The 144,179-nt window shown below is 42.9% G+C and overlaps 2 protein-coding genes across 2 annotated transcripts in view; both read right to left on the bottom strand.

The window, feature by feature from the left end:
• Positions 1–4,592, bottom strand: part of TNFSF8 (TNF superfamily member 8) — a 15,262-nt gene extending 10,670 nt beyond the window's left edge. The window contains exon 1 of the mRNA XM_065737162.1: positions 4,042–4,592. Coding sequence (XP_065593234.1) covers positions 4,042–4,203 — 162 coding nt within the window. The 5' untranslated portion in view covers positions 4,204–4,592. The remainder of the gene's footprint in view (positions 1–4,041) is intronic.
• A 22,884-nt stretch (positions 4,593–27,476) lies between these two features.
• TNC (tenascin C) lies at positions 27,477–111,008 on the bottom strand. Its single transcript, XM_065737626.1, has 27 exons — positions 110,936–111,008; positions 69,266–69,859; positions 67,030–68,343; positions 64,989–65,252; positions 64,025–64,140; positions 63,766–63,922; positions 62,900–63,169; positions 61,630–61,815; positions 61,060–61,149; positions 60,329–60,592; positions 50,635–50,907; positions 48,367–48,639; positions 47,002–47,274; positions 44,538–44,813; positions 42,289–42,561; positions 40,536–40,808; positions 36,411–36,533; positions 35,429–35,572; positions 34,205–34,324; positions 33,649–33,792; positions 33,205–33,335; positions 32,636–32,768; positions 31,402–31,553; positions 30,915–31,011; positions 30,151–30,312; positions 29,433–29,596; positions 27,477–28,775 (listed from the first exon to the last, which is right to left on the bottom strand). The coding sequence occupies exons 2-27, from the start codon at positions 69,726–69,728 to the stop codon at positions 28,665–28,667; spliced, it is 6,246 nt and encodes a 2,081-aa protein (XP_065593698.1). The 5' UTR covers positions 69,729–69,859; positions 110,936–111,008; the 3' UTR covers positions 27,477–28,664.
• Positions 111,009–144,179: the final 33,171 nt, after the last annotated feature.

Raw genomic sequence — 144,179 nt, 5'->3', positions numbered from 1 at the left:
TCATCAGATGTTGGGCTGAGAGCACTTCTGGCTGGCAGTATTGCAGAGGAGAACCTTCCAGATCCTCTCTGCTCATGTCTCAGACCCTCGTATGGGGCTGCCTCTGTCACACACACTCAAGGTGTGGGGAAATGTTGCTTTCCAATGCAATGTACGAGCATTTCTGTACTCTGCAAGGAATTAAAGGCCTTTATACAGGGGACAAAGAGATGCTGTGTCCCCAGCTACATTATGCTCAGTGATATCAGGCAGCAAATCCACTGCTGCCTGCCAAGTGCTCCGTACAGCGACGGAGATGTTGTTGTCAGGAGGCATTCACCCAGCAGCCCTCCCTCAGAGATGTGCAGGATGGGGCTGTTGGTTCACAGCTTGATTTGTAGCCAGGGCAACAGGAGAAAAATGAAAACGAATTGACGTGTCATGTCAATTCACCTGGGAAGTTCCCCCATGTCTGAAAACAGCAGATAGTAATGCAGTTTATTTTAGTGTCCATTGACGAGGCATTCAAATAAAGCTTTAGAGTTTTCTCTGAAATGCCACTTAGCATTGCTGTTTTATAACAGCAAGCATATTTCTGTAATGGTGTAATCTGGAATGTAAAGACATGCACTGGGAGCTCAGGGAGGTTACATTCTACAGCCCCAGCTCATGAACAGTTCAGTACAGTGAATTCACCCTGTCTGCAGCTATCTGGGTGTTGACGATGAAGGACTTCAGTCTTCACTTGGCAACAGAAGAATTTGTGTTTACTTCAATAGAGAAAATAATAATCAAGTGCAAAAGAAACTCGTTTCTTTCCTTCTTCCTTTAAATATTTGCAAGTAATTTTTCCAAGCTGGGATGCACTGGTGTTATAGAATCACAATATACCCTGAGCTCAAAGGGACTCGCAGGGATCACTGTGCCCAACCTCAGCTCTGCATAGCAGCACCCAAACCCCAGCCCTGTGACTGAGAGCAGCGTCCCAGCACTCCCTAAGCTCCAGCAGTTCTGGGCTCTGCCCACCACCCTCTGGGGCACAGCCTTTCCCCAGCGCCCACCGGACCCTCCCCTGACAGCTCCATGCTGTTCCCTTTGGTTGTTTTCACACTCGGGCTCAGGACCTAGTGTTCATTCAACCAGAGGTCTCTGCATTGCCTATTTGCCTCTTGAAACCCAAAGATAGCACACCTCCAAAACACAGTCCCCCAGAATTGAGTTCAGGAGCCAGACTCCCCCAGACATGCATCCCACAAGTCCTGGCAGCAGATACTGGGGACATTAATTAATCCCCATCAGCCGTGGATGGCCGAGCAGGAGGAAAAGCGATGGTACTTCAATGTTCAACAAGTGGGAAAGCCGCTGCCAGGAGACAGCTCAAGTTCTGTTCAAGAAGCATTTTGATGAGGTGCTAAGGGATTTGATTTAGTAGTTCAGTGGGTAGGGATGGTGATAGGAGGATGGTTGGGCTAGATGATCTTGTAGGTCCTTTCCAACCTAATGAACCTAAGAACCTATGAACCTATAGTGCCGCAGTTCTCTCCTTTCTGTTAGGGCTGTCCACCAGGGGGGGCCAGCAGGCTCCGATGGGACAGCTCGTGGCAGCCTGTGCGGCTGGGAGATTGAAAACAGGACCGCGACAAAGAGCAGAGACGAGCTGTCCCAGATCTCACCCAAAATCCTTTCACATAGCTGTGCCCCGCGGCCTGGGCTTCCAATGCAGTACAGTGTATGATCTCATTAAGATTGTGTGCCCTACGATTACATTTATCCTTACTCTTTCACTGATTTTCACACTCCGTGATGGAGAGATTATGTTATATCTATATTCTTTCTGCATATATATAAGATCTTCATAGATGTGCGTATGTGTATATATATGCATATATACACAAGGAGCAATGGACTGCAGCAGGCAGGAGCATGCAGGCTTTGGGGCCCTTCTAAGAGTGTTAGGAAGGAAAATGCAAGCTAAGGTCTTCTCTGCAGCAACTGTTCTTATCTGAGAGAAAAACAAAAGTCACTTCTGAGAGATGTAGATTAGTGAATGGCCCAATGCCAGCGCTTCTGCGGATGAAAGCTGAGAGCTGAACTGACTTCAGCTCTGAAGGTAGCTCCAAAAAATGACACTTCCCGGGTCTGACACTGTGCACTAATGCCTTTCTTGAAAACAAAATGTAGAAGAGAAAATTTCTCGGGGTGCTGGAAAATGCAGTGAAATGAATAATGAATATTGTAACTGATGTAACTAGATTCAGAGAAACAGCTTTGAAATAACAATTGTTTTTTTTTGCTGTTGTGGTTTTGATCTTTCACAATATATTTCTGTTACTCAGAGCGCCTAGATTTTGGGTGAGGGAAGTGCCTTGCTTCTACACAGTTTGATTTTCCCTTTCTCAATGCAGTCTCCTTCACCTGCCATCGTCCACTTAACGTAGCCAAGACATGGGTCACCAGGCCAGTACTGTGCCTAGGGTTCACTCATAGATCCTGACTCACATCTGGAGAGAAAACCAGATCACCATGAAGGGTTGGTCATGTAAAATGTTGATCCTCTCTAGAGAAGGTACAAAGGAAATAACAAAGCCAACTGGTGATGGTGGAGTCCCTACAGCAATGGGACTCATTGCCCACAGGACTCCCAGAGCTGCACAGCCCCGAGCCCTGGAGCTGCTGGAGTCAGTGCTATGGGATGCTCAGCCCAGCCATGACTGCATTTCCCACAGGAGGTTCTGCCCAGCCTACACTGCCATTGTGACCAGTGGCCACAATGGTTTTGGAGCAAGCCTGGTGATGCTCGAGGAGCCTCTCACACAGGATCAGAATCTCACACTTATTCCCCAGTTTATCAGTTCAAGACAGCCATGGATGAAGAATGACCAGATGGTCTTAAAGGTCTTTCCCAGCCTTAATAATTCTATGATCCTATGACTGCTGCTTCTGGACTGAGGGTCTCTTGGTTTCCTGTGAGAACAAGAAGCGAGTGATGTTTCTTCTGCCAAATTCCCCTCTCACTGTAAAACTGCTGCTCTGTTTCTCGCATTTCTCTCACCCCTCAGCTTCCTGCCTCCTTGTTCAGCCAAGCTGTGTTTCCAAAGCAGTTGCAGTAATGTCATTACTCTTTTAAATGAAAATCTCAACTCTTTCAGTAATGCTGTTCCTCTGGCAACTGGTCTAACTGCATTTATCCTGATGGAGAGGTAATTCAGTGCTTACTTTCATAATAAGCACAAATGAAAGCATAATTATATAGGAAAGCTCTGGCAATTCTGTAATTATCCAAGCTGTTATTTTAAAGATCTCCCTTAATATCCCAATATTTATCACCTGAACCCCCCCATGTCTCATTGTAACTGTGCACAAGCTGCTTCCCATTTTGGAAGAGCATTGATTTCAGGTACTCCTCACTGGTACAACTTAAAGAAGCATCAGTCAAGCTTTAATGGCTTAATTTCTTGGTAATGTGCATACACAGACACACAGATTGCACAAGACCAATTTAGGAAGAGAAAATATTGTGCTGAGAGATCATATTTTGTTTTCCATGGACAGCTCCCTTCAGCAGCCCCATGCTGGTGTGTTCACTCTTTGAATCATTGTGCAGATGCTCCAGCACTCAGATTTTTGTGTAAAGGCTATACCGTTTCTAATGTGGCATTTAACTCCAGTAAAGTTCTTCCCTGTCTCCAAGGAAGACACATAAACAAAGGTGACACAGGTGTCACACACACAGGCACTGCTGTGCCCCCACTCCACTTCTCCTATGAACCAGCTGGACAGAAGGTGGATTGACTCTTGCATTACAAGCTTTTCACTCCCATTCTCAGATGAGAAACCACATGCTAGAAATTAACCCACGGAGAAAGGATTTCTTTTTCTGAAAATTCTTTCATCTCCCTCTTTGTTCTGTCTTTCCTCTGATTCGTTTGTGCATTTATAACAGGGGACAGAGACTGATCTTCCAGCCATGGGATAATTTTCGGATTAGAGTAGAAGATTATATTAAAAATAAATAAATAAGAAGAAAAGAAAAAGACAGTGAGTGAAGTGAGAATTGCTTACCGTTCTCCGGATAACTAAAACCATGATGGTGGCTAACGCAAAGACGAGTAACGCAACAAGGGTAGCGATGATGAAATACAAAAAAGTTTTGCTAGTGGCTCCAAGCCTCCTTGAAACGCTGTCTTCATTCACATGCATGGCTGACTCATGGGAGTCTTTCATCTGAAAAAGTGTTTGCTGTTGTGCCAGGCACCTTCTTATATAGCTGTCAGGGTACAGGTCTGTATCTCCCCTTGATCAGGTTCAGGTCGCAGCCCATCTCTGTTCCTGGCAGGATTTTCCCCTTCATCCTGGCTCATGTGATCTGGAAAAAAAACTTCATCACTTGTGGTACAAAGAACGAGGGAGCTGGGGGCGTGAAGCAGGCCACAGCTGTGAGGAGGGGAAGGAGCTTCATGTTTGTGATCAGGGATTTCGCGACAGCAGTCTTGTGTGTTGCATCGGAGGTTTCTGATGTCAGAAGGTGAATAGTTACTAAGATCAGTGCCCCCTCTCTGCTACTGGCTTTCCGTGAAAAAGAGAGCTATGCAAATTTTGTTTCATTTTATACTCAGTGCAGCTAGCGTTTGGTGCAGTACACTGCCTGGAGCACTGCCTTCCTGTTGCACAGAGCAACCTCTTCTTCTCCTCCGTAGCATCCCAGTACTGTGATCTCCGGTGCTCTGCATTCAAAGATGTAGAATCATAAAGGATGGGAAAGACCTCTAAGGTCATCGAGTCATACTGCCAACACATCCCCCTCTAAAACATCTCAGTGCCACACCTCTGCATTTCTTGGATACATGCAGGGATGGTGACTCCACTGCCTCCCTGGGCAGCCTGTGCCCAGTGCCCCACCATTCTTTCTGACAACTTTTCTCCAATATCCAACCTGAACATCCCCTGGTGCAACTAAAATCATTCCCTTTCACCCTATTGCTGTTACCTGGCAGATGAAGCCAACCCCACCTCGCCACAATCTCCTTTCAGGAAGTTGTAGTGAGCAATGAGGTCTCCCCTGAGATCTGCTCTTTTCTGGACTGATCCATCCCAGTTCCCATAGCCACTCCCCATAAGACTTGTGCTCCAGACCCTTCACAACTCTGTTGTCCATTTTTGGACACTCCACGCAGGGTCTTGATGTCTTTCTTGTAGTGAGAGACCCAATACTGAACACAGCACTCACGATGCAGTCTCACCAGTGCTGCAGTGAGATGAATCCTTCCTTTCTAACTACTCCAACTCCAAAGATGCTTGGTGGTTTTGATAATTTTTGCAGTTAAATGTGTGTCCTGTTTTGATTCATCTTTATGGAAGCCAGGTAACTTGTAACAGATCCAGATGATGAGGGGTATTTTGTGTTTTAGCTATTCTCAGTTTGCAGTTCAGTGGCATAGTTTCATCAGAATGGCCAAACAGGATCTTGCCAGTGTTCCACCTAGCCTAGCAACTTGCCTTCGGTAGAGCACAACTAGAGATACCTTGGGTAATATGTCAGAAGAGAAAAAGCAGGAAAAGTCATTTATTGAGTGCAATTACTCAGGTTCCTCTGACTTTGGCACCTGAGACTCCCAAACCAGAAGTGATATTTTTTTCTATTTTAATCCAGTTCTCCTTAACTGCAGTGGCTGGTAGCATCTACTATGCTTGAAAAGACCTTAAGCATCTCTTGGTCATAGCTGAGCAGGTTTTTAACTCAGCAAGGGAAATGGCTTACAAGAGAGTAATGGTGTTGTAGCTTTAAGAATGTCACATCATCTTCGGTGCCATGAGGAGAGCACTGTGAGCTTGCAGGTTTTTGTGGTTGCACAGAGATGTGCTACTTCAACAAGGGCAGAATCCTCGTGCTAAATGTACATATAAGCAGAAAAGCAGATGTTGCAGTGCTGATAACCACAAAAGAAAAATAGATTGATGGAAGCCGGGGGAGAAACCAGGGAAAAAATTAGCTCCTGTGCTAAGAGGTGCAATCCAGATTAGATCTGGCTTGTTAGTTTCTAAAATAAATTCAGTCAGCCCAATAGCATGGCACTTTAAAGTGACAGGTTTTTTGTTTGTTTTTTTTTTTTGTGATCACGCAATGCTGAGATCTGCCAAGATCACAAAAAAAAACCATTTAGGAGACACAGAGCATCTAATCATGCAACAACGTTGTACAATAGAGGTGACTAGGGCAGCAAACACCTAAGATTGCCCCAGGCAACAGCAGGATGAACAGATTAGCCCCATCTTTCACTGAGGAGGGTGAAATACCTTGAAATGCAGAAGGGAAACGCTGCTCAACTGAGAAAGGTGTGCTGCTATGGCAGATGGCGATTTTCAAGCAGGATAACACTGGAGGATGAATGGGTGCTTCTACTCTAGCAGTTTTGTCTTAGGCAGTAAATAGCCACCTCACCTCCTTATCAAACTGGTGGTGATGCACTTTCAAACATAACTTCAGTGCAATGCTCTGTTATCCTTTACATCTGACAGCACTTCTCGATGGGATTACCACACTACCTGCCTGATTGTGCTGCTTTTCCAGAGCTGATGTCACTGTTTTCATGCCTTCTCACCAGCGCTGCATCCAAGCCCTAGCTGAGAGATCAAATAACATTGGCTCTTAGTATGATGCACCTGCTGCATCTTCTGCAGCAAAGAGCTTTGCTTAAACGGACACAGAGGGAGAAAACAAGTGAACCACAAAACCAGCAGTTCTAATGATTTCTTGGTAGAGTTTTCAAGTGAGTCTTTAGCAGAAAAGTACAAAATATCCCAGCCCCTTATTAATATTTAGTTATCTCCTCTTCGCTGAAAGGAACCAAACTGCTGAGAACTGAAAGCACATCCATGTGGTCAACGGAAATTCACCTTTGTTTGAAGTCTGTGAGAACTGAAAACCCTTCTGACAGACATTAAAGGCCAGTTCTTCAGAGACATGTGGCCCAGCAACACTGAAATCCAGAGGTGTGAAGAGAGAGATGCCTTTGGGAGTTTCTATCCTCAGTATGAACGGAATCTGTTTCCTTTCAAACCATCTGTCATGTTTACATCCATATAGTTTGGTACCAGCCCTGAGCTTTTCAAGACCTAAGAGAGCTCAGAGAATATTCACTATAATGGATCGTTAATTACTGTGAATGCTTCCTAGCTGCACCCCAGTTGAGGGTCTTAGATAGCAAATGTCAGGTGATCGAGCTCCTGCCTTCAAAGAGGTTGAACTGCACCCAAGTGCACATGTGGATGCTTTGTCAATCACTTGAAATGGAAATGCAACCTCAGTAAACTGAGGTTAGTGCAAAACATCATTGGCATTCAAGGTATGAATCATAGGTTTTTGAGTTTCCTCCGATGAATCACTGTCCTGTGTTGTGCTTCGCTGTTGTGTTTGTCCCCAATGCCTCAACCTGAGCTGAGGGAGATGGAGTAGGGTCCTTCTGCTGAGCAGGAGCCAAAACCACTGTGGCACTGGATCCCATAGGAAGGGTACATGAGCTCGCAGCCATGGATCGAAGAGGTCTCATCCACCTTGCTTTGCCTTTACTGAGGCATGGTAGGGAACATTCTCTGATGGGTGGGATGGTTATTATGGAATTCCCATTGAAAGTCAGCAATTTGGCCGTGATGAAGATTTCTTTTATATAACATTTATTAGAAGCTGAGCCTATTCATTTCCTCCTGATCCAGGGTAGGTCACAGCACGAAGTAAATGACACTCCAGCATTACATTCCCAACACTGCTGTGATGATATTGGTGGCAGTTGATGTAAAACAGTCTTCCGAGGAAGGCTCTGTGTGTCTCCCACCCAGGCCTTCTCGTGCTCTTGCAACACTTTGGAAGGTTTCCAAGAATAGCAATGTTCTTTTCTCATTTTGCTTCTCCAATAAAATTACTGAATAAAAATAGACAGCAGACAGGAGGAAAATAAGGAAGAATAAGATAGGTTAGAGCTGCTATTGCACACTATTACCTCCTTGGGAAGCTACGCAGTGTTTATTCATGCTGTGCAACTGTTTTCCTTGTTCAAAAGAATTATATCACTCAGCCTTGTAAGGCAATAGAAAAAGAGGTAAATTACATTAGCTGAAAATTGGCTTCGGGGGAAAGACTTCTTAGACTAGGGGTGATATGTGACATTCATCTCTCTGGAAGTGCAGGTAGAAAACGGAGGCATTAAGATTGATAGTAAAATGCAATAATAAAGCAGTACAAATGGAACAGTTGTAAAAGTGCAATAACTTCAACAGATTTTTCAGAGAGTGCATTTGCTCAACCGGAGTCTCAGAAATCCCAGTTCTTCCCATGGTGCTCCCAGCCCAAAGCAGGAGCTGCCCAACATTTCTGGAAAATCTGTATCTTTCAGCAACATTTATTTGCTGTTATGAGTCAATCAAAACAGAAATACTCTTTCCTGGATACTAATTCTCTCTGATTTCTGATTAACGATTTGGGAATGAGGTGAAGAAAGCAATACATGAGTCACAGAGCTATAAGAAATAGGATAACCAGAAACACTGTTAAATAAAAATGCAACTTTATTTAGAATATGGTTTTTCAGACAAGTCTTTAGATTCTGGGTACCTGAAATTCAGTGAAATAACGCGAAAAGAATCTTCATGTCCATCGGGGTGCCCATCACACCCTGGAAAACAGGCCATTTCTGTGTGATTCAAGCAGCATATCCAAAAATTGGGCCACCCAAAACTACCTGCAAAGATGTATTTCAGAACATGAAATTTTAGTAATTGTCTATGGAAAGAAATGGGGTCCCGAAGTACAGAATTGTTGGTCTCAGTTATGTCAAAACCTGTTATTTGTGTTCCTTGCACATGGGGAGTGTATTGAAAGCATTTGATTGAGGAGAGAGAGGAGTGATTTGGAGGTCAGATGGAAAATAATAAAACCTTAATGGGGACTGAATCCTCTCTGGTTGAACTCCACTAGAAGGGCAGAACTACATCACACCTGAATTTAGCTGGCAGTGGAAAGCATGCAAATTAGAAATAAAGAACACCCAAATGCTGGTCTTTGTTGGCTAATAAATCTCCCTTTGTCTTATAACAAGGGAAATACACATAACCTATTCAGTGTGGCATTTGTATATTAAGCCCTATTGGGAAATAATATGTGAACAAGGGAAAAGTCAAAGTCACATTTAGCTTGAAGAATGGTCCATACATCACAGCAAGAGCACAAACACAGTGTGAAAATATATTTATAATTTTGGCAAGCTGAAAGATTTCATGAGTTCATCCTCCTCAAAATAATGAAACACCATCACTCTTCCTCTCAAAGAAGAGCCAGGGATGTTGTTTATTTTTCCCATCCCCATAATGGGATTGCAAAAGGCACTACTCCACTCTAATGTTTGTGACGGAGCTATCTCAGTTCACCTCCAGGTCTGAGGTGGGATTGTCTTTACAGCTCATGCTTAAGGCACTTGGAAAGCAGACTCCCCCAAGTCCACACTCATTCAGACTTAAAACGTCTGACAACTGGAGCTTGCATTGACATGAAGTGGCTCAGGAATTTGAGTACACACAGTAAAGCTGCAGCCCAGGGCACCTTAGATGTAGCTTAAGTGATGTTCAAAGCTGCTCAAAAAATTGATGGTAAAAAGGAAATAAAGCCTATGTGTGAGTCACAGGAGGATGAAAAAGCAAAAACTAATAGACTATAGCCTTGGCTACTGTCCTTTTCTGCACCTAAAAAGGTAAATATCAGGCAAGACACTGCATCTGACAGTATTCTCACAAGAACAGTTACCCTAAAAATGCCCAAAGCTTTTATCAAAGCTATTTCTTACTCACAAGAAGGACATCACCAGTGTAGATCCTGTTCTTTCTGCCCTCCCTGGAATAAGATGTGGTATTTCTGGCTTTGATTCCAATCACTGCATACAAAAGCTGTGCATTTCCATTGATATTCAGATCATTTCTACTTCAGCTTCCTTTGAATTTATATCACCCAGGAACCTTAGCAATGTCAGTCTCAATTTATGCAGGCTTAGGCTGAACATTTTAATCTTTTCTGTCTTCTCTTTATATTATTTTTTTTCATGAAATTTGGTTGCTTTATTTTTCTTTGATGTCTTTATGCAAATGTCACACAGTACTGCCTCTGGTCTGCAACACTTGGAAGGGAAAACAAGTTTTTCACGCTCTGAGAAGAGCAGGACACAGACACATCCTAAGGACAATGAGGAAAACCTATCTACATGAAGCACTGTACCAAACACTTATGGTTTTTATGGGAATACCACTTCTCCATACTTTTCCCCCAGATTTTTCCACAGTAGAGGCCTGACAACCAACACGAGGGTATCCAGCTGATAAAAAAAAACAACAGGCAGGATCCTGCAAGAAGAGCCTCAGCCATGTATGCAGAAGTGCTGCCTTGAACAGTAGCACACAGGTAGGTGCTTTTCCACAGCATCTTGACAATTCCCAAGTAGCCAAAGAGTCACAGAGTCCACCCAGCACCAGCCGTAGTTCAATGAGTCAGCAGCAAAAACGATGCAACGTGAAGTGGTGCAAACCTGACCTGCGGTTTCATGCAAACCCTTTTTCCCTACATGGGTTCATGCCCCCTGAATTGTACTCTCAGTTTCAGGTATGAATGAATTCAAAATCTTTAGGTAAGACGCAATGAGAAGAAACTACCTAGTTTTGACGAGTTTCAGTACAAACCCAAGCAAAACCACAGAATTGCTCATGGTTTCCAGTCTAAAACCGTATACTTCATCTCATTTATTTTATTTTATTTTTGATTTTTTTGGAGTTTCATTATGAAGTTTTCATGGAGTCAGGAAAAAAAAAAAGAAAGAAAAAAGCATGAATCTTAACGTCCCAAAGCACCTTGAACTGTTATCAATGCCATTTGTCCTCTGAGAACAAGATATTTGAAAATGCATGTCTTTCCTAACAGGCAACATCAAGAAATCTGGATGCAAAGAGATGGTTCTTTCCACCGTGTCAACACCAGTCTGACTTAAGTGCAAATAAATTGTCTGACTGGTCGTCCTTGGCTCCTGAACTTTGGACTTTGGTCCTTGTGTTGGTCTTGTTAGTATAGCTTTGAATACGCACGTGGCAGAGAAAAACAAAGGATTTTTATGGTGGGAATTACATCAATGCTGGGACATTGCATAGACATATCTGCATCTTTTATACTTTCTACAGTAAAGAATACTTCAGGGTTTAAAGAGAACAGAAAATACAAAGACTCCGTTGCCATCCTCTCTCACTGATTAACAGTGACTTCTTCCAGTAGAAAACAGAACTGAAATCGCATCTAAGTGAGGCCAAGAAATTAATCAAGCATTTGTAGCTCCAATTACTATGCACATTAATGATAGCTTCTGCCTTAAACTCATGCTAGTGAAATAGCAGATAAATGAAAATAGTGGCAAGGTGGAAGATGGACAACGAGAGACATATATTTTACTGTGGGAAAGTTTTCATGAAATAGAATGCATTTTATGTGATATATAAGCAAATGTGCGGTGGTGGTTTTTTTTTCATTAGATATAAGGACTGTGTCTCACCTACTGAACCAATTCTGTCATCCAGAATACATCAGCACTAATTCTCTTTCTGAATTCCATAGAAATAATCTTTGAGCACAACTGAACCAAGAAACTTGACTAGGCTTGAAGATTTCATTATAAAAGACAGCTAACCTTCATTTCAGTCAGTCATGATGGACTTGCCATTTCCTTCCAGGAGTCACGCCAATGTTTAATTAACCTCAGCCTAATGGATTTGTTTCTCACTTCTATGGAACAAAGTCAGACAGACAGGAAGATAGAAAAGAGGAAAGCCTTGGGGCTTGTTCACCTCATCTATTAACTTTTACTTCTACTGGTAAAAATCTTCAGTTTTCTCAACTAAAATTCTCATGGACCCCAATGATCTTCATTCCTCAGTCTGATTAAAAAAAGTAGAACAAATTGCCCAGATTCCTCCACATCAGGGCTTTTTCTAGATGCTGAATCGTTTTCTCACATGCCAGTGTAACTATTTAGCAGGAAAGATCTGTAACGGAGGATTTTTCTCAGAACATGAAGGATGGGAAACGGCAACCTCAAACAGTGCTTCAAGTGAAAAAAAAAACCAGCACAGCAAACAATTGAAAGTTAGAGACACCCACAAAAATGTAAAAATATCCTGTACTTCTGCGGCCACTATGAGTGTAGTTAGGTAGTTTCAGGATGTGTCTTGACAAGTTGATTTGTTTTGTTTTGGTTTAGCCATTTTCTGGGGGGGGTTGGCCTATGAGTGAAACTTAGATTGAATGGAAAGCTGGTTCCACATCTGGGCTGTGCCATGGCCTTGATGTGTGTCCAGGACCACATCCCTCCCCACGTCCCACTTTTCCCAGCAGCACAGAGAAGAAAGCAGCACACTGCCCCAGGACAACAAACATCCTTGCCATCTGACAGCATTCTTTGAAAGAGAAGAACCATAGAATCATAGAACATAGCATCATTGCGGCGGAGTTGGACGTGATGGCCTTCAGAGCTCCCTTTCAATTCTAAGGATTCTGTGATTCTAGGATTAAGATTGGAAGGACCACTAAGATCATCTAGTCCAGCCATCACCCCATGCCTGCGAGCACTTTATACCATGTCACTCAGTGCCACATCTACCCTTTTCTTGAATATTTCAGGCGAGATGATGATGATTTTGCCTTAAGTTTCACAGGCCCAAATCATAAGAGAAGAGGTTAGTAAGAGAGGCAATGACTGCTCTTGAGAGAAGTCAGTGGTGTTAGCTTGCTTGCTCTGACCTTGTCTGCTCTGTGCTGCAAAGTGACATGTTTGAACCTAGCACTGAGCAGGGCATGCCAATGCCTTTGTCCAGTTGCAGTATGACTATCTTCAGCATTTTCCTCCCCACAGCTTACTTCTTTTTACAAGGAAGATCTACCTAGCTTCTGCTGTTTTACAGATGTGAGAGCTGAGGCTGGAGGGACTGGAGGAGTGACTAACGACATGTTGTACTGAAGCCTTCGCCAGGTGCTGTGGATTTTCTACCATGATCTCAACCAGTCTGGAGATACTGCATCACAGACCAGGGCTGTGGGCAGTCCCCAGCAGCAGGAGGCTTGGGTGTCTGATCAGCCAGGAAAGCCAGGGAATGAGGGAAGGAGTCAGGTGAGGACAGTGAGAACGAGGAGGTGGAGGTGTAGGCTGTGAGGGCAGATAAAACAGCTTTGACACAAGCAAAGGAAACTTCAAGTTTGGAATTTCAAAAACTCGACTCAACATTTCTGTCGCAGCAGATAAACATCTATTTGCTTTATTACTGGGAGTCATTTTTTTCTTCTGATTATAAATAGAAGCAGAATGTTACCTCATGTTATTTCCTCTGGGTTTTTTCGGGGACAGATACAAGTGGGTGGTAAACAGCTCACAAAGATGTTGTTGTTATTATTAGTCAATATGAAGAATAATATGAAGACCTATCAGTTATAGGGTAGCCACAAACCAAATATAGGTCATTCACTCAGACACATCTCCAAGGAAGGGGAGACAGCACAGCACAACCACTAATCTGTAGCTGTGACTGTAGCTGCTTTGTGATGCAACTATACTGCTACATGCATTTTTCTTGCCAAAAGACACAGACACAAAAGACCGCATAGTCTTAAAAATAGCAATGAGACATAAAAGCTTTGGTAAGCAGCTGAAAGGAGATATTGGTGCGCACGTATAAAAAAAATAATTTAACCTCAGCAAAGCCATGTTTATCCTGGGGTAAAAGCCAGCAGTGGAAAAACGCAGTATGGGTTGCTGTACAAGCATATTACAAGACAGTTTTGTGAATGTGCAGACTAAACAAGCAACAGAAAGTCTGATAGGAAGCAAAAGCACCAAGCTTGGTTTATATCATGTCATTAAGACTCCATTTTTCAGCCTGAAGTGCATGAATTGTCGTTGCTTGCCTGAAGCACACCCAATAATGGGCAGCAAAACCCATCAGTGCCACTGCATGAAGAACAGCTCCATGAGGAAAGGACAGCGATGGATGGCGTGAGCAAGGACTCTGAAGGTGGTGCTCCTGAAGCACCCAGAGCCATTTCTGTATGTCCAGATACTCTCCAAATGTTGCACAGAGTTCCAGCAAGCAATAGCCAGTAGCTAAGTGCCACAGGGTTTACCAAACCCAAGGTGAAACTTCATCCCATGGAAGGGTCATGATGCCATGGCATATCTGGGGCTTGCTGTGGATGCAACCAGTCAGTACAGGGTTTGGAGTGCTTTTTCAGTGCTGCCTTCATGGTAACTCTGAGAATCGGTGTTACTCTTGCCTGAAGGATGCGACCTGCGATGGTCATACTGTGCACTGGGAATGCCCTCCTGAGTCTCAGCCCAAAGCAGATGCAGTTAGTTGGAAATGGTGGGTTCCACACCATTAAAGAATGCTGTTTCATTGAAAACAAAACTCTCTCACAGAAAGGTGGCTGTTCTGATAACATTTTTCAGAACATTAAAAAAAAAACCAAAACCTTTTAATAAGCTTGAAAGATATCATTTCAGCATTTTGGGAATAGAGTTACTTCTAGAAAAATAATATGCTGTTTTGGAAATCTTATCTTGATACTATTTGATTTACTCTGCGTATTTATTCAGTTTGAAACCATGGGAAAAATTAAGCCCTTTGATCTCCATTTGCTACGTTTTGGTGGTGTAGAAAGGGACTTTTGCTTCAAGACACGTTTCTACATCTCAGTGTAATAAGGATCAGATGACAGTACACAAAGAGAGGGGGAGAGCACTGTGGGACCACCACCCGGCAAAGCAGGTGGGGTACAGGCAGAGCTGCGAAGACCTGGAGGACAAGTAAGGAGCTGAAGCTGTGATGGAGGGGTTGGGTACCTGAAAGATTCAGTCCCTGAGTGTCTGGGAATGAGGCTTCCCAATTCTGCTACTGCCAAATCTCATATGGTAACGCTGTCAAATGCACTGGGACTCACTGGAAATGAAGTGTAGGGCCACCAGAAGGCCGTGACTCTTCATTGTACAGCCACACACTGCACTGTTGGTGGCTGTGTTGAAGCATCATGGGATGAGGCTGTCTTGTTAGCAAGACACTTCAGTCTTCTTTCCTACGTGAAGCAACAAATGGGAGTGTCAGAGTTGCAGGGAAGAGCTGGGTCTATGAGGTGCAGACATGAGCCTCGAGGCGGGCAAACCAAAGATGAAGAAACTGTGTGGATGTGGTCTGGAGCAGAGCACAATATTCACATGTACGATGGGAGACTGAGGAGGAGCAGAGAGTGGGGATGAAGGCAGCGTGATGGGGCCACCAAGGCTGTATGCCCTCAGCTGGCTGAAACAGCACCTCTGTGCACAGGAGAAATTTCTGTAGGCTGCAGAGGAGAACTGTTTACTCCTTTTCTATGTAATGTCAAAATCTGAATATTTAGCCCAAACTACAGCTGACTGTGCAGTGTAAAGGAAAGGAAACCAGACAGGCAGAAAACAAAATGACAGCTCATGTGATGGACTGGCAAATCAAAGCATATCCTAATCATAAAGAGACTGTGAGGGCTGCTGGTTCTATCCCTGGCACCCAGCAGTGGCTGGATGGCAATAAATATGCTAGATTAATTGAAAGGAGGTAGTGGAGGAGGTGCTGTGAGTATTTGGGTTACCACAAGAAGATAGTCCTAGAGCCTGCTCAGCCCACTCCTATGCTTTCAGCACTCCTACGGTGGAATCGGTTGTGGTAGTCATCGCTCTGAGCAAAGAGCTTCCATTAAATGCTGTGGCTCTAAAGCTGGGAGAAGATGGGTTAATGAATCATCAGTTCATTGGAAAAGGCACTTCCGGGCTGGCAGAGTCAGTTCATGAATTTGAGTAGAATTTTACTGAATGGTTGTGGTGAAACCACAAAGTGCTGAAAACCTCTGGAAGTGTTGGAAGTAAGCAGGATTAATTAGTATTAGGCAGAGCTGAGGTGAATTGATTTGACACCACTGAAAGATTTGGATCTTGCCAAAGCTTGAGGTGGGGGATAGAAACATTTTTCCTCATTCATTATCTTGGTGATGAAGATACTGATGAACACTGTAAACATCTGTAGATATGATCTCCCTCTCTGACTAATTCAGAGCACAGACTTGAGCAACACTCTCTCATCCTCATTAAATTATTATTAAATAGTATGCACAAATCTTAATATCATAAGCAGAATGAAAGAGTAGGAAAATATCTGATAATAATTTCCGGCAATTAACTGCAAGTTAAAATCCCCTCTGTGGGATTCATTTCAGCAGGAGAGCACCTATTAAATAAGTGTGAATTCAGCCACAGACGATCTAGACGTTGCCAGAGGCCAACAATCCTTTCAATATAGATAGATAAGAAGGGAGCTGCAATTTTAATTTTTACCCCAGAAACAGCAGTAACAATAGGAACTAGAAAAGTTTGACCTGTGCATCCATCAAAACATTTTGGAGCAAGTAGACACAGATTGAGTACAGTGCTCTGACTCATTACAGTGGCTAAATATAGTGGCTGGTGACCTCTGATAATGCTTTTTTAAGTGGCTGTTGACAGTCAGACCAAATATTCGTCTAGCTCAATACACCATCTGCAGTCACAGTCATCAGATACTTTGGGAGAGAGTATAATCAACAGACTAAATATAGCAGTCATTCATCTGAATTATCTGATTCCCATCTGAGGCCAATGAGATCCATAATCTAATAGGGTAATGTCATTTACTTTTTGTTTTGAAGGACTTGTTTTCCTGGAGTGATCCTTAGACTTGAGTGGAGAGGGTCCAAGTGAGGGCCATGAAGGTCTTTTCTCTCCAGAAAGGAGAAGGCTGAGGGTGGGTACCTCATCACAGCATTCCAGTATTTAAATCTGGTCTACAAAGAGGATGGAAGCTCTTTCTGCACAGTGACCCACATGGAGACGACAAGAGGCAGTGAGCAGACGTTGTATCAAGAGAGGGTTTGTCTTGATATACTCATTTAGATAGATCATCTAGAGGCTAGGTAAGCTCATCTAGTCTCCTTTTTCCCACGGAAAGTTGGACTTTATGATTTATCAATTGGCCCTTCTACCTGATTGCAGATTCTATGACTCCACAATTCTATGATTCTATTTAAAGAACTGGATCCACCCCTGCTTTACTTTGTCCATTCGATGTTTCACAGTGCTCTTTCATTATTCCCCTTCTTAAGATGACAGCAAAGCCCAGAACCCATGGCATCTCTTAATTCTCTCTGTACTGTTCCCTCTGCAAGGTCCCCTTTCAGACCATTCCACCCCATCTGAGTCTGACAGCCCTTACAGCATCAGCAGACATCTGCTGCAGGTTTTTCCTTCACATCACACTCTTTACCTTGTAACAGAGAGTGAAAAATAGGCACTGTTCAGAAGGGGTTATGTACCTGTTCGAGGGAGAGGCGATGAACACTCTGGAAGCCCCAGTGATTCAGCTTTTACTAAGGGGGCCCTGGAATGCCTGGGCAGAGCCCAGATGTATGGAAGAGCAGCATGAAGGCTCAGCCCATGGAGAAGAACAAGGACAACCCAAAAGCTCTCTTCAGTGTGATACCTGTGGGGCAGTGAGACCTGGAGGGCAACTGCTGGTGCCAGTTCACAGATGATGGGTGAAGGAGCTGTGTGCCCGTATGGGCTGGGAGGAAGGGGCAGGGCACTGTGCTTCAGTCACGCTGTCAGGCTGCTGGTGTGGTTTTGTAGGGCTTCCTGCGAACCAGGGGACACTTGCTGTTTTGCAATTTTACAGAAACTCGCAAGTGCTGTGAAGACCTAATAAACAGAAAGGTGGTGAGAAAGGTTAGAGATGGGCAAAAAATGGTCGCGTGGCCATGACCGGAGCATCCGCCATCCTCCCATCGGTCTGAGTGGAGCCACGCGGAGGCATTGCCACGCAACGGTGGAAAAGAGGGTTGCAGAGCTGCAAGAAAAAGAGTCTGGCTTTTATCAGTGCCTGTGGCAAGTTCCTTGCAGAGGCCTCCCACAAGGCAGTGTATGCTTGTACATGACAGCAAAGACGGTGCGGGAGGAGGGAGGTGGTGGTGTCATATGTTCCCCCAGGGCTCATTGTTTTATTTTTGAAAATAATGCTTTAGATATCTTTTTTTTTTTCCTTCTATTTTCACAGGGGACATTCAGTGGAAATTATTACAGCAGCACCATAGGAAAGAGCCAGGCAGGCTCTGCCTGTTTGCTGAGCTCATCCTGATCTGTGTGCCCAGAGGAAGAGAGAGCTGAGGTCAAAAGGAGATGCTTGGGTGGTTCGGACAAAGGGATGGCAGACAAGGCAGGAAGGTGATGCTTTTGGCTTTATTGGTTGCATGCATTGGACTGGACATCTAATGCTTCAGTGCTTGGGTTTTGACACATAAAATGGAAATTGTCAGGAGCAAGGAGGTCAGCTGTGGGGCTGCCGTCCCTTGTGTTTGATGGGTTCCATCAGAAAGAGCTTTCCATCAGATTTCTCTTTGAGATGAAAAATTTAATGTAAGATGAAAGGGTACGAAAACTTCTACAGCACAGACTGGCAGTGAGTAGCCCTTCTTTTGCACTCTTCCCCATGCCCCCGTGCCCCTGGAGAACACCCATTAGTGGCTGTGCTATTTTGCAATTATACAAGCAAAAATATAAGGACAGCCTTCTCTCATAAGTGTTCTTCTTAGAAGAAAGCAAGAAAGTTATAAAATCAATTGTAATAGGTGATCTATGAACCAAATCATCTTTCTTCCCCCAACCACAGCGCTGTGCAATGTGTTTTCACTTTCTCCCAATGGCCTTGAAAACATCCTCAGCCTGAGGAGCAGATTGTTTCAAGGTAATGTTTCTGTACCTCAGCCCAGGCTGCAGCCCTCTCAGGGGAAGGTACATCTCTATAATTGCTGTTATACCTCTTTCTTGATTGACGGGTAAGAGACATTAAAACACTATCATGTCTTTTACTCTAAACCATACAAACCAGCTCTTGAAAGGACAATGACATAAGAAACAAACTCATGTCTCTTACAAGGATCAACTATATATCCTTCAACTTAAAACAGCACCAGTGCCGTGCGTTGCTGTACAGTCAACTAGAACTGATATAAACAGCAGAATAAGAGCTGTCAGATGTGAAAACTGTCCAAAAAGGATCAGAGTTGGACAATAGCTCTAGACTTCTTGCTTTCTGAGTCCAACTCTAAACTTCGAACTAATTTGCTGAGTACCTTCAGCCCCATTGGAAGACAAAGGGAATGTTCCACAAAAGAAAGAAGCCCCCAGACCTCCAATGCTGGCTACGTGAAAATGGAGTGGCCCCAGATTCAGGTGGCCAGGTTGGCTAAAGCAAGAGGTCTTCATCTGGCTTAGAGACTATGAGAGACTGTAGACTTCAGGTTGTCAGCAGCATCCAACCGTAAAGCAAGGAAAGAGTCTGCCAAGGAGGTGCCCAGAGAGCTTGTGGATGCCCCATCCCTGGAGGAGTTCAAGGCCAGGTAAGATGCTTGGGGGAATTTTCCTTTCTGATGAAGTCGATCCGGCAACACACAAGTGGACAAACACAGTACAGTCCTTGAGGCCATGGTGCCAACTCACAACACTGTGAAGACATGAAGCTTTTGTGAGATGGGGGGTGGGGGGAATTTTCTTTGAAGAGGGTTCACTTTCTGTGCTTTATTTTTTTTCCAGGAAGAGATAGATGAATCTCAGAACTGATGCGCTCCCAAGTCTTAAATGTGGGCACTGCTTATTAGCTGTTCACGCAGTGGAGAATATTCTTCCTTATATAGGCCTTTTAGAAACTAGGTCAGAGGATTAACGTGAATGCTGGTTGCTAAAAATCCTCTGTGACAGTCTGCCTCCCTTTATTATTTCTTGCCTTGCCCAAACAAAGCCCAGGAAATACTGCACTGCAAGCAGCATCAATACTAACAGAAGCCTTCTGCAAAGTGTTTGTGCTCAAACACAAAGCTCCATGCAATACTCCTCCTCTTAGAAGCTGTTGTTAACACCAAAGAATCACTCACAATACTTTGTGCTGATGGGTTATTTCTTGCCATGCTGCTTACAGAGATGACATCTTGCTGGGAGATACATATATACATATATATAATGCACCAACCCACACATATTCACACATGCAGATCAATAGAACGTTTTAAAACTATAATTATACACCTATTTGACTAAAATATAAGTGATTTCCTAGCAGGAATGACACCTGCTATTATAATAGATTCATGTTATATATATTCTTAATCTGACTGCTAATCTGTAGGCACGTGCATACTTAACACTCTGCTGACATGAAGTAAGACTCAACGCAGGGTTTTAAATCTCTAGACAGTCACTTAGGAAAGTGCTCTGAGTTCCAAAAATGTCAAAGGATCAACAGATCCCAACAAAATCTGCTATACCTTCAACGTTTTGGAAATGTGATCCCCAGTGAGGGAGCAAAACCCTAGCAATGGGTTCTGAAGATTATCACGTGGCCTTCCACTGCAAACCAATGTCCTGTCTTCAGCTGGGATGGAGCAGGTGAGATTTCTTTGACCAGTAATGTATGTGATGCTCAGTTCTCTTTGCTACAGAAGCCCTAGACTTCATCACATGTTCAGTTTGATTTCCAGTTGGAATCAAAGCCACTTTTTAACCATGCTTTATCACAGAATCATAGAATTTTTTGAGATGGAAGGGACCTTGCAAGACCACCTAGCCCACCTCCCCTGCAAGGAACTAGAATATCAATTACCCTTTCTGCTATTTCTTCCCCAGATCCATGGTCAAATCAGGATTACACACAATGTACCCACTCGCAGTTCAAGCACTAACTGTTCTGACAGCTGAGCACACCCATGCTTTACTCTGTGCTAGCTCCAGACTGCCTATTAGTTGCAGCTGCATTTGGTTTTCTTGCCTTCATAATAGAGCCGGTGGGACATCTTCATTTTTACTGCCTCCCATTGAAGTGAAAAGTTGGTCTCTTGTCTCAGAGATACCATGTGTCTCCATCTTTGCTGCTCTGTAAGGTTCCCTGGGCAGCCACAGAGGTAACATGATCAGGTGGTGTTTATTCAGAGCTCAGCCATGATGAAGAACACAGACTCCTCCAGAACAGAGCGTGTTGCAAAGCTTCCAAACCCTTGCATTATCGAGATGGAAAGTTTGATGAGAATTGCCAAACTGTAGCAGGGAGAGAAGCTCTAAAAATATGGATTGTTAAATACTTCCCCAGGAGAAGCAAAATTTAAGGAGCATTCAACAAAGACGGATTTACAAATTGCTGTTCCTTTGGTTTGTCCTTTCTTTTTCTGTAATGCACATAAGTGAATGAAGTGATTGCTACAGAAATCAGAATTCCTACTCATAAACACGTTATAACGACGATAAAAACCATAACAGTAAAAACAAATGCGCTTTTATCACACACTAACAGTTGAGTGGAAGGATGTATCCATCAAAACGTCACTATTTCAGAGCACTGGTGATTTCTGCTTGCTGTAACGTGGGGCTGCTGAGCTCCTGCATTGCACACAGGCAGGAACAAAAGCACACTGGTGTTTGCTGCCTTTATAGGGAGGGAACACGAAGAAATACTGAAATTTCTGCTGAGTTGATGGCATTATCCCTTATGGGGTTTGTGCCTGGTGTGCAAAGCCAATGAGCACGCAAGGTCAGGATCCACACTAGGTTCTTTATTTTAGTTCTGCAGTGTTAGGTGCTTGGTGACCCCTCACAAAGCAAGCAGCCTGGTTATTTAGACAGAGCTGTTCAGAAAACTCTGCCCTTTACAGTTTCTGCTTGGTTACTCCAATTTGTCTTTATTGGACATGTGTGTTATGGGGCTTGGAGATTCTAGATTTGAGAGGGGACACCTGCTGTCCCATTAATAATCTTATTTCCATGCTGATGGGTGTGGGTTTCAGTACGCAGTTAGTCCTTAAAGAGCCTAAATGTCACTTACAGGACACTTCCCCTTCTTTTCTTGATGATACCAGCACGCTGTCACATATGGCATACCTGTGGCTAAATCGTTTCTTTTTCACTTCATTTGCATATTTCTGGCCAATTATTTCTACTTTCCTCCTTGGTGGACCATGGTAGCACTTTGTGGTCTTTATACTCATGGCACTCAGCTGAACACATCTCAGCCTTGCAAAGGTTGTACGGATAGCCCTAGAATCACAGAACCATAGAATCGTTGGGTTGGAAGGACCTTAAGGATCATCAAGCTCCAACCTCTGCCATGAGCTGCCTGCCCCACAGCAGAGAAAGCCCCATCCATGGCCCCGGACACCTCCAGGGATCGGGCAACCACACTTCTCTGTACCAGAGCCTCACCACCTCTGAGTAAAGGATTTCCCCCTAACATCTGACACAAATCTCCCCTCTTGTAGTATAAAGCCATTCCCCATTGTCCCATCGCTGTAAATAAGTTCATAAGTTCATAAGGTTGGAAAGGACCTATAAGATCATCTAGTCCAACCATCCTCCTATCACTATCTCTACCCAACTACTAAATTAAGTCCTTTAGCACCTCATCTAAACGCTTCTTGAACAGCGCTAGGGATGGTGCCTCAACCACCTCCCTAGGCAGGCCATCCCAGTGCCTGACCACTCTTTCAGAAAAGAAATGCTTCCTCAGGTCTAATCTAAATCTTCCCCGGCGCAACTTGTGGCCATTCCCTCTCGTCCTGTCATTACTTATCAGGGAGAAGAGACCTACCCCCTCCTCACCACAACCCCCCTTCAGGAAGTGGTAGAGTGCAATAAGGTCTCCTCTGAGCCTCCTCTTCTCTAGACTGAACAATCCCAGCTCCCTCAGCCGCTCCTCATAAGACTTGTGCTCCAGAAATTCCAAATCTATAGATTGAGAAACTCCAAATCTATATGTGTGTGTGTGTGCACATGTTGTAGTGTACACACACACTGCAATGAACTGTGAATATACACAAATGGGAATGCACATGTGGGCAAATCCATGTACAGACAGATAATTCCTATAGTTTATATAGTTACATGTGGACACACATACATGTATTACACATGTACATATGTTTTGGCTGGTGAAACAGAGCTGCCTCAAGGCTGAAGCGAGGGATGGTGCCCAGCTGTAGGGTGCTGACCCAGTCCAAGGGCCCTGACAAGCCCCAGCAGGCCATGCAAGGTGAACAGGAAAGCAAGCAAGTGAAAGAGATGGCACCCTGCAGCACTGCAGTGTGGGGTGATGCAGAAGTGACCAGCGATGTGTCATCTCAAGTGACCTTCCACATCCTTTGGCACCTGGGGTTTTATCAGGGTGTTTCCTGTCTGAATTCTTGCACTGATGGCACAGCGAAGGAACAGACGCAGACACAGACACATACTGTGATTGCTTGGAAGGCCTCTTGGAAGCACAGACCCCAGTCACACATGTGAAATATTCTCTTCCAGGAATCCCAGTACCTCTGGGCCAACGGGTGGGTGCCACCACAGTTGAGGATACACACAGCTCATACTTAAAAAATCAAAATTCACATCTTAGGGTTGAAATGCATTTCTTCAGAATCATAGAATCACATCATTAAGGTTGGAAAAGACCTCTAATGTTATCCATTCCAACCATCACGCCATCCCCCACCATGCCCACCACCCATGCCATCACACATTCACTACAGAAAAGTCATCTGGGTCAGGGTACACACATACCCAGAATAGGATTGGAATTTTTTTCAGTTTATCTCAGCCAGTTGCACTTTGTGGATCTGTCATAATGGTCTAGAAACTTCTCTGTAGGGGCTTCAAAATTTCCCTTCAAAACCTTTTTCTAGGGAAGATAACGTTTTTGGCTAAATGCCCTCTTCACAATCAGCATCCTGTTTGCATTGAAACCTGCAATGTCTTATTGAATAAAAAAGTCCCAGCTCTTCCCAAAGCTCAGCACTGTACAATGGGCTTGATGAAGAAGTGGAAAAAAAATGAAGTGCAGGAATACATCTGGATAATTCTGCTCTCTAGTGACACAGGCAGGAATCGTTCCTTGCCTTCAAACCAAACACATTACTTTTCCCCTCTCTTTGCCAGATACAGAAATAGAAGGGCAAGGCAGCAAATAAAGTAAAAGTAAAGAGGCAGGGGAAGGGCGGGGAGGAAGCGAGCACTTTCAGTCTTAAAGTAGTTTCGTTTTAAGCCATGGACAAAATTTCAAGTTAGCTGCTGTCTGTAACCCCTTGTGCACAACCTCAAGTGCCAACAAAAGGGATGGACTGCACTGGAGCCACCCGTGTGTTGTGCCTTATTTTCCTGTCTTGCTCTCTCTTTCCTCTTTGCAGCATGCAATTTACAGTAAAGACACAGGAAGCTGAATGATTTCCTCTGAGGAAAGTACCTGATAAAGAGGTGAATGAGTGGGCCCTCAGCCTTCATCCTTACCCATATGTTCCCAGTGGTTTCAGCCCCTGGAGGCACAACAGGGGTGAATCTTTCCCTGCTGCAATGCAAGTGCAGGTGCCTCGAATTTGGGAATGACAGCAGCAATTAGCTACACTGCATGTTGTACCCAGCTCAACCTTTAACACGCTGCGTTATCCTCAATATCACCCAAAACCAGCACACGTGAGGAACTTCTCAGATGCCATCTCAGTGAGACCACAAGCTCCCCATACTTTAAAGGTGGTGGCAGTGAAGTGGGTTTTTGAGTGTGCTTGCATCTCAGTGTAGGAGTAGAAGGGATGAGAGACAGGGATTGTGCACTTGGATAGAACATCAGCTTGTTTGCTTTCTGCAACAGACCAACTTCCTCTCTCTATTCCAGCACCTACCTGCTCCCAAAAACCTTCCTTGAAACTCCAGAGGTGTTGCAAGGCTGGCAGGTGGTTTCATTTCCCTGCTCCATCCACCTCGTGCGATGTCATTCCTACTTCAGAACGAAATAGGCCTGATTCATCCTGCAGGAGGAACGCGGTCCATAGGAGCCCAGACAGGGACTCACCATCAACGTATGGAAATCCCTCACCCAGAGAAGCAATACCCACCCTGATGTGCAACCATCAGCTTTGCACTGCTGCTCCTAAAGGTGCGTGCTGCAGCCAGGGAGAGTTTGTGAGCATCTGCAGGTGACCCAGAAAGCCAGAGCTCTTCTTATGTTGTCTTTTATTTATTTATTTTTTTCTGAGAAGTGTCTCTCACCTAAAGTGACTTCTTCACCACAGAGAGGTCATGTTATTCTCTAGATGGGAGGTCGGATAAAGACGTGTGTTTTGCAGCGAGGCAGCTCAGCCTTCCAAGAACAAACACTGTGCGTACAGCTCCTGCTGATATTTGCTTGCAGTCTCTCAGTGACAACCACACCTTGTTTATCAGAGCAAACATATGTTGTGCCCACAGAAAGCTGCGATGGCACTGTGCACTGAGATTTCTTTACCTAGTGAGGCTGCTGGGGAAATACCCGAGAAGAAGGTGCATGAACAAAGAGAGTCGGGAAGGTTTCTGAGCAGGCTATTTCAAAGAAAATGGTAAGGAAATCCTGAAGAGAGGATACACCTGACTGCTAGTTTTACATGCTCCCCGAGCCCTGCTTACACCCAAGTTCTCTTGAAGCAAAGTTGTAATTTCAAATGGAGCAATCCTCCTGTATGGGAAAGATAAAAAACACAAGCTGCCTTCTGCTTGAGATCACTGCAAGGGTTTGAGATACCTGCTCACTAATACAAATTCAAAGAAGATGCTTTTGTAGTTGCATTTAGCCCAGCAACAGATGAGATGCATTCCCTTGATTGAATCAGAGCAGAGTCAGGAGGAGAGCTAAGGGAGCTGTACCTGGAGATGGTGCACCTGAAGAGGATTTCCCCTCGAAATCGGATGTCTTGCTAGCACCACAGTCGGAGGAACGGTTTCTGCAGAGCTTGGCATGCACACTGAGTGAAGGAGCATGGTTAAATCCAACGGGGGCTGGAAAAGTTGGTTTGCCACGTGCACATCTCAAAACTACCCATTATGGGTACTGTCCTAACCCCATGAATCCTGTTCACTTCCCAGACTTCAATACCTCAGATCTCTCTGCCTGAACTTCTGCAGCCTGTTGCTCTCCCTCCCCTTAGGGATGCTGCATGGAAGCGATGGGGAAGCATTCACCCCAGCACTAAGGTGCTTTCCCAGACAGGCATTTGGAGCACCCTCACCAGATCTGTAAATTAATTTCAAACCTGAGTGCATTTTTAAGCCATTCTTACAGGTGACAATCAGGAATGGAGGGGAGAGAAAAAGCAGAAAGCAAACAACCCATACGACAACCCCTGGTGGAGCCCCCTGGTAGCAAACCAAGCTCGTGTCAGCTCAGATGGGTGTTTTGGCTGCCAGTTTCTCTCTCTTGGTAGTAATCATGAAAAATACCAAGCAGGGCATCTGTCAGTGATTAATTACAGGAAATACCATCATTCTTCTGTGCAGCATGCACACGTCATTTCTGGAGTGAGGTGCAAATCCAATCCCGTTTCCAGCAGTCCTGTTAAGATCTGCCAAGCACCAGGACATCACAGCCAGACACGCAGCTTTGTGATATTGCTGGAAGGAAGGAAATTGCTTTGTAAATGTCAACTCTTCCTCTGAACGTCTGCAAACAGACTGCAAAAGCTTTCAAGACCCTGTTATATAAATTTACCATAATTTCCTAATAACGCAAAGAACATCTTGAGAGGGGAGCATGTTTCTTCATTACTGGACTTGCTCTCTTTGATGGTGCTAACCATTTGCTCTGACAAACAGCAAAGAAGAGCTGTTAATTCCTGAGGATGAATTGAATACAGTGCAGCAGATTACACCTTTGGCAGTGCTCGGAAAGGTCAAAGGAGATTCGTGTTTCGTGTGCAGAACAAACAATGTTCACTAGACGACAGTCAAGGATGGCAATGTCTGGACCTGGGCAGCTGAAGAATTCGCCAGCACTGCTAAACAGAGCAGCACAGAGCAGGACAGACTCTGTGTGCCATCTGCCGGCGGCCAACCACAGCTGTGTGCTTACGGTGGGGGAGGATTGTGCCAAGAGATTCTGTCTTAGGAATCGTGATAAGAGGGCACCCAGTGCTTCACTAACCCTGTGAGGGTCTGCTCCTGCTTCCCCAGCCAGGCATCATCCTTTCTCAGATAGAATCCCATCCCAACATAGAGTGCACACCCTCTGCCGTGATGCCTTGTGGATAAGACAGCCCAGGAGCACAGCCATTCCCAAGGCTGACACTCAGCTGACGCTGTGAAACAGAAGGTTTGCAGTAATACATGCATTTAGGAAGAAGAAAAATTAGGAAGAGAGAACCCAGTGTTGGAGTGATTCTTTCCCTGCTGAGAATTCCTTCCCTCTTGTCAGTGCTATTCTCATGCACACACTTTTTATACCACGTAAAAACAACAATATCTGAGCTTACCTTGCAGCTGGCAAGGAAGGAGCCGAAATATTTGCTCTGTTTGAGAAGCTTAACCTTGAAGCAAGGCAGGGAGACTGGATTAAAACAAAAGATCTTTTATTGTCTTCAACTGAAGAGCATGATACAGAGGAACTACACATAGGTTTCATTCGTACAAAAAGAGAGCCCTTTATTTACACAAGTGTTTGAAGTCAGCAATGGTACCTAACAACAGCTCTGTGCTTTCCTTGTTCTCTTTTGTTAGTTATTCCCACCTAGATGGAGCAAGCGTTGGTCAGTAACACTGAGAAAAATGTGTAAAAGCTTTTGGGCAGGAAAGAAAGAAGATATATGTTCTAAAAGAAATCAAATCCGTGAGGACTTTTCACTGCAAGAAACCCAGCCCACCTCCAGCCAACCACTAACAAAAGGAACAGTTTTCAGTAGGGGCTCAGCAGCCTGATCATTTTCAGCCTTTTACTTCCCCATGTAAGTACGTATACCCTGGACATGCACAAACTCAACAAGTATGAAAAAAAAAAAGTAGAAATTTATTTAAAAGTAATTGTGCTTTATTTAAAAAAAAAAGAAAAGAAATTTACAATCAGACACTGTCCTGCTGTGTTCCCAAAAGCATTGTTCTCTTAAAAATGACAAAAACTTAGCTTATTATTATCATTATTATTATTATTACTTTGTCATTATATTAATAATATTAATATTTTTTTTTGCTTAAGTTTAAAAATGTACTGCTTTCCCTTTCCCACCCCCACCCTTTCTTCTCTGTGGTACTTGATATATATATAAAAAAAAGGATTTCCAACAACCAAAGGATTTCAATTATATCTAATAATAATAATAATGATAATTAATCATACACATTTCTGTGTGTAAAAAATATGGCTGGTTCTAAAACAAACTACCAATATACAAAGCTGTTCTCCCTCCCCCTACCCTGGGCCACCCAAGAGATAGTCAGACCGTGGAAGAACTTCATCCCAGAGGCTGAGAAAAGAAAAAAAAAATGAAGAAAACAGCATACAACCCTTGAGATCGTTGTCTTTGGCGTGAAGGACATTAGCAGTGGGCAGCCAGAGCTGCTCTGCTGGAATTGCTGGGACACGTAAGGCTCGTTGGTTGGGTTGTTGTGCCAAGGGTTGTGGTGCTTTGGTACGACAACCAGCTCCTCACCCCCATCACCCCAGTGATGCCAGAGATCCCCCATGCCCCCTGCTCTCTGTCCCTCCCCGCGTCGCCCTGCCCGTAGCCCTTTCACCACCCCAAGGTTTTATGCTCGCTTTCGTCTTCCTTCCAGATTTCGAAAGCTGGAGGGTCTCAGCTTCATCTCTGCAAACTGGATGGAGTATTCGTGGCCCTTCCAGTGGAACCAGTTAACTCCCTGCAAAGGCAAAGATGAAGCGCGAGAAGTCACACGTCTGCTTCACTACTTTCCTTGTTGTCAGCCTTTACTATTTGTTTCAGCTTTTAGAATGAAAGAATTATGGAGGTTGGAAAGGACCCCTAAGATCACCAACTCCAACCTCAACCCACCCCCACCACACCCATGACCACATCTCTCAGTGACACATCTCTATGGTTACAGAACAACTCCATGGATGGTGACTGCCCCACCTCCCTGGGCAGCTTGTGCCAATGCTTTACCACTCTAACTTGGGAACAGAGACACAGCAAATCAAGGGGACTTTGGGAAGCTCTGGCCACTAGCATGCACAGCCTGCACAAACAACATCACAAGCTGTCTCCCAGAGCTGTCGCTTATTGCCTGGCCTTAGTGACACGAAGAACATTTAGTTTCACACTTGTGAACTACAATTGTTCCCTGCAGATGTTAGAGATGTCCATAGAAAGTCATACAAAATCATCAGTACTTGTCCAGCTGACATGGCATTCCTGTTTTGTGAGCAATTGTCCCCATCTCTCCCTATTATCCTTTCCTCTGGAGAGCTAACTTGGCTGGTGGGTTTCTGGCTAGCTGAACCACAAGACAGGTAACTGCAATTCCTCTCCTGCTAACACATTCAGACAATAAACTCACCTGACTGTGGTTGTTGTCACCATATCTGCCCATCAGATTGACTCGGTGACAATTCTTGTACCAGAACGCACCCTTGTACGACAAAGCACAGTTGGTGATGGCAGAATCATTATCCTTGTCAAAAGTGGAGAAGGACCTTCCATTATGGTAGGTCATGGAGTCACCTGGATGGAGAGGACAAGAGAAAAAAGCAAAGTCAGTGGTTTGTGTGGTTTAGAATTAAGTGGGAGCGATTATTCTGCACAAAACATTTGGGCTGTGCCACGCATCTGGCTGCATAGCTAAGCTTTTTCAACACTGACTTGTTTTACTTCAGAAGGAAGCAGGCAATTTTTGTTTCTGAAGGCCAGCACTTTGTTCAGCAAAACTGTAAATCGTGTCATAGCAGAACTCTGAGGCATATTACACCGAAGAGATGAGACCATGCCATGTCATTATTAGCTGCGTAAACGACAGTCAAGTATTGACCAAATGAGATATGTGGCTGTTTAATATACTTCTTTATATTCTGTCACAAACATGCCATAAAAAGAGGCACCTAAATGACTGGAGGATTTAGAACAGAAACATAAAAGCTATTGATACGTTCATATTTTCAAATGGCTGACATTCAGAGAGAGGGACCCACTGTGATGCTCATCTGCAACGTGCATGCGCTGGAAGCTTGACTCAGCCAAGAGGAAATTGCAGAACAGAAGAAACACAGATTTCAGCTCACCTGCTGTGCCACTGTAGCCATCCACCCTCAGCCTGTACCGGGTCTTGGCATCTCCGACGCTGAACCGGTCGTACACGGCGTAAGCCGTCTCGCCTCTGTCTCGCAGATCCACGCGCAGCTCATACTGACCCTGAGAGCTGATTTTGTGGAGGTTCTCCAGACCTGGAGGAATATAAGAATGATCCATTTGTCCTATAAAGGGCATCGAAGTGGCCTGGACAGGTACCCCAGGATGTTAACACCGGTTAGGAAGATAAGCTATTTAAGCTGTAAGGTAATGTCAGCACAAAATGAAACCATCACAGCAGCATGGAGCCCCTAGGGAAAAGTAATCAAAACCAGTGCTGCATGATCATTACTGTCTTCCATTTATCAGCAAGTAAAATGTAGTCCAGACTTCCAATATTTGCTTTTCACCCTATTTTACTTCATTAATTGTTGTGGTTTTTGTTATTAGGGATATCCTAGGAGTACAGTAAAAAGAGCATTTGCAGTTGCTTCTCGGGTTCTGACTTCTTACAGAGCACCAGTGAGTTTGGTGTATTCAGTGGCCCAAGTGGTGTGCCATTTATGAAGGGGACTGGGTTGGGCCTGGCAACCTCAGCCTCCCCTGCAGCATGCTGTGCCTTGCCTCCTTTCCCTGCACTGTGTTCCCCTTTAAATATTCTTGCAAGGTGAGCAGAGCCTTCAGAATGTCTCCTTGTCTTTGGGGCTTTGTTTGTTTGTTTCAGCTTTCTACAGTAAGACAAATTCTTGCCACTTACCTATCCAGAATTCATCCTTAGGATCTCCAAATCCAGCCACGTAATTCTTCCAGTTCTTGTAGAAATCTTCCTTTCCATTTTGGCGCCTCAGGAACACCTACAGCCACAGCATGCAAGAGGTGTTACAGTCAAATTGCCTTTGACAGAAGGAGTGCTAGCAATGCAGCTTTTACCAGAGCAGAGCTTGGCACTGCTGCTCCCTGGCCCCTATCACTCAGGCAGCAGACTCACTGCAGTTACTGAACACTCCTTATGTTTTTAACTAAGTCTTTTTAAGTCAGTCTCCCCTTGTTTCACCTCATTATCTGCTTTTACGTTATTTAAGACAGTCATCTCAGCTCCTCCTCCATCCAGCAGAGACCACTGACGCTTAGATAAAAGAGCTCTATGAGCAGTGCTGAAGGAGAGCAGGGATGGGACCTACTACCCTCGTTCTTGGCACAGGCAGATACATGTCAGGGTGGCATGGGTCTCCCCCCTTACTCACAATCCATCCGCCCCCATCTTCAGCCATGTCACAGAAGACTTGCAGAGGCTGTGTCCTGTCTCCATTCAGATAAATGGTGTAGAGCCCAGAGGTGACCTCTCCATTCAGAAGTGCTTGGGAGCAGTCTTTAGGATAGGGATAAAGAAGGCCAGCTGCATAAAAAAAAAAAAGAAAATAGAAAACAATCCTTAAGAGATCAGCAATTATAATTAACTCGCTGAACTCAAATGACTCATGCTGATCAATGGCACAGTCACGTACAAAGCCCAGAAACTGGTTCATAATTGCTATCCTACATACAGAATATTACAGTGAACATAAGATGTACATTTTTCTTTTGGGTAAGGTTTTCCACATCTGTCTAAACTTTTGGAAACACCATCCAACTACTCCCTGTTATGAGGGGGGGACAGCTGCCAGCTCAACATTTTAACAGTGCAACACATATCAGTTTGTCAAATGTCTCTTAAACACATGCAGATGAATTCTCCTGTTTCTGGTGCCACCCTGCTGTACACAGGAGCTGGCTGGGAGCAAGCTGAGGGCTGCATGCCTTCCATGAGCACTGCTGTGAGTCCTTGGGGTGAAGTTGGTACAAGGGCAGATGGAGCAATGGAAATGGCTGAAAGTGCTGCTGGGGCTGTGAAAAGGGGGACAAATGACAGGCAAGATTTCACCATTTATACTAAAGCAATATTCTATTTTTCTTCAAAATTCATCAAAAGATGTGTCAGTAAGACCAGTGACTGCCAAATATGTCAACTGTGAAGTGCCCTTCAAAGAACCCAATCTAGTCTGGAATTCAGCTTGCCACAGGGCTGTCCCATTACATCTGGAAAGGACATACCAGCGAGACAGTGCAAAAACTGACCTCGGAAACAGGAGGAAAAAACCTGCCCAGAAATTCAGCTCTAAAGACTGCTGAACAGATCTGTGTGTGTGCTTGGGTCTGGTTTGCTTCATTTCAATTTAAAAAGCTGATTTAATAGCTTGCTATGCATCATACAAAGATAACTCAGGGGGTCAGTGTGGATTTTAAGATGTAATATCCCATTCAGGATTTTACATGGGAAAGGAAGGATGTTCCATCAGAAAGAAGACTACAGAGATAACGTGGCTGAATATGAAGGAACAAAAAGTCATCCTGCCAGTATGGAGGAAGCAGATGATACTACAGCTTCAAGAGAATGGGACTTTTGCACTTTCATCTGCTTACACACTCTAAGGTCCTTACTTGTGGTGAAAACAGTCTGGATCGTTTTGCTCCTCAAAGATCTGCTCAGTGCCTGGAGTTTCACCACGTATTGAGTAGATGGGCTCAGGTCTGTCAGAGTGTAGGAGGTTGTCTCAGGTTCTAGGATGAGTTCCTATGGGGAGGATAAACAACACAAGGAAATCTCGGTGAGAAAATCATACTAAATGGAACTGTAACAGTTTTAGTTTCTTTTTGTGGCGATTATCATTGCATTTTTAACCATTTCTGTTATTTCATAACAAAACTTAGACTCCTCAAAGGTTTTTGTCATGCTTTCTTCAGAAAAGTTGTCTGGAGGTGAACTTTTCATGCCACAGTCTGTAAGCTGTGTGGTTTAAAGCAGGTCAGCACAAAAGTTTACATCACTTGAATATACACACTGACTTCAAAAGTGTGTTTAACTGTGTGTGTTTAACTTTAAAGCACTGATTTTCAGCGCGCTATGGCAATCTGCCTCCCTAAAAATCAAAACCCTTTTTCAAGGGCTGTAGCTCAAAACTGCCCAGTTTTGAGCTACAGCCCTTGGGGTTTGGATACAAGTGCTCTACCTTGACTTTGCCATCAATGGACTCATAGATCAGGAGGTAATCAGTGACAGGAGCACGTGGAGGCCTCCAAGTTATCACAGCTGTTTCTGACTGAACCTCGGTAGCACTTAAATCTTTTGGAGCATCAAGTCCTGAAGGAGAGAGCAGAGAAATTACAATCACACACTGATACAGAGTTTAGCACATGTCATGGGAAGGATATGAATACAGGCTAGGAAAGCATGCTTTTCCTCTGCAGAAATTGAAAATTAAAGAAAAAATAATGTCATCCTAAATTTTATGATTAAAACCATGGTGTAAGTGCTTTCAAAATTCGAGTTTCTAGCAAAAAAAAAAAAAAAAAAAAGCACATGCTGGCTGACTTCATGGTAGTAGAGAGCTATCCTTGTGGGACCAGAGGAGATGGCAGCCCACCTCCTCTCCCAGTGAGGTGGGAGACAGCACCTGTAGTGAACTGGGTGGAGAGGGTCTCGCTCTTCTGCGCATCCTTCACCGCATGGACCCTCAGGGTGTACTCCGTCGCCGGCCGAAGGCCGTTCAGGTCATACTCCACTGTGTTTCCTGATACCATCTGTGTCACTTCTGGCTCTAAGAAGAAAAGACAGAATAGAGGCAGTCATTCCGAAGTGCTGCAGGGTGCTCAGCTCCGTGCTCTGCTCGGTCGTCGTTTTTTCACCTGCTGGAAGTAAAGGTGAAGTAGTGAAGCTCAGAGCCCATCTCACTGCTTCCACCCGCGCTGAATCCGGAGCAACACCAGGGCCCTCTCTAAGAGTGTTAGCACTCTCTAGTGTTCATATGAGTTATAGCACCCCTTCAATAACAGGAGTTCAATAGTTCAACAGTATCTTTGCTCATGCCTGAATTAGGAAAGCATTAACTAAACTGGTGGTTTTCAACATGCTTCCAGCAAGGGGTCTCCATCAAGTGACAGCCACCCACTCCCTCCTGGGCCTGTCCTCCTGGAGTCACAGCTCCCCAACCCAACACTAGCTTTTCTTACCATCCTCAGAAGAGTAGGAGACAACGTAATTATCCACAGCTGCAATTGCAGGCTGCCAGGTTGCCAGAGCCTCCGAGTCTGTAATGTTCATCACTATCAGTCCTGATGGGCTGTCCAGAGCTGGAAGAAGTGATAACAGGATGAAGGAATTTGACAAATGCTATCAGCTCTGTGCAACTCTCTGTTGTAACTACAACATAAAATGTGCAAACATTACTGCTCGGTGCAGCAGCTTTTAAGGTCCCCTTTGGAATAGTGAAGCACTGCAGAAAAAACGTCAGTGCCCATAAAGAGACATCAAATGCGTCCACTGGAGACAGGAGGTCAGCCCATGGAAAGATTAAACACTGGGAACAGACATAACTACATTCTCAGATCAGTCCTGATAACATCAATCTTAACAGCTCTGTCAAAGCTGACATATTTCTCTCAACACCCTCAAGTCTGGACTGCTTTTTGGAGCAAACTCAGGAGACAGAGCTTGGGAAAAATAACGAATGTGACGGCAGTTGATGGCCACTGTGACCTTCCAGCAGCTCGCCCTACACTTATAAAAATAAACCAATTCAACATCCAGCTAACCATCCAAACATCATGCCTTACTTCCTTGTGGGACTCTGTTTTGCACCTCCTTTTTATGCTCTCCCTTCACGGGGAGAGATGCCTGTCCCCAGTATTGCTGGAACAGGCTATAAATTACACTTTATTATCCAATATATATCATCTTGTCCTTGCCACAGTTCTCTGAACACTTGTCAAGCTCCAAAAATAATGAATAAATTTGACTTGATGGTGGCAAAAACATTTCCCATAGAGATATTTAAAAGGTATATTGTAGAAAAAAAAAAAAAAGAATAAGAGAGAGGATGTTTTTGTGCTTAGGACACAGTCTGGTACTTGGAAGATGTGGAGAACACAACAGAAAGTGGGATGAACTGCCCAGTGAGCTGGTTCTTTGCTCCCACATCTGTAGAATGGTATTAATTAAACTTCCTTTCATTTCTGTATATTAGGACTGTAAATACATGAAGAGTCTCTGCCCCACTGCAGGTCAGCTCTGCTCTTGGCAGAGTGGGAGCCTGATCAAAATTGCAAGCTCTGCTCTCACCTTAAGTACAAAGACACGAAGAAAGAGAGGTCAAGATCAAAGTCCTTCATTCCTGGGTCTGTTCTGTGATGCAGATAACATACATGAAAATCTGCTATTTCTTCTTTATGTATTACCTGTTTTCAGAATTCCAGAGATGGGTTCGCTTTCTTCGAAGCCTTTCACAGAGATGATGTTAACGTTGTAGTCTACCCCCGGGACTAATTTCACCAGCTTTGTCCTTGTCTTGCTTCCATCGACTGTAACAACGTTGGGAGTGCCTAGAACAAATACAAATGCCAATGGATTAATGACAGTTTCCCAGTAAATGCTTAAAAGAAATGTGTTTCAGGTTAAACACATAGTGATCGGTGTGAATGCACAAGTACAGGAGCCTTGAGAAAACAAGCTGTGGCCACAGCACCTGACTCTAAGACATTGGTTTCTGTTTTTTTCCAACTGGTAGGCCAACAGTAAGGAAAAAATCAGTACTACTGATGTCATAACTTTATAAAAGAGATAAAAACAGCACTACCTGAATACAAATTCTTACACCTGCAAGGATAGGACTTGCTAGGTTAGATCTGCTTGGTTTCTTGCAGAGGGTGGACAAAGATAAACCAAGTCTGATGTGTTACTCCTTCACCCATCTCTTTTCAAATAAAGATATACTGTATATTATTGTAAGTTGTGAAGATTTAAGACAGATACATATTTCAAATGCTGGGTTTATTCCAGAAGAACAAATGCTCGATCTTGATTGTAGGTCATTTCTTTTGTAGGATTACTATACACTTACATTTACGTTGCCTAGAGACGTTTATCTTTACCTGTCCTATTTAAGCTCTTTTTTTATAGTCCTGACACCTGCAGTGTTTGCTCAACAGTTGTTCCCTTCCAGAGATGTCCCTATGTTATGCTAAAAACGTGCTGAAGTATAAGAAATTGTTTAAGCAGAACACTAAACCAGAGATATAATAAATGGACTGAAACAACAGTGGGGATTACTAAGAAATATCACTACCTTTGAAGTCTTAGGACTATTCCTCCTTAGGACCACCCCTCAGATGCACTTTTCACTCTCCCCTGTGCCATCTCCCCCCATGTCTCCTCACTCACCGCCTGTGACGGGGACGTAGGAGACCCTGTAGCTCTCCACGCGGCTGCGGGGCGGTGTCCAGCTGACTGTAGCAGAGTTTTCTGTGATGTCTGAGAAAGAGATTCCCTTGGGAGAGCCCACCACTGTCAGTAGAGAAGAGAGGACAAATGCATCACACAGAGAGAAAAGGTCAGTGATTTGTTTAGTGCTGCAACTGTGACTTCTATTAGTCCTGTATGCCAGGAGCTGATGTTATCAATACTCTACAAAACATGGATGCAGGCAGTACCAGTTTTATCTCATACTGAGAGCAATGATCTATTTGGTCTTAATGTTCCATTTTCAGTAGCATTACAGTAGTTTCTAACTTAAAAACATCACGAACACGTCCACAAAATAACAGAGATTTCAGTGTATGGAGCAACACTTACAGGAGTACTATTTTATGACTGTTGCACTTCTCATTTTTTCTAACGTGGTTTCACTTGGACGATTTTTAGTCTTTCTGTTGAGCCTTGGAGCCCTATTTGTGACACACAGCAACTCTTAGCAATGCAGATGGCTTTCCCTGAGCATAAAGCTTCTTCCATAGGATGCCTAAAAGAGATCTGGGCTCGTTCGTCCTTACAGGAGCCGTCCTCTCAAGCACAGCCTGCCTCCTGTTGGCTTAGCCCTACAATATTAAGCTTCTCTTCTTGGAAATACTATTTGAGAACACACAATTTTTCTCAGGTACATAAGAAAGGCACTTGTGGAGTCACTGAGAGCCTTACCCTGTACAAACTTGAGCATGACATGTGCTTGTATTAACCAAGATCAGTAAGCTGGGACAGACTCATTGGTATGACCTTGTTGTTTAGCCTTGCAAACGAAGTCTAATGATTGCTGCCCTAATGACCCAATCTGAAGATGCAAACCAATGTGTACTGCAATCTGAAACATTCTACTTTAAAACTTAATTAAGCTACTGCGAGACGTGATTTGAAAGGGCTTCCAGAGGGACATGGTGGAGGGATCTGCCATTTCTAAGTTTACACTGAGCATCTCCCTTCCAATTTGCTTTTTTGACTGTAACCAAAACAACGCTGAAATCTGAAAAGAAACAAATAGCCCACACATACTGAGGCATTAGCACAAAGGTGACAAATACCAAACAAAAACCACAATAAGAGTGGTGGAAACAAGCTGTGGGCAAGGGGAGGGTGGCAAAAGAAGGAAGAAGAGTAACTGTGCTTAGAACAGCTTGGAAAGAACGTGTCTGTGGGAAAGAAGTCAAAGAGGGCTGTTTGTTCCATGTGTCCCCAAAGCTCCAGCAGCAATGCACTAAATCAACTGAAAGTCAAGGAAAGAAAAACAACCAAGTCCTCAAGAGAAATGTAAATCATTTCTCACAAGACATTTTGGGCTTGGAGGGTTTGATCAAATGGAAGAGCTGTAGAAAGAGTAAGAGAAGGAAGAAAGCAACGGAGGGCTAGCAGAGCTACATGGCACCTAAACTGGTTACTCATTTTAAATAGTGATGGATGACTCCATGGGGCACAGCCCTCTTTGGTCCTGCTTTCAGGGGTTTTCACACAAATGGTTCTTCAGCCTTGTCCAGAAATTAAGGACCTAACCATGCCATTTGAATTCTGCTGTGCACAATCCCATGGGTGCACGCTTCGTGCATGTTTGCTGTACCCGGTAAATTGCTGCACAGCAAATAACCGTAAGAAAAGCCTTGACTACATGAGTCCCACATCCCCACTACCCCGACTGCATCTTCTTTCCTAGGAGCAAACATGGCAAACAAGTCATGGGGGACCCTCTGACCAAGCACCAGTTCTTGAATGAGCAACAGAGAGGTAAAAGAATGGTTCCTTTGAACACAGGGAAATGAAAAGGCAGCAATACCATCTTCTTGAGCCACCTGAAAGCCAGAATTAAGCAAGCATAGAAGAAGGCCAGTGGGCTTCTGTTTTTTTTATCACAAACAAAATAAAAGAAACAAAATACCTCAGTGCAGCTGTTGGACAGACACAGATCATTAGCATTATCCTCCAGCACTACTCCTTGTTAGCTCTGAGACTGAGGACTGCCTGTGAAGTCCACAATACTCTTGTAACTCTATTTGTAGGGTTGTATTTTTCTTGCTAAAAAACTGTTCTTTCCTCACTAACAGACTACAAGAATGTTTACTGGCTTTCTTCTCCTAAGAATCAGGAAGCATCAGACTACATTTATCATGTATAAAGAGCATTTGAGGATCCTCCTGGATGAAAAATCCCATCACAAAGTGGCAAAACACTATTTAAAGAAGAGGAAATTAGCAGCGTGAGACCTACACATCCTACCAAGGATATTAACTGGCACACAGCCATGATACAGCCCCCTGCTGAGGGCTGAATTGCATCTCCATAGATATTATATAGAAGAATCTCCAAGACACATCAACTTCCTCTGAGAGCATCAGTGCACAAAGTCCCTCATGCCAACTTGATCGGGCACCGCATCTCAGTACAGTGCTGCCTCGCTCCGCAGTGATCTTATGATTAGTATTTGCTATCACAGTAGAATTGGTGAAAGTAAGGAAGGAAACCACAGAGGAGGATTGGGCATCCAGTGGTGAATATGCAAGGTCCTTCCTCCATCTCCTTCCTTCCAGTGGGTGGATGGCTTCGCATGCAGAGATACGAGGTCAGACCTCGGCAGAGGGTTGCTTAGTGATGCTCAAAGCAGATGTCTTCAACTGTACTGATTTACACCAGTAGAAGATCTGATCCCTGATGACTGCATTTGTTTACACAAGGGTATGTTGCCCATGTAGGGAAGAAGGGAGAAGTGTGAGTGATAAATACAGACTGGGATTTTCAATCTTTTCAGCTTTCATTTTTATGACTTCATTTCCATGGTAATGTTTGGGTTAGGGTTGCCGGTCTGTTTGCTGGCAGTCTTTGCTCCTACTGGGATTTTTCTGCTTCCTTTACTAAGGCTGAAGACTTTCTGACACTTATTTCTTGCTTGCTCATACACTGTACACAGGCTAGAATAAAGCAAGGCTGCACACGAGCCTGTCCAAGCCTCCCACAGCAGGGGTAGCAAATGTCACTTTGCCATCAAAGTGCAAATGTTATAAATATACACATTTCTCCAAATAGTCAACTCCTAAATAAGAAGCTAGTTAGATGCCTTGGTGGTCCCAGCTATCTGATGCAGTGTAACATGCAGCTTGAGTTATTTAGCTGGAATTTTTGTGGCTCCAACTCCATTATCAATTATCCATGGGCTATTTAGAGTTGAAAAACATCTTTGGGGCTATTGGCGCCATGAGGTGACGTGTGCTAAATCTCCCTGAAAGGACAAAATTAGAATGTAGTCATGAGGAAAATGATAACAGTTAGTGGTTCACCATAAATATCCTGAAGTCAGTGAAAACAGAGACATGCTTCTAACGAGTGCAGTTGACTTTAAATATCCTTCTCCATTATGAGACAGCCCACATGAGGCTGGAGAAAGGTACCTTGTGATGGATGCATGCAAATGTTCGGATGAGTGGGTATCTGTTTATTCAGGGTCTGTGATGGTAGGCAGTGGAGCTGCTCATAGCTGCTCCATGCTAACTGCCACTGCAGACATTGAGGTGAGTCGTGAGGTCATGCTATTTTAGGGAAAGCTGCTTCATACTGAGTTACTGTCGGTCCTTTGCTGTGGGTTATGGCTGGACACAAAATCTTTTACACATTTCTGTTGGCTTCCTAACACACTGATCTGAAGTTATTATATTACAAGCTCCGCATTTTTTAAAGAGAGAATTTGGATCAAAGGGAGTTGCTTAATTTTTTTTCAAATTTAAATATTTCAAAATGACACCATTATATTGATGGGAAAAAAAAATGCATTCAGAAGTGCCAAAATGAAATGCTTCAAATTATGAACCCATTCTTCATTTAACTTAATCTGAGGAATTCAGCCTAAGCCTCGAGAACTTTTGATGTAACCAGATTCTGCGTATTTTTGTGCAGAAACAATATTAACAACCAAAATTTGGGTAGGTGACATGCAGGAGCCAGTTCGAAGGTCTCAGTAACTGCTCAGACCGCCTAGAAAAAGGAGAAATGTTAACAGAATTAGGCATGAACACATTTTTCCTGCCGCAAAGACAATACCTGTGGTTGCTACTGAATTTATGGGTTGGGAGCGCCGTCCACTGCTAACTCCATAGAGTTCAATTTCATACTCAGTGCCCTCTTTCAGCCCTGTTATATCATGGGTGCGCTCATGGCCTGGTACTATGAGTTCCAGTGGATCAGATTTCCTTTTGGTATCCCTGATTTTTAGAACAAAACTGTCGAAAACCCCATCATCCGCAGTCCAGGACAGACGGAAGCCATCTGGGGTAGCATCTGAAACCAGAAGGTTGTCGACCTCGGGTTCTGCCTCTAAAATAGGAGAAGATAGCAGTAGGGGAAAGAAAGAAAAAGTGATTGCTTGAATCAGTTCATTAGTGACCTCCCTGAGGTCTGGCTATAGCATACTGCAAGAATCCAACCACAGTTCAAAGAAAGGGAAACAATCTGCTGGCTATTGAAAAAAAAAAAAGAACATTAGTGTTTTACACATACCAAAGAATATATATGAGGGTGCGTGTGGGCTCATTCAAATTTTTCACTCTATCGTAAGTCCACTACGTGGAAATACAACATTTGCCTCTGCCATGCAAAATTACACATGCTGATAGTAAGTTGGAAGTGCATTTCTCTCTTATTTTTCATTGAGTTACCCATCACATGTGAAACCTTTATGTATGATAAAAACAAGCTCTTGTTATAGATCTGCAGGCATGCCTGTAATATGGTCAGGCTTCTGTCTGTTAGGAAGACAGCAAAGAGGCTGCCTGAAAGAGTCTTTTCCTTCATGCAAAACCCTTATTCCATGCACTTCTGGCCTCTGTGATGCTTTAGATCAGAAGAATCCTTCATTTTTGATAAACAATTGCTGAAGCAGCAATGGGGAAACATGAAAATTCATACACTTAAATGCAATGTGCAAGACCTGTTGTCTTTAGTGAACAGACCTACTCAAGAGGATCCCAGGAGCTGCAAGTTATTAAACAACTACAAAACACCTTCAGCTCAGTATGGTCAAGCATCTCTACCAACAGAAATGCTGTTGGAGTGGGTACTGTCGTATAGCATCTCCAATGTGCTTCTATTTTCCGGAGGAAGACGTTCCTATTTATTTTCTCATGAACTTGCAGTCAGGCAATCCCCAGCTTTACTGTTGCATCATCAGCAACGTGCAGATGAGACTTGATGGTTGTAGGGCTAGAGAATCAGTCTGCAATGATTTGTCAAGAAAATTATTCAAATGCTGCTGGAAGACAGCAGTCACGATGAGGCTGAGAACACGAGCTAAGGTTTTGTGGAGAGAGATGTCAACGTGATAGCTATCAGTGACCACACTGTCTTCTGTGTGTAGAACACAGAGACAGTGAAAGAAATGAGGCCATGGGCAGGAAAACCAGGATGATTTCCTCCTGAAGATCCCGATGGTTGGCAAGTTGGAGAATGCTGAGGTGCCCAGCAGCTGTTAACAAGACGAGCTCCAGCATGCAGCTATTTCTCTTGAAAGACTCCAGTTAGAAGTACCTGCATGAACATAGCAGAAACTTTCACCCCTCAACCCATGTCATGCGTCTCTACAGGATCCCTCACAAAGAGAAAAAGGAGACATCAAGTTAAAAGGAATGGAATTTCATCGGTGAACCGATCAACCACAAAGAGTTATGTGTAGCCACGATGCAGAAAGGGATGCAAAAGCCAAGGTTTGTTTCGCAAACGGATTGCATAAAACATCTTCCATGTGAGAAGAAAAGCAAGAAAGAAAGTGGAAGAGAACAATTTGTTTGCATGAAAATACCTGTAACGGCCACAGTGCTTAGGGGCTTTGTTTGGTGCCCCTTGGCAAAACCATAAAGCATAACCTCATAGCCAATGCCAGTTATAAGGCCTTTAAGCTTCAGTTGCCGCTGGGCTCCTGTAAGGAGGAACTCCTGTGGGTCCAGCAGCTTGCCAGAGTCCACCACGACTACAAGAAAGTTGTCAAAGGCATTCTCCGATGCCATCCACGACACTGTGAACCCGTAAGGGTTAATATCAGAGACAGTTAGGTTTTCCAGTGGGGGCATGGCCTCTAAAAGAAGGGAAGGTGCAAAAAAACACACACACACACATACAAAAAAAAAAAAAAAGCAAAAAAAAAAGAACGAAAACATTGCAAATTAGAAAGTGTCACAGATTCCACCAGACATAAATCACATTTTTTGTTCCCCCAAAATATGGAATTAATTGAAGTGTACAGTGCAGGTCACAAGACCAGGATTTTCAATGGAGCCTCCAAAAGTTACATGTTCAAATCTTAATTTTCCTCTAGCACATTTTAACAGCTCATCTCACAAGCTCCTTTGAAATTCCTTCAGAGCTCAACGGGTAAGTACATTACTCTTGTTGCACATGCACTAGAAGGCAGTTATAACCAATACTGTTTTAGAAATGTTATGCATAAAGCTTTCATTTCCTTTCTGTTGCCTCCACCATGGGTGCTTTAGGGAAAAGCCCCAACCTTGGCATTCACAGTTCCTGTATCTTGCATTCCTTCCTCTCTACCTCACATGAGTATCTCCAGACTTTTCTTTCAGTGGTGGAGGGTCAGTGATGCCAGCAGGACTGTGAGAAGCAGTACATCAATCAGCCAGGGTCACAGCCAGTGAAGGGACTAAACACTTGCAAAATTGCTTTTGTGGGCAATAGGAGAGAAGCAAGAATTAGCACTGTCTAAGGGCAGGGGCTAACGATCACAGAACAGAGCCATAACCTATTCAAAGAGCTTCACAGGCAGCTGCTAGCGTAGCATGTTGACAGCTTAAAGAAATTACAGTGAGGGGTCTTTTTTTTTCTTTTTTCTTTTACATCAGTTTGTATCCATTTGTCAAAGTTTAGAACTGTGGACCAATTTCTCTAAACTTTCCCACCACGTCTCTTAGACAAAAAGGACAAATTTTCACAAGACAGTCAAGCTCACCCAAAATCTGACGAGTCAAACAGGGAGTTCAGCTGGCTCTGCTACGCCCTACTCCTGACCCAGCATCTCAGGCATTGCTAGAATTCTCTAAACAATCTGACAAACCGCATGGGGTTGGCCTAGGAACTCATCTGATCCTCCACCACTCAAATTCCACTCACTTAAGAAAACAGAAGTCAGTTAAACACAGAATTTTCTCTGGCAAAGGGTTTTAGGTTTGTTTTTGACTTTCCACAGCTGATGATGTTGACGCTCTGTTAGAGCATTCCTGGGATAGGTGTGGAGTGACACCAGTGTACTGAACCCAGGAGGTTTCTGCAAACTGCTGGCACATCCAGCTGTGGTGTGGAGTGCCACATGTTTATCTAGTTGTGGGAAGCTTCCTCTCAAAACATCAATGCCCATGGTTTATTTTCAAAAAGGAAACTAGCTAACTAACTTCTAACAACCTTCATCAGGTGGCAGGTCAAAGATGGTGCAAAATGCAATCACATTCCCTAAGGGAAGGGATCATGGTCACTGCCTTTCCAAGAAAGCACAGGCATCTCTCACAGCACTGTGAGAGATGCTGCTCCTTCAAGGAGTGCTCCCACTGTGCATTAATGAAGTGAGGAGGAAAAAGAAAAGGCCTTAATTACTGTTTTAATCCTATTTAGGCTTCCATTGGTCTTTGTGACAAGCCCTAGCAGTGCACACTGGATATGTAATACACAGAGTGTGAACTCTGTAGTATCTATTCGATGTGATGTTTTCTAATCCCAGTTAAAATCTGGCCAAATTATTCAGACATAAAGGACGGTGGGAGTACTGACAAATTTCTCCTTTAATCAGCAGGAATTAGAAAAGACTATTACACATGAGAGAAAGACTCAAGATGGCTCTTGAATCACTTTAAACTATGACTCCTACTAAATTTTTTAAGGTCAACATGCCTGCTGCAACCCATGTTTGCACTAAGCTTCAAATGAAAGCATCAGTACTGTAGTCCACCCTTTTATCCATGCAGGAATATATATATATATATTATATTACATATATATATATATATAATCAACTGATAAATATATTCCAAACCTTTCAGCAGGTACCTGTCATGACAAAAGCAGTGAGGGGCTCTGTGTGAACACCTGCATCGGTGGTGCCCTTAATGTTAATGTCATAGCCAGTGTAATCTAGCAGGCCTGAGATGTGAGCGCTGCGAGCACCTCCCGACACCGTAAGCTCCTGGGGTTCATGTGCTGCATAGGAATCTCTAATGTGTATGACAAACTTGGCAAAAGGCCCATCTCTTGTGGTCCACGAGAGGTTGAAGCTGTCGGGGGTGACATTTGTGAGTGTGAGCGTGCCCAGCTGTGGCTCAGCCTCTGAAGAAGAGAGGAACACAGGTGAAGAGACAGCATTACCTCTTGGTTGGGGGAAGAATTAGCCGTGGAGGGTTAGAGAGACTTCAAGCTAAAGCTGAAGTGTTTTAGCCTTGTTTTGCAGTGGTTGAAGAAAAGAGGAGCACCATAACAACTAAGGTTTTGGAAAGAAGTCAGTGAAATTAGTGCTGATTTTTAATTTATCTTTTTTTCCATTCAGTTTTCTTGAATGCACTCAATTTTCCAATTGAAATGTTGGCTTGATTTACAGAAGCACCAACAGCAAACAACCATGGAAACTGCAGTAACTCAGTGCTGGAAATTTATCAGGAATACCCAGAATCACAGCAATTCTGAAGCAGGACTCAGGCAGAAATTAGGATCAAAACAGATGTCCTTGAATACGGACTCCAGCCTAGCTTAGTGTTCTCATTGGCTGGCATTGTAGATACTAATATTTTTGGACCAAGAAGTTCATTGGGGTTTTAGTTCTGGCAGCACTAATCTCAGCACTAATCTCAGGCCAAAACCTCTCTGGACTCAAAAGGTGTTCCTTGTCCCCTGATTAGGCACAATCAAGGAATATCTAATGGACTGGACAAAAACAAGCAAGCAATGCTCTTGTTCTCATTCTTTCTGACTATTCAGAAACTTGGCCTTCATCTACAGATGGGGGAGGCATTCCTATTTTAATCTATTCAATTTAATGTAAAATCATTAAGGATTCATTAGAGCCCAGAAAGACCACAGACATGACCGTGCAGTCAGGTGGCCTAGCCTAGGAATCCTGTCTGTCTCAGGATTCTGAGGATTTCTCTTTTTCTCTTGCCAATTGAGTATAAACCAAGAACACCTTGGGAAATGCAGCCAGTGTGATACAGGGGGATAACTGTACAAGTGATACATGCTGGGAGAAAAGCAAGAAGGATGTATCACACTGACCAAGAAGAGAGAAAGAAGGGAATCCTTTTGTTAACTAAAACAAGAATTCCTGCAAGATGTTCCAATTTTTACTGGCTATCCCCAGTTGTTTTTAATTATAGCCTACCTCCCTCCATGGAAAAGTCTTGGAAGAGGTGAATCCAAGTGGCCCCAATTAAGGACACATGCCACTGTCATGCTGCCAATCAATGCCCTCATGGCTGACTGCGAAGATGTCACCATGTAAGCATAGTACTTCTGAAGATGGGAGGAGATGAGAAAATATCCACAATGCAGACAGGCTTGGGTGGAGAACCCAGTGAGACCGAGCATGGAGCCATCAGCCCCGCATGCAGCTCAGAGGTGACAAACTGATCCTTTCCAGTCTGGTTCTGACATGGCTGCATTCCTTCACATGCCATTTGCATCCAGTCAAGCAGGCTCATAACACGTCACCCAGACTCTAATGAGTACTACATGCAAAATGAGTTGAAATTCTCTCTTCGGGGGTGTCTCAGTGAGCTCCTGGAAACCATCACCGCAGGAAAAGTTCTGACACAAAGTGAAACCAGACAGGTCTCAAGGACTGAAAGATAGCAATGCAAGTGGCAGCGGGTTGTCTGACCATCAAGAAAGGGAGGACTTCCTATTTAAGCCCAGTTTTCTACTGGGAACGCTTAAGAATGCTGGGCAGAGAAGAATGCCAGAACCAGCACAAGGTAACCAGATCACTCCATGCAATTTTGGCTGGTCATTGAGCATGCTGCACAAAACTCTGACAAGAGATGCAAATGTCTTGGAAGACATTTGGTTTTAAGAACAGAGAACCAAAATGACATGCAGGTGCCTCTCCAGCTGACAACGCTACGAAGCCCTCCCTCCCACAAGGAAGCAAGTGAGGATGGGATGAACAGGCACATTATTCAGATCAAGTGCAAAGATATTCTGTGAAAAACATTAACCATCTGGAGCATGTCAGCTATATATACACAGTACTTGCTGATAAGTGTATATATAATGAAACCAAGCATGGTTTACAACTGGCTCCCTTAATGCTGGGGGCACTTTTCCAGCCTTTTCCATTGTCTCAGATATCTCTCTTTCCAAGTGCTCACAAGGTCAGTTTATTTCAGTCTCTCATCACCATGATCTTCCTATACTTTATCAAAGGAGTGATGATGAGTTGGAGCCATGTTTCAGAGTGGTTTGGTGGATAGAAAAAGAAAGAAGAGAAAAAAAAAAAAACCTAAAAGGTGAAACAACGAAATACCTGTGGTTGCCAGTGCTGTCAAGGTCTGACCACCTTGCCCATCAACTACACCATGGAGCTGGACAGTGTAATTAGTGGCAGCTTTGAGGTTGGTGACTACATAGTGCCGGGAGGCCCCTGGCACTATTTGCACCAGGGAGTCCAAAGGGAAGTCAGAGTTTCTGACTTCTAGAATAAAATGGTCAAAGGTATTGTCCTGTGCTTCCCACATGAGCAACATGGAGTCTGAGGTAGCATTTGATACAGTGAGTTTGCTAAGGAGAGGTTCCTCTACTATGGGAAGAAAAACAAATGGAAATGTGTTGCAATTATTAAAACCCAAAGCAATGAAATAAAATAAAAGTTTGAATTCACATGAGCCACAGATCACAAAGACCACCTAGCCATATATTTCCTGGTGCTTTCCAGACCTCAATGGTCATCTTTCCATGATTCAGTGAAGAGATTCACAATCTGCTGAAGCTAGAAAATGCAACTCTGCATTATCTCGACCACTGATATTTGACATTAAACTTGACTTCATTCACTACCTTAATCTCCTGCTATGACAAATTGCTATGACAAATTTTCCTGAGATCATGTCAGCAGGCAAAAATTGGTAGAGATGTTAAAACAATCACAACATGGGCTATTATCTGTCTGCTGTGAGAAGCACCTTGTGCTTCTGTTGCCTCGTGCTCTTGTCATCTCTTATTCCACTTTCATGCTGTAATTGGCTAAAGCACATTTGACACTTCCCTCTCTTTGAAAACGTTTTCTGGAAACACTAACAACAGTAAAATCTCAGGATGTACAATGTGCCAACAGCTAAATGCCTACGTATTTCATTTACCAACATCAAAGCAAAACTGAATTCTGAAGTTGAAGTCAAGCAATGTGTTGCCCCTGTAGGAATCTGCTGACAAAGACTGAAATTTGTCTGAAACCTATTTAGAGAATCAGGATAAAAACAGTATCCATAAACTGGCTTATCTGAAAGAAGGAGTGTGCTCTCTAAGCTGCATAGCACATACTCCAAAGCTAACATAGTGAATTGTCTCCCACTTGCTTCCGGGGAAATTTGTTCTGTTTCTCATCAGTCTCAGAGATTGCCCCTACCATAATGTTTGAACAAGAGCTTACGCATTATTGTGTGAATGATATTACATCACATTGTGGTTGACTGACTTTGCTGGATGGGATGGTGGCTTAACATTCACAGTTCAAAATGTCTGCGTCAGGTCTTCTTTAGAAGGTGTCAAACAGTGAGGTAGAGAATTTGGCAGTGGGCAGACTGATGGGGTATCTGAGGGCAGGGAAATGGGCACAACCTGCAAGGAAGAGTTAGAAGAAAGGAGAGTTAGCACTGAGGTAGGTTTCATATACCTGTTGTAGCCGCAGCACTTATTGCCTGTGTGCGGAAACCATGAGAGATCCCATAGAGGTAGACAATAAAATCAGTGCTGGGGGAAAGCCCTGAGATATGAGCTGTTCTTGAATTGCCTGAGATGTTGAATTCCATGGGCTCCAGCAACCTGTTAGAATCAATAATTTCAATAGTAAAGACGTCAAAGTCCCCATTGGTGGTTGTCCAAGAAAGGTTGAAGCTTTCAGGAGTAATGTCGGAAACGGTTAGCTCACCAACTCCGGGGTGTGCTCCTGAGGAGGGAAACAACATGGGTCAGAAGGGGACAGCCCTGTACCCCATCCTGCTCAGAAATGATCTGCTTCGCTCTGCTCATGCTGACAGCACTCCAAGCTGCCCTTGGAGAAAAGGGTTTAAGTCAAAGCTTTGCTACAGGCAAAAAGGTTCTTAAAAGGGAAGAAATTAAATGACAGCATCTCAAAATGCTAAAGAAGAGGAAAAAGAAAAGGAAAAAAAGAAAGGAAATAAGAAGGTTAAAAGCTACAGCTATTTCCCTTTGCAGCCATGCATCTTTGAGGTCTGAGCACGAAAGCAGTCCCAAAAGAACATTTCCAAGCACCCCAGGGCACTTGGAGACATCAGCTTCCAGTTTTAGGAGAAGCTCTAACTAGAGCCATCTCTGTGTCCAGAGGAAAAGGTTGTGTTTTGTTTTAGTTCTTCTAGTTTCCCTTTCAGCTTAAGTTTATGAAAGCTGGCATGTAATTTGGGAGCCGGAGCCAAAATGCAAAGCAGTGATAGCTGCCTTGGGGTTTCTTCCTCTCTGTAGACATCCCTGACATGTTCCAGGAAGGCTCAGAAAATTCTGACAATTGAAAGTCCACAGAAGGGAAAATTCTGAAAAGCCGGATGCCGAGTATGGCCCAGAAATGGAAGGGGAAACCTCGGCAGGGAACCTTCAGCTGTTCTCATTAAGTTACTAAACAAAGAGCACACTGCACATTTAGGCAGGACACCCATGATGTCTGTTTTCTTGTTTGTCCCTCTACAGCTTCTTTTGCCTTGCCACGTTTGTCTATTTTCAATGGGCAATCTGCTACCAGATCCTCAAAGCACAGCACTTCCAGACTGCAGCAGGATGCTGCCCAAGGCAAGTGCCTGGTGCCACACACATTTCTACTGAAGCCAAGCCACTTAAAGCACTACTGAAACAGGCAAGCTTTGCTGAGTACAATGCTTTGCTGAATACAATGCTTTCATTTTGTTTTGTTCTTACAATTACTCTTACTCCCTTCTATGCTGGGTAATCAGTGCTTGGGAAATGTAAATGTGAGCAAGCTCTGGTTGTCCCCACAATGGCAGGAGGTTGCAAGGTCTGTAAGGAAGACCAGATGAATCACCCAATGGATGAGCCACTGGTGCCCCTCTATTGTCAATTCATATCCTGCTCATTACAGTGATCCTAACTCCTGGAAAACTCTCTGAGCTTTCCATAGGACAGATGTTTCAATTTGCTTCTCATGGTAGAAGTTCATGATAAGCAAGCCTTTATCCAAATCGCAGTGTTTCACAAGTTCAGACAGAAATTTATGTCTGTGGCTCTTGATTAGTCTCACTGAAGCTTCTGATGACATGAAGTTTACCTTCCTTCTTTCAGGTCACTTTTATGCCACGGTATTTTGGTCGTGTGGCCAAATGGCATGATGTGGCCATCTTGCATTGTATCTTTCTCAGAACAATCTGATTATTTGAACTTATGAGGCTCAATATATAATAATACTCTTGGCAGAAATTTGCTCATGTTCTTCTCTATATGAGAACACATAGAAGGCCCTGGGCCTTAATGTTCTATTTATGCAGAAGCTGGTGTGTAATTTTGTATATAGCAAAAGGCAGAACTCAGACACGCTCTTGGGTTTTGCTTATCTGGGCTACAAATATAACTTCACAAGGCAACCTGGACTTTCCCAAGCATGTACAACAGCCAGTTGGGTTTTGCAGTTAGCGTCAGCTAGCAGAAAAGTGAATAAAGAGAACAAAACAAGCCATTCTGAGAGGGGTAAAAAGAGCATTCCTGAAAGCAAATGGCTCCATGGGGGCACTGAGACTCCTTTTGGAAAGTCTGATCATGAGACATTTCCACGCCAGAGATGTTCAGCCAAGCTTTAATGAGTTCAGTGCACCCATGCAAAGCAGACCAAGTGAGCAAGCTTTGTCAAGCAGTTGCAATAGCTCTGGCTCGTGTCCCTGTCTGCAACGAAAGGGAACCGTGAGCCTGGATGGAAAGGTACCTGTCGTGGTTTCAACATAAAGGGGTTTGGTTCTGTAGCCTCGAATCACACCGTAAAGTGTGATGTTATAAGGTGTGTTGGCCTTGAGGCCTGTAATGTTCACAAAGTGCTGTCCGCCGGGGACTGTGATATTCCAGGTTTCTTCTGGATTGTCAGACTCCTGCACCTGAAGGATAAAGCTCTCATAGGCCCCGTCGGCTGCTGTCCAGGTGAGCTGGAAACCATCCCAGCCAGTCTCTGACACCGATAAGTTTCCAAGCTCAGGTTCTTCCTCTGAATAAGGACAGAGAGTCAGTCAGTTACTCAGATTACAGACCAGTGGCAACGAGGTATTACTTAATGACTGTCAGAGTTAATGAATTTCATTTGGAAGCCAGAGATGCAGAGATGTACCCCCACGCACATTTACATTCCCAGCTGCCCCAGGTAACTTGTAAGTCTCTTTGGAGACTTGGCAAGACAGAATAGTAAGAAAAGAACCATAATAGTAAATAATAATCACATTACTGCTAAAAGACTGCTCACAGAAAGCAGTTTATAGACCATCTTACAGCTGGATGTATTTTGCAAATACTAATTGCAACTCCCTATGATACAAGTATTACTGCAACCACTTTAGTGCAGCTTTTAAGAATTTGGCATTTGCCATTATGAAGTGGCTGTAAATACTGCAGTAATGCCTGCTGTAAGGCTAGAAAGACTTTGAGCTTCCAGTGCTTGGGATTCAGATGGTTGTGCTTTTAATTGAAAGATGTTATTTATTCTTCCAAACTATTTCTAATCCAAAACAGCAAAGAAGGGAAAACCTCTTTATGTCTGCATGTCTTCAACTATTCTGCCAGCAAAGGCTTCCCGGAGGCAGAGAAGCTTGGATTTTCAGAGATACTAATCTAAAATTGAAATCTGCCTTCTCAGAAATCAACATTCTCATATGCCACCACAAAGATGGCTTGGGAAACTTGGAACCATCAGAACTAATCCTCAGCTGTTGTTAAATCTGAATGTTTAGGTCTGTTTCCCACCAAGAACAGCAAGTCTTCCAATGCTGAGAAAATACAACTGATTACTTAAAACTAGTAGTTTCATGGGAAAATAACACAGTAATACATATTTTCTTCCTACATGGAAAATCTCAGAATCATAGAATATCCTGACCCATAAGGACTGTGGAGTTCAACTCCTGGACTTGCTACATGATCAACCACTGGCACTTCCAGCACTTTTATTTATTACTTGCATTGTCGACACATCAGCATTATAATAAGAACAAAGTCTAGCTAAATAATCTCAGTCTGCATTCCTGAGCATTTCTAAGAGAAGGTGCACAGAGGGAAATGGATCTGATACTTCTTTTCTAAACTTCCATTGTAAAGCCTTGCATATATTCTGAGTCAGTGGGTAAGGGAGCCCTGAAATAAAAGAGAACTGGGCTTAATTTTATTCATATACATCTCTCTGAAAAAGCATAAAGCCTACTTTGTGACTCTTGCATAGCTTTACATAGGCAGGTGGAGCTGTATTTTCAGAACTGTTTCAGATAGTTTCAAGGATGGCAGCCATTTACCATTAGTGCAATTCACTAATATATAGTAAATTACTACTACTCCAAGTCCTGACGAGCTTTTCTCATCCTGTCAGAAAGGAAGAGATTGTTTATGAAATGACACAATGATGTTCAACAAAAGAACGCAGGAATCCGGAGCTGTTTAGCTTTATCAGGAGCAGAACAATCACAGAGCTAAAATATGAATCATGTCAAGATAGCACCATTTAGCTGAAAGAAGAGAAAGTGGAAAGAAGAACAACTGGTTGTATCAGAAATAATGATTTTTGGTGGCAACAGAAATAAACACATCAACTTTAAACAAAAATGAAGCTAAGCAAAAGTTAAAGCAAGGCAAAATATTTCAAGTTAAAGCATGATTATAACAAGAAACCATCACAGCTTAGAAGCAATTCACATTTCTCTGAAGAGTGCTTAGTTTCATTCACCTCCAAGATGCCCCTTCACCTCCCAATTATGTCTCATGCATGTCTGAAACAGAAGTGCACCCGATCCCTTCATGCTGTCAAGGGGCTGAGACTCATATAAATTCATGCACCAAGTTGGATGGTTGAAGACCTCTTTAAACCTCATCTGTTAAAAGCATTCAACATATATGACAAAACAACCATAGTGTCATCACAAATGATATCAAGGGATGATGTTTCTTAACTTAAAAAAAAAAAGAAAAGAGATAACAAACCATTGAGAGATAAAGCTGCTCTAACTATTGACTAGATGTGCAATAATAATCTTTGTGCTTCTATGTGAATGTCTTATCTCACAGCATGAACTGCAATTCTTTTGCACGTGGTCTGCTATGGTCATTAGTCCCCAGATCAATTCTCCAGGTATGAAGTCCGAGACTGGTGCTTTGTTGAGTTGAGCTCTGGGGCTAGAGGTCAGTTTGTTCATGAAATTCACATAATAGGGATAACAGGCAGAAGTTTTTGGAAGGATATACTCCCAATGTGTTGCAATCTTTTTTTCTTCAACATCACCACTTTCATGCCAGTGCTGCAAACTGCAACCTCCTCGTGGTCTTTCTTTTGTGCTTTGGACCACAGTCCCAATAAATCCCTGCCGTATCCTGCTATTTTCATGCTCCCTGTAAATAGCAGATACATCAGTGTCTCTCTTTGCATGCAGTTTGAAAAGAGAGAAGTGATGCTACGTTGCCTTCAAAGCTGCATGGGGCATTGTCCATGCTACGTAACTCAAAGCTCTCATTCCATAGCAATAAGAATTCTATCCCATGCAAAAATAAATAAATAAATAATAAAAAATAAAAGGGGAGAGGGGGGAAACAAGAAGGAAGGCATCACTCACAAAGCTTTGCATTTCTGCAGTGGAACAGCAGTAAGAAAACGTATTGCAAAGCAGAACAGGAACACGTGGCTAATGAATCCATAGAAAATACCTGTAGCAGCTAGAGCTTCCAGGGCCCAAGAGAGCTGGCCTTGAGTGCTTCCACGGAGGTTAATCTGGTACTGAGTGCCAGCTGTGAGATTGATAATTTCTGTTTCTCGTTGGTTTCCCAGCAAAAAGATTTCCTGTGTTCTGTTTAAACTGGACAGGTCTCTCAGAGTGATAAGGAACTGATCAAATACCTCATCCTGTGCTGCCCAAGACAGGGTGAAACTACTGGAAGTCCTGTGAGTTATGTTAAAGTCATGAAGAGCATCAGTGATTTCTGAGATGGGAATGCCAGAGGGCACCGAAAGCAGAGCTTGGGAACCAGTGCTGGGGTTTGTTAAGTAACTTAGCTCTGTAGGAGCAGGACTGGCAGAATTAAGTGATGTTGTACTGTCTGGTTCTCCAGGTGTTGTGACTAGATGTGCTAAACAAAGGTAAATTACAAGTTAAAATTTCCTGATAAAAACCCCCCAAATACAGCGCACGACGGCTAATATCTGCAACAAAACAGTTTCTGTGCTTTCATTAGAGAGCTCTTAAGATCATAGAAGACATGGGTACTTCTATTTTGGAGACTGAATCCAAGCTAGAAGCACAGGCAGCAGCATCAGGCACATGGTTCCCATTCAGAGCCACACTAAGCAGCAGAGTGAGAGCCACAACCATTAAACACAGGGTTCGGCCGACATGCTTTCAGCAGAGAAATGGATGGATTCATCTTCAGTTGGTGTAAATCAGTCTGCTCCAGCTACCTCCAAAGAACTTTGCTAACTTCCATCGGCAAGGATTTGAACTCCGTATCTCTCAACCATGCCTTTTATCTCAACTGCAGCACAGCAGTCATCGCCAGCGATCCAAACCAGAAACGGAATGCATGCCAATTATCTCAACAATATCAAATCCAGACTGAGAAATGAGACACGCAGAACCATGCTAAATCTCCACCTACCCAAGAAAAAAACATGCTTGGAGGAGTGATCCAACCTCAAGACATGCTGAATTTATAAGAAAGGAGAGGGGAACCTTAACTAAAAGACAAAACAAACTACAGCAATCTTTAAAGAGATACAGAAGGGTGGAAGAGAAGTAGGCTTGGCCTTCAACATGCTGAACAGACCTATGAATGCAGCTTGTAGCACAGACAGATTCCAAAAATCTGAGAGATGTAGAAAACTGTAAACGCGTTTCTGATCACAGCTGTACAGCAACAGGCAGGTGATTTTTCTGACACTTCAATTAGCCATGCAGAATTATCTCCTCATTAGTGGAAAACCACATCATTTCACACCTCAGTGACTGCCTAGCTCTCATGCTTCATGGCATTCAATTAAGAGAAAGCAACTCATCTACCACCGTCATTCAGATCAGCATGAATATGTTCTCAGGATTCAGTTATCTGTCTCCAAAATGTATCCAAAAAAGGAAATAAAAAATAAAAGGTTTTCAGAAGAGAAAGATCAATTTAAAACGTTTTCAAATTAATCTAGAATTTTTATCTTGAAAATATACTCTCAGAACAAGTACATATGTAAAAGCATGATTTCTTGCTCATCTCCAAGGAGTGAAGTCTGTGAGACAGTGACCTGTATTTAAGTCTGTTATACATTACACATACCATATTAATAACACTCTTGACTTAGGAAAGGGGTTGCTCTCAATTCCACTAGCATGTGACTGAACCAGGCCCTACATGTCGTGCAGCCTGAAGATAGCAGCACGGTCAGTACACCAGCACATGTGCCATGAGAATTGCTGGTGTCATTTGTTCTTTCTCTGTAACTGTACTCCCAGAACTGTTATCTGACCACACGAGGGTGGTGGTGTAATCTTCCCAGGGAACAAAGCAGGAAGACATGCAGCATGTTCATTAGGCTCTTTTGAGTCAAAGAAGTACTCAAAGATACTTAAAAATACTTGGAAAAAGTGGGCAGTGTCAGATAGGCTTTACTGCGGAGTATTTCTGCTGGAGCTATGCATAACCAAATTGAACAGACCAGTGGGGAGAAAAAGGCATCAGTACATACAAGGAAGCTCCAAGTCACAGATGGTCCCACTGGGGAACTGTCATGCACCTTGAGCTGGAAAAAGAGGAAAAAATGTCCAAAAATACAAAGGAAAAAGAAGAAATAAAGCTAACTGTCCTTAAGCTGACATGCTAAGAATCCTTGAGAAAACCCTGTGAAACATCATTAAAAATTGGCTTCTCATTTTTCCTCATTTTGCTTGACCATTCCCATTGATACTTCTCCCAGTCTCCCACTAGTGGGTTAATTTTACAGTGATATCTTTGACACCACACAGGAAGTTGCCATATCATCCTGATGATGGCATGTAGATACCTTATCCCTGACAATTATCTTCTGTTTAATAACTGACTCCGCTAATGAACTTATGGATGAGAAAGAACGGCCTACACTCTTCATGTGTATATAAACACACATGAACACATGTGAGTACACATTATGTTATTTTGTAATAGAGGAATATGTGACTTTTTGTAGTAACATACTACAGACAGGAAAATGAGAATGATGTGAACACAGAAAACACTCTGTTGCCATAGACAGTACCAGCATTCAATGTTTAGCAGACAGAGCATTATCTACAGAATGGATAACAGAAAGTTTGGATAACAGTCAAACTGTAGGACAACACGGATGGAGATCAAATAATCGACAGAGAAAGTAGGGGAATAGATGGGAAGAAAACAGAGCTCTAGGAGCCATGGGTGGGTGGATGACAGCCAGATAGGCTGATTCACAGTGGTGAGATGAATAAGTAGCAGAGGCAGAAGAGTTGAAAGCTGAGCAGAATTGAACTTGATGGACAACAAACATACGCTCTTTCTCAGACTAGGATACTTTTTAGTATCATTCCCTTAGTAAAATCTTCAGGCTGAATATGGCCAAAATATGTCCACACTGCTGTTGCTGGCCTTTTGAGGAATTTCACTGTAATGCTTCACTGGAGTTTTACGAAGAAGAATGTTAACATCCTGCCAGGACATTTCCCCGGTTACTTGGGATGGTGCAAAGAGTATTTGGTATTATTTCTTGCTTCTGTCTCTTGGATCTCACATTATTTTCCAAGAGAGGCTATCAACAAGTCTCACTGCAGAATCTCTAATCAGCTCAGCCTCACTTCAGGGTATCGCTGCAGTTCCCTTGAAAGAGGAATGAAGAACCACGGTCCCCTAAAGTATTGCTGTTCTTTTAAGAGCACTTTGGCTAAACAGCTTTTCCTTCTCTCAACCAGCTGTTTAAACACAGAGAAAAGCATTGAAACATATCAGAGTCCAGAAATACTACAGAAACTACTGCTAAAAATCTGAGATTCCAGGTACTCTCATCTGAATAAATGGAGAATCTTTACTGGTAAATCCATTTTCCTGGGGTTCAGCACTGCAGTTTCCCATCAAACTGTCTCACCTAATCACTCTTCCTAATGTTCCTTTGAGTCTACATACGAAAGGAGCAGTGCATCTGAGACTAGAATAAGCCAGGAGAGGGAGAGGGTATGATGCACAACACAGACAGAAGCCGTCAGTAAACAGCATAAATCTTCTTAAAAACATTCAACAGAATGGAAAACTTGCTTCTCCAAGCCACTCTCCTATGTGTAACTCATTTCCAGAGGCAAGACACTATCACATCCACAATCTGTCAGCAGTTGCTGCACAATCTGGGTCCTTCAGCAGAGGAATGTGAGGTTGGCACTTGGTTTTGCAAATGCTCACTCATTTATTTCCACAGCCTGACGTATTACCATCCCTCCTCCTCCAGGACCCGCACTGTGCTATGCAGGCAGGGCTCCAGAACCAGAAGAAGATGGAAGGAAGCTGCAGTCTGACCGCTCAGCTTTCTCAGAGCAGGGTTACGTGCTCACTCTGCAGATTAGTTGTCAATCTCACATAACATTCTCCAAACATGCTGCCAGAAAGGCCCCTTGAGCCAGCAAAGTGGCTCACTTTGTTTTCTGAAGTGGTTCTAAACCAAAAACGGAGTGAGATGATGGGAAGGACCTCTAACAGATTGGAGATGCTCTGGTTTGTGGTGCCTTAGTTCATTACAGAAAGGAGCTACGTGTTGCAGTCACAGCTCCCAGAGGGAAGTGCTATCCTCCAGCCAGTTCATACACCTTGATTTTAAAGGAAGTGTTCACCTGGAGGCCTTCAATCACAACACCCAGGGATTCTCTGGGCAGGAAGGCTTCTGCAGGGGGCTCAGCTGCCAATGACATATCCTTGTACTCCACCACAATATTGGTGTAGGCTCCAGTGTTCGCATACCATGAAACACTAAAGCTGTGGTCTGTAACCCTTCAGACCACGATGTCCCTCAGTTCATCCTCCTGCATCCCTAAGGCCACTGAAGCAACACAGCTCCCAGGGGCAGAACACTCCTCTGGACCAGGAGTCACTGCCTGCATTATGTTTAGATTATGTGGAGCTATAAGGAAGCAAATGGCAGTGTGAAATTTTCAGACTTTCCTTCTCACTGTGTAATTTTTAGCATTCCCTAAATGTAGAATCACAGACACCAATATAAGAAGTTTTGTAACTGGAGCTGCACTTCATCCATATGAGGAAACAGAAGTGACGTACGGCTGCCATCCTATGGTGTGGAACATTTAAGGACACGTGCTTTGATGGAAGCTTGTGAGCTCTGTAAGTTTTGACCACTTGTGGTCAAAAAAAAAAAAGATAATCAGGAGTATGTGTGGGAGGGGAGAAGGCACCAACAGAGCATCAGTTCTGGGGCAGGAAGAAGCCTTGCCCTCAGTGACAGATGATTCACTAGCAAGCAAATTAAAATAAGCAGTAGGAAACAAAAGCCCTGATGTTTCTAGGTATCTGTGTGCAAAAAGCCTGACTGAACAAGAGGGAATGAACTGAGAGGAAACATTCTCAAGCATCTCAGAGACCGCAGAGTCTCCCTTCTTTCACGAGGACAGCACATGCCTCTCTAAATAACAGGACTGTCTCCACCAGACAAGTCCAGGCTTAGCTGTGCTGCTGGCACTTCCCACATCAATCATTATTCTCTCTGCTTGATGGCTCCAAGCACTCTCCTTAGAAGTACAATGGACTTGAGGTCGCTCATAGCCCTGCGAGAGAACTAACAAGTTTGTTTTGCTTACCCTGAGGACTCGAGGACCCCCCAAGTACCAAGAATAGAGCACTTCTGCCTCCCCATGCTTGTGTGTTTGGGTTGTCAGGAGGGCCACAATGACAGGTTACAGGCAGCTGCTGCTGTCATTTCTAAGGAGCTCGCTGCAGAGAGCTCTTTGTTTACCAGCTGCTCTGAGTGAAGACTTAAAACAAATGCACCATCCAGACGATTTTCTTTAAAATAAAACAAAACAAACAAAAAACGCAAAGAAAAAGAGAAGCCATCTTGTGGAACTTTGGAAACTGGAGCTGGAAACGCCAGACTGTGAAATTGCACAGCATGTCGTTTCTGCCTTTCTGCCATCTACACGTACTGCTTTTGAGACTGCTCAGCCTGCAGACAGATGGGGAAACAGATCACTTTGGAAAAATCAAAGCCTGCTCCATCATGCCACGTAAATCTTCAGCTTCCTTTAGTACCTGCGTGCTTCAGTGCTCCCTCATTTTACCCTGCACTGGACACAGGCCTGATTTATGCATCAAATAAATAATTCAGTACTTATGGTTTACTGCAGTTTATACAATACCATATGACTCTCTCCTGCACTGGATTACCTGACTCTATAAAGCATTCACAGGTGCTGCTGGCATGAGTATTGCCTGGGAATATGAAACTGTGTTTGCTTTTATGTGTTTTAACTGTGTTTTTTTGTTTTTATGCCATTCAGATCTTTACTGATATTAATTTGTAAAATCCACGTCTTCTGACGTTTATCTCATAGGTGTTCTTTGGGGGGAAAGGGTTAAAAACCTTAACATCTGCGAAGGAAACTAATTCTAGCCCCACTGATTCTGATTCACTGCCTCTGCTCCCTTATAGCACCAGAGGCTGTGCCTCACAAGGTTTAGGCTAAAGGCACTTGAAGATTCAGGACTCACTCATGTTTTATACTGAGATGTGATCTGTACACAAGAAACTTTGAGGTTCTTTTCACAGAGAACCCTCACTCAAGGAACGGTCCATTGATTCTACTTAAGTAGAGTGGTTTGTGCAAATGGAGATGGAAGAAATGGACTCCTTCTTTGTAGACAAATAAAACAGTCATGTGTCCACTGGAAACAGGGACTGTGACCAGATTTGTGACAATAGCCTGTTTCTGCTTTTGGATGAAAAACTGAGAAAGGGCAACATCTGAGCCCTGTCGACCCTGCATGAAGGGTGGAGGCATGCTGTGAAGAGAACTCATTAGGCAGGAACAAGCAATATTAGAAAGGTTCTGGTTGCTTTTCCTCCTAGATTTTGGCTGCAGAATATAAAACAAGTTATAAGACAGTGTACAAAACAGCAGCCTCACTCCAAACAAAAGATGAGGTCTGCATTTCCTGCAGAACAAATAGCTGTGTTCTTTGTGAGCCTTCTCAAAGGGGAAGCAAGAAATCATTGAGAACATGGAGCTAAACACAACTGTTCCTCAATTGACCTGTCACGCTAGACAGTGCTAAGCCTGCCTTGCAGGCAGTGGATGTTTTTAAACAGATCCTCAAGAAAATCAGGTGAAGGAGCACTCAGACCAGTCACTGACCAAGGACCTGGTGCATGGCACTCACTGAAAGCTGTTACTCACCAGTTGAACCCTTGATGGTTGTGGGTTTGCTTTTGTGTCTGCCTTTCTCTGCCATCAGACTGATGGTGTACTCTGTCCCTGCATCTAATCCTCTCAGAATATGAGAGGTGCTGTCCACAGGGATCTCAACTTCGTTCTTCTTTCCAGAGGGGCTAACGTAAGTGAGGCGGTAACGATCAAATTTGGCCACCGGTCTTCTCCAGCGAAGGGACAGGGTGGTTTCAGTGGGGTCACTGACTTCCAAGTCCTTGGGGTTGTCAAGATCTACAGGTTAAAAAGGTACAGTTTAGGTGTCTCTGAAGTGCCCTGGGAAAACTTTTCAGACATCTGCAGAGAATCTATTATAGAAGTCCCATTGCTTTTATGTAGGTAGAGGAAAAGGATTTTTTCTTTCATAGACAAAATTCACTAAATCTAAATTTCCACCATTTGTGTTCACTTCAGCTAGCACTGCATGAAGAAGGGAAAGTATTTAAGGCCTCAGAGCATTTACCCAGGGAAAAGCAGATTTTGTGAGAAAAGCCCTGGATTTGAATGACAGTCAGGGCTGCTGAAGCTGCTGATGCTGTACTCTTTGTCAGGCTGTATTTTTTGTCCCATTTGTACCAAAATAAAGTCAAGAACTCTCCAAAGTATCTCTTAGAGCATTACATAGAATTATTTAGAATTACTTAGAGTGGCTCCAGGTGATTTACTTCCTCCAGAGCAAAAAAGAGAATCAAGCTACTCACCAGTGCCAGCGTTAATGGTAGCAGGAGCACTTTCCCTGTCCTGTCTCACTGCTGTCACTCCAATGCCATATTCAGTTCCAGGTCTCAAACCTAAGAGATGAGGAATAGACATCTGGTACACTCTGAATGTATGCTAGGCTAATTATATGCTAGGTATATGCAGACATTAACATTAAATGGGAAAAGTGCCATAATCTAACCTTTCAGGCCAGTATGGTGATTTGTATACAGGTGGAAAAGCTGCAAGCTGGTGTAAGTAACACCATCCTTAGCACATTCCAAAGTCTCCTGATCTTACAGATGTTAATCCATCTCCACTAAGACATGAGACCCAGAACTCAGGCAAGTGGCCAGAGGGGTTCAGAGATGCGTATGAAAGTCCATTGACTATTTACCCACCTGTAGGTGTATAAATATATATCATCTGTATTTTAATTTAATTGCTTCCTCTTGCAATGAGTAACCTCTATCCATTGCTCTTGTATACAGTGATGAAAAGGATTTCTTGCTCCTGTGCTCCATGGTGATGGCATCAGGAGGACATTAGTAACAATTTCTTGATTCCCTTACCTGTGAGTGTAGCTCTGGTTGTTGCTTGGTTGCCCTTTGGCACTGTCAGCTCAGTGTGGTCTCCACCAGAAATGGGAGCAAACTTAATTCGGTAATTATCAATATTTGCATGGCTGTTCTTCCACTCCAGAGTAATGCTGTTGTCTGTCTGTGACACTCGCTTCAGGTTTCGTGGAGCATCCAAGTCTGTAATAAGCACATTAATAAATAAAACAAGACATAATTAAAAGGAATAACTCTCTTATGACAACAGTCTTTTACAACAGTCCTTTGAAGAAGATGAACGTGACCCACGAAGCTGACACTGTTCCTTCTTGTATGATACTCCTTAACTACATTAAGCAGATTTCTTTTAGCGTGACGAGTTATTACAGATTTGGAAAAAAATAAATACAAAACACAGTGGAAGTGATTCAAATTTTGTCTCCTGAAATGGAACAAGCAAAAAAAAAAACAAAACCCCACAAACATTTTCAACGTCAGTAATTACTGTTATTACAAAATATAAAATATCACTGTGGGAAAACATATTTGGATGAAAATAATATCTTCCTTTTCAATACCTTAGCTTTCAAAGAAAAAAAAAAATAAAGAACTTGAACCTTTAAGTCTAAAAATGAAAGGTGAACACTTTGTAGGCTTTCACAATCTACACCTATAGAAGACTCAAATCCTGCCCTGAATGAATTGCTTCATTATGGGAGGTAATTCTCCATGCACTTGTGTCCTTTAATGCATCCAAACCTGGACAGGATGTGAAAGGACCCAGCCTTCATAAAGCATTCCCAGGATGACAAAGGAACTAAGTAATCTTAAAAAAAAAAAAAAAGACAAAAAAATCATTGGCAGATATGAAGAAGGGAAAAGGCCAATGTTCTTTGCTAATCTGTTATGGATTTAGGCAGGCAGAAGTAAAGTCTTAGATAGAAGGAGAACCATGGAAGATATTTAGCTCAGCAAACAGGCAAGTATCCAGAGGAATTTGATAATTTGATCTGGGGCTATGATGAGAAAAAGCTTCTAAGTGACTTAATAATATAATTTCCATTTTCAGCATGTATTTAGAGACTTGAAGGGTGTGAATGTTTTGGTGGGCCAGTAAGGTATATAATGCACTGGAAAACCTTCTCCACTTTCATGTAGGTTCTGCGTTGGTGCAGTGACTATCAACTCAAGCAACACGATGCAGACAGTACAGGAATGTTGACGGCCATCACATTCAGCTCCCAACAGTGTGGGAATAATGTTGTCACCTAGCCTTGTCACCCACCTGTGACAAAGACTTCTTTTGCAGGGTCACTTTCCATGTCCCCTCGCCGAGAGATGAGTGTCACTTCATATTCTGTGTGTGGCCTCAAGTTTCCAATAGAATATTGGTTTTCATCCTCAGAGAGGTCAATGGTAGTCCTGTCCCCTGGAACATCCTTGGGGCCGTAGGTGAGCTCTATGCCTTCAATTTCAGCCAAGGGTTTGGACCATGTGATCAGAGCTGTGGTGTCTGTTACATCTTTTGCCTCAATCTGGCTAGGGGCATCAAGTTCTGTTTTAATGAGAGGAAAATGTTATTAAAAAATTTAAATAAATCGTCAACAGAAAATTCATAACACTTACTTGGGCTTTTAATTGCTTTAGAACAGAATTAAAATGAGTGGCTTCTACAAACTGAAGCTTGTCTTCATTTACTTTCTTCCTTATTTGCCAAATGGGGCCAATTCATCAGAAACAAATTAATTAAATTCATCAACATTTGAGGATGCCAAAACAAGGACAAACAGAAAGCCTAAGAGCCCACACAATGGAAAGTCCTTCCTAAGTAATTTCTTTATGCCAATATTAGCAGGATGAAAGAAGTTCAAGTTTCTGTGGATGTACCTTTCAGGAAAGAATAAAAGTGCATTCTGGTAGCTACCTTCCAGATAAAAATAAATTTCCTTTCCCCTTTAAACAGGTGATTTGGAAAGCAATATTTTTTTTCTCATATCTTCATAATCAAAAGCTCCAATGCTTCCTTTCTTCTCTCTATTTCCTTAAGAATGCACTGTATTGAGTTAAATTTCACTTTGTTTTAAAACTCCCAGCTACACCAACCAGCAGTTGTCTCATTGGTTGTACTTTAGCTATACAGGTTGTGCTTACTTGTGGTTATCACTCGGGATAGCCCTGGTCCTCTGGTATTGTTTTTCACTATGTGAAGGGATACGTTATACTGTTGTCCTGGTGCCAAGCCTGGCTGCATATATGATGTCTCTGGCCTTTTCAAGCTGCTGGTTATGTCTCCATTATCGTCCTTTTTCTGTAACACATGGAACAATCAGTTGTTATAAATGTAAAAGATTCTGGATCTTTCACCTGAATGAGAAGCAAGGCTTCAACACCAGGGACAATGCTTCCTTACCATATTACGAAAGACCAGCTCCCAGCCATCAAAGGAGATGCTCAGAGGATCCCACTCCACTTGGACAGATGTTTCTCTAACAGATTTGAATTTCAGGCCTTCTGGAGCAGGCAGATCTGTGACAATAAAAGAAGAAGATAATTACACATGCAACAAGTAATAAACGAGGATGCAGCTGTAAGTATGTGCCATGCAGGGATCTGCATCTGAGATCATAGAATCATAGAATGCCTTGGGTTGGAAGGGAACCCAAGGATCATCAGAGATGTTTAACCTCTCATCACAGCTGGTTATTCTGCCTTTGGAGAGACATTCTTCTGACCTATTATAGATGTCGACACAGAATAAAACAACTTGTGCCCTACAAATGCCTGTTTTTGCCCTCTTGAAGTAAGCCTAGTGTGGACATTTGAGAATAGGTGAAATGAATCCTGCCCCAGGTCTCTCAGAAGGAGAACTCTGACAGAATTCAAAGAGCACCTTCTGAGACTGGGGTATTAAATTAGACTTTGATGTGTACAGTGATAAATGGAAAATGGACTACAAATCAACAGATGAGGAGACCGAAATAAGTTGTGGCAAAACACACTGAAGATGCAAAACAAATGGAAATTCCATTTTAGTCAAAACTGTTTGAATCCAAGTGATTTCATATCTTTCTTCTGTTATACTTGCCATATTTATATGATTTATATATATTTTCAGGAAGCTTTACCAGAGTTTAAAAATATACCTTATTAAGAAGGAATTGAGGATCTTAAATTTGCAAAGAACCCATGATAATGATCTTTGCTTTTAACATTGAGATTGCTATTGAAACAAAACAGAAAAAGAAAGTGGTGAAGGCTGTCTTTGTTGAGAACAGATGATGAACTGAAAATAGAAAATACAAAAGAAAGAAAACCCCAACACAAACATAATACAGAACAGACAAATCAGTGAATAGAGGGAATATTAAACTCACATGTTGCTACTCTGGCACTGACTGGAATACTCTTCTTGTTTTTAAGGATTGCAAAGACACGGATGAAGTATTCCACACCCGGCTCTAGTTCATGAATAGTGGCAGATGTCTGGTTTCCTGGTACTGTGAACTGTAGATCTAAGCCACCACTGCTGGTAGGGACATAGGTGACAAGGTACTCATTGACAAGGTTCTCATGCTTCCATTCCAGATTTACAGTTTTATCTGTTACATTCGTTACAGTCAGCTCTGTTGGAGGAGACACTAGAGAGGGGAAAAACAAAACAAACATTAACCGGGCTCAGAAAATAACGACCTACCCAGTTTCCCAGTTTCCCAGGAGCAGTTCATGAGAATCACCTAACAAACAGAGAATGGGGAAGCCGTGCCACACAAATTAGCCACTTGTAGAAAGGAATGTTCAACTGATGAAGACTACAGATGTTTCCAGAACTATTGGGCCAATTCCTGCTTTCTTGCTTGCATATAACCTATGGCTGTCTTGCGTTCCAGCCCCTCCTTTCATGGCTACTATACAAGACTACTATAGCTTGGTCCTTAGGGAATCAGATGTTTAACACAACTGCCAGCGACACATGATTTTATAGTTTCAAGTCCTGGGGTTTGGATATTTAGAATTGCACAGATTTTCCACAGTAAAATAAAACATGATTAATTTTTGTAAATACTTTCAATAGATTACTACGTGTTTGCACATGCAAGAGCCCAAAACGTGGCTTGGGAGCCTTCCAGAAGGAGGAGATGAAAAATGGGAATTTCTTTCCAAGGGTATTCATTGTCCTTTACAATGTTCCCAGCCCCAAAGTACTCTTTGATTACTCTACAAAGATCTTAGTTCCAGAATTCCTCCCCTGGGATCTCCTAAAGAAAACTGCCTCCTTTACAGTGCACTGCCTGTCATTATCTAGCTGCCAACATTTTCTATCCATTTCCATAGACTCAGTGGTACTGGGAAACTAAACACATGGCTTTATAGCAAAGTTTCCACTCCAGCTGATTCCATTATTTTAATCTAAGCTTTGTCAAATCTAACTTTATAGTTAGTATACAGTTAGTTGAAACTGTCTAGTTTCAACATATATATGTATATTGAATATGTATTTTTATGTGTGTTTTAAGTTAGAAAAATTCATTTGGTCTATTGAAAGATAACCAAGGCCCCTGCAACAATCCTGAAAGCTTGCACAGAAATATTTGTGACATCTGGCAGTTCTATCATGATGGCTGTCTCATCCTCAAATAGGACAATCATATTTCCTGCACATGCCTTGCCCCCTCTGCCTCCACCAGGGCTCCAGCTCAACCATCTACCTCCGATGCAAAATCACAGAGCGCTTGCGGGTCTGTCAATATATAGTCTCAGAACTATGCTTTATGGTTTTGGCTTCTACAATAGCAATAGCATTGCAAATGCAAATCCCTTCTTTACTGGGAACTGGGAGCTAGAATCTATCTGTGAGAAACATCTCATAGCGAAGCTCTTAATTCCCTGATTTTATTATCCACATTAACTCATTCCTGACAGACTTTTTTTTTTTCCTAATAAAAATTCTGTCTATATTCTTTCTTCTAATTCAGATAAGTACCTGAGTAAGAAGTTTCTGGATTCACCTCCCTTTTCTCCTTAGCTTTTAAATGCAACTGTTTAGCATCAAGAGGTATCACAAGAAACCAAACACTATCATAACAAATCCCTGTGCGGTGCTAGCTCCAGCTCCATTGCCATTATAATGGGAAGAAACTTGGAGACAATAAATCGACTTTGTCACCATTCTTGGACTTTTGGCTTGCTGACCACCTGCAACCACCACAGTACATAGCCCTGGGAAGAAAGGAGAGGGAAGTACTTGCTCTGAGGGCAATTAACTCCACTGCTTCAGCTGTTTGGACTACAATCCAGAAGAGCAGAAACACATAGCCCTGCCACATGAAAAACACCGTGGAGTCTCTAAGGCTGATGGATGGACACAGTGGACGGATGACACAGAGGAAGGAGTTCAAAAGGGCCATTGCCACCTACCATCAGAACAGTCGATCCCCATGTAACCTTCCTCACAGACACACCGTCCCTCGACACAGCGGCCCACATTGTTGCAGTCGTTGGGGCAGGACCGTTCCCGGCAGTCTTCCCCAGTGAAGCCCTCGTGGCACACACAGCGCCCGTCCACGCAGCGGCCATGCTGGTGGCAGTCATTAGGACAGGACAGCTCCCCGCAGTCCTCCCCGGTGAAGCCATTGTCACACACGCAGCGTCCCTCCACGCAGCGCCCGCGGTTGTGGCAGTCGTTGGGGCAGCGCAGCTCCCCGCAGTCCTCCCCTGTGTACCCCTCATCACACACGCACTGCCCGTTGACGCAGCGCCCATGGCTGTTGCAGTCGTTGGGGCAGCGCAGCTCCCCGCAGTCCTCCCCAATGAATCCCTCGTGGCACTCACACTGCCCGTTGATGCAGCGCCCGCGGTTGTGGCAGTCGCTGGGGCACTGCAGCTCCCCGCAGTCCTCCCCAACGAATCCCTCATCGCACACGCACTGCCTGTTGACGCAGCGCCCGCGGTTGTGGCAGTCGTTGGGGCACCGCAGCTGCCCGCAGTCCTCCCCCAGGTACCCCTCGTGGCACACGCAGCGCCCATCCACGCAGCGCCCGCGGTTGTTGCAGTCGTTGGGGCACCTCTTCTGGCTGCAGTCATCCCCCACAAAGCCCTCGTGGCACACGCACAGCCCATTCTCGCAGCGCCCGTTGCCATTGCAGTTGTTGGGGCAGGTCAGCTCGCTGCAGTCCTCTCCGGTGTAGCCTTCCTCGCAGAAGCAGGTCCCGTTGACGCAGCGCCCGCGGTCAAAGCAGTCATTGGGGCAGATGAGCTCGCTGCAGTCCTCCCCCGTGTAGCCCTCATCACAGACGCACTCGTTGTCCACGCAGCGCCCACGGTTGTGGCAGTTGTTGGGGCACAGGGGCTCACTGCAGTCCTCACCAGTGAAGCCCTCGTGGCACACGCAGCGTCCACCCACACAGCGCCCGTGCACACTGCACCCATGGGGGCAGAGCTCCTCACCGCAGTCCGGGCCCGTGTAGCCCTCGAAGCAGACGCACACCCCGTCCACGCACTTGCCTTGGTCGTTGCAGTCGGACGGGCAGGCAGCCTGGCTGCAGTCCTCTCCGGTGAAGCCTTCGTCACAGATGCATTTGCCCTGCACGCAGAGGCCGTGGTTGAGGCAGTTGTGTGGGCAGGCAGGTTCAGAGCAGTTGGGGCCCTTCCAGCCGGGCTCGCACACGCAGCCGCAGACGTCGGTGCTGTAGTTGCCGTGTCCACTGCAATAAGGGGTTGTGTCCAGGCGACCTGCACCAACGAGTCAGGAAACCCTTAGCTCTGGGGGGAGGGTGCCAGGCCAGTGTGGCACACTGGGGACCTGAAAGGGGTCTGGATTTCCCAGCTCCCCATGGGACATGCTTTACAGAATCGTCAGCATTTTTGAATGAAACATTTCCTTTCTCTCATGAAACTTAGCAGGAATGCTATAATTCATACCATCGCCAGGGCGTGAAGATGAGCCCCTGCCAACTGCTTGGTAAAATGAGCATGTTGGATTCCTCTGCTCTTCTCAAAATCCTTCTTCCACTGACTGAGCAACTTTCCTGACTGCTTCATTAGGGCACGCACCATGAAGCATCATTCATCGATTCACCCCAGAACACAAAAAGCCAGGCAGCACGCTGTATCGCCAACAGTGAGACCAGCCCTGTGCTCAGAGAGTACCTAACTACTGACCGACCTGTGTTTTCTCTATGATCAATCTCTCCCTCCACTTTAAAAAGCAGCAGGAGTAATTCTTTCTCTTTTACTCTCAGATCATTTGTTCTCACTAGTACTAATCTACTGCCTACATCCTGCTGTATTTTTATTGGTCTCTATTAAAGAAAACTTGGACGTTAGAACAGTTACGTTGGCAGCCTGCTCAAAGGGACAAAATGTGGAGCCAAAACCTTGGGCTGTGTGAGTTTTAATCTCAACTCTGAGACTGTCACCTTGTCCAAGTGCCATACTTGCTCAATGCCACAGCTACAAGGCCCAGACAAACATCTGACCCGCAGATCCATAAAACTAGAACTGTGAATGAACCAAGCTGGCAAACGCATTGATTACATTTCAAATTTAACAGGTTGACTTTTGTTCCTTCTTGAAACAGATTCGAGTATCCACTCTAAACAAGATCTGCTGCCAGCATGAGAATTTCCCCGTGTGGCTCCCCAGCCTGCCTTACCTTCTGCTGTCTGGGAATTAGGACAGCATCCAGCCCCACTGGCACACTGCTCCCGGAGAGAGGATACCAGCCCCTCCAGCTCCTCCAGTCTGCTCAGCAGGTCCTTGATGTCTGGGGCAGCTGCACAGCCACAAGCCCGGCGGGGAATGTTGATGCGGTGCGTGAAGACGATCTGGTTCCCCTCATTCACCGTATGCTCCTCATAATTCTTGACAGGCTCGATTTCTGCCTTCAGGTCTGCGTCCCCGCTTGCTGTGTCCAGGTCCACAGAGCAAAGGGAGCCAACGGGTAACTTAATGTTGTAGACATGGTTAAAAACCACGGGCTGATTATCCTCTGGTAAGGTCACGTTGAGCCCAGTCTCCCGCTTCTGCCGGATAATTCGCTTGATGAGCCCACCACTGGCATGCTGGTACAGCAAACCTAAGATGGCACAGGCCAAAACCTGGGAAGGAAGTCCCATTGTGGTGTTCAGCTCCTTTTCAAAGCTGATGGAGTCTTATATTTGTTTGACCTTTTGTAGTCTGGAGGAGAAATTTGAAAGCCAGTTCAAACTAAGTTGAGTTTTCTTTCCTTTTTTGGCACGCTTGTTCCCTGAAACAAGAAGGAACAGTGTAAGGGATGAACTGCAGCTTTTCCACCCAACAGCAGGCCTGGGACACCCACTCACATCCTTAAGTAACCTAACACTGAAAGTCTCATTTCCTTTACTCATTATCCCACTGCTTGAATGCTGGATCACTGCTACTGGAAGCTGGATCATGTAAAAAATTCAAGATATTGTCTATAGGCCTATTGGCATTAATAAATTCATTGCAGCCCTTTTCTGTCTGCTTTAATTCATTTCAGTTTCTAGGGAATCTGATCTGTGGGGCACGTAGCCTAGTAAAAGATTTTACTATATTGATAACTCATCTACAGTATGAAGAGAAACAGAGCTCTCTGAACAGCACTGCAGATGAGGATCCTGGAATCAGTGCCTGTATCATATCTAGTGACATTTTAGCACAAAAGTAATGAGACCCTGTATGGGAATCACGGCCTGAACCACTGATTGGTCACCTGAGGTGAGCACCGAGTCAGCCATGGGGGCACAGGTGGAGGTGATATACCTGTGTGAGTGGAAGGGGTGGAGCCTGGCTCCACCTCTCCCAAACCCCATTTAAGGGCTGACCACCACCAGGGAAGGATCTCTTCTTGGAGAGCCCTCCTATGTGGAGTCCACTGCAAGCCTTGACATCTTGAAGGTGAGCCATCTTCTCTTTTGTATTATTTGTATCCCATCTATATAGAACTACCCAAAATATACTATCATCTATACTATTTTGTTGTGAAGTACCATCCTTGGGAGTTATTTACCTCACAGACACAAAAGATTATCCCAGATGAGGATCCAAGAAAGAAGACAGACTGTAAGAAATATTGATAGGAATATAGGAAATCTGTTGAACTATAGTGTACTATAGCAAACTTCAAAGGATAGGACAGCAGGCAGGTGGGCAGGAGGGAAAATAGTACCAGGATAAAAGAAAACATGCACATATCCCAAAATGGGGATGGAGGAGAGGGAGGAGGAAGAAAAGGAAATGAAATCGTTTGGTCATTGAAGTTCTTTGTGAGAAATAGGAAGCTTTTTACAAATAGAGGTGTAAAAAAAAAGTCTTAGCATCAAATGAGCCTTTTCATTAGGCAACATTTCTCAGTGTCTTATCTTGCATCATCTATAATACAATACATTGCTTATGGTTGCAAGCACCTGGCTGGGCTGTATTAACTCATCCTGAAACTCACTCCATTCAAGTAGCCTCAATATTTCCTCTTCCATCTCATTCTAAGCCCTTTCTTTTCAAATGCCACAAGCCATGGGAGCTGAAAGACTTCTGTTGACTTCATGAGGAATCAACTTGTTACCATGAGGAGAGAGAACCTACAGCAGTTAATGGACAGACTAAAGTGCACCTATTAAATGTCATCTTAACATTGTTTTTCTTTCTACTAATTTAAATAGTTTATCTGATGACTGGGCTGTCCCAATTGTAAGTTCCCTTTTTTTGTGTGTGTGCCAGGAACGTAGGAAACAGCACTCTATTCTCTGAACACCACTATTTTGATGATAACTCATTTGTCAAATGGGAGACTAGCTTCTTCCACTGCTCTGTTTCCCATAAAACGTATGGGATTGCTTTCCCATAGTATCCAAGCTGTTTTGTGAAAAATAACAGTCATACCTCACACACTTCACTGAAGTAATTTCTGTGTAGACAATGTTGAGCTCACAAAGAGTGAACTTTGCCTCTTTTTATTGGGGAATAAATTAGAAGTAAACACACAGCAGTGGAGGCTTTTTTCTTGTTGTGGAAAAGTATTCAGCTTAAGGCCATTTCTAACACTTATCCTATTTGTTCAGATATATCTACAACCTCTGTCTGCACCAGAAGAGATTGCAAGATAGCTAATGAAGAGTGAGACATGGTCCAGGCCTCATTTGTGACTCAATCCCTAAGTAGTAGTGCAGCTCATGAAACACATTCAGGACAATATTTGAAGTGGTATTTAACCTTCAAGCACACTCACTTGGGAGTTTGCAAACTGCTTTCCATGCTATGAGATTCCATGTGCTATAACTTTTTGCCCCAAGACAAGTTTGCTTCTTTGAAATGGGTGCTAAGGCCTCAAGTAGTTAGCTAAGGGGCAGGTTGCTTAAAAGATGCATCACCCAGCAGAACAAACTAGAGGCAGGCATGCTCCTATTTCTCACTGAATTTCTGTGAAAGGTGACCATCAGTTTCCTTGTTTGTTTTTAATTTGCAGCCTTGAGGAATATGGGTCTTATCCAAACCTAGAAAGTTGATGGTAGTTTTTCTGCTGACTACTGTGAGCTTACAGATCACTTTGTGATGATACAAACCACGATTTCTGAATACGTGTGGAAAATGAAAATCCCATTAATAACAAAAGCTGGACATTTACTGTCACTGCAGATGAAAGACATGTTAACCTATCACTTTTACTGGGTACTCATTGCATTAGTGTCAGACAAATATCTCAGCCTACTGATGATATTGGGAGATGTAATATATCTTGGCTGACGCCCTTTTGAAGTTTATGAAGGGTGTCCTGGAAGAAGCATTCCAGTGTCTGATCTGTGACCTTTGTGTTTTAAAACTGAGTGCCATGTCTGAGCTAATTTGACTCAGCCGATCTGACAAGGACCCAGCATGATAAACTGAGCTCCACTGCTAGATCTGAGACTCAAAGAACAAGATACCTTCATGCACTTATTTAAGCATTAGCTATATTTTTGGCTGGAAGAACAAAGATGACATCCTTCCATTCAGTATCCTTCAAACACATCTATGCAGCAGCTCAGGCCATGAAGGACCACCCAAGAAGGCTTTTCTAAAGGAAAATTGAAGCTACATCCATTGCCAGGCTCGGTTGTTCAATTTATCCCTATCTTCTTCCTTTCAAAATGGTTTACATGGATTGTATTTATAAGTTGTAGACATACCACCTCTTGCAGATGTCCTTTTCTTTGCAAACATCAGCTGCTGGATTATTATAGGCACCTGAAAGTGTTGGAGCAACAGTCTGCAAAAGATGACTTCTCAACATGAGCTTGGCCTTGCTACAGTGAATAGAAAAGGAGGTGGGTGATGCTTGTGGCACATCTCTCAGATATGGTGAGTAATTTGCCAACCCAAGAATGTGTCCTTTGTTACAAGCAATTTGTCAAGTAAGGAACACTCATCCCTTGTGAACTGTGCCACTTTGTGTCTTCCATCTTGACTACAACAAAACTGCTTCAAAAAATCTCAGCAACAATTTTGTCTGGCCTGCAAAACCTTCTGCTTGTCACGAAGATGAATATATCCTAAAATATCATGGATCACCTGCTTCTGACAGCAGCTCAGCCATCAGAACAGTAGCAATGAAGGAAGTTTGAAATCTCTGCAAGGAAAGCTGGATTTTAAGATACCATGTGGTCTAGTTTTCATGGTCTGTGCTGTTGTCTGTGTATCACCTAAGTTGTGTCTAACCTTGAGGATTATAGCCAAAAGCATTATAATACAGATCAGAGTATCTGTATCATTTATTACAGACCTGGGCTCTAGTTCTTAATGAAATAAGAGCAGTACTGTTTCCAGGCCAGCTGTGAGACAGGAGCACTGTACAGACCCAGCATCTTGTCACCCCAGACACGTGGCAAAACTTGCTGTCTCCTCCCTATCTTTTTGATTTGCTGGCTCAGAGGATGTTCACATTAACTTCAGTATTTCTTTGATTTATGAAAGAAATACAGAGGCTAAAAATTAAGAAGCTGATCATGGCATCTGTGCAGTACCAGTGACCCAGAAAGATAGAAAACTCCTGTATAAATAGTGAATGTAAATACTAGATGTCACCTAAAGAAGAAAAAAAAGAAAGAAAAAGACAACTCCTAGAAAAACACTCCTTAAAATCATGATTGTTAGCAAGTAAAACCGTGAATAATATGAGGAGGAAGTGAGATAGGCAATACAAAGAAAAGGAACAATTTTCATTTCCACTACAAGCCTGAGAATCTGAAAGTACATCACCCTTTAGCTGTCAAAGACAAGAAAATATTAGTGTTATTTTTTGATTTAGATGTCTCCTCTCCCCCCACTGACATCATAACTTTCTCAGGACCTTTCAGTTTAATCAGAAACTTATTTCTTATTAGGAAAACACTAATCAATCTTGAAAAAAGCCCAGGGAATCCTGACTCCCAGGGAACACTCATCAGAGGTGGTGTATGAATATTTTCCTTCCCTAGAGACATATTTGCTGGAAACCAGCAGGAGTGAGAAGCTAAATTAATTTTTTGCATAGTTCATTGTTATATTGTACCACTTAGGTCTCTCATGCAAATTCAGGAATGGTAGAGCTGGGAGATTGTTTGTGGGCACATGAAGTGATAAAGATGCAAATGAGAACCTGGTGTGATTTTAATCAAAACAGATTGCAGCAACGAAGGAAAAGGTGTTAAAAAAGATTTCAGCTGTCCTACTGAAAGGAGGCTGAAGGTTGATTAGCCTTGCTTAGGTGCTCTCTCTGTGTCACAACTTGGAAATGAGACACAAAGAAGGCAGAAGAAAAAAAAAAGAAAAAAAGGGTACAATTCCTCTCCCAACAGATACTTTCATCATCACAGCAGGAGGGGATAAAATAATGTCAACATGTATTGGATTTGAGCACAACTTGCTAACATTTAAATAGAAGTAGCAATGGGATGGATTCTGACAGAGGGGAAGACTTGAGCTGAAAAAGAGCCATAGCCCTCTGTAGAAAACACGTAAGGGTGCATTTTAGGGTTTGCTAATTACTAACCTCTAAACAGCTTTCTGTGTTTTGTTAATGGAAGAAACTTCATGTCAGGATCCCACCTTGGTGGAAACTCTCAAGACACCTGTTCCCTGAAGACCAAGTATCCAGCAGTGCCTCTTGTGGGCACTGGCATCATGGTAACACAGTGCCCTCCTCTACCAACGGCCACACAGACAGAAGAGTCACACTGGGAATTTGATCAGACCTGGGGTGCTCCTTGTGTGCTGACACGGGGAATCTGTGCATTTTCTACAAGGAAGAAAAGCAGTGCTATTACAGAGGATTAATAAATAGAAGCTGACTGCCGGAGTGCTTTTTTATAAGGAAGGTTTTCAGAAGGTGCAATCTTTTGAAGAAAAAGTGCTAATAATACAGCTTTGCCAGGAGCATGTGACTCTTGAGGCTCCAGGCATCTCCTCAAACAGATGGATTAAGTCTGAAGAAACTGAAGTGCTCTTAAAGAGAGTGGTGAGGACTGCAAGTTTTGACACAGCAGGCCAAAACACGAACAGTTCTGACTTTGCCTTTCACTGCTGCTTCCGTGCATTCATAGCTACAGAAAATCATTTTCTTTCCATTCCCAATTCCGTGAGGGCAAAGGAATCAGCAGGGATACTCAGTTTAGGTCAAATTACTTTATATCACAGCTGAGAGCTGAAATTTGTAGTTCAAAACTAGCAGCAATTAATCTTTCCAGCAGAAACAGCCAAACCCAAATAATTACTTTTATTTTTTTCCATTCTTTTTCTTTTTTTTTTCTTTCCTATTTTTTATTTTATTTTTATTTTATTTTTTGCATTGCAGTCAGTCTGATGAGCAGGTTTTTAAGGCAGCCAGATCTGGAGTAACTCAGAAAATCCACTGTTTTCTCTGAGGCTTACAGAGAGAGTGTGTGCAAGGAGAATTTGCAGTTGTTTGAGCAGCAACCAGACACCATAGATACAAATATGACTTCAGGATGTGAAGCTCCAAAGGGAAATACTCATAACTCAGAAATTTTCTTCAAAGTCTTAAATCAGCTGCATAAACAGAGGAAAGGATTGAGGAAGAAAGAAAGAAGCCAATTCCCTTGTTCTCAAATGCTCTGTCAGATAAAATGCAGTGTGATAAATTGCCATCCATCCAGCCTCCAAGTTGCACAGTGGATGTTCAACAACAGTGAATAGGAAGGATTCTCTGGTATGAAGAAAGAGGTAGAAAGGAAACAAGTTTCAGAAGTTTTAAAATATACTTCATTAGAGATGCACAGTGTCTAAACATACATGGGTACTTGTACAGTCAGTCATAGAATCCAAGAATGGCTTGGATTGGAAGGGACCTTGAAGAGCATTGAGCTCCAGCCCCCAAATATGGACTTTCTACTATAGAAATGATTCAGCAACGCTGAATAACTTCAGAATGAGGGCCCCGTGTTATCCACGTGTGCTGTGGGGTTGCAGAAAGCCTTCCAAAAGGTTTAGCAATTAGAGTGGACACATGAAACCTCATTCCGACAACTTAAGTATGGAAAACTGAGATACAAAGAGGTCAGCACTGGGCCACCTGAGCTCCTAAAAGCCCCACATTTAGGAGTAAGCATTTTAACCTGGGCAAGACCCACAGAGCTGAAAACAGGATCCAATTCTGCTGAATCCCATCACGGTGGTTCAAGCACCAGCAACTCCCAGAAGGCATTCAGCACCTCCCAGCCCTGACCGAAGTACCATGCTTTCGTTTTTTCTGCCTTTAGGACTTCCACCCTTTTTAGCTGAAAACGGTGCTGGCAGTTCATGCTTGATGTGGTTGAGCTTCCACATCTCAGCTTAAATACATCCTGCAGCCATCTGGGTCTCATCTGGGGCTGGCACTGTGTGTCCATGAGGAACCCCATTCGCAGGGCTCAGAACACAAACATGGGCATGCAGAGATAGGAACATATTTTCACAATGAATTCAGGATTAATTTCTGAGCTTTCATAGGTTGGAGTTGTCACATGAAGCCATCATACGCTGTGGGACCCTCATCGTGCCTCTGTACTTATTAACATAACAGATATTGAACTACCACAAATGAACCCTTCACAAGGTCCTGGGGATCATCTGGATTGCAATCAGATGTATACCTTGGGCTGTTTCAAAGAGAAGCAATTCAAACAGATACACAGCTATTTTTTGCCCCATCCAGTCCCTGAGGTCCCACATTAAACAGCACTCAGCTAAGCCTGAACTCCTCACTCCAGTTAGTTTTTCATTGGCTCTTAGGTTACATTTCTACTTTTGGGAAGCAGTGCAGTTTCTGGTTCACGGGTCCTACTGTACGTCATCCTTAAATAAAACCATTTGGATCCATTTTAGCCTCCTCCCATTCTACCTTGGCTGAAAAGCAGCATATAGACAGGACTTGGCCAAGGCTGTTTTAGAAGGAATTTTAATTAATTGCTTTGTGTACAATTTAGAATTTAGCAAAGGCTCATATTTCAAAGGCATCAGCATGACAGTGCCACAAAGAGGGAGGAAAAATAACCCACTGAAGCCAACATCCATAAAAAATTTGAAAGAGCTACGGTAAATTCTGAATGATAAGCATAAAGGGAGCCCCACGAGAGCCTAAACCTTCAGTTGTACAGTGACTACTTTGAGTTAAATTAGCATGATTATTCCATTATAAACTACTTTATTACAACAGTTTTGTATTCTTAGCCATGGAAAATCTCCCTAGGTCTGTCCTCGTTCAGGATCTCAGAGAGAGCAGACATTTCTGAGCTAAGCTAAACAATGAGGCTGGCTGATTTTCAAAGCAGAGCAGCAGTTCAGAGTTCAGAGGTGGTCTCATTCCAGTATCAGTAACACCTTTGATCAGCTCGGTGTTAGTGAGCAAACCTCGTGAATTAAATGAGAAATGAAGTCAGCTGGCAGAGAGACAGCTGGGAGAAAATAGCTGCTGAAAACATGCAATAATTAAACAGAAGTGAAAAACAGATTATATGATGAGGTGTTTGCAATAACGGGATATTGAACACAGTGACCAAGTGGTGCCTTCCAGTTTCGTAGTCCTAAAGACTTTTTTCTGTTTCAGTTTCCTAAGAATCACCTGGCTGATGATGAGAAAAGCAAAGAAATTCAGCCTGAATATATTGATGCTGCTGCTTTTGCTGTTCCATCAAGAGCAAAGGAGGAGGAACTCAGAGGAAAGGCATTTATGGGGAAATGGCAGTGCCGGGACGTGGGAGATCTGAGATGGTTGCTAATTTCTGGAATGTGTTTAGCTAAGTCAATTAACATTCTGATCTCTAATAGGTTTTAAATCGGCATCCTAAACGAGGTATAAATAACTGAAACTAAGTAACTTAATTCCTTCAGTATCTCCAATTCCTACTAGAGTGATTCTTCAACCTCCTACATACAGAAACCTTTCTCTCCTCTCATTTTTTCTGCCTAAATTCGGTGATTTTTGTACCAGAAGTTGTCTCTTTGTATTCAGATAGTGTATTTACCTCTATTAGAGGAAGCCAAATGTGTAAAGCAATAGCAGCCAAGTGGTTACAGCTCTTAATAGGAGGTTTGGTAACAACCACTTTCTGAATAGGCCACAGATAGACAGCAGATAAGATTGGTGGTGAAAAGGGCAGATGAAATGTCCTTGGATATTATGCATCCTGGCTAGAGCACAGCTGCTCTGAGACAGCTACCATGTTGTTTAGGGCTGCTGGATATAAGATACTCCTGGTAAGGCCAGGCCGATGTAATTATTTATAGAATAAACCTAGTGCTTCCTTTGGAGCCATTCCAGAGGCCAGCCATCATCAGAGGAAATTAAAATAACAGACCTGTGTTTAACAGTATTAAAAGAAATTAGCCTCATATCAATGACCTGTGTTACTGAAGGAGTTTTATCTTGTGTGTGTTCTCCACATCCCCAGAACAAGGAGAAGCAGCTCCCAGGCACAGTCACACAAGCTGAAGATTAATTGCAACCTGGGAATGTTCCATTTCAAAACAGGGGAATGCATGGAAAGTGGAAGCAGTTGCAGCAATGCCCCCCAACCCCAACTGGGACAGCCAAGATGAATCTGCTTCCCTCACACACTGCCAGGCACAGCTCCTGCAGGATGCACAGGGGGTCACTTCCCTGAGTGCTGCTCCTGTAGGTAACTCCAAAACCATAAATTCTTGCTGTCATGCTGGAAATACCCTGCTGTTCCTTAAAGAAATGTAAAAAAAACTGTAACATGACACACTCATAATGGTCTGAGCCCCTCACTTAATCAAGAAGAGCACAGAGATCATCTGGAATGCCTCAAGAACATGGGTTTGCACCATCTGTTGTATCACCAACAGGTATCATGGTGTTCTGCAGGACTCACATTGATGGGATCAGACCCTAAAGGAACAATATCTGTTGAATTCCAGAGGATCCCAGCTTCTCTTGGCTTGGGTTGGAGCCTTATGGCTATTTAAACACATTTGTTTTATAGTCAGTGTTTACATAAGGAGCATCCAACGTGGCATTATGTCATCGTTATACAGAGCCAACCAGACTCAGGAAGAGACCCATACTAAACACAGGAATTAAAGGCTCATAATGATTCATTTTTGGTACCACTGGACTTCATAAAATTATCCAAGTTCAAACTGAATGAATGTAATTGCTGAGTGACTTAGACGTGTAATGTAGAATTATTCAGTCCATGCTCATAACTTGGTGTCTGGTTTCTCATAAAATGTACTGTTAATAGTGCATCATTAGAAACAAATAATGGTTACATATCAATCTGTATTATGTGTTGCCTTGCAGCCTGCTCCCCAACTCCTGGGTACAGATAATGTGACTTTTACCAAACGTGTCAAGCTTGTGATTCAGCAGGACGTTGCCATTTCAGTTCATTTTACTTAAACAACAGCAGAAACCTTTCATGCCTTTTCTTGGGGACCACAGGGCCTCTGTTTCTACACCTTATCCAGCACAAGCGTGCCAGGCTGCACTGGTCGCTGCCTCATCCTCCTCATTCATGGGGGCAATACACACTGTGTCTTTGCACTGAGATTTCAAAGCACCTGGCTGGAAAATATCTGCATGCTCCCTAAGAGTGGCTGTAAAGAGGATATTCTAGGAATATCAGTGCTGTCAGATGTCAGTGCTAGAAACCCTGAGAGCGCTGAGGCAATACAATGGTGTCACTTCTTATATCTTGGGGAGGGATGCGTGCATTTTGGCAAAGGGCCATACTTGAGAGCCACATTCGGCTCTATAAGCATTCCCAGAGTCAGCTCTTGGCTGCTGAGGCTCTGGGCACCCAACAAAACCAACTCAGACAATGGGAGCTGTGAGCGAAAACCAGACTTGTTTCGTGCCTGCAAACCTGTGCCAGAGCTCGCTGGTTCCAGTAGGGCAATGGCCCAAGGGCCTGGGCCAGCCGGCAGCTTTGGAGTGCACAGCAGGCTGTTTGTGACCAGGAAAATCTGCCTCTTGTACTGAATTTCCATACACTTCTAATCCCAGTGACTGAGGAGGACATTGGCAAAGCATATGCCCTGCTGAAGGCAGGCGAATAAAACACCTCGCTGCAAGTGGAGCCTAACATTTATTTTGGGTGTGCGATGGAGTCTGAATTCATGTGATAGAGTAATCCCGTCGATGAGGTCATGTGTTCCTCTGAAGGGGCTTCTTTGTACCCTGGGTTAGTTAGCAACACTCTTTCTGGTATCAAGCATCTGATTAAATTCACAAAAGAAGGGTCTTTAAAAAACAGTCTCAGCCAGAACTGAGAAGTGAATAAATAAATTGTATTGTTTTTTTCTTTTCTTTTTTTTTTTTCTTCTCATTTTACCCGACAGGAAAAAGAGAAGGGAATAAGATGGGGAAGGGGTATAAGAGAAGGATTAATTGATCTCAAATGACCAAAACAGAGGTCTTAGTTTGTTTTTAAGTTTTCTACAGCACCCCATCCTGTGGCAGCTGATAGTTACATGCATCCACATGGCATATTTCACCATGAAGGAACACAGTGCAGCATCCAAATAGCAAGAACCTCGCAGAAGCCATCCTATACTACTCAGTGTCACAGAGCCTACCTTCTGCAGCACCAAAATCCTTGCCAAACCCTGAAGGTAAATTAAGATGTAGCCCCAATTTATTTGGCTTGAGGACTCAACCCTTAGGGTGGGAATGCTTCGCACAGTAGCTCAGCCAACTTTTGCTGTGCTTTGTAGTGTCCCTTACCATGTGTTGGCAATACCAACTCAGCACTGACAATGGAGAATCAGGGAATTATAACTAAATCATCATTGACTTCCTTTACAGGACACACATCCAAGGTCACCTCGGACTGAGAAGTCTAAGAACAGTGAAGCTCAAGTTGTTGTGCACTGATTGATCTGTAGGCAGCCAAAGAGGTTAACAAAATGTAATATCCCTGTTGTTAAATACCTGCACTTATTAGAATTGCATTCATTCACATTTTTTATTTGGTGGCATCAGTGATCAACTACAACAGAAAAAAAAATTATCTCAGTTTCTCTCCCTGTGGTTTATTTCACTTAGGATTTCCCCCTCCTCCCTATTGGCAGTCTGAGCAAGCAAAGTGATACACAGAAGTTGACTACATAAAAAGAGCATTAAAACACCTCTGTGACCTAGTGATGACACAGTAAGAAATATGGCTGGTTGAAAAATTGCTCACAACATTTATTTGGCCATTGAAAGATGTCATTTTTCACTCAATTCTGAAAACTCAGCAAGAAGAAAAACTGAAATATCAGCAGCCTTTCAGGAGTTCCTTATCTCAACATGAAATTCCATCCCACCCATGAGAAACCATTCTGAGGAAGTCATCTTTGAAACCAGTAATTTTTCTGCTTTTGAACAAAATGGCCTTTTTGAAAGAAAAGCTGCCTCATCCTTATCCTTCTAATAAAACACAGAGCAGCCTGGACTCCAATTACTACGTGAAAAGTATTACAGAGAAAAAACTACACTGCTCATGGTCTCCTTCATCCCTGGAAAGGAATAAAAAGATGAACCTAATTTACAGCTGTAAAAGCAGAAGAGCATCCACAGGGAGGTAAGATATGTCAATGCCTCTCAGAGCACCATTAGACATCACAATGTATTTTCAGGTACCAAAATATTTAAGGATAGTGGTACAAGGAGCAGAAAGTTGTTGGTTTTATTTTTACTGTTGGTGACCAATACTGTTGGTCCTTCATTACCTTCCTGTTTCTGATCGTTTTTGGAGATGCTGAATCCTTTACTTGCAAGGCAAGGTCTACTATTTCTGCAAAAAATCCTACCAAGACTGATGGTCAATAACACTTCTCCCCTGCCCCATCAGGTTTGGCAGGAAAAGATCTTGGTTGAACATGTGGAACAAAAAGCTTGAAAGACTGTGAATGGAAAGGAAAGAATTGCTATGGGGGGAAAGGGGGGGGAAGGGGGAAGCAGACAGCTCAAATACTCCCATTTCTGTCTTCTAATTCGATTGTGCTGTTGTGGTGTATTAGCCAATTCTACTTTCTCTTTCTCCAGAAAGCAGGAAGACCAGCTGGTGAGTATGGCCTGTGGCACTCCAGTGACTCACAGCTAAAAATATCTGCCTGCATTACTTTTTTAAAGAATATAGATTTTGTCTGAGGCAAAATGAGGATAAAAAGAAGCCAAAGAATAATGCAAGCTGTGGTGAGTTGACTGAAGTAATGTCTCGTGTAGTTGATGCTGCATCCCCTTTCGACTTCAGAGCTGCAAAGCTCAGGAAATTAAAATGTTCCATCTATAAAATAGATTCTCTCTCTATCCCTTTTTTTTTTTTTTAACAAATTAAGTTTATTCCCTTTATGATGTAGAGAGGAGAAACTCAACACTGAGCTGAAAAAGTCAAATGAATGAAAATTTTTCAATAAATATGTATTTTAGCCATGTAAAACAGTGGCTTGTTGGTGTGATTTGGGTCCTGCTATGCAGGTGCTTGGAGACAGGCATTCTGGAGATTAAAGATGCTCCTGTATAAACTGGGGAGCACCAGCTGCCAGATGGACTTCATTAGGAAGCTGACTGCTGACTGATGGGAAAATTAAAATGGAAATAAAACGTGAGATGAACCAACGTATGGGGCAGCCAAGGAAAATATTCACCTGGGTGCGATAATTTAATGGCACGGTGAGGAAAACACTGCAACCAGATAGAATTATTGCAAAGAGAAGAATGAACAGGAGTCCCACTGAATGGATTCCCCAGGCCTGGAAAAACTGCCTCCCAACAGTAGTTGAGACAAAACCAAGGGTCAGCAACCTAGAGTCCTTTGAACCATGACAAGAGAAACAAAGCTAAATGAACTAACTGGTCGGGGCTGGATGTGGGGTTCCCGCAGCACAAAAGGCCCTCGATAGAGATTCCAGAAAGTGCTCATGGCCTTGGGATTAATAGTGGTGTGGTCTCGTGGTCAGAAAGACTGAAACTCAAACTTCTTGCAATTAAATTATATTATAAATCATCCGGTAGGTCTCAATTTATCCACTGGTTAAACCTCACGGGGGAACGTGTGTCTCAGTGAATTAAGTATTTGAAGGACCTCATGGTATGGTACTGTTAAATTCTCATTTAAATCATTAGAAGCATTCCTGGAAATGCTATTAAATTTCTAGAAATAAAAAATACAAAGAACAAAAAACTGCAGTATTATCCACTACAACATAAGGAAGAAAAAGAACCTCAGAGAGGAAAGTCTGACCAGAGACGTGCAGGAAATATGCAGATAACTACATGGCTGTTTGAAACTCTAGGGTAACAGTAAGTTGAATCCTTAATCTGATGCCAAACCATAGGATGTGCCAAGCCAATTACCAGAATAAGAAGATGAATCCATGGAATTAAATGATAAGGTCAGTAAAAGCCACAGAGAAACACACCAGAATTTGAGAAAAATCTGTAATTGAGAAAAAGTGTGATGTATCTACAGTGTCCCTTCATCTCTGACAGTCTCAAGACATTTTATGAAGTCACCAGAGGAGTCATTCTCATACACACGTACGCAATCTTTCTCCATGATGAGCTGTACCCACCGTAGTGTAGCAACGTCTTCTGCTGTTGCACAACTGAAATGATTCATGCTTTCAGACAGGAAGGAAAGAAGAATACTACATCCAGCTCAAACCACAGCAGGAATTTTGTACAAGCCACAAGAAAGAAGCTACTTATTTTATGGGGCAGAATTCTCAAGTGTGTTGTATCTAAACTTAGAAGAGGTAACTAAGGGAGTACTAGCACCAACTCACAGAGACAGAGGAGGGACAAGTTAACAGGGAATTCAGTCTTTTTTTTTTTTATTGGGCATCTGAGCATCAATTTTTGGAAATGAGAAATCAGAAAAGAGAAACAAAACAAGCAAGTCAGTGGGGCACCTTTGAGCAGCACTCGGTTTCATGGCAGGGTGCACCACAATCAGACAAGTAGAGCAATTTCCTACAAACTTGAGGGGAAAAAAAAAAAAGAGTATACATTTACTAAACACCTTTTTTTTCTCCCATCTGCAAAGCAATCTCTGCTCTTACTGTGGCCTTCAGAGCTGAAGAAAATTTCCTCAGGCAGTTACAACCTAGGCAAAATCTATGGATTATAAACAGCACAGCATCAGTGATGGGACCAGAAACCATGGCAATGGATTTAGAAAAACTGTCTCTGTTCTGAACACAGAGGCAGAACTGCAGAAATGGGACATCTCAGAAAGACTCCACAGGAAGCAGAAGGGAAGCATTCACACCTTCTTTTGCTTTGCTTCCCTCTGAATCCCCTGTTTGCATTCCCAGCACAGAACTGAGATTTACCCTTTAGTCTCTGAAGATACATGTGAAGCACTGGATTGCTAAATGTGGAATTGAATGTAATCCACAGCAGGGCTGCCACAGACACTGAAGCCTAGATTAGTGCCTATTAAAAACAAAATGCAATTCCACTGTTCATAACTAAAGCAATTTTTTGTGCATAATCTCACAGCAGAAATCACTCTCGCCTTCTGAGTATATACTGTACCTTTTAATGAAGGCTTTCCTAATAGCAAAAGCATTTGCTTGGTCTCTTGGCTTTTTCCTCCCCACAGCAAAGACGTATGTAGAACTGGAAAAGATCTACAGTTTTCTAAACTTGTCTTTGGAAAGTTTCTTTGCCAAGTTACACTTTGTCAGGAGCTCGTTATTTTCTTGGTAGACACTAGAGACATCACTTTGAATCATTTTGAGGGCTTGCTGATGCAGTTTCAGACTATGAGGTTTGTATGCTTTTTGCATGAATCACAGCAACCTATGCTCATTTCATATACAAAGTTCTGTTTCATTTCCAGACTCTGCTCCACGCTGTTTCTCCCAAAACTACCATAGGTTTTTCACAGCCCATTTCACTGAATGGTTTTGTGATAAGATGGAAAGAGGGGAAATTCAGGACTTCATATTTTTTTCCTTACTCCTTTCCCTCACTGGCTATGTGGTGCCAGTCCTCTCCCTATTTCAGATTTGCATAAAAACCAAGTCTGACTCTGAAATGGACTCATACAATTCTGTCTTTGTTTACACTTTGAAGGAGCTGCCCTGGATTGACACTGAGACAAACACAAGTTGGACCATGTAAAACAGACCCCACCTCCATAGGCAGAAAAAAAGGGGGTGGATTTTGCAAGACTGAGGCCAGAAAATCTTATGCATCCTTACGTCTGTAATGAAATCTGTAGAGGTGAAGTAAAAAACAATGTTCGCTATAGAATTCAAAGAGAAAGTGAGTGGGGTCTCAGAACAGCACCCCAGTGCCAAGCTGAGCAAGAGATGCTGAGCAGCAACCAGTCCAGGGGGTAGAAATGTGGAGAGTTTCATTTGTCCCTAAAATTCACAAGTGTGGAATCAAACATCAGGTTTTTCCTTACTGATAATGACAGGTAGGAAATGAATAATGAAAACGATTGATGAGTTTAATATGAATAGGTGAATAAATGGGTGAACAAGTGAAGCTATAAAAGCAAAATGCTGTATTCATTTTTTACCAAAGGTGTTGGTGGAAACTATGCAGCAGAAAATAGGATCTTTGCATTTCTAAGACCCACGAGCCATTGACATATTAAATACACACATAGCATACAAGTGAACAGGTGAAACATGCTGAGAAAGCATTGCTTTCTGCACTGCCTCTGATACAGCTCTTTCAAAAGTTGCTCCTGGAGGTCAGAAAGAAGAAATCCACCCCATACACCCAACTTTTCCATACTTCAAGTGGCTTTAGTTGAAGGAATGTCATGTACATCGGCAAGTGAAGTGGAATCACACTTTCATGGCTCTGCTGTAACTAAGTAGACAAATAATTTACATGTGTATTGGTCTGGAATAACAAGAAATGTTTAATGCTAGAGATGACACTGGTCAGCGGGATACCTTCAGAATTCATTGTGGTTATTCACATGCAGTCTGTAATCTCACTTCAAGTTAACTGTATACTTACGCAAGCACTGCAAGTGCAATCTCTGAAATGCCTCAGAAATCACCCATAAAACTCCGCGTTATTCCTGGCAATCAGAAATATTACGTTCCTCTTGTCATTAGTGGGCTTTGGTCTTCTTAACAGAAGCTGTAGAAGTATATATGTAACTCGTCCTCAGGTTAGCTTTTTGTTTTTCAAGCAATTTTCAGTTTGTCCAGGAGGCTTTTCCTCCCCACCAGAGCTCCTCTGTCCTTGGTACTAGCATCCAAAATGTGTGGGAATGCACACATTTCTCCAGCTCACGGGAACACCAAAGGAGTTCCTTGAAATCTGACTTCCAGTAATAGCCCCCAGGCAAGTTATCTGCCTGGCCTAGTTCTGTCAGCTGCAGTAGCATCAAGAATCTGCACGTTTAGGGAAGTAGGGTAGGGCAGCAAATTTTAGTAGAACAAAATATCCAATGAGGAGTGAAGATGGAGTGAAAACAACCGCAGCATGGCAAGACAAAATACAAATCAGATTCACAGAATGTGAAGCAAAAGGAGCGTTAGGCACTTGGAAACAGAGAGGAGGCTGTTTCTAACCAGTCTGGTCTGAGGGTTTTTCTCAGTGCTCTGATTTAAAGCAGAAGCACTTCTATAATGTAATGGAAAATGCAGTCACATACAGAGCTCAGGGCAAGAGATGAGTTACAACAGTGACTTAACCTCAGACAAAACCCTGCCCTGCTGCTTCAGTGTCAACAAGTCGGGCACTGTTACACTAATGGGAGACCTGAGAGACCTCCACGCTCTGACCTCTTTTTCTTAGTCCATTGTGACTTGAAACCTGCCTGTGTTAAAGGCTTAGCTGACAGCAATTTGAGCTGTGGAATGAAAGAAGGGATGTGGAGCTCAATTATCCAGCAACAGATCTCCAGCGAAATCAATGCAATTGTGTCACATGAGAATTTGGCTGGCAGACTCTGAGGTCTGCAAAGCAGAAAACCATCCCCTCAGCAATGCATGCTGAAATGAAGGAGACAGGGAATAATGCAATAAATTGCTGCTTTATACATGCAAAAGGCATAGACTCTAATTTCCTCTCTGTCAGACTGGTCCTGCCCCCATGTAACTGCATGAGCAGCACTTCTGACCTAAATGAGCACAGACCAAATCAGATCAAGCTCAGACATCCTCTGCAAAGAAAAATTTCTCTACTGTATAATTAGGACAGTGACAAGCAGGTAGACTATATGCATATTCAACATCCCATATCAAAGTGAAATAGCTCCTCACATTAACAGAGCAAACTCTCTCCCCAGTGAAACAGTTGGAGTTTGGTACAGTGAACCTGACTTCTGTTTGCCCGGAGGTCTTCTATTTATCAGAGTGGTGGGGTGTGTTTATAGGACATTAGGATACAGGACTACAGGGTATGAAAGGCATATTCATATTTATCAGAATTGCACACTTCTTACATCAAATGTGATGTAATTATATCTAGAGGTCTAAGTCTCCTGTATACATTCTGAGGAAGAAAACTTGAACAAATGAGAACCAAACCACAACCTAGAGAGCCCTGTATTCATTCTGAATCATTTCCCTTTTCTTGTCAGAGTTCACCCACATGATTAATGACAGTGAAACTATCAGTGATCTATAAACCTATTCACAGTCAAATGTGGAGGGATCCTAACCAAATCAGATGTTGTGGGACAAGGTTTACTGGGGAAATATTGGTTGTGGGTGGACAGTTGGACTAGATGATCTTGGAGCTTCAACCTTCGTGATCCTATAATTCTGTGAAATCAAACCAAATGAAATCCTCATCTAAAATAACCTTCCGAGGCATTGACTTGGCATTACCATAGCAGAAGCACAGGGCTATGAGAACACAGGTGGGAGGACATTGACACTGGACTGGGTCCCATGTCCACTGATGGGGAAGGCAGGGAAAGGCACACATGCTGGCTTGTAGAAGACCATATTTCTACCTTCTTCCAGTGACCCTCTCAAATTCCAGCGTACTAGTGAGGCAAATAAACAGTATATGAAACAAAAGCCTGAGAATGACCAAAAAAAAGTGTAAATAGTGCCTAATTTACTTAGGAATGGCACTTTCTGTAGGCCTTTCATTCTTTCCATCAAACCTGGAGCTGCAGCACTTGTGGTGCTGGATCACTGTGATTGTCTTGCTAACCTGTGAAGTGTGCAAGCCTATATGCTAATTAATATTTGGCAGTGGAAATACAAATTCCCTGGCTTGTGGATGGTATATCCTCCTATAAACACTTAACTTGGCCACCAATCTGGAAAAATAGATAGGACATTCATAAGGAGTGCTCACCATGGGAAATGCCAGCATTTTTTCCTGGAAACTATTTACATTGCCAAAATACTTCAATAAGAAAAACGATCTGAGACTTTTCCCTTAATATGCATCCTGTTCTCATTTCACTTGTAGCCCACAGTGTGCAGCATTCATTCTAAGTCAGCCTTGAATTACTGCAGTACAAGCAATGCAGAAGGGAAGTACTAGCCACAAGTAAAGGAAAAAAATGCATTACACTGTGTTCACAAAGTGGAATGGATTGCCTATACATCACAGGGTACCTTTATATCTTTCCTGGCACGGACCTTTATCACACAGCACAGAGAAAACATTTAGGAGGATTCAGTGTATCCAGAAGAAGCTGGTTCTCCAAAAGAACCAGTCAAAACAAAGAACTGGTGCAAAGTGGACACTAAACTCCTTTAGAAAGCCAGACAAACTGACTTCTGACAAAATGAGATCATGCCAGAAGGAAGATAACCACTAAGGTCTGGCACTGCCGTGTACAACAGCCCCATCCGAATAAAGGCTTTCCATCAAACCAAAGAGGCTGCCCACTGCAGACACAAGTGCTCAGCTTGTAGCTGGCTATCTCACCTGCAACTCCTACAGTCTGACATTAAGGCAAGTCCAAAACTGACTGACAAAGTGTTGTCTGCCCTCAGACCTTATAAATTCTCAGGAATGAAAAGCAAACTTCTTTCCTGGCATTAAACCTTAGATATATATATGTTTTTATTTCCCTTTTCAGCAGGCATTCATGATAGAAGTAACAACTTGGCCAATTCTGATGAGCACCCAGGGAAGCAATCTCATGGTTTGATTTGTGTTTATACTGAGATGATGTTAACATTCTCTTCTAGCATTGTGCAGTCAGAATGATGTAAAGAATATAAGCTTAAAGACAAATCAAGGTAGTTTGGGTTAATACTTTGGTTAATATCATAAGCCAGTAGGAAAATTAGTACTTGTAATTTTAGGCTTACAAAGACATGATGTTCTGGCGCATCCTGGGATAAAGTACAGAGAAATGCTCAAGTACTTAAATGAAACAAACCCATTGCAGTGGAATTTCCCCAGGCACCCAACTCCAGTCTCCTCTGAATATCTTGGCCAGTATCTGTACACATATAGGCCATGCTACATCCCGGCATGGGGAAGAGTCAGGCTACTACAAAAGACCTTTGTCACGTCTATGATTCAAGTAATTGTTTTTGAAACATATTAAAAAAATTCTGTTCCACCACCCTGTACTTTCTACTCAATTACTAAAAAGAATATGTTTTCTAAGCACGAAACAATATCATTTTTGTCAGGGTTTGGAAACTGAGCGCTTATATGAGTTGAAGAAAGCTTCCTTTCTCTTCCCTGTGCAGTTCTGGTTACAGGGAAAGAGCTTTCTGAGTGAGTAATCTTTCTAAGTAGGAAGCAGAGCTCCCCTATTGCTAGGGAAGAATGGACCTCCAGTAGGCTAATATGTGATGGATGACTGAATGCAAACTTGGCAACGTTGTTCTCCGCTCCCCAAAGAATACAAAATGCCACAGGCTATTTGTACACAGGGACTCTCTAGTTGGAAGTTCTTGGCAACATCCCACCTTAGTTTAATTGAATCTGCAGTGGCAAGACAATTAAGGATGTGGATTTGAAGAAATTGCTTGCAACAGGATCAACTCAGTATGAATTTATCTTTGGCGACTGACTCACGCAGAAGCGAATCAAAAACATAAATGGAAGATTATTATTTTTGATTCCATATAACCTGGGCCTTAAAATCTCATGTTTGTTTTTGATGAGTGCTTCGTGGGATATAATGTCAGCCCAGTTATTAACTGATATTCTTTAAAGGCACTGTAACCAAGTTCAGATAGACTGACCGAGGCTATAAGGGTTCTTTTCTTGTTTTGTCAGTGACAGAATACGCAGTATGTAGGAGAGAGAGAAATGATGCACACATAAATTCAGTGAAATACTACATTAAGGCCATGTCTAGTTATAACAGCATGTACATTTGTCGCTCCGAAAGTAATGCCTCCTATTATTTCCATGGAAACTACAACAGATACAAAGAGCACAATAACACTGTTTGATAGAACAAATTCTCAGCTACAGAATACTATTTTTACTATTTATTTTATTACAAAGCATCAGATTTGTGCAAGTGAGCTGATTGAAATGCTCTTCATTTTGTGGTGTGAGAGCTGTGAATGGCTGTCCAGAATTTGGCTGGTTCTTCACACCACTGCTGAAATGCACCACCCACCCCTCCCTCACTGTACTCACATCCACTGTTTGGTCTCCATGAACGTTCAGCAAGTGCCCATGAAAGTCGAGAGAGTGCCATTTTTCCCACACTGAGGAATTCAATTCTAAACTTTTGCATCATATGCACTTCCACGTCAGATGCCATTCTGTCAGACTGTCCCCTCTGCTGCCACCTGTCACACAGCAACCAAATGTAACAGAATATTGGTGGGAAAGCTCAGCCTCTACTGCCATCCCACCAACATCCTCTGACACTGTGAGCCAAAAGAATAAAATAGGAGACATTACTTTCGGAGCAGCCCTGGTGCATCATTCCAGCACTCTGTAATGAGCTTGCTTCTATTTGTGAATGTCAAGAGGAGATAATAAGTACTTCAAAATCTATACTTTCAGCAGAAGGATCCCTATCATATTCCTTCTTTCATTGCCCAAATACTTTCTGCTGAACCATCAGGCAGAACTCCTTTCTGCCTCCCCCAGTCTGCCCACTCCAGTTCAGTTACATCATACATTGAAAGATTTCATACAGAGCTGGATGAGTGCCCAGTTTTTAACTTTTCCCACATCTGGAAGGCATTTCACTTCAGTTCAGATTGGACAGAGGGTTGAAAGCATAAACGGACAGTGAACACTGAGCTGGGGGATGTTTCACACCTGTATAAAACCCAGAGGTCAGTGGAAACAGAGACAGCTCAACGTTTTGTCTCAGGGTTGTCTATTAGATCTTCTTCCCAGAGTTCCCATTCCTCACAGAACTGTCTTGTTTCCTTCTTTTCTCTTCACAACACAATTTTTTGGGTTGCTAAAGATAGCAATTTTAAGTTCTTTATGGTAGACAGGATCACTTACAGTGTCAACTCACTCTCTGTGATACATGACACACTAATGTGTTGTAGCAGTAGTAGCATCACCATCAATTTCTAATAAATACAAAACCAACAAGCTACAAACAGCAAATCCACTTTGATACCAAGCAGTTTAACCAATGAAATCACATCTTACAAACTCTAAACTGACCTGTACGCATTAATTTCCAGATCATGGTTTGGATTCTGCCCAGAACTGAAAGTTACTCATCCTACAACTCCTTACACTGCTTTTGCACAATCCTGCATTTGGATGATGATAACCAGTGGCAGTTATCTTTAGTTTTTTGGCGCTCACTTAAAACTGTGAGGGGTAGATATTACCTGGTGGTTTGTAGCTGCTGTAGAGTGGTCTATAGACATTAGTTTTGATGACAGTGATCAGCCCTTGAGAAGGACGCACTAAATTCACAACAGAAATTAAGTCTGAGAAAGTGCACGTTGGTAAATCAGAGCATAATTTTAAAGCCCAGTATCCCAACCTGTCACAGTTCAAAACAAACGCTTCTTTCCTATTGAGAAGCTGTGATTTCTGACTTTCCAGTGATGTAAATTACACCCTTCTAAGCTCAGAGCTTTACGAGGCACCAGACCTCAAAACGGTCAGTGGCCCCTGAGCTGAGCAGTGCTGTGATGGCAGGTTGCCAAGGTTGAATATATCATCGCTGACTTGAAACCAGAGTAATTTCTGCTGCTCTGAATTTCTGCTGTTTCACCGTTTGCCATAGGAGTAGGACAGGTAGAAGCAGAAAACAGTCTGTGTTTATACTAAATTGTAAATGCATGTTTAACCCAGACAGATGGCTGGGTTCACTAATAGAAACAGCCCACTGAGCAAACACTGCTGCTCCCTTACAGATCTGCCAGTGTCAGACATCCATTTACACCAACACCTTCATGCAATCCAGTACACTGCATTGCTGCTCTGCACCACTTAAACACACCCTACAAAGCTTCAGGATCCACTGTCATGTTGCACTAGGAAAAAGGCAGACAGCTGCACAAAGAGGTTTATTATTTTGGTGGTTTTACCAGAGGGATGAAATGGTTGGAGCTCTGGCTCCAAAGCAACCTCACTGTTTTAAATGCACACACTCCTCATCTCTGCTTTGCTCTTGGGAATGAAAGGATGAAAAACTCTCAAGAAGCGCACGCCTTCCCACGTCATCTCATCATCTTATCACCGAGGGAAACAATGCTCAAGAAAACACTTTGACAGCCTCTTTACAGCAAGACAGAACATCTTCACATGTGAATAGTCCTTGGCTTTTTATAGATATTTTTATTAAAAAGCAGCAGTGCTAAAACTATGCTATCCACACCTGAACTTCGAACGCCTACTGAAATACTGTTCTAGCAGTTCTAGGTTAGACTTCTAATAACAAAAACCTCCAGCTAAAAGTTACTGGTAGTTCTGTTGAGAACTTTTTAGGGTGAGTTCAGGGATGTTTCAGCTAAGCTCGGACATCATTAAGCACCAATGTTCCACTGGGAGGACTGGGTCTGGCTTATTTTCTCTTATCATGTATCTGTTTCCACAGTGCACCTGGATGAGACTTCTGCAGCAGGGTATCAGCTTCCCCTCCAAAGGAGACAGGGCACTCTGATCTGCAGACTGTATGCTCCTCAGCAGACTGCAGGGCTCTTCTACAGCTTTGAAAACACTGGTAAAATAATGGTAGTTACAAGATTAAGGACTGGAACTTAGAAGGAGTTTTCCCTTGGCTGCAAGAAACCAGAAGATAAAAGTAATAAGCAAACAGCAAAGGGGGAAAATGAATAACAACTTGCTGAAGATGGTGATGTGATAGGGTCAGTGATGGTGAGGCAGGCAGTGCCTTGCACAGCACCCCTCCTTGCTCTGCCCTTTCCAGCTGCCCATCCCCTGCCCAGTTTAGGCACGTATCCTTTCCCCAGCACAGAGCAGAGGCAGCAGCTGCAATGGGGACTTGCTGGCAACTCCCTGATAACTCTTCAAGAGCATTCAAAACTCACTGGGGAAGGTCAGCTGCAGGCAGGCCGTGCCCCTTACTTAGGCTAAACATTTCATTTGCTCCTAAGCTTCCACTAGCAGTGAGAGGGAAAAAAAAGGGTCCCGCTAACTGCTTTCTGCCAGTCCTCCTAGGATTCAGTGCACACTCACAGCCCCCTGCTGCCCAGCTCATTCACCGCCTGCGGCACCTGTAAGGCTTCACAGCTTTGAAAGGCAAACACAGAACCTCGCCATAATAACAAGCCAAAGACATTGTAACAACACCCATGAAGCGTGTAAAATGAATTCCCATCGTTATCATTATTATTTTAATTTTTAAATGAACTAAATAAAAATAAAACCAAAAAACACAAGAGCTTGACAGGAAGGTTTCTGCTCTGTCTATACAGTATCACACAACTCGATTTCTGCTCTTTTGCATGAAGGGCAATCTGATAAACTCCTTACTGTGCATTTTAATTTCACGTCTCCACTGTGTGAGACAACACATCACAACCATCTGAACACACCTTCCACGCACGTGATGTGATACAGTTCAGAGCAGCTGCTAAAAACTCTCCCAGTAGCCACAGAGCAAACAAGTTAGAGAAAACTCTGCAAAGGTGATAGAACACGAAGTTGGGAGTGAGTGTTCTTGAGTCTCAGGCGGAGCTAGCTGCGATGGCTTTCTGTTGGTCAGTCTCTCTATTTTAATCCAATTTGAGCCTAAGCACGCACACAGTCATGCAGAAAACCTCAGTGCACAAGGCAGCGAGTAGCTGAGCTGTAAAGCAAGTGTCTTCATTTCTCCACAGGGATGGAGGATTTCACTCTCCCGCTGCCCAGAACCCACCCATGTCAGTGCATGGAAATAAGCTACGTGCTGAACCCTCTTTTGTCTTTGGCTCCCCACTGCAGACTGACGGTGGTGGGCATTAAAAGAAAGTGGAGCCCAGTGGGGGCAGGGAGGATGGTGACAAAGGCTTCAGAGCAAATAGGTGTGCAGACAGCAAACAAAAAAGATCCTGACTCTTTCCCAGGTCATACATCAGAGCACAGGAAGAGGAGTCACCTGTGAGGTTTAAGAATTGCAAGAGGATTTTGTCCGGTGCACAGCGTGAGAATGGGAAACACATTTACCTTGGACGAACCAAGAGGAAACCCCAAACCCAATTTTCTGCCCAACCTGTCCACTACCAGCACTCAACCAACCCATCTTCCATTCATTCATTGGGTCAGATCGATGCCGTTGAAACCTTTCCTACGTTACTATGCCATCAGGGAGCACAGACGAACGAAAGAAGAAACACCCCTCCCAGAAAACCCTTTCCAGCTCCAACTGAACAAAGTCATCGCTGCCAGGGTCGCAACGGAACGCTGCTATTGCAGACTTGGGTGGGAAAAGAGCTCCTGATTTTTGAATGCAGGAAGGAAGCAGGCTTACCGTACGGGCTGGCAGAGTTTAGATCCCACCGCGGGCAGCCTCCGTGAAGCAGAGGTATTGCAGTCAGCTCTCAGCTCCCGACTGCCTCGCCGTCCTGTCAAAACTCGGAGAAGTTGTGCCGTCTCGTTTGGTGCGCGCGCGTGCGACAGAAACGTTTGACAGTGCGGCACACTGCTCAGATCAGCCAGATTCTGCCGGGTTTATATAGCTGAGCTGCAAATCCTGATCCTTGGCTCATTCCACTGTAATAGGATGCCTGAAGGCATTTTTTTTTTTCACTTTTGCTTTAAAGGAACAGCCTCTCTCTTTGGCTTAGCTTCTGAAGAAACACGCACGCACTCACAGACACACACTGTCATACACAGACACACACACACAAAGAATTTGCATGCAGTTTATGGCTAAAGAAGGAAACCCCTGAACCATTCGAACCAAAAAAAAAAAAAAAAAAAGAAAAGTCAGCTCAGGGCAAATGACTCAGAAAGAAGAATATTTTCCTTACAGCATCAGCAGAGCGCATTATCAGGAATCTTAAACCCCTCTCCCCATTATTTTAACACTGCACAAGAGTAGCAAACTGAAATAAAATCGGGAGGATCACAAGCACAGGGTTTCCACTCCAGAAAGTCCCATGGAGTGTGCTGGGGCTGATGGGCAGCGAGTGAGGCCGGCACCGCACCGCGGGGATCAGCAGAACAACTCGGATGTACACAATCTGGCACACACCACCCTTTCCAGGCTTGTGATCTCTGCATCCCAGCACTGCTTCTGCTCTCCCTCAGCTGGGGGGACAGCAGGGCCAAGCAGCATCCTGGGCTGATTATTTTGAAAAGAGATAAAAGCCCACAGAAGCGCGCGGGAGAGCTTCCTTTTATATTTTTTCTCTGATCTGATATAGAGGGACCACGCAGTTGTGTGTTGGAAAGATCCTCCAACCACTCCCGTGAGTCCCACAGTCACTCCTGGAGCTGTGAGGGTCTCTCTGGTTGCCCCCGAACCTCAGTCTCGTGGCAAAGAGCTGTGATCACAGTTAAAGAATTACTGTCAGCACTTTCCTCCCTGCTGTCTGATGCTACACCCCAGTTCACAATTGGTTTGATTTAAGATTGTTTTTTGTTATTTGTTTCTATTTATTTATTTATTGGGGGGAGGGAGTTGCAGGGGGAAGGACAGGGTTTGATTCTGTCATGTCTATGTTCTAAGAGAAAGAACAAAATTGCTTCTCCGTATCAGAAGCAGGACTGATCCAATCATTTTTAAACATCACCCACCTAATTCAAGAGGCCGTGGGATTGCCCACTAAGAAAGCAGTTGGGTCCTACCCAGCAACAAGGCTGCTCACAAGAATTAAGCTGGATTGTACAGGCCCTTCTGAGCATCTTCCCTTTCTGAGCACATCTCCTCCCAGCTGGCGTTCCCCAGCCTCCATGGACTCACATCACTTTTAGGATGTTTTCTTTCTTCTGCTTCACAGCACTATCAGGAAAACTTGGCCCACCCCACATCTTTAGAAAAGAATGGGGGAATTCCTGGCCCCAAAATTCTGATGCTCTCCAGTAGAGACACTGGATTCTCTCTGCTGACTTAGAATCATAGAATCATCAAGGTTGGAAAAGACCTCTAAGATCGCCATGTCCAACCCATCACCCTCCACCCACTGACCGTGCCCCGCAGTGCCACATCTCCAAGGCCTCTGAGGAACCTCTTGACACTACACCTCTTGAAAGTAAAATCTGTTCCAAACATTGATTCCAAAGGCAATAAGGTTACTGTATGCAGCCCCGAACATACATTCAATGTTTGTCTGCTGTTCTCCCCAGGATACTCTCAAGGTGATCATGGTGCCAGTTCTCCCCCAGTTACACTGACCTGTGAAATTCAATTAAAATTTGTACTCGAGGCAAAAACCCAATGTGAGATTTTTCCAATAAAATCTGATGGGGAATGAGAAGAAGACAGTTCCCATACAATGCACCATTTCCTGTCTCTTGCTTCAGAATTCCCTTCACATCCATTTGAGAAACAATTTATTTCTCTGTCCACATCCACAAGTCTAAGCAGGACAGAAAGCTTGTGAGGAAACCACGGGAAGCAATCTATGGGATTTGTTTTTGTAGTGTTTGCTAACACCACCTTTTCTGCCAACAGCTATTGAATCAAAATTTAAACCTAAGTTTTCTCCTCTCTTTCTCCACCCACTTATCTGACTTCAAACAGTGTGCTGTGATGCGATGAATAAGAGTCAGGTAAGAGTCCAGACCTGTTCTAGTTTTATCTTTTCTGGCTCACCCACCTTTAAATACACTCTGTGGAAAATCCTGAATGATACATGGAGTCAGAAGCAAATGATAACATGAAAGAACAGGGAAAATGTGTTCTAATCAGAATGATAGCTTTAGGTTGTGATGTCAAACATGAAGGATTACAATTGAATTATTTGTCCTCTGCTCTTTCACTAGATAACTGTCAATATCAATTGATTACTATTTTAATGAGAAGAAGGAGAAATTAAACGAGCATTAAATTTTGTTTATGCAGCTTAGTTTACTGTTGTCTTTCCACACACAGGCTACACTGGAGATGCAATTCACACATGTAAGGATAATCATAACGGACAAATCTAGTAACAGCTGGACATAGCATGAAATCAAGGACAGCATGAAAGTATGAAAGTGATCCCAACTCATTATTCTGGAAAATAGTGGATTTCACACTATGTTCTCATCATTACCTTGGGACAAAACTGTTGCAATACAGGTAATTAGACTTAGTTCAGCTTGAAAACTTGGATTGATCCACCCAGTGCCAGGAATAATTTATTTTGTCCCTGAAGGCACAGAGATGAGCACAGCCTGAGATGAATCTTGCCACGTACGCAGCGAAGCCAATTTCAATAGTGTGCAGATGGAAATGCACTGAGCCACTAGAATAAAACTTATGAAACAAGTGGCCAGATGATCATGCCTTGGGGCAGGGAAACATTCTTGATCTGAACAATTTCAGGAGCCAAGGGAAGTATTCAGTGCCTGTGCTTGGAAGGAAGTACACTTCTCACAGAAAAGTGATGTTAGAGCAGCACTGTGCTCAGCAGCAGCACCCAAGAGCATGGGAGAGACGGCCACACCGGACTCAGAATGGGCAGCCTGAGAAACAAGGCACACTGCCTACAGTTAATCTTATGCACTGTTAAGAGATATATGAAAGAGCAGGCTCTAAAGAGAGGCATAATATCGCAGGGTCAATCCTGTATGTTTGCTGTTTAGAAGAAGAGGGCTCCACTTCTTTTTCAGATAGCATCCAAATAGCTAAACTCTTGCTTTAAATATCTGGTATTTGCAATGGTTCATGTTGCCTGTATACTAATATTCTCCTTTCCTGAATTAATGGCTCTAATTGCGACCCATGATGAACAGCACTGTTTTGATATCAGAAAAGGCAGAAGTTTATCCCTACTCCAAGGGAAGTCTGACCTAAGTGGATGAATACAGAATCCCAAGGTGCAAGTTGGCAACTGATGCTCAGATCATGAGTTCTTAGAGCTCCAGTAAAGTTTGGCTCCATAATGCCCCCCAAAAATATTAAATATCCTGCCAGTCACTAAATTACTGGCAAAATTTTGGAATTTTTAAGAGACATTCTCCAATAAGGAGAATGAAATCTTCTCTGTTAATTGGTTTTATTATTATTGTCATGATGTTGCATTCTTTTCTCAAGTAAAGAAATAGAACACAGCTGTCTGAGAGCAGACCCACTGGGTTTGCACGCAGGAAGCCAGCTGTGACCAATGCCTATTTAGCCTTTCTTTAACTTTCTTTGCAAAGGGCTTAGTACATCCTGGAAGTATTTTTATGACCTAGAAAGACCACAAGTTGAATCACAAACAAAAGGTAACGGAGAAGATGCTGGTGTTTAATAAAGTTATTTCAAACTCTCTTATCACACCACTGAAAAGAAACCATGTGCCTATTTAAGCATCCATGACAGTGGAGCCAGATGACTAACACAAGGTCTGCCATGCTCTCAAAGATGACTTTGATCATGTCCTCACACCTTCTTCTCTGGCCTATGAAATAAACATACTTTGCAAGGTAGGCAGCAACATACTCATAATGTACACTAGACAAGAGTTTATTGCCAATGGTATCCAAAATATTTATTAATAAAATCTAGACAGCACTATGAAAAATTCAGTCAAGAAGAATTCATTGCAAGAAATAAGCAGTAAACTGAGGAACAACTATATCGATGTTTAAGTATTTTCCATCCAAATTGATGGTGTCAGGCTCTGTGGCAAAGTAGCTTCTAATCTTCATAAAGGTCTTTGGCATAAATTAAATTTGTAGTAGCCTTCATTAGAAGTTTGTGAGGCAAGATAAGGATTTTGCTACGTATCAAAGTAGGAAGAGAAACAAGATTATGCCAACATACCAAGGACCAAGAGAGAAAACAAAAGTTACTATTTAGGATGGTGTAAAGGCTTTATCAACATGTCAGCATCACTCATAATAGATGAAGCCATAGATGACACAGGGAAAACACCTCATCTGCTTTTCCATACCACATTATGCCAATTTGCATCTTCTAAGTGCTTGAGGTCATTAGAAAAACTTAAGCGCACGCTTCTATTCATCACAATAAATGTAAGTACCCTTCACTATAATTGTGTGTTCAAGCTTATTGATGCCAAAATTACAGGTAATGGCATTAAACACACCCCTAAGTGTTCCACAGGAACTGTTTTCACACTGAAGCTTAAATAGCAACAACAACAAAGCAAAATCTGTAGTGCTTATCCATTCCAGCTGAAAGATGTTCAAATGTAATGATAGCTGCTATCAGCATGCATCCTCAAGTGAAGAGATTCCTAATGTCAGTAAAAGCCTGAAAGGCAGTCAGATACAGAGCACAAACAGATGTGAGTATGTTTAAGTACTCTTTAGATAGAAAACACAGTGCAATTTCACCCTGCTATCTTCACAAGGACTTGTGGGGGAAGGTACTTTATAAACCAACAGGACTGTTCCCAGGGACTGTGAGCACCCCCTTTGGATAGGGATGAAGGTATCTAACAAACACAGCAGCTGAAAAACAGCTCTCCACAGATAGCAGAAGCAACATTCCCTTGGTCTGTGTCTTCATGTATATAGTGTGTCTTGTTTAACAAGAATCTGTTTTAATTTTAAGTAGGAACTTGATGGTGTTCATCTGAATCACCTTCATGCTGTGTTAGCAATCCTACACACACAACCCCTGCACTGTGGAGCCCCTGAAGGGCTCAGTGATGGCCCCGAAGGGCTTTGCATCAGGTGGCTCATGAAAGCATTTCCTCAGATGAGACTTTATTGATAGAGAATATATTCAGTCTGTTCTAAGGAATGGACCTTAAAAGCCATCTGGTCCCACTCCCTGCAATGAACAGGGACACCCACAGCTCCATCCATGCTCAGAGCCCCAAGAGCCTGACCTTGGCTGTCTGCAGGGTTGGGGCACCACCACCTCTCTGGGCAGCCTGTGCCAATGCCCTGCCACCCTTATTACAAACAACCTTTTCTTCATATCCAACCAAAATCTCTCCTCTTTCAGCCTGAAACCATCTATCACAGAAGATGCCACTGAAGAGTCTGCCCCACTCTTTCTTACCACCCCCCTTCAGACAGAATTCTGATTAGCACGAGACATGCTGTACTGTAACTAAAAGACATTGGAAAAATGATTTCATAAGTTTAAGATAAATATTTTGTCCTAAATGCACATTTCTTTAAAAATGTATATATATCAAAGCACTTAAAAAAAGAAAGAGATGGGACCCTAAAGGTCATGTAAATCTTCCCTAGGGCACAACAAACTATACCAAAACCAGCACAGTTTAGTAAAATAAGCTTCATGATGCATACAGAGCTTCTTGAGAGGAAAGCGACAGCAAAATTGAACACAATGTTGGCAGGAGGATGAGATCAAAGATTAGGATCAAGACTTATTAATACTACGAGGAATTTGTAAGGATTTGGATCCATGGACTTGAAGGTTGTGGATTTAATAATCATTACACCACGATCAATTTTTGTTAACTGGAGCAACAAAACTCACTGGCTTTCAAGGTAACCACATGCAGTCTTTAAAGCAGAAAGCTGTCATCACAGCTGTCTTAGTGCTAAAAGCAAAACCCTAATGCAAAGGAAGATAGTGCAGAAGGACATTAAATCATGCACCCTCTTGAAATTAAGAAAAAGCTGCAGTTTAACCCCTTTTATAAACACTTGCATCATCGCTGCCATTCCTGCAAGTGAAGATAAGCAAGCATAGAGACAAATCATTATCCTGGTCGTAGACACTTGTGTTTCTGGTCTTGAAAGCATATCCTAAAAGTGTTTAAAAATAATAAATCACGGTCTCAAATTAACAAATAAGGATCTTTAAGCTCTCTGTCCTGCTTTTGAGTCTGAGCAGCAGATCATCATAAAGTCAAGAATCTGACTGATGCAGAACCCATCATTTGCTTTGTAATTCTCAGTCTTTGCAGGCAGCTGAAGAGGTGAAAGGTTCACCGAAGGAGTAGAAATGTGAGCCAGGCAACAGAGCTGTTCAAACTGCAAAGTTTTTGTGCAGAGCAACCAAATGCTCGCTGAACAAGCTGGAACTAACATGCTCACTTTCAAGGAAGACCTCTGGATGTTGAACCATGGGTTCAAAAGCAATATCCTGGAGGCAGAGGGAAAAAGGGATCTGATAGGTAGGATAGGCACTGCCCATTTTCTCTGTGATCTATGGACAAAGAGAAGTGATGGGAAAACAGAGTGCCACCAGCTCTATGCCGAGCACATCCCATTTGTGTGGTGCTGAGGGGGAAGACAAGCTCTCTCTGCTCTCCCCTTGAATTTCACAATGCATTGCACTGTGTTGTTACACGAGGCTGGGAGTGGTGAGGTCACATCACAAAAGCATACCCCAGGAGCAGAGGGAGGCCCCTTCTTGCCTTGCCTTTCCCCCAGCGTTTCCGGTAGGAGCCCGTACACCTCTCCTCATATCCTGCAGTTGGCTGCTTCTGGGACCAAAGGGAAACCTCAAAGCAGATGGGATTTAGCTTACTTACATTTTCTGTAGCTAACTCAAATTTCATTAAAGACAGCTGTAATCCCAGACTTCTTCAAATGGGTTAGCTCAGTTCTTACGTAGCTTCTGTATCTTTAGAAATCCAGGTTTTAGCTTTAATTTGAACCAAAAAAAAAAAAAGAAAAAACTGAGTGACTGTGTCAGAAACATTGAAGCCTCAAACTCGACAAAAAGTTGCAAGCTTGCAGTTGAATCCTGACCATTAAGTTCAGTTTCCCAGTTTATGGTCATACTTAAGATGTCTGTCCTTTCAGAGCTAACAAACAAGACAAAACTTCCACAACAGAATAACCTATATCAGCCCACATGTATATGACAGAGCAGCAACAGGAATCACGTGTCCTGCTTTTATTCTGAATACAATTTTTTCACCTGGATGCTTTTGGAGCAAAAAATTGTAGGACGCTATTGTGCAAATATTCTTTCAAAGCTTCATTTACCAAAAGATAGTCAATTGAATATTCAAGTTTAATTCACAAAAGAATGGACATTTCTTTTCCTGCACTAGCAGTATCAATCATTTAATAATACCAATGTTTTCAAAACAATCAAGACAGAGCAGAAAGGGCTTGTTGCTGTGTAAATTCAATTCTTTGGGTATCCCAAATGAATGTCAGTCACTGTCTACAATAAGGAATGCACAAAAGCACACAGACAAGGTGAAGATCTAACCAAGAAAAGAGTTCCTGCTGTAGATCTATTTTCATCTTTTATCTCCAGGAAAGCTCTGATTTTACTACAGTACAGTTAGGTTTCTCTCATGTAAAAATATTTATATTATGGGAGAGTTTTCCTAACGTTATTAGTTCCAGCCACATTTATTCTGGCAAAGGCAGTGGCGTTCACAAGGCTGACTTCTAAAATTGATGCCTGGAGAACACAGAGAGGATGTAGGACCTATGCAGCTATCAAATCCCAAATATTTTATTTCCCTTTAAAAGCTTTTTACAGACACTATTATGCAATGAGGATTACAAGTACTCATGTAGCAGCCAGTGCTTTGGTATCCCAAAATGATCATGTCCAAGATTGCTCGTTACAGTTAGGAAGTGATTCCATTTTGCAAAGCCAACAAGTTACTCCATGTCATGAATTCCAGTCCATTAGAGCTGCATTCAGCCCACGTCCTCCCTCTGTAGTTTTCCACCACCTCAACACATTCATAGACACACTGAAAAGTTTGTGTCTCGCTACCTGTTGGTAAGTGATTGAAAAGAAGTGTGGTGGGAAACCCGGAGTTCAGTACATCAAGCATCTCGGATTTCCCCTTGGCCTTTGGCCAAAGTGCAGAAGCACTTCTGGACTTTACACATATTTCTCTGATGCTATCATGACTCCCTTTTTTCCTTTTTCTTTTTCTTTTTTTTTTTTTCCCTTCCCTTCTGTCTGCATTACGGGTGTCTGTTCTCAATTTGCTGTGTAACGAAGTGACACAGGGTTTAGGAACGTCCCCTGGAACAAACCATCACTCTCTGCCTCCTGTGACGGCGAGACTCGTGGCTCTGACTTCACGGCACCCGGGACTAACAAGCACAGAGCTACTGCAGCAGCCCTGGCAAGAATGAAAAGAGCAACCAGACTCCATACGTCCGCCCAGCACTGAGGGGGAAGTGAGTGAGGACAGATTTTCCATTCTATATCCAGAGGCCCATCTTACGGGAAATTTCAGTCAGTAAAAGCAAAATGTTACTGGAATGTTGCCTTCCTTCAGCTTGCATGGAATTTTTTATTATTATTAAATTTGGAGAAACAGGTGTGAAAAATTCATCCCTTTCCCCACGGGGCTTGTTCATACACTGCAGATTGGGTGGACTCCGCGAGATGCAGAAGGGCTTCTGTCTGGCAGCACTACCTGCAGACAAATACCTGTTTCCAATTAGTTGTGGCTGTTTCCCCCCCTGCCCACCCCAAGGCAAGCCAGAAGAAAAGCGTTTGGCAGCAACAGTGGTATTGTCTGCTGAAACAAGCTGCCAAATAACTTCCTTTGCATTCAGATTATCCCATGACGTAGCCACAGAAGTGAGCTGGGGCATCTTGCTGCTCTGTGAGCAGTCACAATAAAACAAATCACTCTCTGTAGGTAGAGGATGCTCAGCCACACTGAGAGATCACCGGGATGTGACAGAACCCCTTCTAAGACTGCTCTTCCTTTGGGCCAGGGAGCACAGAGGCTGCATAAAACCAGAACACAACTTCCCTGTTTGTGCCATCTCCGCAGCCACACTCCCAGACCTCAGATTCTCAAAACAGAGCTGCAGAGTGGGTACTAACCCCTGATGCACTGATTCTCCTCCTAGAGCAGAGCCTCTGTGCTAATAACATAATCCATGTCAATACTCACACATCAGTGCCATGATAAGCACTGGTAACCAGTCAAGTGTGTGGGCTGGTATAAGCAAGCTTACAGCTTCTGCAATGGAGGTGTCACAGACATACACTGAGAAATGCTCAATCAGAAGCTCATGAGAACTACTACGGTATATCAAATCTTCAGGCAGCCAGATGATGATAGCCAGAAAAATGGGGAGAAATACCCTGCCTTTATTCTATGGGGACCTATGTCGTGAACTTCATATATTCACATGTTATAGTTACAGTTCGGGAAAGAAAGCACACTAGATTTTACTCCTTTCAGTGGCTGCTTCAGAGAGCAGAGACAGTTTCAGAGATTTAGGAGGTCATAGATCCGGTAAGAAAAAATAAAATCAAAAAAGGTGCAGAAAATAGTGAGCAATTCACATCTCCAGGCTAATCAGCACTTGGCGTTTCTAAAGACAATCTTGGAAGTGATCCTTAGCACCAGTGCCTGTTCCAACAGTGGTAAAGATGAAGCAGTTAACCATCAGTAAAATAGAAAAATACATTTTTAACATCTGCTGGCAGACGAGAGCAAGGAGTTCGGTAACAAGGGCAAAGAACATACAAAATGTTCTTAGTTTTTTCACTTAGCCCTTGTTCTTTCCAGAAGCTGACTTCTAAGCATAATGTTGGCTATGTCAAAGGGAACTACGGACACTTTGCAGGTTTTCTCTGCTAAAAGCAGACCAAGGTTATACCTACGTCTCTTTCACAGAGAGACCTGCTCTTCCCCTTTTGCTTTTAGCTCTTCTACTTATGTTTTGCCTAGGTGTAATGCATGCACTTAAGAGAGAATGTATGAAATATGCCCTGAAGAGGAGACTTGTCTGAAAAATAATGTTTGAAAAACAGACAATTACAATAGTGTTCATTCAAACGCAAGTGGATTCTGGATGCTGATAGACAGGGCTCACTGGGGAGCACTAAGCAGAGTGCTCGTTCCATAATCAGCCTTTTCAGATGGAAGTTACAGAAGGGCTGGGCTGCTGTTTCCACCTGCCAACTCTCATTTTCCTACACAATCTGATGGAGTTGATCATGTATCACATTTCTTATTCTATTTTTTTAACCATTAAATTAAATCTCTCACTCCACTAAAGAAGAATGTGATGAAAGGCAACTCTATTTCAGAGAGTTCATACATTCACAGCATCCTGGGACTGCCTGACCTCCAGACTACTGTGCATTTAATGTGAGACGTGAATGCGAGAGCCTTCAAAAACATCAGGGTGGTTTAACTGTGGAGAAAGGGGGTGAGAGGAAGGAGAAGACTCGAGCAAATCTTGATGCTAACGGGTGTAAATCCAAAATAGCTTCCTATAAGCAAATACTGTTACTCCAAACTTTGACTGGTGCAAGTGAACTCATCTTCTAAATGACGAGATGAAGGACTGGATGAGAGGAAGCAGTTGATGTTTCACCACACAGTAAAAAGCCAACTGTGTCAATAGACTGTATTCCATCTGGAAGAAGAAAGCTTCTAAAAGTGGCTGAATTTGACACCAGAAACGCATAGGTGCAGCATCCTATATGGTATCAGGAAACACTAGGTGAGACATAACACATCAACAGGATGCATTTTTTCCTTGAGAACATGAATAATGTGGCTCAGGGAGCTTCATGACATAGGGAGTGCAGATCTCCAATTCCTTCACAGGTTAATTGATCTATTTGGGCAAAATGTCAACAACCTGGACACTTCCACAAAGCTTTCTCCAAATAGCCTCGAGGAAATTGAGCTTGGAAATCAGGTTGAGCACAGCACAAAACCTTGGAAGAGCTCTGAGATCTGCGGGACATTACTGAATTGTTTCCTGTCCAGCTACGTAAAACAGCATATATAATATATAACTTCTTTAATATTTCATGAAGTTAATTAATGAAAGTTCCTGATCACAAACTCGTCCTAAGGTCAATTAAAAGAACTGGGCAAACAGAAGAGCTTCCATTCTCTAGGCAAGCAGTTAAACAAGTTAGGAAATGATAGGAGCTATGCCACAAAAGTCAGAGACCACATACACTGACCACCACGTCAGAAAGATGCTTGTCCCTTCCTATGACTTTCCAGTCCTGGATGACCAAGAGATGTCATACCATGACATAACACATATTTGCCAGGAGTAGAGACCTACAGTCAAAAAGGCAATGTTAAAGAGGGAAGGCAATCTTGGAAGTCAGCACAGTCTTTCTCTCATTCTCACGATACATGGAACAGTAAGATCCATATACTGAGAAGAGGCCTCCCCAGCACAAGCAAGAGATACTAGACTGCCACTAAAATCCATCCAGAGAGAAACATCCCGCTTTTGTCACTTTACACTGCTTGCACAGTAAAATCCATTCATTCCTCATACCCACAGCAGAAATGGCAGTAGAGGAGTAGGTCCTCAGTGCCTCCTGCTCCCCAGCTGGGCACCACCAGGCCATATGGCTCAGCCTGAACTCAGGATGCCTTCAACCATTTGTAAAGTATTTTCCTCCTGCTCAATAAACTACCCATGTATCACATACAGCTCTTAGAAACACCTGCAGACTCTTGAGTATTTCCTTTAAAAAACATGCAACTGCTGAACTCATACACACTTTCAGCACAGATAAACTGCAGTCTGTGCAAAGGGGCTGTTTATGTCCAACCCTCCTTCTGTTTTTGGAATTGGTGCCTTATCCCTTCTAGGTAGGTTTTAAAGCCACTGATATTATTTGCAGTGAAGCTTTCACAGCTGCCTTCCGCTGTGTCAGTTCCATTACAGGAATGCAGCGTATCCTTCTGCATCCCTTTGTTCCCAAATTCCAGCTCAAATTCTTCATTCCAATGTTCTGACCTCACACACCAGGCTGCTTAGGTCTTTTCCACAGCACCTTCTGATACACAGACCTTTTGTAAAGACCTATTTCAATGTTTCCTTGGTAAGCATGCTTTACCCCAAGTCACTAAGCTGACATGCTGAAGAAAGCAGCTCAACATGAGATCCCTCTGAACATCAAATATCAGTTGTTTGCTTCCTGAGCTATGGTAGGTGTGATGCACAGCTTCCACCTTTGCAACACAATGACTGAGGTTAGCTTTCAGAGCCTACTGGAGACAGCTACCTAATGTGAAGTCTCACCAGTACTAAACTTTCTCATGTATTTCATAGTCCTTAGTATTCACATCACCCAATTTGGAACCTCCTTGGAAGTTATGCTTATTTAGAGTACAATTAGGTCTTTGTCATGCTATATAAGCATGTATAATCATTGAATCAGCAAGGTTGGAAAAGATCATCCAGTCCAACCATCTACCTATCACCAATATTTCCCACTAAACCATATCCCTCAGTACAACATCCAAATGTTTCAGCACATTGTACTGGCAGTGTATGAGGATGGAAAGGACAGCTGGATTCTGAACAAGTTCAGTGCAGCCTTTCACAGCTGCTAAAGAGCCCCGAAGTTATGGCATAAATGATACCCATACATTCTGTACTGCAGCATCTCCCCAACTTCTAACACAGGATATCAGAAATAGCATAATGTTCTTTCTCTAATGACATAACACTGAAGTTTTGAACGTACTTGATAAACATTGCTTTGGCTCCCGTTCACACTGCCTGCCAACATACACAACAGACTTTGCAGCAGATATCTTGAACAATCTTCCATTCAGGTTTCCCTTGCAATAGCAACAGGGGATGGAAGAACCCTTTGCTCTTATACCTTGAGAGCCCCAAAGTAGGAAAAAACCCCAATGCTTATTGCTCAATGCTGAGTTAAGCAGCAGCAAGAAAAGTGATGTCATTGAGGGCACCAATTCTGTTTCTTGGAGACATTTGGATGAAAAGGCAATGTGGGGGACTGATTTCATTTTGTAAGAATCCCAGCTATAAACAGATTTGCAAATTATTGTGACAGACAGTAAGCGTTTTGTGAGAATGTTTACCACTGAATTCCAGAGCCAGGATCTGGCCAACAACATCATCTCAACCATCATAACGAATGAGTAGGGACTTCCAGGAATCAATGCTGCAAAGGAAGGTGCTTCAAGGCAGGCTGGAAGTGAGGAGATGACTGGGCAAAAGGTGAAGGGGGAAGGCATTCTTTCCCCAGTGATGCAGCAGGGATTAAGGTCTGAAGCCACAGGACAGCTAGCCAATGAGCTGAGCACATCTGGCTGTGTGGAGGTGTTAGCCAGAAGTCTGACAAATGGATTTGTACCTACAAAATGAGTCCCTAAGGTGTCAGGATAGCACTGCAAGTGAAGAAAGATGTTTGACTTGAGCTTTATCTACTTATAATTACTGTCGCACTTCCTCTCTTCCGTAAAGTAATCAGCATATTAGAACAGTACAGGGTCGGATGGAAATACTTGTCTAGGTAATCTCATGAAAGGAGAAAGAGTAAGTATCCCATGATACAGATCTTGTTCTTCATGGCATAGAAAACCACAACACAATCAACTCTGAAAAAAGATAGGGCTAAGTTTGAAAGTTGAACCTGGAAAAAATGAATTGTGCTTTAGTGCAATTCTTCCCCTTTCCAATATCCTCTACCTGAGAACCAGACTGCATTTTGTATGGTTACAGACAAAACACAAATCAAGGACCACATAACATAGATGATGTCATATGCAGAACCTGTAATGTAGCCAGAAGCCAGATCACTCTGCACCTGGGAGGATGCTTCAGCCAAACCAAATTCTGCATCACTTTGTTATCAGAGGTGAAGGAAGATTTTTCTTTGGGACATCTTTGAGAAAAATAAAGAACTGCTTTAGCTTTCCAAAAGGAAAGAAGAGAGTGAGAGGAGTGGCCACCAAAAAACCCCTTGCCTTTCCCAACCTTTAAGTTAAAGAATTATTTTTCCTAATAATTCACAGTAACTGTCAGACCTTGAACTTTCAGACATTTACACATTGAGCTGACTAGAACCCTCTGGGCAGCCACAGCATGAAATCTGGTTCATCAGTATCATGCTCACTGGGACCAGAAGCTCAAGGAAGAATGAAACTGAGGAGCTGGAAGAGCCAGCACAGAAGGAGCTCACTGCTGATTCCAAGCATCTGCATTCAAAAACCAAACAAATTCCTCTAAGAATTCAATACATCAACATCAATACAGAAATAATTCCTAGTTTGAAATAGGTACCTATAACTCTGCATAGCTATCTACCTACCTGTCTGGAGTTTCAGAAGTGTATCTAAGATCTGAGGAGGAACAGATGCTTATAAAATTTCCTGGGCTACAGATCTGGGCTCATGAGCCTCAGGCATGTTTGCTCTTTTCATTCTGTCTTATTAATGCTGAGTAACAACACATTCCCCACCAATGATGACTGTGTTCATAAATATTTACAGCAACCGAGTGAGATCCTACTTTATCCCATCCACCCATCCACACTCAAGTGTGATGGGGCACCTAAACTGTTCCGCTGCCAAAAGCAGAGATCTTCACAACATATAAAGCAATAGGGTTCAACTTTGCATGGAGTTCAGCCAGTTTTCATCAGCTGCAGATCTGGTTTTGCACACTGTATACTTAAGCACCTTATAACACCACCTGTTTCCTTGCTTTAGTACCAGACATCCAGACTACCTGTTTCATCTTCCCTGGTAGATACAATCTCCCACATTTTCCTTAAGAAGTGAAGAGCACCCCAAGCACTAGATTTGGCTTGTGGGCTCAGGACTCTGTTGTGCTGTTTTTTTTTTCCACCCAGAGTTTATTTACAGACTGAAGGAAAGAAACTGTGGAATGAGGAGATGGTTCCTTTCCAAGCCAAATCAATCTATGAAACTGCCTTTTAATGACAGCTTTGGCTTACTGCATTTAACCTTATTGATCCTGAACATAAATGAAATTTCAGCTCATTGGATTTCAGCTTAAAACACGACCCTTAGTTCTAGAAAACACCAAGAGAAGGCCAGTAGTGGAATTCACTGAAATGAATAACATTTGCTGCTTGTTTGCAAGGAGCAAAGCCCCAATATAAACCATTCATTTTTGTGCCTGTTTTCCCAGTTTTCCCTCCTGCATTATTAAGTCATTCAGAGGACAGTAATTCGTTATTCCCTTTAGTGATAAATGCAATAGAGGAAAGCATGCTATAGATTCAGTTTACAATAAATTTTACACATTTCAGGTTTGCTTTTGGTTTCTTTGTTGTTTTTCCTTGTTAACTCAAAAGAAAAATGATTTTAAGAAATACTAAATGTCATCAAAATTCAGAAGCATGAGGACAGTCTTGCAGTAAATGCTCCGATCACCCCCATGACAGAGACAAATGTTTAACAGTCTCTGTGCCTGTGTTTCCTCATCAGAAATCCAGCGAGTCCTTTAGTTTTTCCAATTTTCATGGCAGGAACTGCCTGACTTTCTGGGCCTTCTGCACATAACATGATGATTTAAAGCAGGGCTTGCAGCAAGACAAGCACTGAATAAAAGCAACACAGCTGAAGACAAAATTTGACCGAGGACGTTCAGTAGTTAGCCCCCAAAAGGCTCAAAACAGAATTAAATTCAGTGTCAAAGCAACAACTACACAAAAGCCAATCTTCCACAAGCCTGGAATTTAATGACACATTCACTTACGCTGTGGTCGGCAGGATGCTACTAGCTGAACGCACAGCTCCAGTACATTCCAGCAGCAGGTGCTTTTGAATGACTCCTCAGCACCCAGCTGTGCTGAGAAGGATTTCCAAAGCATGCCCGAGGTGGCTTGAAATGGGAGGAGGGAGGAGGGAGGGAGCTAGCTGAATGGCCTATCGCAGTATCTCCATCACTTTCCTATCCGTATTTGGAGGGAACAGGAGCTCCCCACGTATCCGCATGCTGGCGAGGCTGTAGGGCTGAGGTTTACCTCAGCAGTCTGCTCTGTCTCGCTCTGCCCGGTGCGATGCAGGCTGCAGGAGGACCTGCCGAGCTTGTCATTTGCGCGGCAGTGTTTAAAACCGCTGCGAAGAAATCCAGAGGATACTGAACAGAGCGACTCCCTTCCTGCCAAGATGTGTAAACATGAACAAATATGGGCTCTGCATGGAGAGCATCAAAGTCAGGAAGCACTCAGCCCAGCACAACACCCCACTGCTGTGGGAGGACTCGAGTGTGAAAGAGTGCTTCAGTGTGTGTGTTCTGACCAGACAGATGATGAGGGAATCGTGGCTTTAATGCCAGTTGGATGGGCAGCACTGCACGGAGACTAATGAAACAGGGATGCAGTTCTCTCACACCACATGGATACCCATGGGGTGCCTCTGTCTGAGCAGCACCCTCTCCAGATCTGTTCTTCACATCTTCCAGCCCCGCTCTGATTTGCATGGAGATGCAAAGGGGCAGATCTCAAACTCAAAGCGTATAATCAATGTGATGCCTTGTGTATAGAGAGCTCACATGAGGAAGGCCCTCCAGAAAAGACTGAGTTTGGATTTGTATTTGAAAAGGATATGACATCCTATAGTCTGAGAATGCTGTGCTTCTGTTACGTAGTCTGAGTGTTCTGGGGCAGATTTCAGTGATACAGCACAGCAGAATGTGGTGAAGTCATGCTAAGTAACAAGCTGGCCATCTCTCATTAGTTTGTCATTTTTATCTTGCTATTTCAAGAGACCTGCCTGGGGTTTCCTATATCAGACAGGATCTCCAGGCTGTTTTGTAATGACCTAATCATCTTTGATTACAAGCCCTTGAGAAAATGGTGTAAGAACATTACGCATCACACTTCAGCAGCTTTCTTCTCCCTCTGCTCAGGCTGAGAACAGCACAGACATTCTGCTGTGAGGATCAGTAGCAGAGTATGGAGTTTTGCTTCTGTAACAAAACACATGAATCCACACACTGCATCTTTCCACCAGCTGGGGAATCAATTCTCAGCAGAGCTCTTCTTAAAGGGTTGAGTTGCAGTTACTTCCTAAGGGAAGGGAAAAACTTCTTTCCTTTAATTTTCTCTAGAACAAAATTGTTTCTTATTTTTTACTGTTTTTAATGATGTTGGATGCTGCATGCTGCAGGTATAACTGGAAACCAGTACTGAATTCTCTGCAGAGTCTCAGATCCTTCTGATGGAAGACTCAAACTCCCTGCAAATCCCAGAAGTCCTCAGTGGTCAGAGCAATCACTTTGACAACATTTTTCAAAGCCCAGTTAGAACTGGATCTCCTTCCATCTCATGCCAGAAACATCAGTTAAAGAGGCTTGGGTTTCCTTTTCCACTCAGTCTTCCATGAGTGAAGAAAGCCTTCATCAGGGCATGGAGATGAAAGGACCTTGTGTGCTTACTGTGCTTCTCTTACTGAGCTATAATGAATGATCTGTAAGTGTGCACGAAGCCTGCTTGCCTGCCTAACCCCAGCACCTTCTTCTACAGCCACTGTCATGTTGCCCCTGCCAAGGACATGCAATGGTGTCACTAAATCATTACTGAAAATGAATGGGATCCACCTGTGAATATTCACTTTCTTAAGTAAAAGAGTTGTAGGGGGAAGGATTAAATATTCAGTAGGGCTCTCACTCTCAGATGATACAGCTGCAAAAATCAGTGGTGGTCTGCAGTAAGCTGAATATCCTTTATGCAAACTTTGTTACCTTAGCCAAGGCTCTAGGGTTAGGTCCTCCAAAGGAGTCTGATGCTCACAAGCTGAGCAAAGGCCCTGCTTCAGGTGCTTGGCTCTGTCTGCTTCCACCCCTCAAAGGAGACAAAGTCTCAGACACCCAGAGATGAACACAAAAAAGATATTCCCCAAAGCCTAAAGAAAGTTACAGTGCCTCTATGATACCCCATATCCTGCCATATGGTATCATTTTGAACTGCAGGCAAATTCATGTTGAATTTACCCATATTCAGAACAAAAACAACACACACACGAATCCAACTTCAAATTCATGGGGGACAAATAAATATGTAAAGTTTATAAACTTGGGAGTTTTGCTGAGTCAATGCCCACAGCATATGACTCTACATCATGTAGTTAAAGGAGATGTAGAGATACAAGAGCATCATATGTAATTGTAAACCATTTGAAATTATTGCTGGCAAAGGATAACTGTGCCAAAAATGCATCAGTGAGAGGTTTTCATAAAGTCTCATGGTGAAGGTCAACAATCTGATGCTAGTAGTTCCCTTAATATCACCTTAGGCCTGTGAACACCTTGTCATCATCTAAAGAACATTTGGTTCTTCTCACCCTATTTCTGCTTATTAACAAAAAGTGAAATTATGCAAACAAATCTCCTTCCTTGCACAGGAAGGGAATAAAACATTGTCATATAAACTGAAGGCCCTGAATTGCATTATCATGCACGTTGAGTTGCCTGCCCTGGAGGGAGAGCAAATGAAATTTATGATTTTATTACAGCCTTCTTAGGGCATCAGTATCGTATGACCAAGCTTTATTTCAAATAAGAATCAGGACTTGAGCCTGCCTTGTATCTTACCCTTCCCAAATATATATACCCAGCTCACAACAGCACTGCTTACAAAACAAGTTGTTCTAGAGGCAGTGGAACAGACTGAATTCTTATTGATTTGTGTCTTTTGCCTCTGAAATTTCCCTTTTGCCCTTCCCTGGCACAATACTCCTACCAAGTGTAAGACACTGTGTTCTATTCCTATTTAAGACCTACGCAGCAGGTCTGACCAGCCAGTGCATGTGTATTCACTCACTAGCAGGCTGCAACCAACTGTGGGGGAACAGCTGAATTCTCATGTCTTTGTAATGTCTCAGTTGCCTGTATTTCTATCAGATTTGGTTCTTTTGCTCAGCACAGCTGCTAAATTCACAAATGCGTAGAGGTTTACTAACAGCAAGGCTTCCACTCCTCAAACATCCAATTGACAATGTGTTGAGCCTACAGGTGGGTGTGGAGTATGGGGGAGGAGATAAAGCAGGCAGGCTGAGCAGATGAACTGAGCAGACAAATACTTCAGTTGCATAAACCCTATTTCCCTAGAAAAACATGCTAAAAATACAGTTTATAAAAGAAAAAAAAAAAAAGAAGAAAAATGAAGAGGTTTGGAATAATTTATCTTTTTGCTCTTTTTCAGCACAGCCAATCTGTTTTAGAGTTAAATCAAGCCCTACTATTTTTAGTCTTTGCCTAATAAAACTATTTTAAGCTGCATGAAACCCAGCTTTGCCTAGAACTTCCACAGAAAGGTGAAGAGCTTAGCAGTGTTGTACAACTACAGACAAAATGACTGCTACTCTTCTGAACAACATCTGAACCTTCAGATAAGCCTAATGATCAAGCTAAGTTGCTCAGATAGGTCTACAGCCCACCAGCAAACTGTTAAGAGAGATCATGTTCATCATCAAACATGCAGGCGCACTTGGGTGAGATAGGCACACCAGGGAGGGATAAGGTTTCACCATTAATCCCCTTTCTAAATGGGAGTACACAGAGGGGCAAAGAGAGGAATCCTGCAGAGTTTGGAGGAGAGATACTGCCCATTTTTTGAACAAAGGAAGAGCTGGGGCCTCCAGCCTTGAGGGAGAAAGGCCCACAAGAGCTACTGTAAGCTATTAGTTTGATTTTACTTTCTCTTGTTCTACCATAATGATCTATGCTTTCAAGAGCACAAGCAACTGAAATGCACGTCTCCTCCACCTGCAATACATTCAGTGCAGCACTAAACCCAAGCTGTTAGGTGTTTCTCACCTGGGATGCTAATGCCACTTTAACACAGAGCTGCTGTGTGTGTGACCAGCTGAGAGCTCATACTGTGCAATGAGTAATTTAGTAGTTGGGTAGAGATAGTGATAGGAGGATGGTTGGACTAGATGATCTTATAGGTCCTTTCCAACCTTATGAACTTATGAACTTATGAATGCGCAATTGTCTGCTCCTGCCTCTGTAGCCAATGTAATGCTTACCTTAACCCCGTGTAGAAGCAGATGAGCTGAAACTGCAAGAACACACAGAGATGAATGTTCTTAGGAGGATACAGTGCAAAAAGTAAGATAATAAACTTCATTGGCAGCAGTGAATGCCTGCAGACAAGTCTTAAGTTAGTTTGTTCACTGTTCTGCCCAGCAGCACAGCAGTAACCATCCCCTTTTCTCTTCACTGCAGCTGTAGGTTAGGTCACTGCAAAGCTTTCAGAGAATCCTTATGAAGGCTCTAGCTACACTAAACTTTGTTTTTTTTTCTTTACACAGCAAATTCCACCCCCCTACAGGTCCGTGACCCAATTCAGTCTCAAAGCATCCAGTAGAAGCACACAGAGAAAAACCAATGAACACTCTGGAAAGATGACACTGTCTCTCACACAAGACTTAAAGCCATTTCATCCCTGATGTGTTATTGTTACTCCCGACAGCTCTCTGCATGTGATTTGTGGCACGTGGCAGTGACACACGGCATGATTGTTGCTGATGTTGTAGCAACAATTTAAATTCCTGTTAAGAGAGATCAAGGCAACATGACATTTACAGGGAGCAGGATTAAGTTGCTTTTGTGCATTGCTCCAGAAGGCTTAGGAGTTTGTGACAATTGTTTGGAAAAGAACTACTTTTTTTTTCTCCCTAGGAACAAATTCTTAAGGAAGAAAGTATGTTATCTACATACAAAACCAGTAGGGCAGAAACGCTGCTGACATTACAGAATTCACTACGAAGGACAGTAATGCAGATGCAAACATTTGATGGTTCAGGAGAACAATCCAGACCGACAAGATGGGGACATGTGGCTGGAAAGGATCTGGGAACATATGAACTATTTATCTGACTTCTTGTTTGCTGATGGCACTGTCAAAATCTCCAGTAATTAGATAGCATTGGCATTGTCTGGGCATTGCAATTTCATGAAAACAACTGTTCTGGATAATGGGGCACCAACTGAATCTCTCCATCCCCTTCTATTGGAAGAGTATCTAATTCAAAATATTCTTCAGCTTGTTGCATAGCACATTTAGTTCTTGATTTGGAAGAGAGAGCAGTATTTGGATTAAATGCTGCTTTTACCATATTTTACCATTCCCTTGCATGCACTACCCACTCACCTGAGAGCTTCTAAGAGGAGCATGTGTAGGCTCAATGCTCCTTGTAAAAGTAGGCAATTTACTGCCTTCACTAAAGACACAAAACACGGGAAAACTAAGGTCTAGATATGTTTAAAGGTAATGAAAGAGGGATGTTGTCACCATCTGGGCATCCCAAAAAGTTTCAATAGGCCCCTTTGCAGTCCTTAACACTTTTTCTCATAGAATTCTCTTGATATTTAAAGCCCTGTTTCTTCATGTGCCCAGAAGTATAATCATTTTGATAGGACAAAACGTTTCTCCCTAAATCCAAATAGGAGCCACATGCCATACATTCCTTTCCCTTTACCTCCTGCAAACCAAATTAACTGGCATCCTCCTCAAAGCTGATCTCTGCACAAATGATGCTGGTGACTGTCATTTGTATTCAAGAGCACAGCAGGAAAATATGACAAGTCTCTTTCACAGCGCAGTTCAGTTTGCAGAGATCGTGAAGACAGATATCTCTTTGTCTCAAAAACAAAAAAGAAAAGGTTTTAAACAACCTCATCTAACTCATGCACTGAGAAAGGCCCTAACCACAGGCCACTTTACAACTGATAGGGAACAATCCATATGAAGTCAGTTCATAAAAAAGAATTGAGCAGTTGGTGAATAAAGAGAGGGAGGGCAGTAACTCTGCAGCCCAGCCATAAAGGCCTTTTAAAAGAAAAAAATGTAGGTGTGTGTGTAAATGCTCTTTATATCAAGCAGTAACTGAAGTAAATTCAAATATTTAAAAGCAAAAATTCTGCTAAATGAAATACGATTGCATTTGCTGAAGGAGTTTCCCACTTACGAGGTCATCAGCTCAGATAATCCCTCTTTACTACAAGTAAAAGCCACAGTTTAAACTCCTGAGAAGAAATAAGAGTAAGATTATGCTAGATTAAACTCCAGTGAAAGACATAAAACATTACATATTTCTTGTATGTTTGGTTTAGCTGATCCACCTGATGACATTGCTGAGGCTGTAACTCTCAGCTTCAATAATATGTCATGGCCCAATGTCCCCTCATTGCACATAAGTGAAAGGTTGTAGTGGAAGATTGTTACCTTTCAGGTAATGGTCAGCTGTTATCTGAACAAGCTGTGCAAAAAAGAAGTGCTGAGAAACATCATTAAGCTGATAAAAAAAAAGAGATCTGTCTCAAATTTGGCCAGTGTGTCCTGAATTTTCTACTGGCTTCCTCTTATTTTCCTACTTGAAACCAAAAGTTCTTCCAAGAGTTCAAAGCAGGCATATTTATTTAAGAATGAATATATTTCTGCAGCAATGATAGAATAACAATTAGTAAAAGACTAACTGTCAGCATAATCAGCTCCCTCAAAGATTTGGAGTGAGCAAACGAGATGTTTCACAGTCCTCAGAGCCAAAATAGATATTCAGGCAGAGAGGAGTGCAGTGACTCTTAGTCAGCCTTCCTAATGTCTCCAGCAACATTTATTTCATCCAATAAATGTCAACAATCTCTAAATCCACAACTCCTTTCTCACCTACAATTCCCCTACCAAAACTGATGCATAACATAACTGGGACAGAACAAACTGATTTCCTTATTTCTAAATGAGACGGGGTACCCACAGAATTAACTGCAGTGCCTCAGAGAATTGATCTCGTTTTAGCGTTCGGAGACGCATTTATTCTCCAAGTGCTGTGAAACCATTGATGAACTCTGCAGAAAAGATCATTCTGTCGAACTGGTTTTCCCCCTGCAAAGCAAGAAACCTTGTGAGAAAGCACGTCCAAAGCTGTGTGCCAGACCACCTACCGACCCGTTTAACACATGCCAAGAGCTGCAGGATGCCAAGTGGGCCAGTGGGTTTCTCTGCCCAGATGAACCGCTTGTGTCCCAGCAAGGGCAACCAGTTCAACCACGAGACAAAGGAGCATTTCTTTTCTCCTGCTTTCCTGTTCCACTTTTGTGTCTGCCTGAGAGTCTGTTGTTAAAAGCAAATGATTAATTGGGCACTGGGGAGCTGTTGGTATTTCTATTTTTTTTTTAACCAGTGGATTTCTCAACTCAGATGCTGTATGTTTTAAAATATTCAGTTCTTTGGTTGGTTGTTTTTTGCCTTGGAATTGTATAGTAACAGAAATGCATGTGCTTCAGGAAAAATTTACCAGAATTTGTACTTGACACATCAGACAAAAAGGCGGTGAGCTCTTGTAATGTGTTAATGAGGCAGCAGTCAAGTCCTGCTCCCTAGCAGCAGTATACATTTGAAATAATTCTTCTCACTCTCTATGAAAAAAAGTGATAAAAAAGTGTACCCCCAGCATAAATGACAGCAAAAGCAGTGCTGAGCAGCTCACAGCACCAAGAGGCTGTTGTAGCATCTGAAAGAAACACCAAAAGCTGAGATGTCTGGACGTGATGTAGGACAGGAGGGCATCACATGAAAGCCCCTCCCTCATTAGAGCCTTGTGCTGCTAAAGCTAAGCAACGTGCAGGTCAGCCACACTTCCCTCTTTTCCTCTCCCCATATCCTGATTTAGGGAAGATTTCAACAGACCCAAGGTCTGTGTGTGTGAATGACGTTTTACTGAGCTCCTATTCGCATCTGTCTTTCATAAGCTACAAGCACTTCAGGATAGAAAGATGCTTCTTACATACACGTATGTGGGAATGTTGTCATCATCGCCAGGGGAAACAGAGCCTTTTCAAATGTCATTTTAACCCTAAGCCAGAAACAGTGAAGAACAACGAAAAGCACAGAAGTGAAGTTCTCTGCCTACAGAAATCGGTGAGAATTTTGTCCTTGACTTCTTTGGAGCCAGGATTTAATACAGTCTATTTGTACTTTAGGTTTCCCGTGGTGAATAAATAGAAATGAAAAGCCAAAGTCCTGGCACCAGTCTTATGAGTCAGACAATCAAGTATGTGCAGTGTGCATTCCTTCAGAAGAGTCAGGCTTTTAGGACCTCAGTTCTAGATATATAGCCATGTGAAACTGTAAAGCTAGACAACATGACTTCTGTCACAGGGGCAACAATCTCCTCATGTTTTCTTTTACAGACGGGAAGTCAGCAGGGTTATCAGCCTCAAAGAATCTGTGCAGACACAGAGCTGCTGCTGTGGCACACACAGGGCTGTTTGGTATGCTGGCTGAAGAGCAGGTATGAAAAGAACACTGTCAGAGCTGGGACAGCCCTTGTGAAAAGCTTTGGTGTAAGCACAACAGTACACGAATTGAGATTTTGCCATTTTATAACCCCAAACAGCATTTGGTCCCAGAGACAAGATTCTGTCCTTTGTAGGTACATATACCACAGGTGCGTTGTAAGCAGCAGAGACCATTTCCTCAACAGATTCTGCAACTGTTAATAATCATCATGTGTTATAAATATGTGTGTGCCGCATCACAACTACTGTTCACATTCATTAACTCTCAGTCATTTGATGCTACATTGTAATTTACTATTAGGAACATCTGACAGAAAAAAAATCAAAGAAACAGAGGCTGTGTTAGAAAATAACCTCTTATAAAATCTTTTTATGGTGTTCCTTATGTTGCTGGGTCTGCCCTTTATCTGACAACATACTGAAGAACTTACAGCATATCCTTTTTTCATAAGCATCTGTATTTTCTTATTTTAAACATGCTCACAGCATGATTCCAATCTATATATACTTGCACACATGTACCAACTATCTCACCTTCAGGCAAAGTCACTGGTCAGTTTGGAAAAAGCCTGGAATAAGTTAAAATTTGTAATCAGTGCATAGGGCTACATGTTTCTAGGATCTGTGGATCTGGAAACATACATCCTTTATGGCTTATATCTTCTCATATGCAAAAAAACACCAGCTTTGTAGGAAGGATGAGAGACACCACTACAGAATGGTTTGTAGTGGCATCTGATGGTTCCAGTGGGATTTTTTTTTTTTAACTGGAGAACCATAGAATGGGTTGGGAAGGACAAAAAGCCCATCCAATCCCAACCTCTGCCATGGATCAGCCCCCCAGCTCAGGCTGCCCAGGGCCCATCCATGGCCTTGGGAACCTCCAGGGATGGGGCACCCACAGCTCTGGGCAGCACTGCTGGGGCCTCATCAATCTCTGAGCAAAGACTTTTTTCCTAAGATCTAATCTAAGCTTACTCCCTTTTAGTTTAAAGCCATCCTATCGCTGTACTCCTCGATAAACAGATGTTCACTATCTTTCCCTGTGGGCCTCCTTTAAACATTGGACTTTTGTTTTTTGTTTTGGTGCTTTTCTGTCACCTCCTCATACAAAGGCGCTTTAGAAATCTTTTCTTTCCAAAACTGCAAACCTGTGGCACATAGCTGTGTTATCTGGGAGCCACTTCCTCATCCAACACCCATCCTGCACCAGGTACAGCACACACGTGCATCACTCAGCATAGCTTGCAAATACCAGAGAAGGCAGGAGGGGCCAGATCTGCCCCAGCCTCTTCCAGGTGCCACCAGGAAATTCCACATTCTCTAAGAAGCAACATAATGTGCTGCACTTACAGCTCTTGGGGCAGACGAGTCAAACCCTGGAGTGGTTCTGCTCCGGGTCACCCCCACCTTTGTCCACAGGGAAGCTGGACCTGCAGTGGTTCACAGACCCTTGTTGTGGCTTCTTTGCAGCATTCCTGGACCGTGAACTCATTGATTCTTCCTCATTGCAGCAGAAAAGCCAATCTAAGTGTCCAGTATTCCCCCTCAACAGGGACAGACAGAGTTCAGCTGGTTTGCATGGAGTCTGAACTCCAGAGAATGGCTGAAGCTAGAAACTGTTGCTGATACTATCACAGCAAGATGCTAACTGCACATTTTCATATAAAGACATCATGACTCGAGAGCTTTTTGCTGACAATTCCAACATTTGCTTTTCTGGCTTTATGGATACAGATATCCCAGAATGAGATATATGAGTGCCTGTGCCCTTTTCCTTCCCTCAGACTCCTTTTAATATCCATTTAATCATGTTTACTGCTTTTTACTTCAATCCAAACCATGATTTCATGCAGTTCAGTTGGCTGCAGTGTGGCTTTTTCAAGAAAAGATGTTCCTCAACCAACCTAAGTGCCAAATGGCCACTGCAGAACATGGTACCTGGACAGCATGAGGACAGAAGATCCACAGACAGACAATAAGCTCATCTTTTCCTGCAAGACACCAGGTACACATAATGTTAAACACTCTCCAAAATTCCAACTCAGGTCTTTATTCCCTTAGGTTGCCTCGATAATTTTAACACTCCTATTGTTTGTTTCGTGATTGCTATGGTGATTACCTAGGCAGGTGTTGGATTCAGATGATTAATTTCAAAACGATTAGCCCAAGGTAACATTAGATTCCTGTCTAGAATTAGTAACTGTTCTTAAATTGTGCTCCCCAAGCTTCCAGCTGTGTGGTACCTCCGGCACTTCTCTCAGGTCTCCTGGGCTCCAGGAGGAGCAGCAGCTGCCAAATCTGTGGGCAGAGCCAGCTGTTCTGAGGCATCATCTCTCTCTCAGCCTTTGGTAATGTATTAGGAGGCTAAGAAAACAAAAAGAGGATCTTGATAAAACATGCTAGTGGGGATCAGTAAAATATGACAGTTTAATTCTAAGAACGTGCCCAGGTGTGAAAGACCTGGGGCCTGTGCTAAATCAGGATCCTGTGAGCATCATTTAAACTGACTTGCACATAATCTTCTTTCAGCCTTCACCCTATTCAATAAAACATGCAAATATACACATTCAGCAGTAGATTTCAGTCTGTTTTAGGTTTCTCCACTGTGATTCCCCCACAGTTCCCATTAGGAAACATCCTGCTTCTACAGTGTGAGCCCTCTAAGGGCTGCAGAGACCTACACCCCCACTCTTCCTCACTGACACTGTTGCTTATACTTTCTTCCACATCCTTACTCCTGAGTGGCATTTTGCTCTTTCTCCAGTGTGTCTGCACAAGGATGCCATCAGCTTCTGTCCAGCCCAGACAGCCCTGGTCTCCTGCTGCCAAGCCCCACCACTTCCACCCAAAACACACATCTATGAATTCATTTCAAAATGGGAAGTTTGTGGGTTGTTTTTTTTTCCACCCCTTTTAACATGAATCTCAATCTCAGCAACACATCCATTGTCTATTAATGGAAATACCCCAGGAAGCTTCCCAGTGAGCATGGTAAGATGCCATTCATGCTGCAGATAAGAGATGAGCAGCACAGCAATGTAGACTGAGGTGGATCTGGCTTTTGCTGGAGCTTGCAGCCTCTATTCCACAGGAACGTGGACACCATGCCGTGACGCAAGGGAAATTAGGACATGTAAGTTCCTGCATGCCTGCAGACACCTTACAACATCCCATCCCAAACGGCAATGAGTAACGCAGCACACGTCTCCCACACAGAGTGAGCATGGCCAGATCTCACCCCGCAGCCGTGAGTCAGCAACCAGGGATGTCCCCAGCTGCAGCACAGGCAGCACACACTAACACGAGTTCGACTACTATTTAAGGTCATTCCTAGCTTCTGCGTGGCCCTCAGCCAAATCATACTTGCAGGGCTTCAACAAACTCCTCTTGGGTGAAATTAAGCCCTCCAACCCAGCACAGTCACTTCCTCCACATTCCCTGGTGCTCCAAGCTGGGTTGGCTTCCTCCTCCTCCTCCTCCACAGTCCTGCAGCAGCCTTGGCCACCTCACTCCCAGACATGCAGCTGGAACAAAGCCCTCTGGGCCATCAAGTCAGGGAAATCACTCACAAATGCAGCTGGGGTTTCAGTCAGGCCATAAATGGGGAGTGTTGGGTCTCGTTATGAGTTATTGTTCAGCATTTAAGCAATTGTTTTCATGTGACTGCGTATCCGGTAATAAGTTTGTGGCACATTGTTTTTGGAATAGCACAGTCTCTGGTGCTTCCATAAATCAGGCAGGCTTTATGAGTAAGCCTGCCTGGGCGAATATGCTAGCTCTGACCCCGATACACATGACCTAGGTTCTCCATCAAGACCATGTAATAATACCTCGCTTCATAGCAATGAAGCATGTCTGAAGACCTAAGGCAAACCCTTAGCACCCTTTTAGAACGGTGAAAACAGATGGAGTCCTTAGGTCAGCCTCCATCATGAGCACAGTTTGTCATCAATTCAGTGATATCCCAATTGCCAACAACGTTATGGAGCAAAAAAATAAAAATATATGTAGTGCCTAAAGGATAAAATTATAGGAACAGTAGAAAGTTTTAGCTGAGAAAGATAAAGAAGAGCACAAGATGCAGTTTTATTTATCAATTTATCACCCTTCCACATTATGTAGAGGCTTCATTCCTGAAATTAATAGTTTAGAGATAAAGGTACTAAAGGTACATATTCAGCATTCTTCCCCATCAGCAATTCTTTGTCATTTCCCCCCCTGCCACCTTTTCTAACTTGGAAAACTGCAATGCCAATCCTACCTTACATGGGTGTCACTGAGCCAAATGCTTTCAAGATCAGGAGATACTGCTTTGAGATCGTAAGACCCAACAAGCATACACGTTCAGCAACAGATTTAAGTCTGTTTTAGGTTTCTCCACTGTGAGTCCCTGAGAAATATGACTTTAAATTCCACTTCTGCTTCATTTGTACTCTTTCAATTTCATCTACATCAACACTTCATTTATCTCTAGCCTGTTCATGTTTCTAGCTGCAGTCGAGGTGAAAACATTCACGCTTGGAATAAAAGACTTTGAAGTACAAGGTAAATAAGGACAGGTTCTTGACCCCACGCCCAGTCAATTTGAGATTACTGAGAAATGCAAGCACTTCATCAATTATCAAAACAACAAATGAGGTCTCTAATAAGGCTTTGTAGGAAGAAGCCAGAATGTAGAACAGTGATTGCTAAATCAGATATTTAACATGGCTGTGAGAGAGATGGGGCCTGAAAATAATCCTGTGTTTAATTATGAACTGGAAAGAGATACTCATTTCTAGGAGGCACCAACACAGATGAATTCAACCTCACATAAAACTCAGAAGACAACAGGTAGTGCTGTGTTTTTCAAGCCAGAGATGACAGCCATTAAGAGGAAGGAGACTTACAGACAAGACCCTGCTCCATCAGATCCGGAGCAAAGATGGGAATCTTTGAGTCAGAGCTCCCACTGCAGTCAGTAATTACCAGCTGGCTGCCCCTCAGCTTCTCTTTGTGAACTTGCTCTTCTTAGTATCACTAGATGATTATTTCTTGGACAAGGACAGGAAGCTGATTCCATATTTGTATTTGTATCACGTTCCACACCCAGAGGAACATTAGCAACGGCAGAGCAGTTCACATCACAGTTGTTGCTAGGGAAGCCTGTACCAAACTCTTTGGAGCCAGGCAGTGAGGGAATTTGCTATGGAGATAATCAGGTAGAACAGGGACACTCTCCCCCGACCTTTTTCCCAAGCAGGTTGAAGCAACCTCCAAGTTCACCTGCTGGATCAGACATATCAGCTAGAGAAGGGAACACCTGCAGCGTGAAAACTACCACACCATAGCCATGAAGCAGTTGCTAGCTTCAGTGGTACTGTCAAGGATGAACACATGAGCAGAAATTTAGCCACCGGTGATTGCAGTAGCAAATTAAAGATGCAAAGTTTTGGTGTAAACCTAGGCAAGTTGGCAGTTAGTTGTGTGGGAACAAAGAATAACTGCAGTGCCTATGAGATAGGTTTACACACTTAGAGGGACTGCAGGGTACTCATCTAATTGTCCTGCAGCTAATTGTTTTCTCCCACCCTACACCTGGAAATGTGAGATCAAGTCCTCTTGGATGTACAGTCAGTTTTCTCAGGATTGCACAATTAGCTGTGTTAAAAGGAAAATTATTCCTTTACTCTTATGACAGTTTCAAAATTCTGAGTCACATATGTCCATTAGACATATTTAATTCTTACTTCAGATAAAAATGTAAGCATGAAAAGTACATCTTTAACATCATTCAATACAGAGCAAGTAAAAGCAGAACAAAAAAGTTCTATCATAAAGCCTCCTCCTTTAAGTTACTTCTCAAACTAGGATAGAAACATGAATGTTTTTGGTCGTGCTTTTGGGCTGGGTCTGGGTCCATCACATTTCTTGAGGGTTGGTGAGGGCTAGTTGAGTTTCTTGTAAACTCCTTGACTTGAAAGGCTGACAAAGAAAAGCTGGTGTATTCTGGGGAAAACAAACAAACAAAAAAACAACCAGCTCTGAAAAAGAGAACAAGTTGCAAAACAAGCCTTATGGAAACCTCAGTGACACCAGAGGTGGCTTCTGGTTGGAAAAATGGAGAGCACAGCTCTTAGCAGCTCTACCACCTGCTGGTGCTGTGATACTCAGTGTAATTAGGCAGAACAGACTGCGGGAGGAAATGGAGCGAAGACATGTAGGAAAACACGCATTGCAGGAAGCAGAAAGACAAAGTGATCCTTATCACTCATAAATTAAAACTCAGAGCACGAGCAGCAGAGCAGTACACACATTAAGCCAGACAAAAATGGAAACTAGTCCACACAAAAATGGAAAAAATGACTTCCAGTAAAGTTTTGCTTTAAAGGGGCCAGTTATCAAAGTCACTTCTGTGAGTGTTAAGCAAAAGCTGCTTCTACCATGATTTGCAGTGAAGCCATTCAAGTACACGATCTCTGCCTGGTGGTAATTCATGTCTACATACAATGGCTCCATTTGAACTCAGAAAGGCAGAATTCATCTTCCTCTTATTCAGTGCTGTTACAGTTTAAGAGTCCCTAGCCCACTTAAGCTTATAGTGACTAAATAATAAGCTTGTTTTAGTACAAGAACAATCCTGAAACTTCTCAAGTACAATTTCTTTTCCTTAATCCAGATAAGAAAACATGAACAAAGGGATGACATTATTTTATTTTCCATATTGTCCTATACGGCTGCTAATCCTCCTCCAAGTTAGGCACATACTGCTTTCCTCAATTTCATCTGGACATCTTCCTCCCCAAATCATGCTTGAGACACGATGGTTTTGGACTTTCAGAAAAATCCCCAGAGGATTCTAACCCATTACAGCCTGTTTGTATATTCGTTTTAAGGCTCTATTCATAAAGTAAAGCTCTGAGCAGAAAACCTCAATTTATTTCAACTTCCTTTCCGTGAGATGCTGAAGAATTTTTCCTGTTTCATAACAATGGTGGCAGATCCAAGAATACTGTTGCGACATTCAAAAACATTCTGCAAAATACATCAAAATCTACAAATCACTCCACAGTTATTCTCTGAGACATTCTGCTCATTTCTAGCAATGAAGAGCATGGCTTTGACCCATTCTTCCATATGAGGCATTAAAAAAAAAGGATTTTCAGAGGCAAAATACGTCACTGCAAATTTCTCAGATGGAGTTCTACTCAATTCTAAAGTCAGGCCAGCACAAAGATGCTTAACACATTACAGCATCAGGGCTGAAACAAGTCAGTGCCACATCTGCTTAGGAGAGAGGCTTACTGCTGCTGGGACATGAATCTCACTGACACTCAGAACTATCTAAGTTTCTAAATTGTGCATTACAATAAAGATAATAACTTGTGTCTACCGCCCACTTTCAAACCAGCGATGTTTCAAACCAGTACCAATGAAGTATAACATCTTGCATTACAGTAACAGAACTGAGTAACATTGAGGGATTGACACTTCACGCTGTCAAACAGGGACAGGACAAAGGGGAATGGCTTTAAACTAAAGGAGGGGAGATTTAGGTTAGCTGTTAGGAACAAATGTTTTACTCAGAGTGGTAAGGTGATGGAAAAGTTGTCCAGGGATGTTGTGGGTGTTCTGAAGGCATTCAAAGCCAGGTCGGATGGGCCCTGGGCAACTGGATCTGGTGGTTGGCAACCAGCCCATGGCAGGGATGTTGGAACTGGATGATTCTTAAGGTATCTTCAACAAAAGTCATCCTATGAACATGAATGATGTTTTTCTTTTTTAAACCCACTTTATTAAAAAAAAAGAAAATTCAAAAGGTATTTTTCACATGTTGTCAAAGTGAAACCAGGACATTTTCATTCTATTCAGCAAATGAAACTTGAAATCCAGGAAATGGCCATAAAATCCAGGAATGAGTGCCTACTGTGCTCCCAGAAACACTGCTCAAAGAGTCCCAACTCAGGAAAACAACTTCTTCAGCAAGACTGTAAGAGCCTTTCCTAACAGAACTACACCACCTTCAGATAAATAATCAAGCATAGTCTGGTCTCCTAAACGGGATTTTCTGAGTTTATGCAAAAGGAGGATGGCTTGAACCTAACTCTGTCCACAGTTGGCTAGCCAAGACAATTCCCTTTCCTTAAAACTTCACCACTGATTCCAATTAGGGAGACAGAAATTCCAGATAAATTCAATCCCAGCTGCTCCATTTCCCAGAACAGCTTTGGAAACCTCTGGCACCAACATTTTCAGAAATTCCCAATCATGTACTCAGCCCTTGTGAGAAAAGCGACTGTGAGAAGTTGAGCACACAGCCTGTGAGAGAACTGACAGTGATTTTGAGAAAGCCCGCACCAACTCTGCTGACACCATCAGTGGATGAACAGAGGTTCTTGAAGACACTGTTGTTGGTATGAAAGGATGTCAGGCAAAACAAACCACATGGAAAATCCATTTTCAGGAGGTCTAAGAAAAACTGTGTCCAGTTGCATATCTGAAGACTGATCAGAGCATTGGTTTTCTTTATCTGCTTTATCCACTTCTCTAGCGGAGCAACAGACAGTACGAACTTGGCCTGATCTGATGCTACCTGTTTGGCCAGGAGCTGTATGTAGCTGGAAAACCGTTCCTGCCACTGCTTTCTGGTGTGCCAATGAGGCTGTGGAGATGCCAAGAAGAGTGTGAAATCGAATTTTACTTGGACTTCACCTGGCACAAAAGTTGCAAGAGTTGGAATGGTAAATTGGCACATACAGTGTAGGATTGCACAATATTTACTTCATTAGAAGTCCAAGCCAAAATCCACATAGAAGTAAGCAAGGGATCTGCACTCAAACATGTCTGCATGATGCCTCTGCTCCCATACACTTTTTTATGAGCCCAGGTTTAGAGAAGTGCTCAGCTTTATCACCAGCAACACGAAGACTGAGCATATTGTATATAAAGATACTCAAAATACACAAACAGCAATCTATACATGAAAAACTTCAATAACCAAGTGGAACAATACTGCTGCAGTATCTGTATCTACATCAAATAAACCATGCTTCAAATTTTTATCAGTTCACTTTAGTCCCCACAGCCAGCTAATGCACTCTGTGCTCATTTTCCTTGTCTCCTGTTTCAAGCATCCGTGGAAGGCACACTAATTTCATCCCCTAGGTCTCCAGTTTGTGCCTTCATGAAGGACAAATGTCACACTGACACTGTGGATCAGATCAGCTTGAGAAATGAGAAGGTCAAAGATTAAGCAGCAAGCTTCATATCTAAAGACACTTTTTAAATTATATATATTTTTACTTTATTTTACTATCTTAAAAGATCAAAGCCTTATTTGTCAAGCTGTAAACATCTTTAATGGATTATTGTACTTACAAAACAGAGTTTAATACCCTTCAAAGTGAAAATGACATCAATAAACAAAAACCCATTAGTGTAGCATCTTGCCCTGGGGATCTAGTGCTCTTAATGGTCCTTTCACACTGGTCATCACTTTCTTCACTCGCGGGTCAAGAGAAGACATTTAATAAGTGCCTCATCTTAAACTCAGCAACAAAGTTGACCCAAGTGTTTGAAAGAACTACAAGCTCTGGCTGAAGATGCAATCAGATTTGTTTTGTTTTCTTATTCCCCATTAGCACAATGACGTGAGACCACAATATTCCCCATTCCCCGTGCTTAAAGTGTTTCCCCAGAAAAGTCAGCCATCTAAACATACTGATTTGTACGCAAGGAAATTCAGACTCTTTGACTGCACTTTAGAAGAAGCAGATGCTTCAGTGCAGGATCATCAGCTGCAAAACAAACTGCTAAAAATATAAACAGATCCCTCAAGACACTTTGAGCTTCACCAGATCAAAAACAAGAACCAAGAATGGGGGGAATCAGCAAAGCCAAGCCCTGTGCCATCAACAGTTCAATCAGCAAACACTTGTAGGCACAGATGCTACTGGAGAAGGTTAATGTTGTGAGCCTTGATCCTTATCACAGGAACTGCTAAGCCCTACCTGCGTGCCTCTGTCAGACTGCTGATTTACAAGATTCACTGCTTTAGCAAACCATGCTGCAAAATACCCTGGCAGATGGCGGAGCACCCTCTCATCCCACTTCATTGCTTCTTGCTCATGCTGCTGTTTTTCATCTGCTTCTTTTAAGGAGAAGGCCGCAGTGACAATGAAAAGCGCAATTCTGTTTGGCCAACTGAGCAGCATGCTCACAGGGCCTCTCATCATCTGTCTAAGGGCTTAGCTGATGTTTCTCAAAAGGCCGTGGCAGCCACTTTTGAAGAGTGGGAAGAGAAGAGGGAAAAGTAATCATCACACGGAGCTCATCTCATTGCTCTTCAGCAATTTCCCCACAGCCCTGTAGCCCAAGGACTCTGGAGGAGAGGCACCGAGGCAGGCAGCACTGCAGGAACCAGTTCATTTCAGCAGCAATGGCCGCAGCCCTGGGTTTGCATGGGAATGAACTTGGGGAGCAGGGAAGGCAGAACACTGCATGATCTTTGGCACTGTCATCTCTTTAGCTGATGACGTGCAATCAGAAAACAGCAACCAACCTAAGCATGCAAGTGCAGCCATGAAGGAATGCAGCTTGCTTGCTCTCTGAGCAGACAGAAAAGAAACCACAAATTACCTGCTAAGCCCAAAAATTCTAATTTCTCAATTTGAGTGTTTTGGGTTTGTTCACTTTTTGTTTTTCCTAGAGAGCCATGGGGATAATTAAGTGTAGGGATATTTCTATCTCTTTGTGACCAAAGGTGAAACTCTTTAGTAGTGCGATTCCTAGTTTGCTCCACAACTATCCTAGTGAAAAAGCTATGACTGAGCAGCAAATCCCCATTTGCCCTTTTCCTTTCTGCTGTGCTTAGGTTTGAACACCCAGAAAAGATCTAACAACCACTCAGAGATCACAGTTTTGTTATCTCCTGATTTCCCAGAGCAGTGGCCTAAAACTCCAGAACTAGAGGGCTTCTGTAGCTGAGCTATGCTATGTTGGTTTTTTGCTGCAAAGTGTGTTTCAATTTCCCAATCCACTGCCACATCTGGATGTTGGACAATTCCTCAAATCCTTCCTCCCTCCCCTCTCCCCAATAATTAATCCATACACAATGCACAATCTCAAGTCTGCAGTCGCTTTTCCAAGAAACACACTCTATGAGGTGTTTGCTTTAACAACAGTAATCCCTGCAAAAGCTATCAACTATCTGCTGCGATCCTGCTCCCTCCTGAAATATTTTCCTGTTAAATACATTACTGTCTCGCAGGAATTCATTACTTTCCATGCATACACTACCTGCCTCATACTTTCTGGTCACACTGCTATCAAAAGTGAAACTCAAGGTTAAGCCTAAGCTAGGAAGATCACTACCTATTTGTATAGGCAAGGCAGCCTGGCTGTTCAGGGACCAACCACAGAGAAACACCCCCTCTGACACAGGCTGGAAAACAGACAGACTAGAACTGCCTTGTTTCTTTTAAAAATAGCACTGAATAAAGGGCTCCTTCATTTTAGGCAACTCTCCTGGAAATCGGAGCATTCTGCGATCCACTCCTCCGGATTACCTGCTCACATCTCCATTTCATTGAGAAAGCTGCCTTGGTTTGTGCAGTGAATTAAATTCCCCCCTTCCCAGCAGGAAAAGGTTTGTGGTATCCAAAGATTAACCAAAGTGAGCTGCAAGGGGAACAAACAAGCACATACAGAACCCCATGTGGCAGCACTGCAGTGTGTTTCACTTACGCTCCGTGTGCAGCCAACCTTTGCAAGCACTGGTTGGTAGACTTTCCACCCTTACCTAAGCTGCTTTTTGGCAAAAGAGTACTTTTTTTGGAGCAATAACAGAACCGTAACCTATAACCAACTGAAGAAGAGATTCTTAAAACCAACCTAAAAGTCAGAGATTGGTCCAAACCTTTCTGTGAATGTTCACTGAGATGTATGATAAAATACATTATTTTTTTACACATCAGAATATGCCAACTTTGCCATTTTCATAAGAAACATGATAGAAGACCACTCAACTGATTTTTTTTTTCTTTCAACCATTCCTGCCAGGAGCGTTACGGATATACACTGAAATAGGTGCTTTACAAACCCTATACCACACAAGCAGCAAGCTCTGCCTAAAAATTTTGCCCTAGAGCTGACCTAGATCACATCCAAAAGACTGAGGAAGTTTTCTTACCCAAGTTCTGAGCAGGGCAGACATTCATCAACTGTTTTAACAGGACACAGAGCACATATCCCCCTGTCCTGCCTTTCTGGCTACCATCGCTCAGTGGTGGAGAAGCAAAGTGATCCAAGAGAAAGGCACAGAGACAGCGTGAAAGCTACCAGCACATCTTCACCCTTGAATCTGTTCTTGGAAACTTGCATGTAAAATAAAGACTCAAAAAGCCATGCGGCATAAAATGGGAGGACGCACTGGCCTTTTGGCTATTCCATTTGTGCTTAACTTCCTGCAGTATCTTAACTCCCATCAACATCTGCAACTGCACCGTACGTTTGGCAAGCAAATACAACCATTTGTGAGCAAACCTCTCTGACACCAACAGCAATAACTGACTTGTGATTTAAAACATTTCACCTCATCCACTGTAACTGGAGCCATCTGGTTACACCAGCCCTTGAAGATGCACAGTCCGAAGTGGTCTGAAGGATGATACAAAAAGAGAGGACAGATTGGGTTCTTTATAAAAGTCTACGCTAGAGAAACAAACTGCAAACAGCTGCCCTGTTTTCACTAAGTACTAAAACAAAGATATCTTTTCTGCCACAGCTCTGTCTTTGAAATCCTTTTCTTAAAGGATTCTTAAAGCAATGCTGGCCTCAGCTGAAACACTTATTTTTTCCTAGCTATACAGAATTACAGCAAAACAGAGATGCAACATCTCACTTTCCTGCTTGAGAAGTGAAGACAATCCTCCTTTTCAATCTTCTCCGCAAAGAAAAATCAGTCCCCGCTAAATAGAAAACCAGTAATGCTCATAAATCCCTTTTCCTACAGTTTCTAGGAAACTGAGAGCACAAATTGGAAAGGAAAGAGGTATTTATAAAGATTACAAGTCAAGAACATTAATTATGGCATTGCAACATCAGCGCCTCATTGATTAAAAGAAGCTTTTGTTCACATGCAGAACACATTTAACATCCTTTATATCTGCTATGTTGAAAGTATAAAATAAAAAACACTGATGGCCAAATTGTCAGTACCTCCCTGCTCATGGGACCCCTCCCCATCTCTTTTTCATGCTTAATTTGCATCTTGGTCTCCCCTCCTTGCACTTCAGGGCAGTCACCCAATCTCTGTCAGTTCCACAGCTTCACATCAGGGGGTTTGGATCCTCGGAGGAATGTTGAGAAACACATCCAGTAACGACAGAGACTGTTCAATAACAAACGAGTCAAAAGACAGCCCTCCTTGTGAGACAGGTCATGTAATTTGTCTCAATTTGAGGAAATAGAGGCATACAGAGGTTAACAGCTTGCCCAGGGCTTCACTGTGAGTCATTCTAAAGCCAGAGGCTGGGCCAGGCAGCCTGAGCTCTCCTTCCGTTGCTCTAATCAATTAACCACTTTTCCTCTTCAGGATTTATTCCTCTCTCACGACTGATGAGTCAGCTACTATTTAGGAAGGGTGTTAGAGACTGTTCCATGATGAGAGGCTAATTCCTCCTAGCACATGCTGTGGGTATAACATGACCCCACGTTACTGAGATAATCAGTCCATTGTCTCAGGATGTTAATTGAGACAAATGGCATAATGAGTCATGCTTAGGTGTCTGCTGCTCTGGTTTCCCCCTCATTTTCTGCTCCCGAGATGAATGCCCTTTTCCCAAGAGGTGACTGCTGTTCTTCCTCTGAGCTCTGCTTCTGGGATACTGCGTGTGCTTGTGATACCTAATTTGCAAAATATTCTGCTCATGCTGATTTGTTATTTTCAATGTCTTTGGAGAATTCCTTTTCCGTGCCAAATGTTTTTGAGGCTAAAAGCAAATAAGAACAGAACAAAAAAAACCAGTCCTCCTTACTCCCTACTCTATACACTTAAATCGAGTTTATAACCCCTGCCATTCGGGATTTCGGTTAAACGATTTTATCAGCCACATCAGCCAGATGTTAATCAGGCACATTTCTGTCTGAGCTGTCCATGCAGGAGCCAGAGCCCTTCACTTACAGGGTCATGGACGGAGGAGCAGAGAGCAAACAGTGCTACCCAATTCCTTCACAGCAGGGCCTGGGGTTTGGGATCTGCCCCTTGCAGGGGACTCAGTTTCACAGAAGCAGCTGCTTAGAAAACACTCTCAATCATTCCTTGAGAGAAAACCCACAGCTTTCAGAGCTGAAAAGATGGGTAAAAGCTTGAGCTAAAACCCTAACCCTTGAGCACTCACTCAGTCTGTTACTGACTAACTTGGGATATGCTGTTTTCTCTTCCCTTTTTTAATCCCAGTGGCTTGTAAAGCAGAGCAGCGTTTCCTTTGAGCTCTGCTGTGGCTCAGGCAGCCGACCCCTGCTTCACCCAGCTGGTGCAGGCTGAAGGGGATCAGAGCAGCCCTGTGCCTTTCACACTGGGGTCAGTGCTCACCCCCTTGCTTGTAGGCACATCCAAACCGGCCTTGCAAGCACCCGCCTGCTTCTGTCTTCATTCCAGGTGAGCTAGGTGCGATCTGGACTCAGGCTAATCAGCACTTGGGCCACTTTCACACAGCCTAACACCCCAGGCTTGTTGCCACACCAGTGTGCCAACACAGCTTCTAGACAGATGTCAACTGACACTCATGAAGCTGAAGCAGACACTTCAAAACATATCTAAAGCCATGGAGCCAGGCTCCGCGTTTCTGTGGGCTGATCTGTTTCAAAATCTCAAAATCTCTGGTGGGAGAAAAACTCGTCCCAATACAGATCCCTGCAAAACCTCCCTTAAAGGGAACATTTATATACGCAGTCCCATACGTGCAGTAGACATGAATTCAACACTTGCACGTTATCCCTTGGCTTGCATTCAGTGGTTGGAGAGGAACAAGTGGTTCTTTTTAAGTCAAAATGTTGTTTAGTGTTATTGGTAGAGGATAAACACGATATAAAAGCAGAACAACTTTAACACAGTGAAAGACTTCCAAAGAATGCCTCCCATTCATCGGAAAATGAGATCTTCCCTGAGAGTTCCAGTGTGAATTAGGCCAAAGTATGCACAGAAAAAAGACTGCAACAGAGCCTCACTGTAACCATCCATGGTCGTACTCAGCACAAGTAAATTGCTGCATATCAGGCACAGCCATGAGGCAGTTCAGCAAAAGCAGTTTTAAGGTTTAACAAAGGGGCATAACTCTGTGTGTAGATAAATCCCAAAGCAGAGCTAGCAAAATCAAGTCTGTCAAACAGAACTCTATAGTAGCAGTACCAAAAGATGACAAAAAAAATGGTGGGTGTTGGACAAATAAATGCTAGACAGATCATATGTCTAACACCCATGTTTCTGCCAACCCACCTGTAATAAAGCTGACCATGGGGCATCTCAAATGCAGGAGGATGACATAAAAGACAGCAGATATCCTCATGCAGGGTCTGGTCCCCATGGAGGCTGCTGAGGTGCAGCTTTGTAAGAGGCAAGGCTTGGCTCTGTGCATTGCACTCTCAGTTGAGTCAGGTTAGAGGAAGACAGCACTGTTAGAGGGAAGCAGAGTATTCACTTGTGCACTCGTACGTAAACAGCAGTTAATAAGGCAGTGCATTATAAATGACCCACTTTTGCACCACTATTTTCATGGGGATGGCAAACAGGTGGTAAAAGCCAGATCTAGTTTCAAATACTGCGTTTAAAGTAGAGCTTTAAATCTTTAACAAGGTGCTCTCCTCATATCAGGTAAAACATGTCTGATTTGGATAAAGGTAAAAGTTGCCACTGGGGTGTTTCTTAGCTGCCCTCAAAAGCATTGTTTCAGTTATGCCTTTCATAACTGCTTAACTAATGAACTCGTTTGGATTTTTCTTTCCAGCCTAGGAATGTAACACATAACAACACAGTGGCATTCGAGCAAGATCTGATTATGCAAGTCATTTCCTGATAAGTTGTGAAATGCCACAACATAATTTGACCGCTGTTACAGAGAAGAGGGTTTCCCCTCTACGCTGGTCTGGTTACAATTGAAAGATAGTTTCATGGTTTTCTGTTTGTTTGTTTGTTTTTCTCTAAGTCTTTAAATAATTACACACAAGAAAGCTCAAACATTGCTTTTCCTCCCCATTCCAGTTCTCTGCAATTTCCATCTGACTGTTCAAGCCTGGCCCTTGGTTAAAGGGGCACGAAGTGCCCACGGGATGCTCTAGGCATCAAGGCATTATAAAGATACTTCACTAAGAACATTATTCAACAGATATATTTATACAGTAAATGAGAGATTAAATCAGGCTGTTCGTTGAGTTTTTCCAACAACCCAATTCCATCTTGTGACGCATCTTCATTTTTGTCCATGCAACCACACATCCCTGGCTGTTCTAAGCTAAAAGCAAAGTCACAACAGCACACCGAATTCTGGGCCTCATTTGAGCTAGTGAAGAGCACACATAATTATTATAATAGTCAGTTGTACTAAGTTAAAAGGTAACACCCACTATTTTGATATCTGGAGTTTTATTAGTAGGAATTAGGAAAAAGTTAGGCATTGCACCGCTCCTTGTTATGATAAATGAACTACAGTGTGCACAAGCAGAGCTTTGCTACAGCATTTTCCAATTTAATTTGCAAACTCTTGACCACGGGAAGGTACAGAAAATATATCATGCTTTTTTATAGCTTTTTGCGCATTTATAATCATTTAGGACTCTCTTTTCTCCCTGTCAAACAAATCCTGTTCACTTAGGGACATGGTTTAGTGAGCACTGTGGTGATGGCTTGATGATTCAACTTGATCATCTTAGAGGTCTTTTCCAACCTTAGTGATGCCATGATCTCTGCGCAGCTCCCGAAGAGATTTTGCTTCCTTGGGATCCTCTCAGATCCACTTCTCTGTCTCCTTTTTTCTTTGTCTATTTTCAATACGAAAGCAATTTTCAGAAACAAAGGGCTCAGCAAGTGATTCAATAAATTCTGGATTAAGTACAAGCCAGACTGTGCCATACACTTAATTCAAGCAGATGGAAGATATGTGAGCTCTCAGAAGATGGAGGGAAAAGAAGAAAAATAGAAGAGGAAGTGTTTCAGAGGCAGCAAAGCCCTGCTGCTGATCTCTTGAGAAACCATGGGGAAGTGTAATCCCTAGAGAGAGATGGATGAATGGGGGCTGTGCACAAATTAATTTTCTGGTGTGTGGCTGAGGAGGTGGAAGGGAAAATGCCAGATCACGGCAACAGAAGGAAATGCTAGAAAGGCAGAAAGGAAAGAAAAGTGCCAGAGAAGAGAGAGGGTCCTGTTTGATGCTGACCTCCAACAGGGCTCTGCACAGCAGATGTAGCATTTCTTGCCCTGTAGGCACTGTGCCGTGCTCAGTAATGGGATGCCAGCAGAGGGGCCTGCACAGAGCGCTCTTTGTAGTGGCTCCAGCAGGCTTTCCCCGCTGCTGTGGGAGGCAGAGGGCAGGAGGGAGAAACACCCCAGGGCTGTGAGACAGAGGGGGATAACAGGGAGAGGTTTCCCTGGGCTGTGGTGGCAAAAGCAGAGGGTTGAGATGAGGTCTGCTCTGAGGTCTTGGAAAAATGGAATAAAAAATTCAAATTCCAGGCAAAGCAATGTTTCCTTTCAGGAGCTCAGGCTGTTTACACTGTGCCTGTAGCTGGACAGCCCCCTCCTCCAGGTGCCCCCCATCTCTGGAGGTTCCTTTGCCTCCTGACTTACAGTCACATTGTCCTGACAAGGCCTGCATGCAGGTGTGATCATGGTCAGCCTCTCCAAAGACAAAACGCTTTCTTTTCCTATCAATCAAGAGCTCCATTCCCCAAAATGTAGCTCCATTTCTACTGTGGTTGAATTCCTTTCATATTTATCAGATCTTATCTCAGTGAAATTAAAATATAACAGAGGCCTGAGGGCTCTATTAGACATCTTCAACTTCAAGTAGAATTCAACAAAAATTAATAATCCTATTGAGACTACTGGGAGTTTGTTCAAGAATCCTACACAGAGCTTTGTCGTGCTTTGGTGTTGTGGCTGTTCAGATCCCATTATTTTCAATCCTGATAAATTTTCTAAGACATTTCAACAGTAACAACTGAGCTCCACTGAGTTTCTTCCTCCCTTTAAGACTTCTGTGTTCTCCACTTGATTCCTTCTCCCAGATTAACATCTCTAAATGAAGAGAAATACTGAGAACCACTGAAAGAAGAGAATTTGGAAATAGATGCAGAAGTCTACGCTTATCCCTCAGATCTCCACTACCACCATCACTTGGAACCGCTCAAAAGTCTTCAATTCTCCAGCAGGATGAAACTGTGCTCTTTGCCTTAAATAAATTACAGATGGATAATTAGAGTACTCTTGGATACAGAAGATCCAGGATTGAGTATCCTCAGAAAAAAAATAATAAAAAACAAGAGAGAGAAAAATGATCCAGAATCTTGGAGTACAGACTAGGGCAGTCAGTCCAATAGAAGAAGTAGGAATATCATTTTTATGGCTCTCAGCTTTTCTTTACTCAGACCCCAAATGCCAAGAACACAAAATATTTTATTTGCAGTAAAACAAATTTATTAAGGGATGGTTTCCTTCCAGAGAGAAATGGAAAATATTAAAATACAGTTTGAGTCAACTAGGAACCTGAGAATGGGCCAAGAAGAAATAGGAATTTAATTGGACAGATAACTCACCTATTTAATTCACCTTGCTCCCCATAAAAGAATTTTTTTTTCCTCCTACCTCCAGCCCCATTTCTGTCTCTGTACCCTACCCACCATTGCCTCCTAATTTACTCTCATTCTATCACATTCTCCTACATGGGCCTGGCTATTTCAGCCAGCAGCCACAGCTGTGTCCTTCCCTCCTATGCAGCACTGTGCCATTAAGAACTTGGGGACCCTCATGGATCTTCTTGCCCAACTGCTACCCTGAAGCAATGCAGAATTCAAGAAGCAGCCACACCTCCCATTTCAGTAGACACCACACTTCTTACAGGAACCGATGTCAGCTTGAACATGTGGCAATTGGAAAGAAGAAATTTGTACTCTGGGAACAGCAAAAGCTGTTTCCTTCACTTTGTAATTATATCTCCAAGTTGGACTAATAAATGTACTGCATAAAAAACCTTTTTTCTTCTTAGCCTTGGCCACTCCAGTTTGAAAAAGAAACTGTCCAATTCCACTAAGAGATATCCTTAAGCCCATTCTGTGGCCCAAACCCCAAGCTTACCAACAAATCAATCCCACGTGATATAAAAAGAGACCAGCAGAGTTAAATAGTGGGTGCTGATATAACAAGAATGGATATACTTTCTGCAGCTCTGGAATGGGAATGTTATGAGCCATTTTCAATATGAAAGCATGAACCATCTGCAGATTCACCCCTGGTAATGGTCACAGCAGTTCCTAAGAAGGCAGATGTTTCAGTGTCTGTTATTCTTTGCATAACTATCCAGGAGTGGAAGCTCAGCAGAAGCTGTAAAATGGAAAAGGAGCTATCAGGGGGCATGTGGGTGTCTCAGCATCTCCCATGCAAAGTGTGGATAATGACAATGATCTCTTCTAAAAGCTACAGTGAAGAATGCCACATGAGTACCTTCTTATTTCTAATGGGAGATGAGCAGTTTCTGAAGTTTTATCTTATACTTTAGAGGAAAAGCATGCCTTTAAGTTCTGGCCTGTATAAACACCAAATTTACTGTGAAATAAAGAAGAAAAAAAAAATCACGCATGCCAGTTCACCCATTTTGCAAAAATAAATCTTAGTATGAGATCCACATGGCCAACATCTTCTTCTGGACCCTTCTTTCCCCAGTGGGAACTAAAGCAGATTCCTAAAATTTTCCCAGCAGGAAACACATTGTGATGCCTCTGCTCCACTGTGGCATCATTGCACCAGAAATCATAGCACCCTCAAGTCTAATTTTGTCCTAACAAAATTTATTTGTAGGCCATCTTATTTTCATCAGCAGAAGGAACCCCTTCTGAGCAGCTCTGCGTTCAGTTTCTTCATCATGAAATTCCATTTGAAATTCCCCACTTCCCACCTCAGCAAATTGTTTCTAATGCCCCAGGCAAAGTGTTGTTGCTCCCAGCTGTAGCAATGCCATTCTTTTGTGGCTGCAATTCAAATTATGTCTGTGAAGTGATCTGCAATTAACTAAATACACATAGCAGCGCATAAATCCATATCGCTTATCTTTGTGATTCCCTTTCCCACCCACATACAGCCCACTGTGTTGTTTTCCTGACCTAATTCAAAGAACCTCAGTTGTTAAAGAGTTATTCAGCACAAGCAAGGACCAGTTTAGCAAGGCAACAGTGCACGGAGCCAGGAATGGTTTTTACCATGAGATTTTCTATCAGAGGAATCTTACCAGGGAAGAATTTTCTAATTCAAAATGAACATAAACTTCTGAGTCAGCTTGGGAGGTTTTGTGTAGATACACACCCAGGTTGTAAATGCGCAGGATAAGTAATTATTTATTCCTCATTAAGAGGAAAAAAAAAAAAAGAATTTGAGCACGCATGCTTTGACTGTTCAGCAGAAATAGTTTGAGAGCAGCAACCTCCAACCTCAGATTGGTCATTAGAAGAATGCTGTACCTACTATCCAAGCAAACCAATCACACACAAACAGCATGCTGTCTTGAGACAGATCAATACTTATGTGTTGCTGATGTACAGCAGCACCTCTGGAGACCTTCATTGCCTTTATCAGGAGTTCCCATTTCCTGAGCACAGTGGTTAGGGGTCCACACCAAGAAGCCTTTTTGTGTCTTCTTTCTTATTCTGAAAATCATAAGAATACAAGGAAACACCTCCAAAACTCCACATTATGGACTTCAGACAGTGCCTAATGTTGTTTGCACCATTCAAATGAAACCAAGTCAAGATGGCCGAGCAACAGAGATCATCACCCAACTCTGACATGGTGTAGCTCAGTGAATGGATGTGCATAGTCAATCACTGGCCAAATAACAGGTTTATATCCAAATGAACAAAGTGAAAGACAAAACATAACTAATAAAGCAGCTTGTATGTACTTTTAGCATATATGTATTTTTAAAACTTTCATGCAATTTAGTTGTTTCAGAGCTATGGAAACCAGGTGGCAGCTAGCAGAGAGGCTGAGCACTGACTTAATTCACTTCCAGCAGTGGAGGGCTTATAGCGAGGAATGTTCCCTCACCCCCAGCTCGTTCCAGAGTACAAATCCCATTAGCTCAATATCATGAGGCCACAGAATGAAACAGAGCACAGCCTCAGAAACCAGCTCTAAGAACCAGAGCAAATGAGTGCAAACGACGGCAGGACGGTTGCCAAAGCAATCTGCATAGTTGTTCTGCTCTGACTTTGGGTGGCAAGAGGACGGGAGTGCTGAGCCCCAGCTCGCAGCTTCACACGATGTCAAGGGAAAGATTAGCTCATCTCCCAGTGATGGACAGGAGCTTGGCCTGTGTTTTTTCACAAACATCACCTTTCCCAAGGGAGAGAGAGTTTAAACTCTTGTCTGTCTCAAGCAATAAGTGTCAATTATCAAATGCAAACCCACTGCCCCCCAGTCAGCACCCCTCCAGCATGACAAGCAGCTGGAGGGGAACAGCACAATAACCCATTGAGTCCGGGAAAGAGAAAGCTCATTGCCACAGGGCAGCTCAGAAGTCTTGCTGAAGCTTAGGAAAGGTAATTAGAGGCCTTGTATAATCTGTTCCCGTCACGTCTGGGTTGTAATGGAAAATGGACCTCCACAGCTCTTCTAAGAAACTAAACACACTGCTGGAGACTCTCTTTACTTTAACAGTACGGCATTTTCGGTGTAATCCACAATCACAAATACTTACAGTGTCGGATAACCTTTTCAATACAAAATCTGCAAAGCTATTATATCTCAAATGAACATAAAACTTAATCAATCTAATGCCTTTTGCCATTAAAAAGCTGAACAACTTCAGGGCAAGTCAAGCAAGGGAGAAGACGCATGAGGAGCACTTGCCTTCACTCATTATAGCGAATTTAACATTGCTAAGAATCATCACTACTACTGTACTTACAAGATATGCAAACAAATATGGCTCATAGCATCAGCCTGGATGTTTGGGGTGCTCACTCCAAGAGAAGGCATTACAGACTGATGTGAACAACAAAGAAAAGAGCCTGTGTCACATCAAAAACAGTAGGGCAAATTATTCCAAAATACAAAGCAGTCAGATTTCAAAATACAGTTATCGTGTAATGAGAACACTGGAGGGACAATAAATAAATAAAGGTGGCAAATTGGTGAATGCATCAAAGCTGAGGAAAAACATTGTGGAGCAATGGATTATGGTATGCTGAAAGTGCTCAGTGTCAGACACACCAGTTTGGAAACCAACAAAAAGATATGTTTCCTTCAATACAAAGCAGAAAATGGGGAAATAGTGGTGTGCAGTATTCCCTATGGAAGCAGCAGCCCGGGCTGATTAAATGACAGCTCCCTCCCAAGAGCCTGCAAACACATTGGAAGGGACCACATCTTCCCAGCAGCTCAAAGCCTGAGCAGACGAGGTAAGCAAAGAAAGGGATGGAAAGGGGAGTAATGATCCAGACTCGATAGATGGGAACAAAGAGACCAAGTTCCTTGTCACTCAGCACCTTGTGTTTCAAATTCCTACACCAATAGTCCAAGCAATAAAGACCACCCTTTCTCTTGACAGTATATTTGTAATTGCACACAGCCATAAGGAAGGGAAGGCTCCTTCGTAGAGAGGTATTAATCCTCCTAATTAAGTGGAGCAGTTGGAAAGCAGTTAAGAAAACAAGAGAAAGGGTGAAAGGAAACCGGTTGAATAACAGCAGAAATAAACACTGGACTTCGTGCTAAATATGACACTTCCATCACTCTGAGGCCGCAGGGGAGTGCGTGGCTGGAGACAAACTGGTGTTTCTCAAGGAAGATGAAAAGCCTGGGAAGAATGTTAAGCAGCCCAGTTATAATGGCTCCACAGAGCCCCGCTGGTGTGGGGTGCCAGGGGGGAGGTCTGAAGCATACCTACTGCCCGAGGTGGTTTCTGGCTAATTACCTGCCTTCGAATCCTCTATAGGAATGGCCAAATTTGCGAAGTCACGTTAAAACAGTCACCTCAGCTGAAGGCATTTAAAATCTACAACTGTTTCACCCTTTGCTTGTTCATCGTAGTCCACAAAAGAGAAGGGAAAGTACTGCAGCACACATCTGATGCCACGCAGAGCAGTGGGTGCTCTCTTGTCCCTGGGATGCTTTTATAGCTCCATTATTGGAGTATTTGCAAATCAGTGGTTCTAGCAGCAAGCCACACAAGTATTACAGACCAGCACTGAGGAGATTTCCCCAGCATGAATGGAAATAAGTATTAACAAGCATGTCCTAATGACAGTCTGAGACTCTTCTTCTGCAGCTTCAAAGCACCTGGAATTTCCGCCAAGTACTAAGCATCCGTGATGCCTCACTGTGAATTTGGGTGTTTCTCACTGTTCATTTTTGTTTCATGCTTTTTTCAGGCCATCTTCGCTGCATGGTTATTATATTTTCTGTTCTCATATTGTCTTTTTTCTCTCCTTTTCTTTCAAGTTTGGTTAAAAGCCTTACTCTGTCACGTTTTTTTCTTTTACTCTTATGCTACATGACTCCCAGAGAAGCTTTTTCCTCTCTCCTTAGGGACTCTGCTTCACACAGAAGTCATTTAAGGTGGCTGTTGCACTGCTGATTGGTGATACAAACTACTTATTTGTCACCAAACCAATTTCACTTTCTCAGCAACTTGGAAGCTTTTCCGCAGAGGGAAGAAAAGCCTTTAAGTCCTCCATTCCCAAACTCAAACAATAGAATAAGAAAAGCCCTGTTGCTTCAGCACTGTATAGGCAGCAATTCACGAAATTACAGTAGTGTATGAAGGTCAGTAATGCAGCCAGTCCTCCTCAGCTGGAATTCCTGACACACAGAAGCTATTGTCCATTAGAAATGAGTAAAGGAGGGTTACTGAGGACTTCTTCCTCTTTCTGAGTAAGCAGGGTCAAACACGACATCCAAGAAAAGCCCAAGTCTACATAACAAAAAGCAATTTTGTTCTTCCAGGCCAAATACAGCCACAAGGAAAGGAGGGAAAGGATTTTTCACCATGAGAAAGCTGAGAGCTGTCAGATAATTCTATTTTATTGTGATGCTATTTCAGCACAAACCTATCCTTTGTATTTCTAGGAAAAATACAAATAAAAAAAATCAGTACAGAATTGCCAAAGATCTGAAGTTGAACATACCACACACCAAGCGACTTCCTGAGAAATGAACCTTGGTAGGCCTTTGATTTAATCCTCTGAACTGTTCAGTATGAGGAAAAAGCAGGAAAAAAGTGAAGAAATATCCTCTCAACTAAAGCTTTCTTGAGACTAAACCCAGCAGTCAAAATGAACAGATGAAGTTAAATCAAAATGTTTTATTTAAACTCAAAAACTTCGGTATATGAAGTTCCCCTTTTCAGAATATACAGTTTTATAGTTTTGCAATATCAATTCAAACAAGTGTCAAACCATAGTTTGCAAAGTAACAAGCATTTCCTAAACTAGGAGATAAAGGGATCTC

Source organism: Cyrtonyx montezumae, unplaced genomic scaffold (assembly GCF_038088225.1).
Source record: "Cyrtonyx montezumae isolate F1298 unplaced genomic scaffold, pur_monq_1.0 scaffold_20, whole genome shotgun sequence".
Classification (NCBI taxonomy): Eukaryota; Metazoa; Chordata; class Aves; order Galliformes; family Odontophoridae; genus Cyrtonyx; species Cyrtonyx montezumae.
The sequence above is the reverse complement of the archived record's forward strand: the minus strand, read 5'-3'. Positions and strand labels throughout refer to the sequence as shown.

What these genes read in the sequence shown, in the direction of transcription:
- TNC (XM_065737626.1), bottom strand. Translation starts at nt 69,728, where the DNA reads ATGGGACTTCCTTCCCAGGTTTTGGCCTGTGCCATCTTAGGTTTGCTG. An exon ending in CACTGCTTTTGTCATGACAG is followed by an intron (nt 42,562 to 44,537) that starts GTACCTGCTGAA and finishes CCCTTCTTTTAG; the next exon opens with AGGCCATGCCCCCACTGGAA. An exon ending in AAGCACTGTGGCCGTTACAG is followed by an intron (nt 40,809 to 42,288) that starts GTATTTTCATGC and finishes CTCCTATTTTAG; the next exon opens with AGGCAGAACCCGAGGTCGAC.